The sequence below is a fragment of the Podarcis gaigeae genome, assembly GCF_964106915.1.
Source record: "Podarcis gaigeae genome assembly, chromosome: 6".
Taxonomy (NCBI): domain Eukaryota; kingdom Metazoa; phylum Chordata; class Lepidosauria; order Squamata; family Lacertidae; genus Podarcis; species Podarcis gaigeae.
In genome coordinates this window covers 5,928,099-6,050,325 of record NC_139682.1, presented here as the reverse complement: position 1 = coordinate 6,050,325, position 122,227 = coordinate 5,928,099, and the positions used below count along the sequence as shown (strand labels likewise).

The 122,227-nt window shown below is 45.5% G+C and overlaps 3 protein-coding genes, 1 long non-coding RNA gene and 1 pseudogene across 31 annotated transcripts; 1 reads left to right on the top strand and 4 right to left on the bottom strand.

The window, feature by feature from the left end:
• Positions 1-2,105: 2,105 nt before the first annotated feature.
• On the bottom strand, positions 2,106-52,494 carry DNAJC5 (DnaJ heat shock protein family (Hsp40) member C5). Of its 5 annotated transcripts, XM_083744773.1 has the most exons (6): positions 52,447-52,494; positions 29,728-29,818; positions 13,800-13,917; positions 10,472-10,685; positions 8,517-8,688; positions 2,106-6,983 (listed from the first exon to the last, which is right to left on the bottom strand). In XM_083744773.1, exons 3-6 carry the CDS (start codon positions 13,904-13,906, stop codon positions 6,886-6,888), a joined length of 591 nt encoding a protein of 196 aa, XP_083600899.1. In that variant the 5' UTR covers positions 13,907-13,917; positions 29,728-29,818; positions 52,447-52,494; the 3' UTR covers positions 2,106-6,885. The 5 variants fall into 5 exon arrangements, with proteins under 5 accessions (XP_083600899.1, XP_083600901.1, XP_083600903.1 ...); XM_083744775.1 differs by lacking the exons at positions 29,728-29,818; positions 52,447-52,494 and adding an exon at positions 24,567-24,669; XM_083744777.1 differs by lacking the exons at positions 29,728-29,818; positions 52,447-52,494 and adding an exon at positions 24,563-24,646.
• LOC310847231 lies at positions 24,670-37,400 on the top strand. 4 transcript variants are annotated; one of them, XR_014565697.1, is made up of 4 exons: positions 24,670-24,924; positions 29,638-29,835; positions 35,371-35,834; positions 36,353-37,400. It is a non-coding gene; the product is annotated as an uncharacterized lncRNA (long non-coding RNA). The 4 variants fall into 4 exon arrangements; XR_014565698.1 differs by having other exon boundaries at positions 24,686-24,924; positions 35,371-35,539; positions 35,654-37,400; XR_014565699.1 differs by having other exon boundaries at positions 24,712-24,924; positions 35,371-37,400.
• A 10,453-nt stretch (positions 52,495-62,947) lies between the features above and the next one.
• Positions 62,948-112,018, bottom strand: TPD52L2 (TPD52 like 2). Of its 20 annotated transcripts, none has more exons than XM_083744665.1 (12): positions 111,900-112,018; positions 109,972-110,063; positions 100,103-100,192; positions 87,334-87,500; positions 85,261-85,409; positions 83,916-83,975; positions 80,656-80,715; positions 75,608-75,709; positions 70,120-70,146; positions 68,005-68,046; positions 66,070-66,118; positions 62,948-64,840 (listed from the first exon to the last, which is right to left on the bottom strand). In XM_083744665.1, the coding sequence occupies exons 2-12, from the start codon at positions 110,048-110,050 to the stop codon at positions 64,745-64,747; spliced, it is 921 nt and encodes a 306-aa protein (XP_083600791.1). In that variant the 5' UTR covers positions 110,051-110,063; positions 111,900-112,018; the 3' UTR covers positions 62,948-64,744. The 20 variants fall into 20 exon arrangements, with proteins under 20 accessions (XP_083600791.1, XP_083600802.1, XP_083600805.1 ...); XM_083744676.1 differs by having other exon boundaries at positions 87,334-87,473; XM_083744679.1 differs by lacking the exon at positions 80,656-80,715.
• On the bottom strand, positions 106,627-108,682 carry LOC310847062 (ABHD16B-like). The gene has a single exon (XM_083744509.1). The coding sequence runs from the start codon at positions 108,057-108,059 to the stop codon at positions 106,689-106,691; it is 1,371 nt and encodes a 456-aa protein (XP_083600635.1). The 5' UTR covers positions 108,060-108,682; the 3' UTR covers positions 106,627-106,688.
• Positions 112,019-120,227: 8,209 nt separating the features above from the next.
• On the bottom strand, positions 120,228-121,892 carry LOC310847069 (ABHD16B pseudogene; annotated as a pseudogene). The gene has a single exon. The product of its transcript is annotated as an ABHD16B pseudogene (transcript).
• Between the last annotated feature and the right edge of the window lie 335 nt (positions 121,893-122,227).

Below are 122,227 nucleotides of genomic sequence, written 5' to 3'. Positions count from 1 at the left end.
ACAATTTAAAGGATGACCCTTTAAGTAACATAACAAAATATATATATATATTTTCTATGTATATGTATATATATATAATTGCTTTTCAAATGCATTTATACTTTTTGATTGTTCTTTACAACTAACATTTTTCTTAATTTAAAAAAAAAAAATCTGGATTTCCCCTTTTCTCCAGCAAGTACAAGTGCAATATGAGATTCTTGATACATCTTCATCAGGTCACACAGACTTCAGGAGAGGCCACAACAAATCTTACTAAAAATCAACAGTCAAGTGAATGATGGAATCTACCAAACTTTGCTTTCTGAAGCCATGGTTCATTTCAATGGGGCTTGCAAACCTTCACTGAAAGGAACGGCATGAAAGGAGCAAAGGCTGACTGGGCCACAGTTCATCCTAACTTTTTTTACTCATATGCAAGAAGAGGCTGCCTTGAATTGAGCAATAGCTACACAAAACCAAAAACACATACCATGTTCCCCAATAAAGGAGAAGGGGCAGCAAGAGGAGGAGATGATGATACAAAAATTAATAGAACACCAGCAGTAGCTGAACGACGCAACACACGCACGCGCACACACACAGGACTAATGTGGAAAACGCAATTTCTACAGCTTTTGCAGCTTGGCAAATCTCCAGGTTCATTACATACACACACAGCCCACCCATCGACACACAACACACAGGCGTACCAAAAAGTAAAATAAGATCGCTGAGTCAAAACATTGAAACGGAAATAAGCTGCAGGTCTTGCGCTGTGCAATTAAACAATTTGGGTTGGTTTGCCTCCAGCAAAATACCAAAAATCAAATGTCAAGTGTTATTGTTGGCCTACAGATTAGAATCTAAGAATTAGGCAATGGGACTGCGGGGAGAGGTAAAGAAACAATGGAAAGACAGGAAGGGTCCCTGTCCTCTTCCTCCAACAGGGAAAAGGGGAGGCTGTCTCTGCCATGCCTAGTTTTGGGGTCTTTAGACCGGGGTCCAGCAAGGTTAACCTCGCCTGGGCTGGTTCACTCCCATGGAGATTGCTCTGGGAGCCAGATCGCATCTGCGCAGATTCGATTTCCAGCATTTGCATCTGCGCAGATGCAATTTCCGGCACCGCAGAAGCGAGTCCCCGCTCCGCCAGTTTAGCGCAGCACGCAGGGACTCGCCAAGCGGGTGGCTCAGTTCAGGGGTGGTTCGTGGGCCATTTAAACATCTCCGCAGGCCGCTTGTGGCCCATGGGCTGCAGGTTGCCAACCCTTGCTTTAGACAATCCCATCGACTCATCTCCTTAACAGTCAAAGCTGAATTACCAACAGAAAAGAACCATAGCAATGCAAGCACTCATCCTACGATTTTCCATGCTATGCCCCACTTTGTTAAATACGCTGCCTCTAGAAACAGCTCAGAGCCATGCCCTGCAACTATTTCAGAAGCCCCCTTTCCCCCACTTCAACCTCTGACAACCATCCCAGAAAGAACTCTTTGCCTCTCAGGATATTGCTGCCTTCTCTTTGAATCAAGCCGACATGTTCAGGGGTTTTTTTTTTTTAAGGACATGCATTTGCTGTCCATTCTTGATGTGCTTGTTTGCAGGAGTCCCAATTGCTGCAGGAGGCTCCTAGAATCAGGGCACAGTTCCCACCTCCACCTGTAACGTAGGTAAAAACTGTTGCAAGGGTTGCTGATCGAACAGCAGACCCCCCAGCAACACCACCACATCACTGAGAACATAATGTGAAGCTCTGCCATTGAATAAGCTTGGGCGGGGTTCTCTCATGATAGGTTATGGATGTTATGGAGCATCACATTTTATTGACTACTGTGAGGGCTAAAATAAAAGGGGGGGTGGAGAGAAGCAATGTTTGGAAATTACTAAGCTGAAAGAAAAAGCTCTTGGTAATATCAGAAATGGCAGAAATCTACCCACAAGTGCTACAAGGATGTTTACGTAAGTGTTTTATATATACATGTATATACAGATAAAAACAACAGATTCATACATACACAGCCTGTGAAATTTATTTAGCATTCGTAGGTAGAATGCCCCTTGGCTCTCCAAACAAAGGATGACTGCATTGCTCATTGCACCAAATGACTATTTTTTAAAAAAAATATTATCACTTCAACAGCAGCTGCTGCAGAGGGGATTTGGAGCTCATCTGGAATGTAGAATAAATTAAGACCAGTTTCCCAAGCGACAGTTTTCCTGAACACATCAGGACTTGGCACTTCGGTGTCTGAAAACGTAACATCTGGTTCTTAGTAGCTCTGAGAGCAGTGTGCCTTTTCCACAGCAGTTATATCTAATCAGTGCATCCATGATACATTTTCAGACACAGGAAAGTCTCCCAGGGTCACTCCGGTGTTGGGAAAGGGATGAAGAATCAGCGCTCAAAGCAAGTTTCCGGGGGCAAGCCTGTGGCTTGGCACGATTTAGTAAGAAGCTTGGAAGTCCAACCAGCAAACTACCAACCTTCCTCAGGTCGCATTAGCCCCAAATTGCATCTCCCAGGTAATCAAAACGGCAGCCCGCAAAGCTCTCCATACCACGAGAAGCTGTACAGATCCTCCCTGACTCTGCACAAGTGGTCTGATGATTGGGCAATAATGAGCAGGTTAACGACAGGAGTTCCTAACACAGCCAGCTCCCTGAATGTGATCTGAGAGCAAAACGGGCAGGTTCATGAAGATGCTTGGGAAAGCTAGCATCACTTAAAGTAAAAATGAAAACACTAATTTAATTGGCTGGCAACACATTTAAGCATAGAAAAACAGTGCAAAAGTTCCATATGCATTGGCAGTGAACGTTCTTCATGTAAGCCAGTGCCAATGGACTTTTAAAAAGTTCATTGCCCATTTTTCATCTCTCGCTTCATTCTCACTAGCGTGTTGATTTTAGTGAAGGGGAGAGAAATGCTCTGCGACTCATATATTCAAGTCCCTGGGAGCTGAATTGAGCCAAAGAGCCAGAGCTAGGATGTGGTTTGGCCACCATGCAAAGCGAAGCAGATACTTCTGGGCTTGTGACGGCTTGGTGCATTATATATGCCTATCACAAAGCCACGTGGAACTCACTTTAATTGGCCGTATCCACTGGTTTTGACACAGTTAAATAGGACTGAAGGACAACCTTCTGCAAGTCTTCTAACAACATAATATGGGTTTGAAAAAATGAGAAAGGTGAGCCATGGCAGTCTAAAGGAAAACTGCTGTAAGGGGATGAGGTAGTGGACTTGATAAATAAGACTGAAGACAGATGGATGTGGGTTTTCTTCCAGAAATTTTAAAGGTAGCTTGAAAAAAGGCTCACACTCAGAATCACGTATGCTCACCCCCACTCTCACCTTCTATTAAATGACTTTGGTATGGTCTCAAAAACCCTTAAGTCCTGTTTGTCCAGAGGCAGCAACAAGATGACTTACAGCAAGTACACAAACGCAATCGAAAGTGAAACTCCTCTCAAATCATTTTCAGCTTTGTTTGCCTCCAGTTGAAGATAGAGCTATTAGAAATTAGAATTAGAAACTTTCCTTTATATCAAACAGCAAGCAGACTTTGAAAGAGCCACCATTGCTCCCTGTGTCCAGCAGCACAAGATTAGGAGCAGAGAGCAGAGACTGTGTTTAAGACTATGTGAAGCACCTTCATCCTGGCATTTTAGCTTAGCAATTAATGGATATTTAGAACAAGCTTCAGTGGGATGCAAATCTAAAGGACACAATGGTGTGAGAAAACACAGAAATTACTACAGCTTTACCCCCAAATCACTACTGGAATGATTATGAAACCATTGCCCAACAGCAAAATGATTAATACATTGATCTACTTTAAGTGAACACAAATAGCGATACAGTACTCTGAACTCCAAGATTGAGAAGGAGAAGGGAGGGGGGAAAGTGCCTTGAAACTCTATTGAAACAATTAACTATGCTAGAGATTGAAGCAGCTTGTTTCCAGTGGCAGCAAACTGTTTAGGGGTTATTACATGTTTGTAAAATCCAGCCTGACACCGGATCATGGCCCAAGTTCTTCACTAGATGTTTTGCTCTGGAGCGCCAATGTTGTTAGGTCATGAAATCAGTCCAAGATGGTCAATTTTAGTTATGTTAAAATCAAGACTGAAGCCGGGCAGCAGGAGCACAGCTGAGATCATACTTTACTTTTAGGCAAAGATCTCTGTCACCTTTTATAAATTCTCCATATTAGACCCTCCATGTAATCCTCAACAAGATGGATGAGGCTTTCAAGTCTAGATATGTAAATCTGTGTGTGTGTGTCCCCTAACCCCTGGGTGTGGGACGTTGAATAAAACCCAGTGACAGGCATTAGGAATGCATGATAAGCCTGTTTTCGCCTAGAGAAAGATACAAGTCTGAAATATATTAACTTTGAATCATGCAGGTGGATTCAAGGAATATTAAAGTACTGAGCTGTCCAGGGTATTTAGCCGAAAACTAAGGGTGCAATATCAAAACGAGTGTTAACAATGTGTTAGCTTACCCAAATGTTAAGAACTGCCCTTCTGCCTAGCCTAAGTAAAGTGAACATGCCATATTGGGCACCTTTGGAGAAGACTGGAGAGGGCAGGAGAAGAAAGAAAAGAGCTGGCTTGGCTTTCAAAAGACAGTTTTGGTCCATATGGTTAAGAAGCTTTCAAAGATCTTTCCTTTAGTACAGATTTCAGGTCAGGTGTAGGGAAGATGAAGTTCCGCAAAGAAAGCAAACCCTGTTTGTGGGGAAGCAGAACGCATGTAGAACAAAGTCAGGCCTCATCCCACAGAATCTGCATTACGAGACTGTGGGATGCTGAGGAGGTGGTGGCAGAGCCCGACTGCACTATTTCAGACTGCAGACAAGGCAAGACATTTCTACAATGCTCTCCAACAAACTTGTGCAACAGGCAAAGGGCTCAATCAGACTCACTTTTCCTTATGTGTTAATTTTTCTATTTGCATTGACTTTGCTTTTCTCCACACGCCCTGGGGAATATTCATGTTGGCATCTCCCACTTGCAGTCTGAAATGGTACCACCTCAGAATGGTGCGTGAGAAGAGACAGCCACAGTTAATTCCAAAAAGGAGGAGGAGTGACAAAATGGGGGGGGGGCAGAGAAAAAGGGAACAGAACAGACTGATCTGAGCTCTGAAACTCAAAAGCAGCAGCAGCCCTGAAGTTCAGTGGCCCTGGGTGATGCATTTTTAAGTGGATTGAACATTTTCTAAAATGAGAGTGTACAAACAATAGCAGAAAATTAGAGAATATAAGTTGCTGAGATACCTAAGGAAGCCTCATGATGCCCCCACATCCACACACACACACACACACAATTTCCATTCATAATTTTTTTTTTCCACCGCAGAGAGGGAAACCGTTCCAGAATATCCATCACAAAGTTATCAATGAAGGGATGTAAGGGAAACCCCAAACAAAATAAACATTATCTTTAAAAAGAACACGTGCAAATCATTACATACAAGGAAACAGATGTGATTAGTTATTTGACAACCATTCAGCAATACTAATTAATCAACCCCGCAGTGCTCCAATTTTGTAAAGCTCTGCACACTGGTTAGAGCAGATCAGACTTATTGATCCCATTTTAGCAAGGTAGAACAGAGGCAATCAAATTTGTGCTAGGAAGCCACATGGCTGTAGCTACAGATAGAAGACTTTGTGTCTCAGCTCCAAAACGCTGTGTTTTGTCTGCTGAGCCAGTCAGCATAGATCTGTTTCCTACATCACATAGCAGCAAACTGAAGCTTGCCACCCAGTTAATACTCAAAAGGGAGCCACAGCCAATCTCAGTCCCCTGATAAGTATGCCTGTACCTGCAGCATTTATCCTAAAAATGTTTTTTTAAGTACTCTTAGATGCATACCTAGAATGCATGTGTAAAGTGGCCTTAGTTTTCTTTTTTAAGAGGTGCTTGTAAAAATGTAAAAAGCAATGCATATTCAAACAACAGAAATCTAAACTTTACTCGACTATTTATTTGCTTAGACTTCATTCAAACGCAACAGTGAGAGCATACATAAGTTTCTGTTTTCCATGTTCATGCACAAGTAAAAAAAAATGGCAGTAACTGATCATAAATAGTGCAGGGGAATGATTAAATTCAAACAAAACTAGTGTGCACTTTAATTTGAGATAATTCAAGTAACGTCTGGTTTTATAACAAAACCAACATTTTGGCCCTCTCCTATACAAGAACATCTTAACTATAAAGCCACTGACACTCAGAAGATGAAACAGATGTGCAGGGAACATTTTTTTCCCTTTAAAAAAAAAATCCCTTCCGTGCAACATCAGCCATTTTCAAGGTTAGCTCTTGAGACAGGGGTCTTAGGAGCAAAGGGGCAGTTGGGATATACTGGAAATCTTAGTTGCTATCAAGTGGATGATCAACAGCCGCCTTCAAGTGATGTTTGTAGCTCAACTGTATGGAAGTGTGGTGGCTTTGTGGCCAATTTAAATTCTCTTTGAAAAATGCTCATTGTTTTTTTGGCTGGTATCGCTGCTTAAAATGCAGAATGTATCCATCACACTCGTTGTGATAACTCCTCAATACATTACAACACAAAGACATTTATAACATAAAACTCCACACATGCTAATTTTTTTTCTTTTTAAAAAAAGGAAACGAAATAAGACCAAAAGCTAAACTGCTTTAAATACTGCATGCTACAGTATCATCCATGTATCATCAAGATACGACACTGAAGGTGACAAAAGGCGAAGGGATTACAAAATATTCTCAGCAGGTTGGAGGCTGCCCTCTAACTGTGGCAGGACGTCTCCCTTCCCCGTACTCTATTATCTAATGTCCATGATTCTAGTGCTGGATTGGCCATATTATTTATTCTTATCCATTCTAGTTAACAGTGCTTCCTTAACTTAGTTAAATCCATCAGTATGGTAGCTGGGGTGGGAGTCCGCTGTGAGCTGGGTCGTCTCTGAGACTGGCTGTATCACAATAGGTGTATCTGAGGTGTCTGAAAATCAAAAGGAAATTGTGGTTAGAGAGCTCGCTCCTAAAATTGCTGAAAGGAAGTGACACAATGAAGACCTGGCTTGTCAAAAGCAATTTGCCAGCCCTAAGTGCTTCTAGGCAACCAGCTAAAGGTAATGGCAAAGGGACCCCTGACCATTAGGTCCAGTCGGGACCGACTCGGGGGTTACACGCTCATCTCGCTCTATAGGCCAAGGGAGCCGGCGTTTGTCCACAGACAGCTTCCAGGTCATGTGGCCAGCATGACTAAGCCGCTTCTGGCGAACCAGAGCAGCGCACGGAAACGCCGTTCACCTTCCCGCCAGAGTGGTACCTATTGCACTTTGACGTGCTTTCAAACTGCTAGGTTGGCAGGAGCAGGGACCGAGCAAGGGGAGCTCACCCTGTCGCGGGGATTCGAACCGCCGACCTTCTGATCGGCAAGTCCTAGGCTCTGTGGTTTAACCCACAGCGCCACCCGCGTCCCTAGGCAACCAGGTAAGGGCATCTAAAAAAAAATTCCTTCATTGCAGCTACAAATGACCAGCGTAGGATTGTGGGGGAAACAGGGAAGTTTGCAAGGCCAACTTAAGATTTCTGTGCAGCCGTTAATTTTAAAAAATGTTCCTCCTTCTTAGGATGCTGGTTTGCTTCATTATTTTTCCATCAGTTTCAGTTAAACAGACAGAAGGGTTGTATTTAATTAATTATTTCAACACCATATTCTTAGTTAATGGTGTCCATACAGTGAGCAATATGCAAGGTAGGGGAAATTCCTCCATAAATTGCTAACCGTGTCAACAAATGTTATCTTCGCCTTTCTCTTAAGGCTACACCAAATAGCTTCAAAAGAAGCATACCCACTGGGTGCATTTATACCATCGTTCCATGAATGGGACTGCAAAGATGAAGGGCAGCACTCTCCAGCTTCTGCCATCAAGCCAGGAGTCAAGAGCCACTGGACGTTTGCACTCTCTGCCTCCTATGGCAAGGAGACCCACCAGCCTGGCCAAACCCATGGATCAGAGAAGGAAAAGCTTGCAAGAAGCTTGGCTTTCCCTCTCCCTGCCAGAAAGAACCCCCGGGTGCAATTGCCACAAGCCCTGGAACTGCGGAAGTGAGAAGCAGCACACTCTGGCCCCCAACCACAGGACAGGGGACAAAGGGGGTGCCCGCCTGTGTGTGTGTGTTTGCAATTCATGTACAGGTATTATGAGGTGGCTCAAGGGCCATTCCACTGAAAGGCAAGTTATAAAATCTTCTAAATGATATGATCAACGAATTTGCTCACCTCTTCACCATCTTGTACATGAGCAAACCTTGGTTTCATTCAGGGAGATATTTAGGAATCTCCATGAAGCCAGGTCTTCAGAAAAAAACACACATTTGCAGCACAGATATGGTTTTTATGCACCTCCTGATAAGCTTCAGTTTAAACTACACGAAGCTTCTTCTCCTCCTCCTCTTCCTCTCTCTACTCAGCCCTGTGATTTTGAGACATTCCATGTGTGGCTGACCTGGAGAGCAGAAGACTTACCCCTCTCATCTGACTGTAGCTGTGCCTCCAAGTCTTCGGGGGAGACATAGTATTCCTGCTCTTCACCTTCAGGGGGTTTCGGTTTACACTTTCCACAGCAACAGTTACAGCAACAGCAGAGACAGCAACAGCAGTAGCAGCCCGTGATGAGTCCACAGAACACAAACAGCGCCTGCACAGAGGAAAAAGGAAAGTGTCTCCAACCGGCGCCTCTGCAACAAATGCCAACTTAACTTAGATCTCATGCTTGGGATATCTGCAGTAGAAAAACAGCCTCTTGAACTTAAAAAGCTCGCACCCTCCTGACTCGTAGCAGAAAAGCTAAAATGGGAAGGGAACCTCTCAGGCAAAGGTTTGCCTCTTCACAATCGCATATGATGGTCTCATGAAAAACTGCCCATGTGTCGTACAATTGCAAGTTACTATGTCTTGAGGTGAAGCAAAGGCCAACCCCTCTGCTCTAGCACTCCCCAATCACTCCCCAATCATTGCAGTTGATGGACTGTCCCAGCCTATGGCTTCTCATCAATTACTGTGGGTGGAATTCAACCATGTGCTCTTCCAATCATTCTGTCTGCACAAGTACTGCCAGGTGGAATGACCTCATGTTGTGTTCTGGAGCTTCTCCCAGCTCCCCAGAGCCAACTCTGGGGGCGCAGGGCATGCAGAGGGAAGAGAGGGAAGGGAGCCCATTGCAGAAGTCCTTCCACAGACCTTTGGCTGTCGGGGCTGATTAGTTGAATCCCACCCTATATTCCCCCAAAATGCAAGCCAATACATCCAAGATATGCCCCAACAAGCACTAAGATGTCCAGCTACTGCATAAAATAAAATAAATAAAATATGCCTGATTGGTACAAAATTACAAGAAAGCTAATCATTTCAAAACTCCTAGATTAGGGAGCTGTTTCAGTTTGCCACTCAGTTATCTCCTCCATGACGCACAAAAGCTTCTCTCTCACAACAAAGTAGTCAGGAGAAAGCAGGAAAAGAAAGTATCCCAATGGGTGATTCATCAAAACAGGAAACCAACACATTCAGAAAGCAAGTTAAGTGACTTCAACAACTGACACCACATGACACACTGAGCTTTTGATAAAAGACCACACAACCCTTTTTGTACTGTAAACTTGAGTCAAAACTATCTTCTTTCAAACCACAAGGAACCTACAAAAGCATTCCAGGAATTTCAAGAGATAATGCTTTGGAGACTGCTGCTTGTGGAATATTTCTAAATCAGTTGCCATTTTAAGCCAGAATCCATATTTTTTAATGGCTGCACTTAAAACTTTTAACCATGACTGGACACTACAGGCCAAAATTTATGATAGTGCTATCATTAAAAGGAGCATTCTGGTTTTTTTCTCATACAGGAGGCAATGTCTCCTCCATACAGAATCATAGAATTTTAAACTAATTGTAAGCTAAACAGAAATATGTCTGCTACGACAGCACATGCACATCATCTAAAAACAAGAGCAGCAACATCTCTTGCTTCTGAAACGTTTTTACCCATACACAAATCTGAACAATAGATTATATGAGTTTCGTTCAATTAATTAATGGAGTTCTATAATAGGTTGCAACCCTAGGGCATCAGAAAGAACCTTCTGACAGTAAGAGCTGTTTGACAGTGGAACGAATTCCCTGGGAAACTGGTACTGTATAGACTCTCCTTCACTGGATGTTTTTGAGCAGAGGTTGGATGGTCAACTGTCAAGGTTTCTTTGGTTGTGATACCTACACTGCAGGGGGGTTGGGCAAGATGACCCTCAAGGTCCCCTCCACCTCCACAATTCGGTGGTTCAATGGTTCTCTTGAAAAACTAACATACCTACTGGGGAGGCAGCAGAATTGCTCAAGGCTCCTAGAAAATGTTGAAAATTCATCCTGTATGGGATTATTATCGTGCTACACAAAGAACATGTTCAGAGGAGAATCTCTCTGTTGCTTACCTTTGCCCACCAGCTGGATAGCACAAAGTACGTGTTCACATTCTCCTCTCCAAACTGCTCTGCTACATACAGACCCAAGGAGCCATACTTATCATAAATATTTCGTTTTGTAGCATCAGTTAATATCGCGTGTGCATTGTTGATTTCTTTAAATTTCTCTGCAGCTTCCGGATTATCTGGGTTCTTATCGGGGTGATATTTTAATGCAAGTTTCCTGTGGAAAGAAGAAACCACAGAAGAACATGACAAGCCTTCTGGATCAGGGCAAAGGTCCGTCTAGTCTAGCATCCTGTTCTCACAGTGGTTAACCAAATGCCTATAGGAAACACACAAGCAGCCTCTGGGTACAGCAGAACTCTAACCCTCCTCTGGTTTCCAGCAACTGGCATTCAGAAACATACTGCTTCAGATAGTGGAGGCAGAGCACAGACATCCTGGTTAGCAGCTATTAATAGCCTGATTAATAGCCTCCTTGAATTTGTCTAATCCTCTTTTAAAGCCATCCAAGTTGGTGGCCATCGCTGTCCCTTGTGGGAGCAAGTTCCATAGTTTAACTATGTGCTGTGTGAAGAAGTACTTTGTTTTGTATGTCCTGAATCTTCCAAAATCCCGTTTCACTGGGTATCAATAAATTCTAGTGTTATGAGGCAGGAAGTGGGGGGGAAACCTCTATCCACTTTCTCCATGCTGTAATTTTATAAACTTCTAACATGTTGCCCCTTACTCACTGTTTCTCTAAACTGAAAAGGAGGAGGACTCAAACAAGTTGCATGCTCTGCGTCCATCAAGGCATCTCAGAGTTGGGATACTGAGGTTCAGCAAACCTTCACTTGTCATGGTATACAGATAGTTGACCTGGAAGCCCGATTTGTAAGAGAAGTGGGAGAAGACAGTGCTGTCGGCTCCTTGCCTTTATTCCACAAGGTGCCTTGAAGCCCCACCTCCTTTGGGGGCCTCTTCATGCTTCTGGGTGCACCTTGTTTTCCTTTTTAAAAAAAGTAAGGTATGAACGTGTCTGATGCAAGTCTCATATGGGTGCTCTTGCTGGGGCCAGAATCTGAGAACTGAGTGCAGCAACTCCCAGGCTGCACTTGGTGGCAGACCTGGGTCTACTTTGTGCCACTTGCAAAGCCTGGCTCTGGGTTCGGGAGGGAACTTATGGTGTTTTTACCAGGTATCCCACAGCCATGAACTCAAAAAGGTTGAAAACCTCTGCCCTTGGCCATTTTTGTTGCCTTTCTCTGAACCTTTTCCAATGCTACAAAACTCTTTTTGAGGTGAGGCAACCAGAACTATACACAGTATCCCAAGTGTGGCCGTACCATAGATTTGTGTGATGGCATCAGTTTTATTTTCAATTCCTTTCCTAATGTTCCCTAGAATGGAATTCACCTTTTTCTTAGCTGCCGAACAATATGAAATGCAGGCTTGTTTCTGTTTGGGAAAGCTGTGATATGCAAGGTAAAGTGTGTGTGCGCGCACACACACGTACAATTCTATACATGTTTACCCAAGTCCTACTGAATTCAATGGGACTTAGTCCCAAACATGTATAGGTCTACAACCCAAATCTACCCTGCCCCTCCTAATATTTTCTGCAGCAGTTTCTGACACTGCCAAATTTTTACAGCATACAGCTGCTCGAGTCAAAAAGAGTAAAATTGTTTGTGCCCAGATTTAGTCCGTAATGGCAGAAAGCATCCAACATAGGCAATGTAGGGCTGGTTTATATGAAGAGCAAAAGCCCATTAGAAAATGACAAGTAGCTGCTACTCTGTAGAGACTGTCAATTTCTGCACATAAATATCCTGCAAAGAGCACCTTGTCTCAAAAGTCACATGAGAGAGATACAACTTCAAGCAGATGTTTGCCCAAAGCAGAGAACTGCAGTTGCCGGTTGACTCTTCCACATCAAGAGGAACAAAAGACTAATATTTCTAGACAGATGCACAGCTACCCATTTACAGTGAGGAATAATATAATTTTTTTCAAAAAAAGGGGAAGATTCACTGTGATACAGAACATAGGAAGCTGCATTATACTGATGGTACAACAAAAGCTAACATACATTTCCACCAATTTCTGTTCACAAAAGAATACCTGCAGCCAGAATCTCCACAAATCTCCTATTGTTTGCTTCTGTTCTGAGAAATAGTGGGAATACAATTAAAGTTTATTATTTGGAACCCAGCGTTTCCACCCTGAGTTAGTGCAAACTCAGGAAAAGTACCTTGCTCACTAAATCACTTACCATTGTGAAAAGGTTTACTGCTGACCCCTAGTGTAAAATTTAGTTCATTGCAGTTTATCACTAATATGCCCCCTGAACTCACCTCTGGGCTCATCCTCGCTTCCCTTTCTTTGTCCTGAGATTTCTTGTTCTTCTCGTGATTTCTAGACACGGGTCCGAGAGATTTTCCTTTTGGCCTGCTGTTTTCCCCAGGAAAAAGCCACTGTTTACTGCTGAATTGAAACATATGTCAATCTGCAGAAAACTCAATTGACGTTTGTTCCAATTCAGCAGTAAACTGTGGCTTTCCCTGGGAAAAGCGGAGTAAAGAAGAAAAAAACCTCTCAGACTCATGCCTAGAAGACTACTGCTGGTTCACCAGCACATCTATTTAGCCTATGGACTTTTATCTTCCACTGTTCCCAAAAAATTTAAAGCAAAAGCATGAAAAGTTTTGGTTGTTTTTTTTTTAAATGTGATTTAAAATTTGGTGCAAAAAGCAGACTGATCTCTACAGCTAAGATTTATTCCCAAGACAAGACTCATCACTGAGTCACTGGACCTTCTTTTTCCATTGCTGCCCTGTAAAATAGCTGTGATGAAGACACAACTTTATAAAAGTCCACTTATGTGGACTGACAAGAAAACTATAGATCATGATTCAAGCCCTATTATGTTCCAAACTTTAGGAGAGATTTTATTACTCAGTGGTATGACCTATGATTGAAAGAGCTGACGTTCTGAAAATATAACTGAACCAATCTCTGGTTCTACTTATCTCAAAATCATCACAAGATACAGCTAGAGCAAATAGTGTACTGTGTAAAAGGAGTATATAAATTTGTCTGCTTTCTTCTACTCAACTACTTTAAACAAGGAAGCTAAGTTAGATTCCTATTATCTTGTTTTGTGGGGTTTTTCCAGATAGAAACCATAGTTATCTATGTTTCAGATAACCCAAATGGAGTACGAGTAATCACCTCACTTGCAGTGTTTAGCATCTCAGAGATAGCAGAAACTTATGGAACGATAATCATGAAGCAAGCTGGCTGTATTAGAATGTATGCTATGTTCAGAGCGAGTTCTTGGCCTCCTTACCTGTATGACTTTTTAATATCATCTGAGGTGGCGTTCTTGTCCAGTCCTAGAACATGGTACAATGATTCCCCAGACGTAGACAATGAGCGTTGCCTCTGGTCTCCCATCTTGAGCTAACCTGGAGAGAAAAGAGTATAGGACAAAAATTATAATTGGGCCGAGTGCTGGATTTCACACTAGATGGTGTACCAGGGTTCATAGCCCTGCTCAGCCATGAAACATACTTGGTGCCCTTGGGAAAATCACCATCTCCCAGCTTGACCAAACTTACTAGTGTTGAGGAGTAAAAGTCAGGAAAACCCATATATGCCACTCCAAGCTTCCAGAAGGAAGGGTGTGATACGAAGAGGATAACATTGGTTTATAATCTCAAGCTTCTTCCAACCCCCTTCTGTAGAGGGTAACTTTAGAAAAACATCTAACATCTCTGAAAATATGACTATGCCCAGTTCGCACGTAACACTACGCCAAACTGTGGCTAAGCATTGACAAGAAAACACATTGGAACTTGAGAACAAAAATCACTACCCAGTCGCTGCTGTTGCTCTACACAGAGCTAAGTGATGGTTTGGTTAAGCATTTTGTCGGAACCTGACTTGTGGTTTTTCTCCCCCAAACAAACCATGAGTGGCAAGCCAAGAGCCAACTTTACTTTCACCTCGTGGCTTGTCTGAAGTGAGGCAACCCACGAAACCAGGTTAGGATGCAGCACTAAGCCAAACCATGACTTAATTCCTAGTTGCACAGCAGCAGCAGAAATGGGGGAACAGCAAAGTTGCACCAATTTTTACTCCGAGTACTGAACAGGCTTGCTTTTTCACGCTTAGCCACAGTGTGTGAACCAGTCTACTATTTCTTTGATCCCTGTACTACTTGAGGAGCAAAAAATCCCATATCACAGTTCGTAATTGCTGTTTATGTATAGCTATTAACCTCCCATCAAAACTGTACACAACAAAGGGGTCAGAAAACTCTCGCAGAACGAACTTCCGGGTTGGCGCCCCCGGCAATGGCGGAGCTCCTCCGATCGGGAGGAACTTGCTCCGTGGAAAGTTGGGTCTGAACCACAGGCTTGTGAACCTGGGATTCGGCTGGCACCTTTTGCGCCTCCCCTACTCGTGGGAAAACCCTGTTTTGGGGATCCGGAGCGATATAGGGTGAGCGGCGCGGTGCTTTGAATCGACCGCTTCTTTCATGGAGTGAAGCCGCATTGCTGTTGCCGGAGAGTGCTGACTTTTTCTTGTGGACAATTGGATTTTAAACAACAACCCGTGAGTAAAACGGAAAATTGGACCTTTAAATATCTTAATTTGGCATCGAATGGGGAAGGTTCAAAACAGGAAGTCCGCCTTCCCCTTTTGTAAATAGACTGAAGCAAAGAGCTTACAAGTTAAGGTCTCGGAAAGCCTTATGTAAAGGATTAAACTTCCATCGATTGAAATTATTAGACCCCCCTTGGAAGCAGGAGAAGAGGGGGGAAATTTTGGACTTTCTCCTGCAGGAGAAAGTGATTAAAATTAAATTACCACTGCTCTGAACCTGGGAACGGGCTCCCAGTGATTGACGTTTCGGGAGAGTTCATTGACAGCGAAGAGAACGGATGTTGACAGTCAGTTAAATAAGAGAAATATATTGTTTCCATTGTCCGCTTCTGCGTTTAAAAGGGAGGGAAAGTATCTGAAAATTGAAACTATCTTTACTTTTTGATCTGTGTTGGTAAAGATTGATACAAGTGGAGACTGTTTCCCTCTAGAGGGAGCTTTTGAAACTGTTACAAGAGTGGAGCTGGGAAATCTCCAGCTGCTTGATAAGAACTGTGAGAACTAGAGATTGACCTTGGATATTTAAGAATGTCAACAGGAGAAGCCTTATGGACTGCATAAGATAAGCCACTTGTTGGAACAGCTTCATAAAAAGATGGATGCTATGACTACTAAAATTGACATTTTGGAACCAAATGTGAGCACCAATACAGGAATTATTCAGGATTTGGCACAGGAATCTATTTCAACAGGACAAATTGCTGAAAAGGAGAAGGAGAAAGTTGCTGTTGTCGAACCTAAAGTAATACAAGGGGGAGCCTTAGCCTTACAGAGGCAAATTGAGGACTACAAGTTGGGGCCCTTTATGATTGAGACTAGAAAAAGTCAGATTTTGAAGATCGGAGCCTGGCCTGGACTAGAAAAGGAAAGTTGGAAAGATCCCTCTATGCAGGGATTAACTGACTTTTGGAATATGGACTTGGGTCAGGAGGAGACTGGAGTTCTGGGGGCCTTTGGATTTGGAGGAATTTTGAAACATGCCCGGAAATACTTTATGGATCCTAGTTTTAATTATGGAAATCTGGCTGACCTGTCGAGAAGGAATAAAAGTATCGTTGGATTAGAGTTTCCCCGAGATCTGCTCTCCAGCATCAAAGAATATGAAGAAGACTGGCAGAAGGGGCGTGGAAAAGAGTTAAGAGCCTCGGACATAAGATCTCCAGGTTGATGGACTGTATGGAGTTGACGGAAGTGGCTGGTAGAGTCCGAGACTGGGGAGAGGAGATGGTGGAAGAAGATTGGAAATTTAAAGTCTATATATAGAAATATTGTAAAATTAATGAGTGATAGAAAAATGTTGGAAGGAAATTTTATGGCTTTAGCTGAAATGCTATAAGGAGTTAAGCTTAAATAAGTATACTAATTTTAATGGAAATAAGATTAAAAATATGTTAAGACATTTATATGATAGAAAATAGAGAAAGATGGAAAGGAATTGCTGAAACAATTAATGGAAGTGGAATACAAAGAGGGAGGTGAGAGGAGGTCAATGATACAAGGGAATGAAAGAATATGGAAAAGGTATGATGTATGTTTTTTTAATTGTTTTTGTTTTATTTGGTTTAGTTTATTGTGTTAGTTTAATGTGTTACGGTTGTGTTTTGTATTGTTTATGTATTGTATTTTTTTTTCTCTTTTTTGTTCTTTTGTCTTCTTTCTTCCTTTTCTTTTTTGTAAGCTGTAAAAGTAATAAATATTATTTATTTATTTTTTTAAAAGAAAACTCTCGCAGAACATAAGCAGTATGTTTTTGGTAACCTTAAAAATGCCTGTTAGAATCCAAGCAACACTTCGTAGTCTAGCTTTAGATGCAAATCAATGCTAAATGGGGTCTGGGGAGCTAATAAGGACCCAGTTACCATAATGGGTCCATCTAGTACAGTATGCTGCCCAGAAAAGCTCACAAAAATCTTATGATGACTATATCTAACCATTACTGATATTTCCCTGTAAAGGGTAATCAAGAGATGTTATTCCTGAACATGGAGGGTATGACCATCATGCTTAATAATCAAAGCATGTTTTTTCCTCTCCTTTTTATGGTAATGATCACAATATCATCCTATGGTAGTGAATTCCTTTAGTTAAGTTACATGTTCCATGAAGTATTTGCTTCAATGTCTTAGACCTGCTGCTTCTCCATTCCAGTCGATGCACTCCAGGCATTTGCATTTTGAGAATCCATTTCTGTCCATACTTCTCATGGTCTCAAGCATTTCTCTTCTCTTGAAGGCGTAGAGCCATAGTGTCTCAACCAACCTATATTCATGGGACAAACCCGCCTCCCCCCCATCACTTAAATCGCTCCTTTCAGCACCTTCTTCCTCTCAGCCATGATCAGTGACAAAGAATGGGGTAAAAAATCAGTCCTTTATTTTCCCAGGGGAAACTTTCCATTTTGCAAGTTCATCAGTAACTATGGATGGCGTTGAACCACAAATAGATTATAGGCAAGCTTGGCAGTTTTACTAAAAACAAGTAAATAGGGCATCAGAAGTTGTTCCAATGCAAATTACACCTTGTTGTGCAGAGGAATATTTTCCAGAAAATCCATGTCACTGGCCATATAATAATGATTAATTATTTCAGTGTGGGATAGCCAGTATTATGTACAATGTTCTAAAGATGGACATAATTATACTCGTATATAATGGCAAAGAGCAATTAAGAAAAGGAAATGCTCAATGCATTTGGAAGGTACTTTTTCTTTCAAAACAGCACTGAGGGCCTGACTTAAGTTTGCCAGACTATAGCACCGGTCACCTGGCACCCAGATAAAGAATTCTAGTTCACAGAATATGTTGGAGCCAGATGGCAAATCAGAAACCAGATAGAAGCTGCTACATGGGCAATTACTTTAAAACCTAGAATAAAAATCTTTACTTTAGAGTGAGACAAGTAAGTCTCTGTTGAGACACAGTGAGAAACACGTGAAGCCTTGCTGCCATCTGGTAAGGCAATAATTAGAATATATTTTAAGCACCACTTTCAGAAGCCTGTATTATATGGCAGCCAAAAGAGATGTCAAAATTTTAAGCACGCAGGGTCCAAATGGTTAAGGGGCAACAAAACCCTCAAACATTGTTCATGTTGTCAGGTAAGAGCAGAAGCGTCAGACGGCTCAAGGCTCCAAAACTCACAGCAGACCAAGTCTGTCATGCATGTTCATAGAGTCTGAAAAGCAAACTCAAATTCTGCAGAACCCATCTGACATTTCGAGCTGTCCCATTTGGCTGGGACGCATTCCACGGGTTTAGAAGTGTAATACGGGATTGTCACCTGACTCTGCACAAAAGAGATAATTCTTCTTACAACCTCAAGGTAATAAATGACAATGTCCTCCTGGCATCCACAATGCAACACTCATAAGTTCTTACACCTTCCATGACAATAAACCTGAGGACAGAAGCCAGATATAACCATTTCTACAGATTCTATCGTAGACTCCTTTAGCACTTCACAGATAAATTAACCTCTTTCCTGACCTCTTTGCTATCCAGTTACAAAACTAACTGTTGATACTGAGCTGGATCTTCATGCTGCCGCGCCAGCTGCACTTAAACACAATGTTCGTCAAAGGTTGGCATTGTCTTTCTCAACCTGATGCTCTCCAGATATTTTAGACTACAACTCTCAAAAGGCCCCGCCAGCGTGACTGTGTGCTAGCTGTGCTTGATGATGATGATGATGATGATTTTATTTGTTACCCGCCCATCTCATTGGGTTGCCTTTGTCTGAGGTAAGTTCATTTTAATTTTGTCTGCCCTTTTGGTGTGAATTCTCTCTCCCCATCCCAAATTTAATTTAATTATATTACTGTTTCTGGTATTTTATTGTTGATCATGGGAGGGGGCTTTTTAGGGCCAAGAGGTGAAGCATAAACACACACACTTGCTCCCACGGGAGGCACCAACTTCCTGGAGGAGATGGCTATCAAAAGCTACTAGCATGTCCTTGGGGATCCTGCCCTCTTCCATTCTGCGGACATGACCAAGCGAGCGTAGACATCACTGAGACAGAATATGCTGGGAGAGCACATCTTTGTTTGAAACTCTGTCATGCCATGTGATGCCCCAAACCTCCCTGACGCAGTGCATGTGGAAGGCGTTGCTCCTGGCAGGTGCAAGCTGCCTACATCTCATTACCATAAAATAGCATGCTCAACATGCAAGCCTGGTAGACCTTCATCTTGGTATTGGTCATTAGCATCACATACTCCCATACCCTTCTGAAGGGGCGAGCCACTGCCATAGCTGACTTGCCAATACGCTTGCCTAGCTCAGCGTTGATGAGAGAGGTTGCTGGTTACGGTGGAGCCCAGGTGGAATAAATCGTTTACCGGCTCCCAGTGGAGTATGGAAGGCTGCAAAAGACCATGACCTGCATCTCAAACACTGGACAGCAGGGAGACCATCCACAAAGCATCACTTGAAAATGGAGCATCTGGACAGGTTCATATAAAAGGTGGCAGTCTTTAAGGTATCATGGACTCAGACTGCTTAGGGCCTTAAAGGTTAAAGTAAGAGCTTCAGAGTGAGCCCAGAAGTAAATTGGTAGCCAGCACAGCTGAAAGAGCACCAAAGTGATGTGATCACTATGAATGTTGTCCTCTTATGATTCCATGAACATTAATGCTTAAAACCAACCAAAGAATCCAGTTAATACCTTGATAACAAGTACAATATTATCAACATTCACTGGATGTAATTCAGCCTTTGGAGGCATTATAGTAAAAAGGCAAACTGATTTTACACAGGCACTTAAAAAAAATCCTATGCTTGGGTTCACATTTTCACATCCAAACCCCCTCAAAATCAAGCCCAAGTCCAATACAACAATGCTGCTAACAAAACGAAGAGCTGCCATTCTTCAGCAGCAGACACGTTGGGAAAAGACAGGCTGCCGGCTATTTTTGGATTAGGTCATTTCAGCTAGCCCACACTAGATTAAATAGGCCTTTGGAGGAGGTATTTTTAAAGCACGTGGCTCTCAGCCAGCTTAACTCTCTCTCTCTCTCTTTGGTGGCACGGGCCTATCTTTTCTCAACAAAAGATGCTTATAAAAACAAAGCAAAACTGAGCATTATTTGGTTCTCAAGTCTGGCTCTTCCAAAGAACTAGATGCATTGCATACCAGAGGCAAATCGTGCTCCCATCCTGGTGGTGGGTAAAGAAATTTAGTGGGGTGTGTGAGTGTGTAAAGGAAATAAGACTTGCAACAGCTAGAATAAAAAAGCAGGCATTTTACAAATCCTTCCCCTCCCCCAGCCATGTTAAGATGGGGGAAAGCTATGTGACTCAGTGGGCATAATGATCCCAGCTGTAAGGATGGTTTGCATATATGCCTGGAATCCACTTCTACACTTTCTACAGCAACACAACTGTTCAAATGCAGCAGACCCACTGAAACAGGGGCATCTGGGTTTAATTTATGAACATGACCATCTTAAGTTCATTGATTTCAAGTACTCTATGACTTTCTTAGATACAAACCAGAATATCCAATACATTCACATTTAATGCTAAATTTCATTTGCACTGCAACAACATTGTGCTCTGAGAGTTCTGACTGAGGTGCCTTATATTATTTAAATTAAGCAGTTATGCCTTGAGCTCCAAGGCCCAAATGCAGTGCAGGATGAAAACACAGAGCTGCATCAACATGAAATTCCCTGCATGTTCATCTGAGATTAACCGAAACTCAGAAACCAAATTCTTCCCCTCGCGGGATGGCTTTGACAGTCCTCTTTACACTTTTACACTTTCACTGTTGTGTAAGGTGGATGAAGTATTTTGCTGGGTGCTTGCAAAAACACAGTAGCTGGATAAGGATTTGCTGAATTAAGAAGTTGAACGGGAATACAAAAGGGGGAGATGAGAGGAGGTCTGGGAAATAAGTTAATGGAAATGAGTAATGGAAACTACATTTGTTTTAACTGTTCTTTTTTGTATTTTTGTGTTTTTATTATTTCTTTTTTGTGTATGTTTATTTTTTGTATTAATTGGAAACTTTAATAAATATCATTTAAACAAAAAACAAAAATACAGTAGCTGGAACTGAATTTGGCATCTTAAGGATATCAATATTAAGATTTTTAAAATGAAGTTTCTGGTTCTTATGCCAGTAAAGAGAACATGAGAATATGCGGGCAATACCTGAGAAAATTTTACTACTAAACAATTAATTAGCACTAAGAATTTCCTTTGTATTGAACAGAACATGGCACAATGGGTCAATACATCTGGCTGTTAACTAGAAGGTTGGTGGTCTGAACCCACCCCAGCGACTGCTGTGGACAAGATCCTGCATTCCAACTCTGCAATTCTATTATTCTAAGCACTGAGCACCCACAAGGATTTTTGAGAGTTATAGAAGAGTCCTGTCCCTTCCTTGTTTCTCAACTGGTAGACTTTGTTTCCATTAACAAACAGTCCTAGTTTCTGGATAAAATCTTTGCCCTTGCAGTTGTTTTCTATAGGACAGTGGTGGCCAAACTTGGCCCTCCAGCTGTTTTGGGATGACAATTCCCATCATCCCTGGCCAGTGGTCCTGTTAGCTAGGGATGATGGGAGTTGTAGTCCAAAAACAGCTGGAGGGCCAGGTTTGGCCACCACCGCTACAGGATATTAATATCAGCAGTCATACCGCAATATATTTTCAACTTGTCACAACATGATGCTAATCTGACAAAACCTAACTACCTACTTTAGTCAATCTGATAGAGATACTTTAGAATCTAGACTCCTTCAGTTTGGGACAGAGGTTAAATAGGAAGGTCCAACAACATGGGCTTACACCAGCATTGCTCAGAGGATTTCTCAATGCATGAAAGCTATCTTATCCCATTAGCAAATGTAACCTGGAGAAGCAACATGTATCTCAACACAGCAGCTCTCATGATTCTGCAGATAGTGGACAGATTGGCATATAACACCATGGCCTGTTTGATTATCTAAACACCAGTTTTCTTCTGCAAATCTCTGCCTTCCTACAAACAATAAACTTCCAGAACCCCAAATCTACAAACAAACATGTAGTTTTAGCCTCATTCTGCTTTGAACGTTCTTGCATTCAAAAAAAAAGTTAGGTGCAAGAATGGAAGCAAAGTAATTTAAATGTGAGGTGACAAAAGATTTTCCATATACAGTGGTACCTCTGGTTGCGAACGGGATCCGTTCCGGATCCCCGTTTGCAACATGAGCAGAATGCAACCCGCATCTGCGCGTGCTGCAATTTGCCATTTCTGCGCATGTGCGTGACATCATTTTGAGCGTCTGCGCATGCACAAGCGATGAAAACCGGAAGTGACCCTTTCCAGTACTTCTGGGTCGCCGCAGGACGCAACCTGAAAAGATTTAACCTGAAGCAAACGTAGCAAGAGATATGACTGTAATGGAAAACTTAGAAGTTTGCTTTTCACAGGTAATGGATTATCTAATGTGTATAGATTTTATATTCTGGAGAACAACCATGTCACTATCTTTTCCACAGATTCAGCTCTTTGGGGGAGCCCTATTTCATGGGTCCCACTTATGTTCTGTACCTTTAAAGAGCATGCCTTGCTACACACTCACCAGCCATCTGTTATGCATTCGAGGCAGGGAGGGTTCCCTTGAAGTAGTTTCTCTCCAAAGGCTATGAAGAAAGGTAATCTCCTGGATTAAAACAGCATCACTCTTAACCGTCTACATACCAAGCACTAAGGGTTTATAGTTAGTACTATTGCGGGGGGGGGGGGGGTGAGGGGAACAGACATGCACATATGCTAAACCCCATCATACTCCACATTTCTTCATTACTTTCATTGTTTTCATGTATCTTAACCAATGTTTAAGTGTATCATGTCAGACTTAATTTAGATTAACAAACGTCTCTGCTCATTGAGTCACTACAGTGACTCAGAGTCCCTCCTTTATCAGTGAACATCTGTGCCTTCATTTTAATACCCAGCCTCATGGTGGAATCACACTGCACAATGCTAGCTAATTTGGTCGCTGGGGGAGGAAAGAAAAAAAAGTACAAAGCTGTCAGTCTTGTTTTCATGCGGCTCCCTCAAGAAAATAAGAAGGGGGGCTATTCAAAGTAACAATCCAACACCTTCGAAATCTCTGATATATACTAGTATCTGTGAGATAGAACATCAGCACCAACATATATAACTCTGTAAGGAAACTGGAAGGTACATATGCTTTGTCATTTACAATAGCCCTCCCTTTACAGCTGATTTTAAGAGTATTTCCCATGTCTAACTAAACAAATTGAAGCGGCTTAACAAGAGTGACTGATCCCAAGTTGCTTACTCTGCCTTGGCAATGAAAACACATCTCTGAAGCCAGCAAGCTGACATACTTCATTAGTCTTCTAAAGTGCTAAGGCAAAAGAACGCCAAATGCGCCCAGATCATGAACATTCTAATGATCAGGCCTCTATGTGCAGCTTGTACAGCACATGAGGAGCCTGATAAACTTATTCCTCTGAATTCGCAAAGCCAATTGACCAGGCCCACCTCTAGAACACCTACACGCTGACATGAAATTAAGCAATGGTTTGAAATCTTCAGCCACTGGGATCTTCAATATAGAGCCAATGTAGTATGGTGTTAGAATGTTGGGCTAGGACCTGGGAGACAAGGGTTGAAATCCCCGCTCAGCCACAATGATCACTGAGTGACTTTGGGCCAGTAACTGGGGAGGGGGACAGCCATGTACACCCCCCCTGAGCTCCTTAAAGAAAAATGGGCTATAAATGCAGTAAATAATCATTATTTAATATCTCTTTATGTCAAATGCATCAATTCTTGGGCTATGGTCCAATTTCAAAGCTGTCCAGTAACGTCTCCCTACCCTTTTGCACAAACGTGTGGCCTGAGACTAGTGACCTCCTTAGCTTTATGGACAGGTGCTTATGTGGCACAAAGCCCCCCAAGCTGATGTTATTTCAGTGCATTGTGTACCAGGCTTGCCCACGTAGTATGACCAAATCCTACAAAACCGATAGTGTGGTGCATCAGCCGAATTCCATCTAGGAATATCAGTTTGCAAATCAGTTCCAATTATTTATTTATTTGGTCCACTGGCAGCAGTTTTATCGCCTGTATGTTGTTTTTATATTGCTTTTGTGCTATGCACTTTCTCTTTTCTGTACACCACTTTGGTATTTTCTAGTAGCACGTGGCTTCAAAATCTTGCAAATACAATAAATCTTTTGAGACTTTCTTTTCAACATGGCCTTATAGGACTTGCCATTTTGCATGTTGCCAACTCTCACCCTCCTGCAACATCAAAATATCTACCACCCACCTGCCCAAGTCCCTTGTCTTCCAACAGTAGCCAGCACTAGATCTGCAGACACACACAAGCCCATTCCACAATGCATTTTCGGTTGCTGCATGAGGCTTTGTTCACAAGAGATGCACACTCATTTGATGATAAGTATACAAACCTACGTGGAATCAATGAACTTCAATTCAGTGACCATCCTCAACATTGCCAACTGCTAAGAAGCCTGTTGGGTGAAACACTTCCTTTCTTCTGAAGCTGAATGACCTGTCAACTACTTAATGGGAGCTCTGATATCACAATGAATTGGTTGACATCACAAAATGGAACAAGCAACAGAAGAGCCAAAGAAATTTTGAAGGAGCAATGAACATCGGTGGCTGCAAAGGAGAGGCAGCACAACTGAAGCTCAGAAGTGATGAAGCCCCAGCAAGATTATAGGGCTGAAGGCTATGAAACGGACCATGTGCAAAGGAACCACAGAAACAAAAGGCAAAGACTGGCTGGAGATGACAGTGCCAAAAGGTTAGTACCCCAAGCCCAGAATGAGTGTGTGACAACTAAAATGGAGAAGAACCCACAACTGACGTTTGTCTGTGACGGGGGAGAGTGTGAAAAGGACAGGTGTAGAGTGAGCAGGATAGCTAGCAATGGAAGGGGAAGCATCTAAAGACCAAAGATATGGGAACTGGCCAGGGAAGAGTAGTTGACTAATGATAGGTGTGGGGAGAGAGAAAGGAAGCAAGAAGGAAGATGGTAAATCAACTGTGGGGCTCATATGGCATAGGGAGGAGGTCAGATACAAGGAGGACCAGTGCTTTTTTCTGGGGGGGACACAGGGGTAAGCATATCCCTAAACCTATTGTGAATCTAAGTTTGGCCTCTTTGAGGGGCAGCATTTCAATATGAGTAGGAAAATGAGATTAACCCTAAACATTTTCTTTAGAAAAGAAGCACTGGGAAAGACTATTATGAAGAGAATGAAATGGGTAGTTGGGGAAGGGCTACCTTTGGTGGAAGCCATGGCTCAGTGGCCCAGCACATGGCTGGCATGCATAAAAGACGTAGGCTGAGTCCCCAGCATTTTCAACTAAGCAACAAAACAGATCTCTCTGCCTAAGGCCTTGAGAGCTTGCTATCAGTAATTTATTTATTTTATTTGATGTATTAAATTTCTATACCACCCTTCATCCGAGGATTACAGGGTGGTTTACAATATGGAAGCACATAAAATAGTAGCGAATAAAAACAACAGCCCACCCCCACAGCAGATTGTATTGGATTAGATCAATTGGGAGAAATGAATCGGAGTAAGGCAGAATCATGTGTTCCTACAAAAAGAGGAGCGACCAAAATGCCATAGATGGAAACAAACCATGGGAACAGGTGGTTGGCAGATGGAGATTAATAATGTTGGGAAGACGGCCTGCATGAGAGCTATGGCATGGCAAGCTCTGTCCTATGTCCCTTCGTTGCTTCAAGTGCCTTGACAGTTCAGCAGTAGCCTCAGCATTCCCTTGTACCATTCTCCTCCCGACCACCAAAGCTGGAGAAGAGGATAATCCTCAGCCTCCATCTCCAAGGTTGGAAGGAAGGCTGGGGTTCATTACACTCATCTGAGTATGATGGAACATTTGCCACAGCAAGCACAACTGCTGGCCTATGCATGCAGGAAAGGTTGTGAGACTGAAGGGGATTCCGTTCTCGCCTCCCAAAGTAATAGCTTTGTTAATTTCTGCTGGTATAGCATATTCTTATAAAATGCCAACGCCTTTTAGAATGCTAGCATCCCTTGTGGCTCGTTTTGTAGCTATACACATAAATAGCAGCACACTAATCTCTGGTATACAGAATTATGCTGCACAAAGTGCTCCCTGTAAATGCACAGGTGGCTATGAATAAGAAGCCAGCAAAGAAACGTACATGGCTCAAACCATCCAGGAATTATTCCGAGGGGGAAACGGCTCCCAGCCCCAAATTAACCATGTCAGAAAGTATGCCTGATTCTTTAAAGAAGCATTACAGAGGGATCACCTAGGGCACACTGGTATGGCACACTTCCCAGTTTAGCACAACAGTGCTGCATCAATTCCTTTAAAAAAGAGCGCAGGAAAAACCCATGCCAACTTTATTCATTGAGCTATACAGGCTGAAATAGTCCACAGAGGTCCCAGATGCCCTCCTTCGAGATAACAGGTAAAAGGCCAGTGTAGTTTCAAAGTCAATCATGTGTGGATTGCATGGGACAGATGTGCATTAGACCTCCCTGAAATCATTTCTGCAGACATAGCTATAAGATAGCTAATAAACAAAGCTAATAGATACATTAGCTAAAAGATAGCTAATAGACATAGCTAAAAGATAGCATATACTGATCCACAGCTGGTGGGGGCTTGAGTTAAGAGAGAAAAAGAGCCCATAGTTCAAGCAATGAGGAAACCCAAGCATCTAAAGGACTGTGTTAATCAACGGTAAACTAGGAGGGATCCTGACTTTATTAGACTGTTATTTCAATGTCTATTAGTTAATTGTGCATGTCACTCTCTATTGCTCTATCACTCTTGAGAACTTAGATGCCAATGCAGCATACCACCTTCTACCCTTCAAAACTAGCTTTGCACGCCATTACAGATTTCTCAAACTGCATACATAACAAGTACCATATTTTTTGCTCCATAAGACATCTTTTTCTCCTACAAAGTAAAGGGAAATGTCTGTGTGCCTTTTGAAGCAAACACTGCACGGAGGAGGGACGAATGGGAGCTATGGCTCCCGTCCGTCCCTCCTAAACAGCTCGCTTTAAAGCATCAAAGCGGGACAGGAGCCACTTACATGGGTGTAAAGCAAGCACAGTGGTACCTGTGTAATCCCTCTGCCCCCGCACTCGGCCACCCCCTTGGGATGACGCTCGCGTGGGCAACGTACCACGTCCCCACAGGCGACGTGCCGCCACGCAAGACCCTCCCTCCACCACTGGTCTCGCCGGGACAGTAGTGCCTTCCTTTGCAGAAGTGTGAAATTTGAAGGGCAGCTGTGGTTTGGTCCTTGTGTTGTGTACAAAGGTATGAATTAGGTAGGTTAAACTTTAAATGGGAATTGAATCAGATTTCTCCCCCATTCCTCCCTCATATGAAATCCCCCAGAGCTCTCTGCAATGAACAAAAAAGGAAGAAAGTCCCATTTCTTTTGGCTTTATTAAAATAATTGTGTAGGGCCATACCATACAGTCCTTAGATCTAAGGGACTCAATGTGGGAAGCTCATATATTTCCATTGCCTGCCCCCCTTACTAGGGGATAAAGTCTCTCTTCATTTGTTAATAACAGTGGTGATGGTTCTTAATGCCACTGTTGACTGCTGTTCACTTTACATGGTTGAAATATTACTCTGATATAAAAGGTAAAGGTACCCCTGCCCGTACGGGCCAGTCTTGACAGACTCTGGGGTTGTGCGCCCATCTCACTTAAGAGGCCAGGGGCCAGCGCTGTCCGGAGACACTTCCGGGTCACGTGGCCAGCGTGACATCGCTGCTCTGGCGAGCCAGAGCCGCACACGGAAACGCCGTTTACCTTCCCGCTGGTAAGCGGTCCCTATTTATCTACTTGCACCCGGAGGTGCTTTCGAACTGCTAGGTTGGCAGGCGCTGGGACCGAGCAGCGGAAGCGCACCCCGCCGCAGGGATTCGAACCGCCGACCTTTCGATCGGCAAGTCCTAGGCGCTGAGGCTTTAACCCACAGCGCCACCTGCGTCCCCTATTACTCTGATATACCGGTAGTTTATTAAATAGTATAGTACAACATTTTATTCAGAATATATTTTTTTCTTGTTTTCCTCCTCTAAAAATTAGGTGCGTCATATGGTCAGGTGCGTCTTATGGAGCGAAAAATATGGTAGTTGTGGAAACAAGGGATGAGTCTTGCACATCAGCACCTGTTAAATCCTGTGCATTCAAAGGTTATTGTTCCAGAACTCAGGTCACATTAGATGTCAGAACTCCTTAGTCTTATTTAGTTACAGAAGTTTTTAATGACTGGTGTTTATAATGTATTTGTAATCTTTTGTTGGAAGCCGCCCAGAGTGGCTGGGAAAACCCAGTCAGACAAGCGGGGTATAGATAATAAATTATTATCATCATCGTCGTCGTCATTCAATTTAAAACCTAGTGATGTTAAATTCTCAAGAATAATCTTTTGTAGATTATTCAAGAATATTCTCGATTAATGAGAATATTGTACCATTGAATGGCACTACAAAAACCAGTTACTGACACTAAATAAAAATATAGAAACATCAACTGTTTAAATCAAGACCACCTTACATGCTGCTACACATAATTGTATAGGCATAGGTACTTTAAATGTACAAAGCATTAAAGGTACTTTCTGTGAAAAAAATATCATACTGTATGGCCAACGGTATGAAATTGCTAAGAAAAAGGTCATACCAAAATGGGGAGGGGGGAGGCTATTACATATAGTTGAAATACATACAAATTCAAATGTTCATCGAATTATGTAGCTCACATTCCAGAACTACCAATGGTGAATGACACAATGCCCAGTAATATAACTGGATCAAAAAATAGAAATCATTATTCATTACTTACACTGGCAATATCACAGCTTGACTTATTATTTACTAGATTTTTTAAATGTTGGTTGTAAAACTGATTGTAAAACATTAGAATTTACAGTTTTTGGACAATATTGTCCCGAGAATTTTCTAGCAAAGAATATTCTCGAGAATATTCTCATTCTCCGGAGAATATTCTCACCTCACATTACTATTAAAACCTAACTTTGCAATGCACATTTTGTTATTGTAATACATTCTTTTACTGGACCTTTGAGGAATAAGAGTAAAACTGCAGTTGCCCACCCTGAACTTTTGAAACAGGGATGGCTACAGGAATGAAATTAAAAGGGTTGTTTCTTTTTCAGTCAACTATTTAATCAATAAAATGACTCAATAATATGACAGATTACTAACTATTGCTTTTTCCCAACCTGTAGTGCCAGTGCAGGATCAAACATACAGCCAACCAGCTTAATGTTAATTAAGAATAAAAGTTAAAATCTGGCAATTTTCAAGCGTGGTTCAACTCGTGTACAATAGCTTTATAAGGCTAATCCAAGATGCAGTCCTTGCAACTAGTGCTAACTAGAAAAATTATCTTCCTCCACTTCTACCAACTCCCACAAAGCAATGATGGAATCTCTCTACCTGCTGCATTTGAAGGGAACCAAACTGCTTTCTGCTCCTGTCACATCATCTGCCAGAGAGCTGAGATTTTCAAACTCTTAACAGAGGTTAAGAGGCTTCACTTGCCTTAACAAATCCGTCCTTATGAAACAGCCAAGCTAGATCCTAGATGTGGGATCCTAAAAATTCAGCCTTCAGGTTCCAGAACAGGATTCTCCTAAGGACAAAGCACAGGTAAACAACAATATATCAGATTGCTAATAATACACTGTGTGTTGGCAGAACAGAAATGGGGCAGAGAATATTTAACAATGTCAAATGTTTATAATCACACTAATCTAATTCTTTCTTGCTTAATAATAACTGATTTAAATGATCCAGAAGACAGTTTTATGACTTTACTCATTGACAGAAAAATATAATCTCCAGCAACTGCAGTTTGCATAGCTAATGCATGCAAATTTCTACAAGCAAGTAAGAATGATGGGTGACTTGGACTTCCCATTGATGTGAAGTCTCTTACAGCACTAGAATTCAATATGGTCAGTGATAATATTCGGCAGCTTCTAATTTGTGCAATTGATTAGAACAAGCAGAATCAGATGAGCGAAATGACTGCAACCTTTCAGCAAAATCCCACATGAAAGATTTTAAAGCATGAACTAAAAGGGTTTGGCAAGAACCTTTGGCCTTTGCCACATGAGATACTCTTACAAGTAACCCTAAAGAAAAAGGCATTTCAAGTGATTCAAACAAGTGTATCCCATTGTTCTGGTGGTTGGCAACTGTCTGTCTCGGTAGGCAGCAGAGGGGTGCACCTTTGGGGGTGAAGTCAAACTGCTGAAAAGGTCGCAGCGCCTGCTGTGGCTGTAGAGACCAATATGGGAGAGACATGTTTTGTTGCAGCTGGGGCAGTTGAAGGTGCCCGGTTGTGCTGCTGCAGATCCACCATGGTGTTTCATTGTTCTGGTTACACTTAGATTAAATGGCTGGTTGACAATACACCATGAGGTTTTGTGGTGAAATCTGTAATGTGCAATGAGGTTCCATGCATTAGTTTCACTGTAGAAAACAATGCTGTGGGTTGTTAACAGCCACAGACAGCTCTCTCTCTCTCTCTCTGTTTTCATGGTTGAGAATGCATGATGATGTAATTAATTAGCCATCCAGCTAAAATTAAAAAGGAATAGAACTAGATTATTTTTTTTAATGGCAGCAAATGGGTGTAAACAACAATAAATGTTGGTAGCGAGATAAGAAGGAAACTCAAGACTGTCATTTCGGTTACAGCTTACATGTATTTATGTGAAATCATGACTGTGCCCATTGACGTCTTGGAATTGGTAATCTAATGAACACCTTAGTGAGATAAAAGGCTATTAATTCCTATTCAGATCACAGGTGATTAAACTGAAATTCATTATCAGTTGTATTTCAGGAGTTTCACACTGGAGTCTCCCTTTGAAGTATCTGTGCTCAAGAATAGCCACCTTAAGGTCGGTAACAGTGTTCCTGGGAGGTTGTAATGGTCTCCTACTGGTTTCTATTGCCCTTTTTATGTCAGTTTTTTGTCTGTTTACCATCATTGATGCTTACTGCACATGTCAGCAAGGAAGGAGCACATAGCCTCCCTGCTAGGATGGAACAGTCTCAGATCCCAGCCTACTGACAGAGGTTTGGATTAACATAAAGCTCTCTGTTTACTGAATAATCTTTCTGTTGTTTCAAATACTCAGACTATATTTTCATAAACTGTATTTTATACAGTGAAGAGATTGGTCCCTCCCCTCCACACACATCCAAATGAGAGGAGAAAAATCACAATTCAGCATTAATGCTTTGAAATCTACTTTTCTTCAGTTCCTCCATTTGCACAGAATTTCTGACTGCACTAAAACTGCAGGTTCTACAATCACATTTTTTTCTTTAAACTCATATTACTTGCCTTGAAATTAATAAAGTATCTTCATATGCTAGAGGGGCAGTAGGTATACAGAAAAAAATATTGTCATCCTAGGTTGCTAACAGTAACACTTGGCCTTTAAAAAACTGATTGATTTGTTGTCAGCTATGCCTGATGCTATTAACAGATGGAGGGGAAACTAAATTCTACTCACAAGTAGATGCACTAAAGTTAGTGGTTCCAAGTTAGTCACATCCACTTATTTTAATGGATCTACTCAAAGTATGTCTAACAATGGATACAACCCAATGACAATATTAAATATTGTTGCTATAATAAATTTTGAAACATGAAAGTATTTTATCATATTTTTTACCCAGCATCTCCTCCCATAGGAGCCCAGAGTGGTACAAAATTAGATAAAAACAATCTAATTAAAATACTGTTAAGAAGCATTTTTATGTGGGTATCAGTAAAAGAGTTTATATATGCAGTACAAAAAACAATGAATAATAGGTCATCAGCCCAAATCATCCTTGCCGAAGGTCCAGGCAAAATTACATCACCATAGGAGACAAACACAATTCTACAGGGGGAGAGGTCCAAAGTCAGGGTTCCTCCGGCGGTGACTTAATAGGCCATGCCTAATGGTGGGGCTATGAATAAGGCCTCCATCACAGATCTTAAGGCACAAGTCAACAAGTATTGGAAAAGATGTTTCTATAGGTACTAAGGCCCTCAGTTGTCCAGGGCTTTTAATACTAAGACTAACACCTTGAACAGGAACCAATAGCTCAGAGGCAACCACAGTACCATGCTTTCAGGATTGGCATTATGTGATCCTACTTTGTTGCCCCGTTTATTGGCCCTAATGAAGCCAGTCACTGCCCCCAGACACCAGCTTAGGACCTGAATAGTCTCTCCTGTAAAGGTAAAGGTAAAGGGACCCCTGACCATTAGGTCCGGTCGTGACCAACTCTGGGGTTGCGGCGCTCATCTCATTTTATTGGCCAAGGGAGCCGGCGTACAGCTTCCAGGTCATGTGGCCAGAATGACTAAGCCGCTTCTAGCAAACCAGAGCAGCGCACAGAAACGCTGTTTTACCTTCCCGCCGGAGCGGTACCTATTTATCTACTTGCACTTTGACGTGCTTTCGAACTGCTAGGTTGGCAGGAGCAGGGACCTAGCAATGAGAGCTCACCCTGTCGCAGGGATTCGAACCACAGACCTTCTGATCGGCAAGTCCTAGGCTCTGTGGTTTAACCCACAGCACAGCAGCATACCAGTATTCCAGTTAGTAATGCAGTCCTTCCTGTTTCAACGACCCAAACTTCTTGTATAGCGGAAATATTGGACATTTCTACAGCCAAGTTCAGCATGCCAGGTTTTAAATTATGGACATGTTCATCAGCATCAGAAGCAAACTGCTAGCATCATCAGGCTGGCCGACCTCTTTCAGAATAGATCCCAAGTGAGAAATGTTTGCCTCAAAACTATTTTTCAGCAGACCTTGGAGCTTTGTATCAAGCCTAAACCACCCTGCCTTCACCCAGAGGAAATAACACTGTTGAATCATATCAAGTACTGTCGAATCATAACTTGGAGAGAGACAAAACACAAATGATTTGTTTGGTTGATTCAAATCATCCTTACTGCTTTCTGGGTGCTCTGTTGTTGAGCTCTTTTGAGAAATCCACATGGGAAGAGGCAATAGCCAGGTCTTCACATCATAGTAAGTGTGAGAGTGTGTCTTATCATGACCATATAAACACGCTGGCTCCCCACAAAGAGCCTGCAGTCGCTTTGCTCCCCCCAGAATTTTTAGTTCAGCACAGGATGGTAACTCAACCAAGATTTAGCTTACAGTGTTGTGCAAACCCAGGATTGCGGTTAAAGTCTCTCCTCCTCAACCTTGGCTACAAATCATGGTTTAGGAGGAAATACTTTAACGGCAAGCCTGGGTTCAGATGACACAGTATGACTAGCCTTGGATTATTTGCCAGTCCAATCTATACAGTCCAGAGATGAGCAAAATGGCTGTTGCCTTCTTCACAGAAAATAGTGTATATATACACTAAGCCATAGTACAGCTTAGCGTGATATATGAACATGACCAATCTGTGTGTTTAGTGGGTCTCTTGGCCTAGAAACACACTATGAGAAGCTGAGGATCCAGAGTTGTTTAAACTCATTTTTCCTAGGTAAAAGGTTATGTTTCCATCACCTAATTGGAGCAATCTAGTACATACACATGGCCACAATTTTTCAGCTTAATTATGGCCCCCAACTAGCTCACACTAAGACATATTTTTAACCATCATCATTAACCTTGTTTCACAGGTTACACAGACTCTTGTGACAAGTTTAACTACCGCTGCCCAAATGTTGTTGCTCTAATAAGCTTAGTGGATTAAAATTTAGCCATTTAAGTCTAATTGACCAACTTCTTATAAAGGCCTGTGACCTTGTACTCCATGTACATATGACACACTGATATTGAGTACAAGTAGACATAAGAGGGACATCACACCGTCATGCTTTGGGGGCAGAATGATTTAAACCACACCATGGGGTGGTTTGGGACTCCTCCAAGTGCACTTTGTCCCTGAAACAGCTTTTGCCTCTCCTGTTATAAGTGAACTCACCCCCACCCTGAAAACACTGGTAAAAAGCATTGAGGGAGCGAACAATGCAGGGTGGAGAGTTTAGTTACCTCTCATGCGGTGCATGAAAGGCTCCCTCCTTATGCACACTCTGAAGGGATTCAGTAGTAACCCAAGCATCCTTCACACCCCCACCCCCACTGGGAGGGGCTTTCACCAAAGGTAGAATAGCAGTTACCATAGCAAGTAGCATTCTAACTCTTATATGACACTACAAAAAATAAGATGTTAAAGAAATTAAAGATTCAGGTAGGTAGCCGTGTTGGTCTGATGCAGTAGAAATATATATAAAAAATAAATAAATTGTCCAGTAGCACCTTAGAGACCAACTAAGTTTGTTCTTGGTATGAGCTTTCGTGTGCATGCACACTTCTTCAGCTTATTTAAAGAAATTAAATTCTTTAGAAAGTCCCAAAGCCTTCCATTTCACAGACTAAATTACTGAATTGGTTAAATGAAAGAACCAATGAAGTCTTTCTTTTGGGGAAAGTTATTAAAAGAAAAACACAAGTCATCTAGAAGAGAGCGCTTCAAGCTGGGCTGCCTACTGACTTATTTCTAAAATAAGTTTTTTTTAAAAACTACATTAGGATTCTAATACAAAAAGCAAGCAGAAACGGAACTAAAGAAAACGAACATCAGTTGCCTCCCAGCAATGACAGGCATTAATATCATGCAGGTGGCTTTGAGTGGATGCTGGCTAGTTTTTAATATATCAAAACCGTGCAAGAGTTAACGCAGCATATTATCACCTCAAACAGTGTAGCTAACTATCCCCAAAAAGCTGGGACCTAATTAAATATGTAACCAGCCCAGGTTATGAAAAAACAGTGCCAAGGTAATATAGATGGTTCGTATCCTTCCGAAGGATCCTGTAAGGAAAAAAAGAAATAAAGTACTTCTATGTACTGAGAAAGAAAGAGTCAGCAGAAACCCACTTGGAATAGCCTAAAGATGGAAGGTAAGAAACAACTATAGCTACAAAGACAAGAAGAACGGTTGTTATTTGACCTAAATATGAATTATATATAAAATCTAAAGCTGAAACCTCCACTACAATATGAACATGTCAAAATACACTAGCAATATACTGTTTATCAGCTAAACAGCAGATACACGCCTGCTGCTCGAGAGCCGTTTGACTGACGTGATCCTGAAACCCGCCTGCTCGCATAAAAAGCCTAATGCTTTATTCTGCCCTAGAATCACCAGATTATGAATGTGAAACGAGAGCGCTAAGAGCAGAGCTCAGAGACTGTGACATCAGCAGCACCAGCAGAGTCAGAGTGACTTCATGAGACTGCGCACCACGGGCAGCAGCGAGAGGCCTGGCAGGGTGTCAAGTGCGCAAGAGGATGCGCCTCCAATGTGGGTAAGCTACACTAATACCGGAGCAGTCTTTCCAAATGTAGTAGCAAAGGAAACATCCAGCCAGGGCCTATGCAAAGCAATGTATACTGTAGTTGATGGCTTTTCCTTTTCAAAGGTGTGATTAATAGGAGAACTGGCTGTGTACAGTGTCTTGAAGCAAAATCTCCTGACAATGAGCTGCAAGCAAGGAAGCAGACGTCTGCTTCAACGATGGAACTTCACCCTCCTCTGTGCTCCCCATTCCCATGCACCCTCGAAAATCTGTTCAAATGGGTTTTGGGACCCTACCGGTGAAGGTAAGAATAAGATCCAGCAACTGAAATGGCAGTCAACGTTTTCATTTTTGGAAAACTCAGAAGTTTCCCCACCCCCCTTTTTCCTCTAACTCACTAGGACACCTTCAAAATCCCGGAATCTCAGGCACACATAGGGCCAATGATTTATATGCATACATTATAGATGCATCAGACAAGAGTGAAAGAAAAACACACTCCCTCCTTAAGTTTGGTTTGCTGATTTTTTGAGAAAGGAGGCTGTTTACAAAGGGCAAGGATGCTAGGTGGAAGTGTGAATCATACTATTTAATGTGCAATGTTTCCTTATAGCCACCTGCAAAAGACCAAGGGAGAGATTTCAGAACAGCAACCATGTTAGCACATGTTGCTAACAAGTGATTCTGGCATGCATTTTAATATGCAGCTTTATTAAATATTTTAAACTGTTGGTTTTACTTATATATTTTCAGTTTAACTTGCTTTTAGCTTCAGACTTTTATAAGTAACTTTAACATACATTTTATATTTTATGTACCAAGCTCCCATGGATGTAACTCAGGATTCTAGTAAAAAAAAGCAGAGTAGGTCATGCCAGCCTTAAGCCTGTCTGCCTCTGTTCTACAACCAGGAACCTCTCTACTCTACCATAACGGGATGACTACTTTAAACAGATAAAACCACTAAATAAGATCTGCAAGAACAAAAATATGACGTGACTGATCCCTTGGTGGTCCAGCTCTAGGCAAAGGACAGATAAGGACACAGAGGTTCCTGTGGGAGGTTCAAGACAGAAAACAACACATGCTTAATTCATTGAATTCTTCATCACAGGATGTTGGAAAGACCATCAGCATATCCTGACTTTTAAAAAGGATGACACAGAAGTATGGAGCTATATCAAATACTACTGGTCATGTAACCTATAAAAAGGACCCCATGTTTGTAAGAGGGTCAGTCCCAAAATACTCTGGGGTAAATGAAAGTGTTGCTGCTCAAAGGTGAATCTCAACCAACCAACTTTATTTGGAATGGTGGGAGATTAGTTGCTTAGTGAATAGAGTGCAGGCCTGCAAGGATGAATGGGTATTCCAATAAGACTATGAATGAAATTAGGCTGTCAAACTTGGTGGCAGCTCCGGAAATAAAGAGTGAGGAGTCACTTAATGCTAAATGGGGACTGAAGGTGGTTGAGAGTAAAGGATTCAAAGACTATGTTTAGAAGACTTCAAACTCTTCGCAGAGTGCAAGAGGGTTTTTTCCTTCTGGTTCCTGGTATTGCCTATGAGAGCAATACAATTGAGAATTTCTTACATGTCACTGAGAAGAACAAGACCACTGAGTTGAAGGTTTACCCCAGTGCTTATCTCATGGGAGGGTAGGTGTTGGGCACCATCTATTTTAGATATTATATTGCTATCAGCTTGTGTGCTAAATAGCTTTCTCCTCAATTAATAGGGCACGGTCTGCACCAAGTGACCTGCCATGGGGCAAACGTCAGCTTGGGGAGGATATATTTTAATTGGTAAAATGACTGGAAGGGGAGGGTTAAACTCACACTCCTCCCGCATCTTCACTGTTTCAATCCGATTTGGAACTTCCCAAAGTGCTATTAACTTTTTCAAATAACCCAAGCAAACAAACAAACAAACAAACAAACAAACAAACAGTGAGAGATCCTGTTCATGAATCTCTAGTCCTGCCATAAGTCAGAAGGTACTGGTATATTTTGACATGTCAAGACAGGATACAAGGAGATAAAGCTTGGATCATCATTCCAACTGCAAAACAAAGGAAGGTGAATTGAAGCGGCACTGGGTAGAAGCGAAGAAGGGTGTTTAGGCAGGAATGTGTCTAGGCAAAGTACACACAGAGAAAGAGGAACTCAGTTCCCATCCTGCCAGCTGTTTTAGTTTCTTCTGCACAAGGGAAACCGAATCACACACTACAGTGCAATGCTCATGCATTTTTGTAAGGGTGTGGCATTCAAAAGATTCTAACCTTAGCTGTGCTTTTTTGCCACTTCAAGTTTCTTCAAGTTTTATAATGCCAGTAAGAAAAGTGTACATTGTGGTCAAATACTACCAGGCAATGCAAGCTCATAAATGAGATAAAGTGTCCTGCACTGCATGTACTGCCAACTGAGATATTCTTTCCTTTCATTTTCTCCCATTGCTTTGGCTTAGAAACACAGAGTACAGTGGAACCTCTACTTACAGATGTAATCAGTTCCGTAAGTCGATCCGGCAATCGCTTCTGCGCATGCGCAAATGGCAGAAGCCGTTTCTGCATGTGCGTGAATCACGGCAAACCCGGTATTTACTTCCGGGTTTGCCAAGGTCACAACTTGGATTGGGCCCAAGTAGAGGCTAAGTAGAGGTTCTACTGTATTCAGGTTTAGAACCCAGGCTTTTAAAAAAAAAGGGGGGGCTGCAGGGCTGAGGAAATATTTCAGGTTTCTGGACAACCTGGAGATTATTCCAGCCTGGCCCCACACAAACACAAACACCATTAAATACATGTCTGTACTCAGAAAAAGTTAGCAGAGAATTCAGAAATGCCCATGTTAGGGATCAAATATATTTCAAATTTCTGTCAAGTAAGATTAACAGTAATAGCCAACTAAGTCTTATTTTTAGTTTCTCTCTATATGTAAAATAAATAAATGTCACCTTAGGAATTTTGAAAGTGGTAGCAACAATATTCCCTTGGGTACTTAACATAATATATTGCTGATTTATGAGCATGCTGGGTACAGCATTTTCTAGGGAACACCGAAGCTCAGTACAAATGTTACACTTAACCATGGTACCAATACCCTGGATGTTGCCTTAACCCTGGATGACTCCAAACTTACAATGTATTTTGGAGAGGACCTACAGGGACTCCTATCACACCTAACCAGTATCCATGCCGGCAGGACCTGCTGGAAGCTGAGCATCCAAGAATCTATGGAACGCCACAAGTTCCTGTTAGTTTGCATTTCTTAGTACAGGAGGTATTGATCTGATGTGTAGAAATCTTTCCTATTCTAATTAATTCAAGAAGGTTCTGGGAGCTTTGTGTGTGAAAGAAACAAGCAGAAGGTTCATGATGTTTGGGTTACTCCTTTGGAGAAACTGAGTACAGCTGGCTTAAGCTGGTTCTGTTATCTCTTTCCGGCGAGGTCAGAAGGAGCATGGGTTTCGCTTTCTCTTTCTATCTCTTTTCCTTCTGATGTGGTGTTCTGTAGACATAATAAGTTGTTGTAAGTTTAAGTTAAGTCTGCTGCAACTGGATTTCTTATGGACAGTGCCAATCCTGAATGTATTGGATTTGTGACCATTATGCTCATTTGCCTTCAATAGCAGTAAAGCTCTGCTGGGTGAAATTAATTGCCTCTGGTCTATTTTTTTGGGAATCCTGCAACATATTTAAGTTTTTACTCTGCTAACTATACATCGGAGTTCTGCTCTGAATCAATAATGAGTAGAACTCCGTGACAGTTCCCCTGCATTAAGCGATAGTTTATTACAAGCCAAGACCATAAATCAGTTTCAATCCTTCCTTCTTTTAATAAACCACCATTAAAGCTGACCATAGTTTGTCCTTTCCAGCTATAACAATAAACAGAGGTTAGAGGAAAAACAGGAAGCAGGTGCTTCCAGTCCCCAAAGACAGGAGCAAGCCCAAGGCTCCCTCACATAGCACGAAACTGCAGTTTATCATTATATCCAAGTTGGGTCATGGAAGCCATTGGTTAGTTTACTGAGCTAAGTCTGAGAGCATACAAAAGTCAACCATGAAACTTGTCACCTGCAAGCACAGAGGCTGGGTAAGTGGGGCAACAGTTTTTCATACTTTCCTCAATGAAGCAGATGCTTAACTACTTCATGAAGATTCACTTCAAAGGAGGTACTTGGAAGCAGTCCTTAACCTAGGTTTTATATAGAGGTATAATAAACATCTAATCCGGCCTTGATACCTGAAATATAGATTTTTAGGGCCTACCCTATTCTTGTGGCTATAATTCATTTTAGACGGTTTTAAATATTGAATTTTAAATTGCTGTACCCTGCTCTGAGGCCTGATGTGGTAAGTAAGAAATTGAATAAACAGTAGTCAAGGAAAATAAACCACAGTTCAGCACTATGCCTGCAAGAATAACTGTTGCCAGGCTTTTAATAAACACAAACTACCAGGTTTCAGACAAGCATCAATTACATGAGTGACAGGAGTACTGCAACTCTAAAACAGTTTATTTTGTTTATTTTTCCACTTACGCTATAGTTAATGCACGGTATCAAAGTGTGAAGTCACTGTGTCTATAGTGAACTTTCACGTCTGACCAGTTACAAGTACCTAGCAAGAAATCTCATAGTGCTTGGACAAGGGGTTGATGAAACACCACCAAAATAAGATTAAAATGTGAATTAAGAAAAAGGAGTGGTGACTATGAAAAAAAGCTAAAATGAAACCTTCCAATTCAAAATTTGAGGGGATTCAGAATACAAAAGCTGTCTAGTCCAAAATTTAAAAGCTTGAAGATAAATTGACGTCTCAAAATCTTAATTAAATTATGAAATATCACTTTCATTTCAGCTGGCGGTCTAAAGCTTTGAGACTGGCAGTTTTTAGGATGCCTTAAGCACCTACTATACTATTAGGCACAATCTTATCAGCATCCTTGCAAGTGCTATTACAGTACTGCCTGTGAACTCAATTCCACCGATATTCTGCGGCAGCAGTTCTCAGACTATATCCATGCTAGGACATCTCCCTCCTTGGTGCTCATTTCCCCAAAAGTGCTTCATTCAGCAGGTTGTCAGGTCTACGGACAGCTGGTGATTCATGGACCATTTTTAGCACACTTGCTTTTTAGCAGCCCCTGTTAGTAACCAGACTGGCAACTATGCAAGATATTTTATCTGGGAAAGTTTTAGAATTAAAGACTATGTTACATAAGCGAGGCAGTGTTAGTCCTGCATTTGGCATCCTTAAAACATGTTACTACCCCCCCACACACACACCAAAACAGCATGTACAACAGGAAACAGGAAGGCAACATTTCACCAGCAGGATTTTAGTTTGTAAATTAACCTTAATACCACATGGGAGAGACAGGACCTTCTTTCATATTTGAAAAAATAAAGGCTAGTCTCAGTTCTGCACACTTGTACTGTGTCCAGTTCTGTGCACCACAATTTAAGGAGGATACTGATAAGCTGGAACGTGTATAGGAGGATGACTAAGATAATAATAATAATAATAATAATAATAATAATAATAATAATAATAATAAACAAACAACTCTGGGCGGCTTCCATAAAAACCAAAAATACAGTAAAATATCACACGTTAAAAACTTCCCTGAACAGGGCTGCCTTAAGATGTCTTCTGAATGTCAGGTAGTTGTTTATCGCTTTGACATCTGCTGGAAGGGCGTTCCACAGGGCGGGCGCCACTACCGAGAAGGCCCTCTGCCTGGTTCCCTGTAGCTTTGCTTCTCGCAATGAGGGAACCGCCAGAAGGCCCTCGGCACTGGACCTCAGCGTCCGGGCAGAATGATGGGGGTGGAGATGCTCCTTCAGGTATACTGGACCGAGGCCGTTTAGGGCTTTAAAGGTCAGCAGCAACACTTTGAATTGTGCTCGGAAACGTACTGGGAGCCAGTGTAGGTCTTTCAAGACCGGTGTTATATGGTCTCGGCGGCCGCTCCCAGTCACCAGTCTAGCTGCCGCATTCTGGATTAGTTGTAGTTTCCAAGTCACCTTCAAAGGTAGCCCCACGTAGAGTGCATTGCAGTAGTCCAAGCGGGAGATAACCAGAGCATGCACCACTCTGGCGAGACAGTCCGCAGACAGATAGGGTCTCAGCCTACGTACCAGATGGAGCTGGTAAACAGCTGCCCTGGACACAGATTTGACCTGTGCCTCCATGGACAGCTGTGAGTCCAAAATGACTCCCAGGCTGCACACCTGGTCCTTCAGGGGCACAATTACCCCATTCAGGACCAGGGAATCCTCCACACCTGCCCGCCTCCTGTCCCCCAAAAACAGTACTTCTGTCTTGTCAGGATTAAACCTCAATCTGTTAGCCGCCATCCATCCTCCAACCGCCTCCAGACACTCACACAGGACCTTCACCGCCCTCACTGGTTCTGATTTAAAAGAGAGGTAGAGCTAATATAATATAAGATAATATATCTAAAGCGCTGTCACAAGAAGATGGAACAAGCTTTGTTTTCTTCTGCTCCAGAGGGTAGGACCCAAATCAATGGCTTCAAGTTAAAAGAAAGGAGATTTCCACTAAACATGAGGAAGAACTTTCTGGTGGCTAAGAGCTGTTTGACAATGGAATGGACTCCCTCAGAAAGTGGCAGACTCTGCTTCCTGGAAGATTTTTAAGCAGAGGTTGGATGGCTATTTGTCATGGATGAGATTCCTGCATTGCAGGGTGCTGGACTTTATTTATTATTATTATTTTAATTCATTTTTCTTTTTCATTCATTTCATACATCTCAAATTCTTAACATTTACTATACATTCCTCCCTCCCCTCCAAGACTTCCCCCAACATGCGCTTCTGGTTTGTTTCTATTTTCACCCACTTTGCTATCTCTCAACAGAAAAAGTTATTAATAACATCGAACCTAAAAACATAAAAATAAAAGTAAATACACCATCCTATTTCACTATCTTCTAAACATTTTCTGATGCTGCTAATGTGGATGTTTATTTAAATCCTGCCATCAAGCCTATTGACTTTCTTTGTTTCTGCAGATATATTATGAATGGTTCCCAATCTTTTTCAAAGTCTCTGTTGTCTTTTTTTCTGAGTCTATCTGTTATTTTTGCCAGTTCTGCAGGGTGCTGGACTTGATGATCCTTGGGATCCCTTCCAACTAACTCTACAATTCTGTGAAGTACACAAAACAAGCAGATTTCTTGTTGCTTTCATTCAATTGGCAGATGGCGAAGAAAACTGGGACATGTCTCATTTCTACAAGATCTTTAAATCTGATACAGTTACGCACAACTGTCGGAAATCATAAATAAGCCTTTTGGGGGGGCGGGGAAAGATGAAAAGACAAATAATGAGAATCTTCAAAGATGGACTACATACTTCTTTTTGTTACTCTACTCCTTGCTTTTGGTGTTTTATTTATTTATTAAATTGATATCCCACTTTTCCTCCGAAAGGAGCCCAGAGCAGCAAACAAGTGATTTTAAAAAATCTTAAAAGCAAATCTAATACAGATGTAGACTAACATATCAGTATGTTTGCCACCACATTTTCAAATTTATGTCTGCAACTATGGCTTGTTTCTGCCCTGCTTCCTCAACACATTGTATTCAAGCTAGCATCCTCAACACTGTACAGTGGTACCTCGGGTTACAGATGCTTCGGGTTACAGACTCCGCTAACCCAGAAAGAGTACCTCGGGTTAAGAACTTTGCTTCAGGATGAGAACTGAAATTGCACGGTGGCAACGTGGCAGCAGCGGGAGGCCCCATTAGCTAAAGTGGTGCTTCAGGTTAAGAACAGTTTCAGGTTAAGAACAGACCTCCAGAACAAATTAAGTTCTTAACCCGAGGTACCCACTGTACTGAGAGCATGTAGTAAACAAGTAAAAAAACCAACCTCCCTTAATAACCTGTTTCCCCAAGGCTAACAAATCTGGGGTAACACACTGATAAGCAAGAGAAAAGAGCAAGAATTGACACTAACTCTGAACCTGCTCTGTGAATTTTTTTACTTCAGTGTAATACGGAAGAATGGGAGAAGGGCAATGACAGGCCTAGACAGCATCTTGAGAAGTAGAGACATCACCTTGCCAACAAAGGTTCGTATAGTTAAAGCTATGGTTTTTCCAGTAGTGATGTATGGAAGTGAGAGCTGGACCATAAAGAAGGCTGATCGCCAAAGAATGGATGCTTTTGAATTATGGTGCTGGAGGAGACTCTTGAAAGTCCCATGGACTGCAAGAAGATCAAACCTCTCCATACTGAAGGAAATCAACCCTGAGTGCTCACTGGAAGGACAGGTCCTGAAGCTGAGGCTCCAGTACTTTGGCCACCTCATGAGAAGAGAAGACTCCCTGGAGAAGACCCTGATGTTGGGAAAGATGGAGGGCACAAGGAGAAGGGGACGGCAGAGGACGAGATGGTTGGATAGTGTTTTCGAGGTTACCAGCATGAGTTTGACCAAACTGCGGGAGGCAGTGGAGGACAGAGGTGCCTGGCGTTCTTTGGTCCATGGGGTCACGAAGAGTCGGACACGACTAAACAACAACAACAATACGGTCTTATGCACACCTCTCTATGGAAACCTTTTCAAAAGGCTGTCCGTGTCTGGAAAAGGACAGAGCTACATATTACAAATGTTTGCTTGTAACTCATTATAACGGCTGTTTCCTACCACCAACACCCAAAAAAGGATCTCCATGAGGAAGTCATGCCTAGCAGAGAAATACCAAGGGGAGGGGGGGGGGAAGAGATATTAATCTTTTCTCCACCCACTTTTCTGCTCTGAATCTCCCACCAATCTGGCCACCCTTCAAGCTAGGCTCCAAACATCTGCTTACTGCCCCCAAAACACATTTGATATCCTGCAAGGGAAATGTGACTGGGAGTGGGTGACCTGGAGAAGAAACACAGCAGGTAGGGAATGGGTTATACACCTCCTCTCTGCCCTTCTATTTCATCACACACACCCAAAGCTGATTTTTCAAAGATAAAGGGGCCATCAGGAGTAGAATCCAGTAACTCTTGAGTCTGGGTACCCTAAAACTCCACTTCAGAGAGGAGGAGGAGGAGGAGTTTGGATTTGATATCCCGCTTTATCACTATCCGAAGGAGTCTCAAAGCAGCTAACATTCTCCTTTCCCTTCCTCCCTCACAACAAACACTCTGTGAGGCGAGTGGGGCTGAGAGACTTCAAAGAAGTGTGACTAGCCCAAGGTCACCCAGCAGCTGCATGTGGAGGAGCAGGGAATCGAACCCAGTTCACCAGATTACGAGTCTATCGCTCTTAGGAAACCAAGCTCAAGATTTCATTATCCCATGCTGGACAGCTCCAAGAGGACTATACCTACCATGCACTGAGAATTCCCTACATTTTCTGGACACAGGATTCCGCAGGCTTAAGTGAAACAGTCTTTCTACATTAAGTACAGGTGAAACCCATAAGGTATGAAAAAGAAAACAATGTTGGAGATTGCTGGTGGGTCAAGTTTCACAGTTTAAGCAAATAAATGTATTACATAGTTGAGAAACAAAAAAATTCCTTCCAGTAGCACCTTAGAGGCCAACTAAGTTTGTTATTGGTATGAGTTTTGAAGAAGTGTGCATGCACATGAAAGTTCATACCAATAACAAACTTAGTTGGCCTCTAAGGTACTACTGGAAGGAATTTTTTCATTTTGTTTTGACTACGGCAGACCAACACGGCTACCTACCTATGGTTGAGAAATGTAATTCTCATCCTAATTACTAAGCGTGTAAAACTGACATTCCATGCACCACCACTGCAAAGAGAACATATTGCCAAGCAATTATATGTCTCCTACATCACTTTCTCCTTCAAAAGATTCCCCAGCAGGTCAACAAACTGCTTGCAAATTCTACATTTTGTAAGGAATTTCATAGCTTGGTCCTAATGCACTAGTGGGTCACAAGCCCAAGGTCAGAAGCCATTATGTGAGCATGGCAGAGACAGTAAATGGAGCTCCAGAGGCACAAATGCTTAGAATCTGAATGCAACAGTAAATGCCACCATGATTCAATTAAACATACCAAGAATGTGTTTGTGCTTTCCAACTCCTGGACTTCTTTACGGACTACTCAAAATTGAAAGTGAGCAAAAATAATGAGCATAAAATGGATTAACTGGCATACATAATTTAAAAAGCACTGCTGGTTTGACAGTTTAAGTAACAAAAACTTAAAACTCTGATTCTTTACTTCATCTTTTTGTCATTAGCTAAAAGCAACCAACAACCAACCATTTCCATGGATACATTTGCAGATGCCTCAAGACATGACTTAGAAAATTACTTTATTCAGCAAGTCAGCATTTCACGATCAGCTATGTCAGAGGCAAATGTGTTAATAGCTATTTGCATTTTTTGGAGTAAATAATCTTATAAGACTGCAGTCAGAGATTTGATGTCACCAGCTTACCATCCTCAATTTCAAGAAGCTGCTCCAAACATCAAAACAAAAATATCCAAATGTAATTTTTAAAAACAATAATAATAAATGTTCTGATGTACTCAACAGCCTGTTTAGACTGGAAGTAGTTGCAACAACACACAAAGGAAACACACAGAACAGAAGGGTAAGTGCTGCGTGTGACACCTTTTCCATAACATGTAGGTATGGCAACACATAACAGGTGGTGGGAGAAACTCAACATGGGGTTCTCATTTTCAGCAGCACACCAGTGAACAATGTCATATTTAGTCCCACCCCAATTTATGACTATTATACAGCAAGTCTTTGCATAAGACACAACCAGCATCTGTTCCTGAATGGCCTTGGCATGCATTTTGTTTCTGGAGCATACTAGGAAATTTTTTGGGGTGTTTTTGCTCTTATGGGTTATCTAAGAGATAAGAGAAGGCAATTAACCCACCGAAGCACAATTAAATGCTGCTGTAAACTAATGAATCAAATCTCTTAAGGCAGTTTTCAAAGATATTGCACTGATAAGAATGAAAATATTCTCAGGTCCCATTTAATAAAATCAAAATTAGTCAAAAATGGAATGCTATGGGGCAAAAGTTAATGGTCACTATAACTCCTGATAATTGAAGTGTCATCACATGTGTTCAAGCCAGGAAGCAACAGACCTACTTTTTACTCATTTTGACTACTGTTTTGGATGGATTTTTTGCACAGACAGTGATAATCCGAAAATAAGTTTGAGAAAACACGCATTATAAAAGCATTTGCATAGTTTAATTTGAATATGTATGCAGAGTTTGTGTTGTTGTATCTTTAACTTTGATTTAAATACATGTTGGTATAAATAAATATAAAGTCAGAAATTATTGTTAACTATTTTTCTGCTTTGCAGTTTGTTTAGCTTGCATAGTGTGATCTGCCATGAACACAATTTCCTTCTGGAAAGGCGACATATAAACTGAAGCCTAATCTAAGCTGTAAATTAGTAGACAAATAGCAGGGGATTTTTAAGCCTAGAGAAAAGGTATAGGATGCATATTGACAATTTTTTAAAAAAAGTTAAAACAATGTTAAAAAGAAAGACAGCACAAGCAACAAGAGGAAGCTGGGTTTAGCTTAACTTTATTAACAACTTCCTAACCATACGAACAAGTGAACAAACTGCGTAAAATCAGAACTGGGCAAACACCCGTTGCCCAACCTACATTTGTTAAAATAATGGGGATACCGGGAACGGGGGGGGGGGGGTCAGTGGGTGAAATGTGCCTTTTTTCCCCCAGCCACTAGTTCTCACCTGCAAATGTTCCCCAAACTGTCCCACACACAGTTATCTGAAGAAGTGTGGTATCTGAAGAAGTGGTATCTGAAGAAGTGTGCATGCACACGAAAGCTCATACCAAGAACTGACTTAGTTGGTCTTTAAGGTGCTACTGGAAGGAATTTTTTTTGTTTTGACTATGGCAGACCAACACGGCTACCTATCTGTCCCACACACACTCAGTTTGGCTTAGTTCCAGTACGAGTTTAGCTGGGCAAATCACTCATTCTCATCCTAGAGAGAGTATAACATGGACCAGAAGAATAAGAACTGGCAGATACTCCCACATCATCATCCCTGAGGATGGTAATCCTCATGTTTCCCATATAACATTCGCCTCCCCAATAAGCTGGGAAATGCTGACCATGTTCAACCTTTACTGTCACAGTATGCCTCTGAATACCAGTTTGGGGAACCCCAAGTGGGTAGAGTACTCAAGTCATGCTTTTGCGCTGTCCACAGGCATCTGCTTGAGCCACTTTGAGTACAGGATGCAGGATGAGATGGGTCACCGGGCTGATCCAGCAGGGCTTTGATTACAGTGATACCTCGGGTTACATACGCTTCAGGTTACATATGCTTCAGGTTAAAGACTCCGCTAACCCAGAAATAGTATCTTGGGTTAAGAACTTTGCTTCAGGATGAGAACAGAAATTGTGCTCCGGCAGTGTGGCGGCAGCGGGAGGCCCCATTAGCTAAAGTGATGCCTCAGGTTAAGAAGTTTCAAGTTAAGAACAGACCTCCGGAACGAATTAAGTACGTAAGCAGAGGTATCCCTGTATATCCTTATGGTGGGATTTCCTCCCTTACAGCTTTTCAGAAAGGGGAACAGAAGATGCCAGTCATCTAAAGTTTCTTAAGGCCAAGTCACACAGTTATGGCTAGCAATCCGGTATGTGTGCTGGAGTAGCAGATGCATGCAGTCCTCACTGTACATATAGGATGGGTGTCATGCACATATATGTCTTTACATACATTGACCTGAATGTTACATTCAAGTTGGTAAGAGCAACATTCTGAAGACAGATGTTTAGTTACTCTAATCATAAAGGGGTGGATTCACCAGCTACAACATTCCCCCAGTAAGTCTGCTGCTTCCTGTCAAGTCTCATGCTTAGCTATGTCCCTACTGGAAGAAAGAAGAGAATGTGCATGCGTATTCCCAGACATCCCCAACCCTGGGTGGAAGGGCAGAATAAAAACCTAACAAATAATAATATTAACTCCCACAGACAAAGCAATCCCCTACACCCACACTCCATCAGGGGGCCTGCTACACAGTTTAAGGGCCTGTGATTTTATGATTGGCTGCCAACATCTGAATAATATAGAGTACGTACTGTCACATGCATAGACAGACGTCCCTGAGGTATACAGACTGGAGAGAAAGCTAAAAATGGTACCCTGGTTACTCGACCCAATCTGCGTTTTTATTGGAAGACACTTCCATGCTTCTAACTCTCTAGTTCTGGCAGTGACTTCTGTTTTGCACCAGCTTCTTATCTTCCTCTGTAACTATGCTCTTCCCTACCCTCAAAGACAAGGAACTGAAAGCCTGTAACATCTCAGTGTTAGAAAGGCTTACTACCCTTCTCTTTCAGGCACCAGTTATCAGTCTTCTGTTCAGTATTGACAAAGGCATGTGTGAGCCATCAGCTTCCATTAACCATGGCATATATAACTGAAGACAGGAAACTAGAAATAATTTCTGCGGCCACGGCAGCAGGAAATTGACACGTTATATTTCCTGGATTCTTATTTACCCACAGATTACATTTCTATAGCACAGGGAAAGATGTCATATGTATGCATGAGAGCTCTCTCTATTTCCAAAATACAATAGAATTGTCTCAGTTTGCCAGACAACACATGGGTAGATAAGAGAGGTTGGTGATAAAGCGGCCAGATCACTGGGAACCAGCAGCTGTGCAACTGAGAAGCTTCCGCTCACAAGAATAGCATGACTTAATGCACAAATGGTCACCACTCAATCCACAATCCAACATTTCATTGGAGAAACAGAGAACCAAATAAAGTTGAGAAGCTGCCTACAATAGTTTTGTACATATTTTCCTGCCCAACTGATTTCCAAACTGGCCCAGTTTTGAAAGGATGGGAAGAATGTGGTAAAGCAATTTAGTTGCAAATGAAAATGCCACACTATAGAGAAGTGCAGAATAAGTCCCCCACCACCTCCCAGAAGCCCACAAAGGTTTTCCCATTAAGGGCAAATTAATTTACCTATGGCTTCAGTTTACTGAATTAAAGCATATCCTGTTGATGCAAATTTAAGAGCAACACCTTCACTTCCCACCCTGCTTCTTCCTCAATTTTAATCTCCCTTTTCAGTAGGCACAGAATAAATTAAAATGTGCTACAACCATTTGTTAATTGAATTGGCTTTATGAGAGTCTGTAAAAGAAATGAATCATGCATCACTAGCAATATTCAGTTGAACTCAAATATTCTGCTTGTCAGCACTGGCCTCTAATTGGAGGCCTGTGGCCCACAAATGAGCACAGTCTAACCCAGGGGTAGCTGATGTGGTGCCTTTAAGATACTACAACTCTCATCATCCTGAACTACTGGCCAAACTGGTTTGGGCTGATGAGAAATATAGCCCAACACTTTCTGGAGAGCTCCACATTGGCTACTTCCCTAACCTTTACATTTGTGAGGTTTTCTGTTTTGTTTCTCTTTTAAAGAAAAGGGAACAGAAAAAGACATGCATTCAGAAATCATTTAAAAGTAGCTCCTAGGTCCAACATTGGGCTTAAAGGCGGATGCCAAGTTTTATATGATTGAAAATGCATAAATACAACCATTAGCTCCTTTCTGATTCTCATCCCAAACCAGAGCTTAATTTCTTTAATGCTATATAGTTGCCAAGCTCATCAGTAATGACCAATCTAGTTCTATCTTACATTGCTTTGCTTCAGTGACCAACTGCTGTGTCATAAATGAAAGGCAACCTCACCTTTTCAGAGTCCAAGGAGAAAATTAAAGCAATAAAACAGCTTGAACAGATAAGGCAGATTTCATCTCACACTAGTTCAAAATGATGTACTGACTTTGCCTTTTACCCTTGAATACACATTATACTACAGAGCTCGCAGCCTGAGACACAGCACAAAATGCAGAGACCTACAGCAAAAGCTAGCAGTACACATTAACTGCAAACTGATACTTTGGTGGATAAAATGCAAGCAAGATGTGAAAGCTTCTAAAGTCCCTTCTGTGTCACAGCGCCAGCAGCTGGCATGGATGGCTTTCACCTCTTCCTCAGGGGGAAAACTGGCTCCAGCAACATAACATGCTCCAGTAATATGTCAAATGAATTGTTCCACCATGTCTACGACTGCAAGGTATTGATAAAGCACAGAAGAGACAACTAAGTGTTGCTCTGACTCACGGCCCTTGCTCATTTCATCCAGCAACATTTAAAGGCACTATCTGGGGGGGTAGGCTAAAATATTTGGTGGCCACCAGTCAAAACCAGACAAGGGAGAACGCAAATTCAACTCTCAAACTCATTTCATGGATGCAGTTAATGCATCACGTCATAAAAACTCCAATGTGCAATGATTCTGTGGAATCATCTATTAGGGAGACAGGACCTCTTGAGTCTCTCCCACCCATGTCACTTGCCATTATCAATCACAGTGAATACACAGCAATCCTAAATATAAGACCATTATTTATATAATCTGTGAGCTTTTTAATCTTTAATTATCTTGGAACTGCATGAGAAGGGAGCTTGAGCACGTACCTATGATAATAGCTTTCCCTTGGCACAGAGTATATGTACGTCAGTGAAGGGATGAGGAGTTCCCCCAGCCTACCTTGGATGAAAGAGGTTCCCAAGAATAAACCACCAGCTCTCCCCTGCAGGAACTACCGCTTTATCAACCCCATTCTCCAAATTATGTGGAGGAGCACATACATGCAGACACACACATCTGCAATAGAGCCCCACCTCACTTTCTTTTGCCCCCCTCGTAGTTTCTTCCCAATGGCTTGAGGCCTTTTTCTTGGCAATCTGTCTAGCAGCATTAACAGGGCTGTCCTCATCACCAGGCAGACTCTGGCAAAGGGGGGGGGCCACATAGAGAGGATGTTATGTCATGCAGGAAGAACAGAAGCTTCCGACCCCAACACTTTCTCTTTCACAAACACCCAACGGCCCTATGCATGATCTGCCCACAGCCACCTAATTCCAGTCTCGCTTTCCTCTGTCATCCCCACTCCGACCAGCAGCCCTCTCTCTGCCCTTCAACTGCACCGGCCTCCTCAGCGCAAACGCGACCCCCCAATTCCCCTCCCCATCTCCCCTTCCTCCTCTTTTGCCAGCCCTTCCCAAACCCACCTCATCCCTTCTTCTCCCCTCCCCACTTCCCTGGATGAACGACCCCATTCCCCACCCCACCTCCTTGCACTCCTCTGACCCACCACAATCTGACTACATCCCACCCCCCAAAAAACACACACCCATCTTCTTCTCCCTCTCCCCCCCCCCACCTCTGGGGTGGGCCTCAATTTTCCCCCTCTCTTTCACTTACCCCCTCCCCATTTCACACCCTCAATGATTCCCCTCAATTCCTCCTCACCCTCAATTCCTCCTCGTCCCCCCACCCTCAAATGACCCCTCCCAATTCCTCCTCATTGCCCCCCACCCTCAAACACACCCCTCCATGACTCCTCACCTTCCATTCCTCCTTACCCCCCACCCACCCACAAACCTTCTTCATTCCCCCCACCCTCAGTCGCCCCTTGCCCCCCACCCTCAACGACCCCCCAATTCCGCCCCATTCCCCCCACCCTCAAACACACCCTTCCATGACTCACCTTCCATTCCTTCTTACCCCCCGTCACCCCTTGCCCCCCACCCTCAACGACCCCTCCCAATTCCTCCTCATCCCCCCACCCTCCTCGCCCACCCCCCACCCTCCATTTCCCCACACGCCCCCCCCTCCCCACAGCTCCCCCCCCCCCAATGCGCCACAGAGAGAGACCCCGAGCCCCTCCCGCAATGGCTTCTCCCTCCTCCTCCTCCTCCTCCTCCGACCGTGAGGCGCTGACAGAAAATCCGCCGCTTCCCTCCTCCTCCTCCCCCGCCTGGGCCGCCGCCGCCTCCGCTGCGCCCTCCTCACCTGCCGGATCCTCCGCCTCCTCCGTCGGCGTCTCCCGGCGGGCTGGGCTCGGGGGGTCGGATCCTGCGCAGCTTCCTTCCTCGGGGAGAGAAGGGGGCCGGCAGCAGCAGCAGCAGCACCGAGCAGAGAGAGAGAGAGAGAGACGGCGGCCGGCGAGAGGGAGCAGAACGACGACGACGACGCCGACCCGAACCAGCAGCGTGCGCGCTCGCGGAGGAGGGTCGGGCACGCGCCGGGCTGTTCCGGAGGCTCCGCGCGCGGGGCTCGCTCCCGTGCGCCTGGCTCCGTGCGTGCGCGCGTGCGTGCGCGCGCTCCCCTTCCCTCGCGCAGGAGAAGACAGCCTGGCGCAGGCGAGGCTCGGGGAAAGGGAGCGCGCGGGCGCGCGCCTGCCTGCCTGTCAGTCAATCCGTCCGCGTCCCTTTCTCCGGCAGCAGGGGCCTGTCTGGTTCTCCGGGAGGAAAAAAAAAAGAGGAGGGGAAGGGAGGGCATGCAGCAAAAATTGCAAAGAGGGAGTGGGGAGGAAGGAGTTGGGAATCGTAAAACTTGTGGAGCTGGGAAAGGGGGCTGGATGATCCCCACCCCCGAGGGTCGCCTGGTCCAACCCCCCCCCCCCCCGCAATGCAGGAATCTCCAGGAGGAGGAGGAGTCGTGCGCTTTGCAAATAAATAAATGAAGGGGGGACGCCGTGCATGATGATGATGATGATAATAATAATAATACAACCGTCGGTTTTAATTTTTCTTGGAAATCCTAAACCACCCGCAATCCCAAGGAAAGGTGGGGCGTCAGTCCCGGAGACCCTCTGACTTGGGTGTCATATTTGGGATGGTTTTTGTTTTTTACTTCTGAGTAGACGTCAGGTGTAAGCTTGAGTAAAGTTGCCGGCACAAATCAGAGGGGTGGGCGTGTTCGCGTTCAGGTGCGGGATGCGATGCGGGGTGCCCGAGCGCGCGCAAATTGCAATAATAATAATTTAATAATTGCAATAATGATAATTTGATTATTGCAATAATAATAATTTAATAATTGCAATAATAATAATTTGATTATTGCAATAATAATAATGATTTGATTATTGCAATAATAATAATAATTTGATTGTTGCAATAATAATAATTTGATTATTGCAAGGAGGCGCTTCGCTGGAGGAGGCCGGTGGAGGCAACGTCTCGGCGCGCCCCGTGCAATGTGCGGGGTGCGTAGTAGCCCCACAAATCTTTGCCCCGAAGCATCTCCTTGCAGCGCGCATCCTCGATCGGGGACCCCGGCACCCGGCTTCTGCTGAGCCTTGCTAGGCGTGTTTACTCGGGAGCAAGGTCCACCGAGCCCGGCCGGGCTTGCTCGGGAGCAGCGAGGCGCGGGATCGCAGCCTGGCGCTGCAGAGGCGCGCGGGGCGGGCTTCCCCCTTGCCCTCGTTCATGGCGGCGGCGGCGGCAATCCTCTTAAGCGTGCGCGCGGCCGCGGAGCGAGCTTGAAGGGTGCAGCCGGCGGCGGCGGCGGCCTCCCTTGGAAAAAGCAGGGCGTGTGCATCGAGCGGATGGTGCACGCTTCCAAATGCAAAAAAAGAAGAAGCAAAAGCCTGCAAAGTATTGCATTCAGGGAATGAAAAGCAGCCAGTGCAGAAGCAAATGCTAAAATCAAAGCGAGCTCCTCGCCCTTTGTAAATGTGCCTGGATTTAAGAATCTTTTTTATTTAAAAAATGTCATTCCCTGACCGGGAATCGAACCCGGGCCGCGGCGGTGAGAGCGCCGAATCCTAACCACTAGACCACCAGGGAAGGCTGAAAGAAAGGTTGGCTGACATGCTTATCTTCGTGAAATGACGTCAGTTTTTCTCTCCCCCCCCCCCTCGAGTGCATTAAGTCCTAATTGCAGTTAGAATGAGGTCTCATCTCTACACCAACTTCCAGACAAAGCAACTGCAAGAAATGGCACAGAGATGGGGAGTGGAGAGAGAGAGGTATTTAGCTACATAATAATAAATTATTAAATTAAAATTTGGAATAACGAGATGTGATTGTTCAGCACTGCCTGGAAATGAAAAGTAAATATGGACAGTGCACTCTGCTTCAAGTAAAAATGTTGCAACCGCATGACCTCTGGAATGCATGGATTCATCAGCCGTGGCCCCTAGAACTTCATGGCCACTGGGACGCAATCAGTGAGCACCACCAAATAATTAAACAGATACATTATTGTCAAAAGCAGTAAAGTGACAAACCTGCTGCAATAAACAAGAACAGCTAGCACATTTGTCAAAGCTAAGCAGAGTCCGATGTGCTTTCAAATTGGATGGGAGACCACTGTTAAGAGTCTAGCTTTGCAGGGGGGTGGCTGATATCATCAGTAATTCTATGTAATTTATTTAACTTCCATATCGGTAATTCTATGATTCTAGTCAATTGACCTTCCAGCATGGATCTGGAGAGGTGCCATGCCTAGACTAGGCTAATCAAAATCGTAGCGGTGTTTAGCAATTGCCTTTCTCATTCTTTTTTATTAGGATTAGTGGTCCAACCATTACAAATATATTTGTAATCTTGACAACAGCCTAGTAAGGTAGGCTGCATGGTGCACTGTATGGCACAACGCACTGTATTGCATGAAAATCAGTGGCACTTCTAAGCATACTAAGAAATCCCCTTTTGAGCTCAATAGGACTTCTGAGTGCTTACGACTGTGCTGTGAGTTTCCTGTTCTCACAGTGGCCAACCAGGTGCCTGTGGGAAACCCACAAGGAAGACTCTAGTGCAAGAGCCTTCTTTCCTCCTGTGGCTGCCACAACTGGTATTCAGAAGCATTATAATAATTATTATAGTTTATAATTTATACCCTGCCCATCTGGCTGGGCTTCCCCAGCCACTCTGGGTGGCTTTCAACAAAGTATTAAAATACAGTACTCAGTTAAACAGTAAAAGCTTCCCTAAAGAGGGTTGCCTTCAGATGTCTTCTAAAGTCTGGTAGTTGTTCTTCTCTTTGACATCTCGTGGAAGGGCGTTCCACAGGGCGGGCGCCACTACCAAGAAGGCCCTCTGCCTGGTTCCCTGTAACTTGGCTTCTCACAGTGAGGGAACTGCCACAAGGCCCTTGGTGCTAGACCTCAGTGTCAGGGCAGAACGATTAAATCCTTTATTCCTATATTTCTATATTAGATGCACTTGAAGCCAATTTAAAAAGAAGTACTGTGTATACAGTGATGCTGCACAATTGTTTTCCATTCTTGCTATTCTGAAAGCATCTGAGCAAGAAATTCAGCAAGGTGTTGAACTGTTGATGGAAGCATACCCAGAAGATATAGACCTGAAATTTATTTAACTTTGCACTTTCACCTGTACGTGAGACAAAGCCATAGGCTTACAGCAGAGCACTCTCTGTACCATACAGACCTTTATCAAATTATATACAAGGAAACAGCAGTCACGAAATTAAAAGACGCCTGCTCCTTGGGAGAAAGGCGAGATGGCAAACCTAGACAGCATCTTAAAAAGTAGAGACATTACCTTGCCAACAAAGGTCCGTATAGTTAAAGCCATGGTTTTCCCGGTAGTGATGTATGGAAGTGAGAGCTGGACCATTTAGAAGGCTGATCGCCGAAGAATGGATGCTTTTGAATTATGGTGCTGGAGGAGACTCTTGAGAGTCCCATGGACTGCAAGAAGATCAAATGCATCCATTCTGAAGGAAATTAGCACTGAGTGCTCACTGGAAGGACAGATCCTGAAGCTGAGGCTCCAAAACTTTGGCCACCTCATGAGAAGAGAAGACACCCTGGAAAAGACCCTGATGTTGGGAAAGATGGAGGGCACAAGGAGAAGGGGACAACAGAGGACGAGATGGTTGGACAGTGTTCTCGAAGCTACAAACATGAGTTTGACCAAACTGCGGGAGGCAGTGGAAGACAGGAGTGCCTGGCGTGCTCTGGTCCGTGGGGTCATGAAGAGTCGGACACGACTAAACGACTAAACAACAACATACAAGGAAAAAATTCAGGTGGCCTTTCCCAATGTGGAAGCAATCTTGCAGCTATTTCTTAGCTTTATGGTCACTAACTGCTCGGGATAGAGGAGTTTTTCAAGACTCAAAAGAATTAAAAATGATTTAAGGGCCACAATGTCTCAAGAGAGGTTGTGCACACTGAGCATTCTGCACATTGAAAGTGACAAACTTAGACAAACCAATTTTGATGAAGTTTTCTGATGTCCTTTAGAGGAGAAATTGTGAATTGTGAATTGCAGAATTTTAAATACCCATCGTCATCCTTGGCTTCACTAAATTTTGTTTATAACATTTCCATTTTCTTCTAGTCGTGAGGTGGGGGATTGGGGCGGGGCCTCACAGGTGGAGTAGCCTAGGGTCTCTCTTCATCTAAATCCGACCCTGGATGTCCCTGAATTATAATGTTATGGGGGCTAGGAGCTTTTCTCTTTCTGATCTCTCCTGGACTTCTTCTTTTTTAAGTACTGCTTTCTCTTATGAACATAAGGCCAATCAGTTTTGTTATGACAGCAAATTAGTTTGGCCTCTTTTTAGAAGCTCCCAATTTTTTTTCAATTAGCAGTTCAGGTTCTGATGTCATTAGCCTTCAAAAATATCGTAAGAGCATTGCAAGAAGAACTCGAGATTTAAGGGGCACCACTGACATTCCTTTGCCCTAGGACCAACTTTTCATGCAGGCAGCTGCAGCCATGCGCCGCGGCTGTCGGAGGCATGGTCCGTGCACCTCTTTCAAACTCTAAAATCAGAATTAGTTGCAGATTTGTTTGGGGCTAATTATGTTCCTCCCAAGATGTCCAGGAATTGGGATCTTATCTAGTAAAGAAGAGGCGACAGGATGTTCTGGAATGCAAGATCTCCGCTGCACAAAAAGCCACAAGGATGACACCTCTCTGGGCTGTGTGTCTCCTTCCCTCCCACCCATTGCTTAATGAGAGCATCTCTTGCTGAGCTACTTTATCATATGAAACAGTCCTGCTGGAAGAGATCAAAGCCTTGTCTCGTCTGGCACGCCATCTCCAAATGCAGTCGTGCAGAGGGACCCAGGCAATTACAAACAGGGCATGAGGAGGCTGCCTGCCTTTTATGTGTCCACAGATCTATGCTGTCTCTGCACATCGGATGTAGTCAGCATGTCAGCCTCGAGCTGCTCTTGAGTGACAGCTGTGAGCATCCTTGAGCCATTGGCTATGCCGGCTGAGGCCCAACGCAATCAGCGTCCAGCAACATCTGAAGGGCACCACATTATTTATTATTTTATGTATTAAAATTATATCTCACCCTTTCTCCCAATGGAGCCCAAGGCATCAACTCCAAATAAGCCACAAGGTAGAACATCTGTAAGAAGTATTTGTGGCCATATACTTTCCTTGTCTAAAACAACCAGACTTTTAGAACCAGACTTATACCAGACTTTTAGAAGAGATCTGAAGGCAGCCCTCTTTAGGGAAGCTTTTAATGTTTAACAGACCACTGTATTTTAATACTCTGTTGGAAGCCGCCCAGAGTGGCTGGGGAAACCCAGCCGGATGGGCGGGGTATAAATAATAAATTCTATTCTATTCTAAAACATACTTGAGACAGATACCTTAACCATTCAAACTGCTTTCGTTACCCTCGGCCCTTAAGACAATTATGCCTCAGATTTGTTCTCATTTGTAAAAATGAGTTTTGAATGGAAGGAAGTCAGATTAGCCTCAACCAAAGCCAGGGCCTTTTCAACACTGGCCCCGACCTGGTGGAAGAGAAGAAGAAGAAGAAAAGTTTGGATTTGATATCCCGCTTTATCACTACCCGAAGGAGTCTCCAAGCGGCTAACATTCTCCTTTCCCTTCCTCCCCCACAACAAACACTCTGTGAGGTGAGTGGGGCTGAGAGATTTCAGAGAAGTGTGACTAGCCCAAGGTCACCCAGCAGCTGCATGTGGAGGAGCGGAGACGCAAACCCGGTTCACCAGATTACGAGTCTACTGCTCTTAACCACTACACCACGCTGGAACGCTCTGTCTCATGAGACCAGGGCCCTGCAGGATCTGATTTCTTTCCGCAGGGCCTGTAAGACAGAGTTGTTCCGCCTGGCCTTTGGCTTGGAATTAACTTGATCCCCTTCCCCTCTTTCCTTCTTCCTTTTTCCTTCTGTGATGGAACTCCTATTTGGGGACTTCCCTGGCTTTTTTCTGACCCAGGTAGGACCAGTCTGGATAGCTAGCCTTGGTGAAGACTTGATGTTTTCATCCCCAAAAAAGTTTTTGAGTTTCTCCTGAAATGAGGATGCATTTTAATGTTGTATTTTAATCTTGTTTTTTAAGTTGTATTTCAATCAATTGTTTTATATCTGGTGTTAGCTGCTCTGAGCCCGGTCTTGGCTGGGGAGGGCAGGGTATAAATAAAATGTTTGTTTGTTTGTTTGTTTGTTTGTTTAACTGTGGCTTGCCATTGTTTTATTGATTATAGTTTAGAAATTATTTATTGTAACTGCTGAATGGATTTCTGTTTAACTTTTTAATGTTGATATTATTATTATTTTATACTATCCTAATGATTGTTGAATGTTACTTTTTTGATGTAGGTTGCTTATTTTAAAGTTTTGTTTTATCATCACATTTTTGTATTGAATTAAATTTTTATAAGATGTGCATTTTTTTGTTTCTTCAGCTTGTAAACTGCCTTCAGTATTGCAAGATACAAAGACGGTATACAAATTAAAAATGATGGTGATGATGACACAACTAGACCAATTCTCCATCAGTTTGTCCAACCACGTTTAAAGTCATCTAACAGTACAGCCCCAACCATGTGAGTCCTGTTTAATTCAGTAAACCTTGCATGTTTTCTTTTATGCACCCTGGATCAGTGTGGCAAGTTAGCTTTCCTGTGGGACCCAGAATTCTAATATACGGAGTGAACTCAAGGTCAGTGCCTAAATTTACAGGCAAAATCCTTCCCAAGCTTAAGACAGCAGCTACTTCAAGTGTCTGCTTGTGACAGTATCTCAGCCAAGGAAGCCAGTCAGACTGCTTCACACGTTTCATGTTGTTTTTAATTGTCTTGCATTCTGCATTGCATTGTCCCTTGAGCACCGGAGGACGCAAACCTTTTTGCTGTTTTCTCTTTGTTGTCCAGGTGACTCATCTCAGCAAGTCCTGGTTCACTGTGCAGAAAGAGAATTCCAAACTGATCTCTTGTCTGTATCATAATGCTAATACACACATTTCCAAAGGAAATTTTCTCATCTGAGGGAAATCCATACTGCAGGATCAACAAGGCACTTAACCACTCTCCAGCTGCTGTGAACAGGTGCTTTTACTGGACAAGTTCTAACAATCTGTACCCAACATAAAGGTAAAGGTAAAGGTACCCCTGCCCGTACGGGCCAGTCTTGACAGACTCTGGGGTTGTGCGCCCATCTCACTTAAGAGGCCAGGGGCCAGCGCTGTCCGGAGACACTTCCGGGTCACGTGGCCAGCGTGACATCGCTGCTCTGGCGAGCCAGAGCCGCACACGGAAACGCCGTTTACCTTCCCGCTGGTAAGCGGTCCCTATTTATCTACTTGCACCCGGAGGTGCTTTCGAACTGCTAGGTTGGCAGGCGCTGGGACCGAGCAGCGGGAGCGCACCCCGCCGCAGGGATTTGAACCGCCGACCTTTCAATTGGCAAGTCCTAGGCGCTGAGGCTTTAACCCACAGCGCCACCTGCGTCCCTGTACCCAACATGCCAGGGATTAAACCTCAAAAGCCTCTGCTGTTAAAAAGGCTAATTGCAAAATTAGCTTTCGCTGTCTGCTTTCCTTTCTGCAAATGCAAATGTTTCGAAACAGTTAAGAATGTAAAAGCCCTGGTGGATCAGGCTGAAGGACCACCTCGTGTACCATCCTATTCTCACAGTGGCCAGCAAGATACCCGTGAGAAACTCCTCAAGCAGAACCCTAGCACAACAGTGATTCTTGTGCCCTTTAAATACTCTGGCATCCAATTCATTGTTTTTGTAGCTGACTGGTTTCGTGCCAAGTAGGCAGTCCACAGTTTTATTTTATTTTATTTTTATTTAAAAAAATTTATTAAGAGTTTTTTTAATACAATAAACAGAGAAAAGCAACATTAGCAAAGAAAAACAAACAAAAAACAGAAAAACAAACATAAAATTTAGCATCTTATAATAACCAGCTTTTCTTCCTTTTTGGACTTCCTCACGTCTCTCGCTCCTACTTTCCAAATTTATAAAACTTTGATCAGCAATTTATGGCAGTCCATAGTTTTAGCACTTCAGGAGAGATCATGGGTTAACATCCCCTCCTCCTTGAACCTCACTACAAGATACATTGGACCTGCTTCCCGTATTTTAAACTAAGCACAGAATGTTATGGTATGGGAGAAAAGTTGCTAGTTTTAGCTATGGTTTGCCTGAGCAAACTTCAAACTGTTGTTTATGATGCTTGCTTGTTAAAACTAACCATAGTTTGTCTATGTTCTGCTGACCACCGGGACGGATTACAGCAACAAGTTAAATTTAAGGCTGCCTCTGAAGATGGTTCAGGAGCTTCAGCCGGTGCAGAATTCAGCAGCAACCAGGTTGCTCACCAGGGCAAGATGGTTTGAGCACATTTCTTCTTCTTCTTTTGAGCATATTACACCTATGTTGGCCCAACTGCACTGGCTAGCAATTAAATTTCAGGGCACAATTCAAAGTGCTAGCATTGACCTAAAGGGTAAAGGGACCCCTGACCATTAGGTCCAGTTGTGGCCGACTCTGGGGTTGCGGCGCTCATCTCGCTTTACTGGCCGAGGGAGCCGGCGTACAGCTTCCGGGTCATGTGGCCAGCATGACTAAGCCGCTTCTGGCAAACCAGAGCAGCGCCCGGAAACACCGTTTACCTTCCCACCAGAGCGGTATCTATTTATCTACTTGCACTTTTGTGCTTTCGAACTGCTAGGTTGGCAGGAGCAGGGACCGAGCAACGGGAGCTCACTCCGTCGAGGGGATTTGAACCGCCAACCTTCTGATCGGCAAGTCCTGGGCTCTGTGGTTTAACCCACAGGGTCACCAGCCTTAAACAGCTCAGGACAATACCTCAAGGACCACCTCTCCCCATATGAACCGACCCAGACCCTGTGGTCATCATCCGAGGCCCTTCTTCACGTGCCACCTCCACGAGAGGTTCAGTGGGTGGCAACAAGAGAACGGTCCTTTTCTGCAGTTGCTAATTTGTATGCCTGGCACCTTTGTTACGTATCTTTAGACACCAGACAAAAACATTCCTCTTCTCCCAGACACTTGGCTAATTAAAAAATCTATGGCCTTTTAAACTGTACGAGTGGGGGCAGGTTTTGTTCTTGTATTATGGTATGCATTTTTGTGTTTTTATATTGTAAACCAGCCTGTGATCTTTGGGTGAAGCGTGGTATAGAAATTCAATGCATAAAGAGTTATCCTCAGTTGGCAGATTGTATTACACAAATATCTTCATCTTTGAAGTGGGGGGGCAGCAGGATAAATAGGAGAGGCAGTATACACAGGTGAGTCAGAAAGCTATAAAATGCAGAAGGGACAGATGGTTTGCAACAGGCCTTCTGTGCAAACATCAGGTGTAAATATGGTTGCCGTTTCTCATTGCTACAGGATTGTTCTGATCGTCCAACATGAAATGGTCAAATGCATGTAAGTGGCCTCTAGCTAATACTGTTTAAAGACTAAGAAATTTGACTGTTTTTCCCTTAGAAAAGATGCTTGTGTCCTCATCTCCCCGCTGGTTCCCAACAGCGTTGTACAGGGACTGGGAACCTGTGGCCCACGGGGGTCATTTTACTGGCCCCCAAGCCACCCCTGAACCAAGCCACCCACTTTGCGAGTCCCCACGCACTGTGCTAAACCAGCACAGTGCGGCACGGGGACTCATTTCCGTGGTGCCAGAAATTGCGCCTGTGCATGCGCAATGCCGGAAATCACATCTGCGCAGATGCAGTCGCCAGAAATCGCGTCTGTGCAGACACCGAAAATTGCGGTCACGTGCACTCATGCACACCTGCGATCTGGCCAGCGGAGGGGGCTCCGCGGCAGTAAAGCGGCCCAGGCAAGGTAAGCCTTGCTGACCCCTGACATTGTATATGGCCACAGAGACTTGTGAAACCACTTCCTCTCCCCGCCCCCCCCCCCCGCTCACTTTCCAAAGCCTTTCCCAAACCATCTGAATCACCCCTTCATTGTCGGACGACTCTCCTCTAGCCCACCTCCACTCATCCACCAACCCCTGACCGCCTTCATATTTCATCCGCTGCAGAGAAAGCCTCCCTCACCCTGGGCTGCCATCAGTTCAGTTCAGCACCGCTGGCACAAATAAGTTGCAGTGAACAAGGGCAATCACATCGGGAGCAACCTACCGTGTCATCCATTTAGAAATGTCTGAACTCCATTTCTGTAATGCAAGGAAGGTCGCCCTAAAGCCAAGGTCAAAACCACAGGGCGCTTGGGCAGGTTCGCACCTGGTACACAAGCCCAAAGATGAAGACAGCCGTTTTGCTTTTCAAAAAAGAATATTTTATTGACAAAGTTCCCCCCCGTAGTCACCTGTACAGGAGAAACAGTTCAGTCTGTGTTCTAACAGCTCCCCGGTCCCAGTGGCACCACTTTCCCCACCCAACACGGGTGCCTACTTTACCCTTGAACGAACTCCAGCAAATACCCCCACACCCTGCAGATTCTCTCATCCGTTGTGCCAGGTCGACACGGCGTGGCCACCATCCACAGGCAACACAGGACACAGGGAGAGTTCTACAATCAGCACGTTAAGTGTTGAAACTTGCTTCTCGGGGGGCGGCTGGGCAGGAGGGGTCAGATAAGAGCTTGAAGCCTTCTGGGGGCGCCAAGGCCTTGAAGCAAAACAGCTTTATTGATATGTACTTAGGGCACTGCTGAAGTCCCACTGAGCCTCTAAGGCACAGAAAGGTTTGGATAATTTAAGAGGCACCTCTGCCTTAGAACTAAGGGGTCAGGACAGTGGAAGGTTTGCAGCCTTTTTCGGAAGGAGGAGCAGACACACCACATACTAGTGCTCCTAGCATTGAGTGAAAACAGAGCCAGGAACCGGTGGCAAGTGCTGCAAACAAAAGGAGATCAGAGGTGGAGCTCTTTGTCATCACATCAAGTGTACAAAGTATTTTAAGGAGGTTCCTGGTAGGAGAACCAAACCGAGAGAGAGAGAAGGAGCCCTCCAGGATAGCTCTCTTGTGCTGCGATCAACATGTCCTTCCTTAATCTGATTAAATGGGTGGACTAAGAAAACAGAGGCATAAACCCAGAGGCAGAGAAGCAAGTTCCACACACTCAGAAGAGAGAGAGCGAGCAAAAGCAGGCATGTGCACCGTCACGCACCGATGAAATGAACACAAGACCAGCACATCCGCATGCGATTACTATGGTGGGATGCAGAACTCCAGTGCTTCACCCCTTCCCTCCCCCCCTCAAAAAAGAATTCTTTGCGCTTTTGAGATATAAAAAAGGTTATAAACCAGTAAAGCAGGTGGTGATGTAAGGCTTGTGTTTCAGCTTCCGCATTCAAAGGTAGATTGCCCCTAAATGTCGATGCTAAAAGCTGGTATGTTCTGAAGTCCACTGCATTCCAAAAAAATAAAGGTTCTGAGATTCATTAAAGCTAGAGAATCAGTATAGCAAAGCTAGGCAATCGCTAAATAGAGGCTCTAAATATCTTCTATCAACCCCCCTCCCCTGCTTCCTGGAAGAAACCCCCCCAAACCTGGTTATATATCTTAAGTGGAAACTGCAGGCTTACACAGCTTTCCCGGCGCTTCCAATCGCAGAGAAAGCCACAATAGCAGAAAGCTGGCTAGCTATATGCAGAGAAGATGGAGCAGGAATCGAGAGAAGCTCCCTGTGCAGCTAGCGGCATCTGAGAACTATTCTTTCTACATGACATACAGAATTTTTTTGCCTGCACATTAGAGGGGGTGGGGGTGGGAGCAAAGAGTGCAGGACTCTGGTGCCAAAAAAAGGGGGGGGGTGTTTTGGGCCAGGGTTGCAGAATCCTCATTGCTGGCGCTCTTCCAAAAAAGGCAGCACAGCAATGTGTTCCATCTAGAAACCTTTTTAGTGTAAAATATATAAGTGTACAAAACACTGTGTGTTCACTTTATTGGACCTGAAGAATCCAGCAGCAAAAGAACGTCTACATATATGATGTATGGATCTCTCTCGTCAGAGTGGGACCTGCGGCCCAGGAACCTTTTCCTTTCGTCTTGCATGTTGGGAAGAACAAGGGGCGAGGCTCTGGCAGTCATGCACCACGGATGTAGACTTAGAAAGGCGCGTTGTCTTGGGAGGGCTTGTCGCCAGATGCTGATGGGGAGTGGAGCTCATCGGTGCCGTTGTCTTTGCCACCCACAACTTTGGACTGGACAAAAAGGAAGGAAGGGGAATAGGTGAGAGCAGGAAGCATTGGGCAGGACTCGCATGAAGAACCCCATCTGCAGAGGTTCTGTGCAACAATTTCCAGTTGCGCAAGGGAGCTTCCCCTCCCTTCTGCTTCCCCCGAAATTGGATTGGGGTGAGGTGTGCCCCCAGAACACAGCACGGGGAGAGGAGAGGGAGGACCATTGCAGCTGGCAAGCGGAACTGCTTGCATGATCAGAACATTTGTAATAGCGCATTGAATTCCACCCAGCATCTGAAGGAATGACCGTTGGGTGTGGAGCACACTTCCACCCACAGACAAGCAAGCCATCATGCCCTCTATCTAACCTTTGCTCTCTTAGTGGTCTGCCATGCCCTGCCTGTGACCTTTGTCCCCTTTGTTATACAGTGGTACCTCGGATTAAGTACTTAATTCGTTCTGGAGGTCTGTTCTTAGCCTGAAACTGTTCTTAACCTGAAGCACCACTTTAGCTAATGGGAGCTGCTGCTGCGTCGCCAAAGCACGATTTCTGTTCTCATCCTGAAACAAAGTTCTTAACCCGAGGTACTATTCTGGCTTAGCAGAGTCTGTAACCTGAAGCGTATGCAACCTGAAGCGTCTGTAACCCGAGGTACCACTGTACATTGTTCAAGGGGGAAATGACGCGGTGGAAACAGGTGCCAAAATAACTTTGTACCACCTCTCAATCTCAGGATTGGAAGATGTGTAAAGGTCACAGTCCAAAATGTATCTGACTGGTTTTGCATATTGTGCTAATAAAAAAAGCCTCAGCAGAGCTAGCTGGCAGCTTGCTTATGCACAGCTCACCTGCATTACTAACTCCTGCCTCATGTCCTTCACTTCAAGCGTCGTTTGAACCCTTGCCCTCCCCACATTCTACTTTCCTGTGCACAAACCTTTGTACAGAAGCCAGTTCCCAGTTCCCTCACACTAGAGTGTGACCAAGCAATATAAAAACAGGATGGGACTCAGCGGACAGGAGGACAGGTTCTTAATGGCAGAGGCGGCTGCCCTCACCTACACCCCCTTTCTCATCCTAGGAGGCTTTTCATTCATTCATGTGCCTCTCTCCCTGGTTTTGCAATATGCAACCTCTCCCGTTGCACACACCCAGCCAGTTATGACAGTGGGCATCTTGCTTGTCTAGCAGAAACGTGTCGATCCTAAACACATCATGGCATCGTACTGTGTCACGGGAGGGAAATTACCTTTATGGTTCCAACGCGGTCTTCAAAAGACTTGAAGGTTGCAGAATTTCTTAAAGGAAAAAGAGGAAGAAGCAAGTGAGAAAATAAAACTGCACAGGCATATTAGAAACTTGAATTCTGTTTTGAGGCAGGCAGCTAGCTTTGCTGGTGGAGAAACATCTACCGACCCCCCCAAAGCACTCATGGCTCCTAAAAAGTTTGGCTCAACCACAACCGCTGCAAATTCCTGGTTCTGCTACCAACATTCACCACCAACCTGTTTCAGAGAAATCAACGTGCACCCAACTGCAGAGGAAGTCAATATAAAAAATTACTTGGCAGCTTTGAATTTGGGGTTCCAACCAGAGAACATCCTAAAGTAGCACACACACACGCGCACACACACACCATCCCCTCCTCCCCAAAATGAAAAAGAGAAAAATCAAATATCAAGAGACCCGGGAACACACACAAAAAATTCAGTGGAATTAGTTCAAAAGTATCTCAACTGCCTCCAGTCGTCTTCAGATAGTTCGGTTTGGAGGACAGCTTACCAAGATAAGCTGCCAAACTTTCATAACTAAAAAGTCAAGTTCCTAAAGTAGGCTGAGATGGTGTAACTGATAGAATATATTTGTTTATTACATTTATATACCACCTCTCTCTTCCAAGGATCTCAAGGTGGTGTACATGGTTCTTCACATTTCATTCCATCCTCACGACAACCCTGTGAGGTAGGTCAGGCTAAGAGACAATGACTGGTCCAAGGTCACGCAGTGAGCTTCATGGCTGAGTGGAGATTCAAACCCTGCTCTCCCAGTCTAACAATCTGACCATTATGCCACATGGCTATGGGCCCGAGATACCTTGCTTCAAATCCCCTGGCCGCAAAGCCCACGGGCAAGTCATGATCTCTCAGCCTATCCTACTTTCAAAGCAGGCCGAGGCACCAGCTATTGAAATAGACTTAGTCATGGTTGAGCGTCCTTGAGCCATAAGAAAGCTTTGCAATGGCCATTTCAAAAAACTAGAACTGTATAATACAATGTGAACCAGGCATCAAACATAGGAGCTTAAAAGTAGCCTTGATGTTAGCACTCATTCAGCTCTGGCGACTTCTGTTTCAGTGTATCTGAAGAAGTGTGCATGCACACAAAAGCTCATACCAATAACAAACTTAGTTGGTCTCTAAGGTAGTACTGGAAGGAATTTTTTTATTTTGTTTCGAGTGGACAGTGATTGATTCTGAAAAAGTAGTTTGCCAGGGCCACCAGTTGAAAGTGATCCATAGCACAGAACCACATTTGTGGGTTGATTTTTTAAAAGCATTGTCTACATAAAGCTGATTTGGGGAACTGCCTTAGTTAATATCTATAGACTGAAGATTCATTCCTATTAATATCCACTGACTGGCCAGCCCACTGTTCTTTTGCAGCAGGCAAGACAGAATGAAATATTTTAAAAGCAAAGCAATCTAACTGGGTCCTGAGGGTGGCAAGTGGCTGTTTGGGGATGGGGGGGGGGGAGAGGAGAGGAGCTTTTCGGTGGTGATGCCAGGACTTCGCGACACCCTCCCCAGAGCACCTTGCCTGGCACTTTCTTCAATGTATTTTAAGCACCAGTCAGATACCTTCGTTTTCTTGCTGTCATTTTTTGTCTCTGTGCCACAGGATTTGCAGCCGCTCACATTTTTATGGATTTGCACTTTTACCCTGTATTTTATATTTTGCAATGTTTGCAACTGCATGCTTGTTAGCCGCCGTGAAAACCTTGTTGACGGGCAGGACATAAATATCCAAATTATTAACAATTCACAATACACGATTCACAATACACAATTCCCTCTGAGGGGTCACACTGCTGTGCCTCCACATCACCCCATACATTTAGAAGAGACAGAGTCACCCTTAGGCAAATATGGGACTTGCAAAAGAGACGGGGCTTTTGCTACTTTACCTCATAGCTGGCATACTTATCGAGTGACGAATGGAGTAGCTGCTACTCGGAAGCATTAAGGGGAAAGGAGGAACATATTAGAAGCAGTTAAAACCCTGGAAGCCGCCACACCCGGTTGCCCCCATCCACACAGCGCCATGACAAAACAGCAAAGCATTTTGGGAGACTTCCTTTGTGGAGAACTGAGTTTCGGGGGCGCAAATTGCATAGCTCCTCTGTTCTTTCCTCGACAGGCACCACAGCTGAAAATGCAACCTTTTACAAGCAGGCCCTCCAAGGTTTTGAAACCCCCCACCCATGAAAGGTGCCCCCTCCAAAGTGTGCCAGAGGTTTATAACCAAAAGCAAAGGAACCTACTGTTCTGCCCAAACAGCCAGGCTGCCTGTCGACTAGTAAATAGATACAAAACGCACTGCTGATCTTGATTCAAATCAGCCTGGGAAGAGGAGCATCTAAAACTGGGGTCCCCCAATATGGTACCTTTGGGCACTAAAGCATCCTGGGAGGGGTCTGGAGGGGGGGTTCTTTGCTTCCTGGAGGATGGTCTGCTTTTTGGGCTATGTAGGGGTTTAAAGGTAAAGGGACCCCTGACCGTTAGGATGCCTCTGGGGTTGCGGCGCTCATCTCGCTTTATTGGCCAAGGGAGCCGGCGTACAGCTTCCGGGTCATGTGGCCAGCATGACTAAGCCGCTTCTGGCGAACCAGAGCAGCGCACGGAAACGCCGTTTACCTTCCTGCTGGAGCGGTACCTATTTATCTACTTGCACTTTGATGTGCTTTCGAACTGCTAGGTCGGCAGGAGCAGGGACCGAGCAACGGGAGCTCACCCCGTCACGGAGATTTGAACCGCCGACCTTCTGATCAGCAAGCCCTGGGCTCTGTGGTTTAACCCACAGCGCCACCCGCGTCCCATGTAGGGGTTTAGCCTGGGTCTTTTGGGGAGTGAAAGGCTCTGAGCATTGCCAGTTTTCCTCCTGCGAAATGGGTATTTTGTGGCACCCGCAGTGGTTTCCGATTCCCAAATGCGCTCCTGGGCTTAAATGGGTTGGGGACCCCAGACTCAAAAGCATCCACTGGTGTTGCTGCACCTTAGAGCAAGCGTGACGGACACACAGCCCTCCAGTCTACAACTCCAATTTAGACCTATTCAAAGCAACCAGTGGCTAGGGATGGGTGGTGGGGTCTGAAGGCACCAGGTTCCCCTCTTCTGTTGAAGGGCAACATGAACAGGACATGTCACCACCCAGAGGAGCTTAAAGTCCAGCATCCCACATTAAAGGAGCAGGCTGGATGTTGAACTGCAGCAATACTGCCTCTGGTCAAAAAGCCAAAGCCGTCCACACAAGCACCAATTCATTTTAATTCAAGGGAAAGCCTTTTAATACTGTGCTCTGCCCAAGAGACGCATCTGGCCCGCAACCAAGCCCTGGAGTGGCCTCTGTTTAAAAAAAAGAGGGGGGGCAGGGCAGCACACAATGCTGTCAACACAGCAAAGGCATTCAGATGGCTTTTGCAGCACTAGGTTTCCGAACCCCGCAACTTGCCTTCAGTCTAAAGCCAACAGTGGAAAAGGAGAGCAGCTAAAAGCATGTGATGAACCCGCACAGTTGTGACACTTAGGTGTAAAAAAGCTGCCTTTGTCTGGGGAGGAGCCAAGGTCCGGTTTGCCCAGCACCGTCTATTGTAGGCCAACTGGTTGTTGTTGTTGTTGTTCTCATGTGTCTTCCCAGCCATTTTATCTGGCCCCCCATCTGAGCCAAGTTGCGGAACGAAGCCAAAGGAAAGCTGTTCAGGCTCTTCTGTTGTGTCAAACCAGTTCTTGTGTTTAGCATGACCACCCCAAAAAGGCATTTGGGAGCATGTATGCGTGAGAGATTAAGCAGCCAATAACCTCTCCTTTTTAAAGAGGGAAAACCAGAGGCTTTTGGCTTTGAGCTCATTGGAAAGATACTGGCAGCATCTATAAATGGCTCTGGAGGGCTGGAGTGTTATGGGGCCATTTGTGGTTCCCGATCCCTTTCCTTTCAACTGAAAGTGAGGCTCATGTGTATGCCTCGGAAAACAACCTTGTTTAACCAGATTCCTTGCAGATATCCCTTTTGAACAGAGTCTTACCTAAAGGAATGTGAGAAGGGATGGGCCCTGGAGGAATCCAATGGCAGCAGGAAAGGAAAGCAGTGAAAGAGGCGATTAGTTGCAAATTCCCACACCAAACAGTACAACACAACACTTAAGAGATCCCAAAGGAACCCATCTAAAGACTAACAGAAAGAGAACAAGCAGTGATTTCAGGAAAGGTTAGGAACATAGGAAGCTGTCTTATACAGTCAGACCATTGGTACACCAAGTCCAGCACTGTCTTCACACACTGGCAGCAGCTCTCCAAGATTTCGGGTGGGGTACATTCCCAGCCCTACATGGAGATGCTCAGGATTGAACCTCGTAGCTAAAGCATGCAAAGCAGATTACTTGCCACTCCAAGCTCCAGCCCTGCTATATTCCTAGCACTGGGCACTGACCATGCGAGCATTAAGCCACGCTAAATTAACTTGCCGTTTATTACATCATTAAGCATGTGGCAAACCCTCATAGGTAAACAGATACGCTTGCTAACTTTTTATCCAGAGGCACTGCTAACTGGTTAAACCTGACTCCTTTAATCCACCTGTATTTACTAGGTGGCCAGTGGGTCAATTTTACCAGACCCACAGATCACACAGCAGGGAGTTGCTCCCAGAAAAGAGAGAAGAAGCATCTCAGACGCAAGTGTGCCTGGGAGGAAAACAACCATGATGAACTACTGTGTAAATCCTGCCTGGAGAGTGAAAACCTCCACCTCCCTAAGAGGCTAGAGAGAGGGGGGTTTCATTTTAACACGCTATGGAGAGTTCTGTATCTAGCCCTTCAGGGTAGAAATCTACAACCAGATAATGATTTTCAACTTTGTAGAGAGGGGCTTTGCATTTCAAGGGCTGCATGTCCTCCAGCCACGAATGCATAACACACTATCTGGGTTCAACTGACTTTTACTTAGTACACCACCAAAAATTAATCTCCAGCTTTGCCAATGCAGTGATACCTCGGGTTACCAACAGTCCTGCGTATGAACGCTTCAGGTTACAAACTCCACAAACTCGGAAGAGGGGTCCTGGGTTGCAAACTTTGCCCTGGGATACGAACGCAATCCGCTTCCGGGGCTGCGGGAGCCCTTTGTAGGGAATGCGCACCTCTGGTTAAGAACGCTTCTGGTTAAGAACAGACTTCCGGAACAAATTAAGTTCGTAACCCAAGGTACCACTGTATGTAAAGGTAAAGGGACCCCTGACCATTAGGTCCAGTCGTGGCCGACTCTAGGGTTGCGGCGCTCATCTCGCTTTATTGGCCGAGGGAGCTGGCGTACAGCTTCTGGGTCATGTGGCCAGCGTGACTAAGCCACTTCTGGCAAACCAGAGCAGCACACAGAAACACCGTTTACCTTCCCACCAGAGCGGTACCTATTTATCTACTTGCACTTTGACATGCTTTCAAACTGCTAGGTTGGCAGGAGCAGGGACCGAGAAACGGGAGCTCACCCCGTCATGGGGATTCGAACCGCCGACCTTCTGTTCGGCAAGTCCTAGGCTCCATGGTTTAACCCACAGCGCCACCCGCGTCCCTACCACTGTATGTAAGGGCTGCTATATTTCTCTTTACACTTCCTTTCAAACCAGGAATGTGTGTGTATTTTTGCTTAAGGCACAAAACAGATATTGGTAACAGCCGGGCTCTCTCTTTCATGACCGGGAACCAGCATTTGCTTCTACATCCCAGAATACTACAGGCAACCTGATACCCAAGTCCATCTGCATCTTCAGATTAGTGTCTAAATGCAGACCTCAAGGCGTCAAAATGCAGAGTTATTACTATTACTATTTCTTCATGTTTCCCCTCATTCTCCCAACCCCTAAGATTTTGTGCACAATTTTGAGAAATTTCAGTTGGCTTTAATAAGACACACTGCCCAAGTATGGATTTTGGAAGGGGCTGACACCATTGAACCAAGAGGTTCAAGGACACCCTAACGAAACAGAAGAGTTTAGATCAGGGGTAGGCAACCTAGGGCCAGGGGCCGGATGCGGCCCAATCGCCTTCTCAATCTGGCCAGTGGATGGTCCGGGAATCAGCGTGTTTTGACATGAGTAGAATGTGTCCTTTTATTTAAAATGCATCTCTGGGTTATTTGTGGGGCATAGGAATTTGTTCACTTCCCCCCAAATTATATAGTCCGGCCTACCACCTGGTCTGAGGGACGGTGGACCGGCCCACGGCTGATTGCTGATCCCTGGTTTAGATCCTTAACCGCTTCTCTTAAGTCATGTGAGTGGGATTTGGCAGCATGCTCAAAGCATCTTTTTCTGCCCCCAATTTCTCACAAGCTGTAGAGCAGCAAGGAGAAAATGCAAGCCAAGGTTCGGTAGCCAGAAATTGAGTGCAGCAGTGTCAGAGTTAAGAGGACTGAGAGTCCAAAGGACTCTGCTCCAAATGGATATTGGGAGAACTGCTGTTATGAAATCTCGCATCCCAAAATGTCCAGTACGATTTGGCCCAATTTGCATTGTACATAAAAGTTTGATGATAGTGGCCCCTTGTTTTCAAGAGGGATCGTGAAAACCATGCCATTCGCCAATGTTGCAAGGCCGTTAATTCCATTCATTAAAAAAAAAAAAGATTAGCAGAGGCGTCTCTACTGGGGCTTTTCACAACAGTTAGCTAGCTAAGATGGGTTGGATCCAGAGGAAGTTATGTCACAGTTTGGTTCCATTTATTTCAGTGGAACTGGAGTGTGACTAAACTTATCAAGTTGGACCCTGAGGAAGTTAAATCAGATTAGATACTATAGAAAATATACAGGCAAAACTCCAGCAGGTGTCTGCGAGTTCAAGGAGATTATTGTTGCTTAGACATGACCAAGACCTTGTCCCTTCGTCAATTACCTTTCCCCTTACTTGGAGCAGCCAAGGTGGAAAGTTTCATCCATGAACACACTTCAAAGCACACCAGCAAAACAAAGGAATGCAGTTTTCTTCTTAAGAAAATAGTATAAAAAGAGCAGAATCTCTAAGGCACATGGCAGAGATGAATGAGGCTGAACAGAGAGGAAAAAACCCCTTCTGCCCAAAGGAAAGAGGTTCACTGCAAAACACCAGTTTCACTCCTTTTAGTCTCTGATCACATAAGTCAAGCTTCGTGGCACAAGTCTGCCTTTCATTTGAGGGAATTGGTTCGGTAAGGACTAGGAAAAGAGCCTCTATGGTCATCAGGATGAGACCTTGCAGAAGGAGGCAGCTTCTCTCTCCCACTTGTTTGACTGCTGCTATCTGGGGCAGAGAAAATCACACGCAGTAGTACTTTATTGACATTTAACTAGACATTACCAGGGTGTGGGAAAGAGGAGACCACAAATTATCTGTCCTAACTAAGTTTCAACCACACCTTTGTTATGATGTGGATTGAAAGTTTTTTCTCTTTGAAGATAAACCACCAAAGTCTCCATTTATCACATTACGCTAAGTGGCTCAGAGCACTGCTCTGCTTTCTTCATTAGTCTAGCTACGAGTTCTATTCCTACTTTCTTTCAGATCCTGTGTGATTTGGCCACAATGACTCCGTACCATGATGACAAATACGTTACTTTTTTAAGAACCACTGCTTTGTGGTTCAAAGGTTTGATAACCTGTATGAACACTGAAATGCTTCTTTAAAACACACAGAGAGAGACCTAATCAATGTCTTTGCTATTCACACTGTAGATGCCACATTGAAATTTGTGAATTTCAGGAAGTCGACCATGCAAAACTAAAATAGCAAACTAGGTTCTTAATAACCTTTGGGGGGGGGGGAGGCATGGGTCTTGTTTGCAAGCTGTATCAGTTCCAGGAAAATGTTATCAAGACCAACGCATTTATGAAATAATTCTCTGGGACATTTAAGCAAGCATGTTGCTTTTGGTAAGAAAACGGTGCTATCTGCTAACTCGAAGAACAACACACACACAAATACACACATAACCACAATGTACTAGAGGTGGCAATAGTCCTGAAAGTGCTATTATGTGATCAGAGTTCATATCAAGCGCTTACCACCCAGATATTCCCAGCCAGAGAGGGAAAGGAGAATGTCTGAGAAGAATCAATGTTGCAGTGAATACAAGGGCTCAATTCTACGTTAAGTACTATTAACACATTAAGCAGTTATGTATACAATATAGTGTAGCACAACACAGCTTGCATTTATAAAAATTCTCAAGAGTAAGGATTGAAGGGGAACCATTTGCTGTCCTGCATCTCACAAATAAGTGTGAACCTACCCTGTGAACCTTGGATAACTTCCTTCCATATTCTCTTGACCAAACTAAAGTGGCAACTTCACTTGTTGTAAGTTGATGCTAGTGGTGCATTAAATGGGAATACAGCATTTAAATAAGACTTCATGTGTCTTCATGGGGAAATGTAGCGTTAGGTTTCTAGTCGGCTTTTAGCCCTGTATTTAGACTACCACCAGTTCAGTTTAAGATGAAGGCTGAATGAGTTTCCAAACCAGAAACTGCATCATTCAACAAACCTGATTGCAGGCTACCAAAGTTTGGAGCACATAGACAATTTGCAACGGAGCTGAACTCTAGTGAAAATCTAAACATTTAGGGGATGTTTTGATTGTTTACTTATAGGCCGCTTTTTCATAACGAGATTGCCCAAACTGGCTTACAGCAAACATCGAAATATAGAGCCTTTGAAATAGAAATATACAAAATATAGAACATGTCAGTAAATAAATAAAAAAGCCTAAACCAATTTGGCAAACAGAGAATAAATTCAATATTACACACACACACACATGAAAATTCTAGGCTTAAGTACATAAATACAACACTAAACAAGAGTTAACCAGCAATGAAGTTTTTGGTACTGGTCTTGCTGCACTCCCAAGAGGGGAGGGCTAAGTCCACAACCCAAGTTCTCACTGAACCCATGAACAAACAGGATTAGACCATCTAATAATTTAAATAATCAAGCTTATAAAACATTAGGTGTGTAACAAGCAGAGAAATCTACGCCAAACAAGTGTTATTAAGTTCTGGACACAAGTTCTAAACTTAGTTGCTTATACTGTAGTAGTATTACACAAGCACATGTGTAGGCAAAGGACATTATAGAAATAAAAAAAAATCCTCTGTAGTTTTTCATCTCAGAAAAACAGTGAAGCAAAAAAAGAAAAAGAATTTGTTTAAAAGATCAGTTTATAGCGTCTTGGCGGTGGGGGACCTGCTTCTAAAATCAGCATAATACTAACTGCAAATTCCTCAGAACTAAGGGGAACATTGCTTTTATGAGATATCAATAGGGCATTATTATTTTATTATTTTAAGGAGAGGCCACCAAGGAAAGGCCATTCTTGGCTTCAGAGAAAATGTAAGTGAAATAGGCAGTCAAACATTCGGCACCTCTCGCCCCTGTAACTGGAACCAGTTAATAATACCAGGGCTGTTAGATACTGATTGCTACTCTTGCACTGGGAACATGCTCAATTTCCTCTCCCTTTGAAGCAAATATAGCGCAAAAATTACCTCATGTCTCCAAGCTTCCGGCTGATCACAGAACCCACGTTGGAAAGGGCAGCCGAAGTCTTCTGCCCTGCCTGCGAGAGAGTTTCCTGCGTCTTCTTGTAGCTAGGCAAGAAAAAACAAGGCTTGTTAGCAGCTGAAGACAGCAATTACGGAGGAAGAACGAGGCGGCGCTAGGGGAAAAGGCAGCTGGTGTCTGGCAAACAGGGCTCTTGTGGATAAGGGAGACAGCGGCACTTCTGGCCAGGGTCTCATTGTGCGCAAACATCACTTGAGGGTCATCCATCTTCATTCCTAAGCACCATGCAGCTGTGGTTAAAACAGGGCATACGCAGCTGTAAGTGACACTGGCACACATCTTCAGAGGCATTTACTGAAACTAAAAGACTTCAATGAATAAGTGAGAATGGCTGGGAAGCTGTTCAGCTGGTTCCCAGTGCAATGATGGATTTAAAGCCCTTTTGCACAGAAGCAGCGAAGTTGTTTCTTTAACATATGCCTTTACTAACAGTGCTGATTTTTAAAAAATAAAATCTCACTGCACAGGGCTAGAAGCGTTTTCTCACTGCAAGTCGGTCAAATTGCATTTGGGCCATTCGTTCTCCTTACAACCCCCCGGCTTTTCCCTTGCGCCCATATTAAAAAAAGAGGATTTCTCATCTACCCAGAAATTACAAAGCAGCCCCCATCGCCCCCGCAAAAAAAGCTTTCAGCTGGCGACAACATTAGAAATTTAGAAGGAACAGTTAACAGTGACAAGTTAATTCAGAAAAGAATCAGCCTTGCTTCTGCTATGTAAGGAAAATGTTTCCCATCAGTTACCATTAACATTGCTATTTTAAAACAGGGACAATAGCAACACACTCCAAAGAATTGAAGTACCCATTTCTGGGACAGTTTTCTGCCATCAATCCAAAGACTCAGATGGCACAGTCTTTATGTTTTAGTTCTAAACACAGTATTTCAGTCCCTACTGAGCAAGCCACTAACATCCCCAGAAAAAAATCAGTGCACAGAGGGAACAGATTACAGCCAAGCACCTTTTAAACTCTTCCCCTGATAGTTAAAGCTGGAATTCTGCATGCAATAGCAACCTAAACTCAGTGGGACTTGTCCCTCATCAGCCACGTACAAGATAAGGCTATTCGCATTGCCATTAATTAGGATAGCGTTTTTTGTATACAAACAGCCATTGCTGGTGGTGATTATATTCCATATCCTAACGAAGTAAGCTGTTGCACAGTGAATCCTCAAACTCACTGCCCCGGGCTCTCGTGTGCTAGCTAAGATCACTTCTAGTATCAGAGGCAAGCTGGAGAGAAAGCTCAGACTGTGCTCCATGGAGAGGCAAGGCTTGTTCTCACCCGTGAACCCAGGCCTCCGGTTCCTTCCTCTGAAAAATTATTTATTATCTAATTATTAAATCTGCACTGCAGCCTTCTTCCCAAAGGTGCCCAGTTCTCATTGAGGCTGGCAATTCTTGTGTGTAACCTGGGCTACTTTAGATTTACAGGTGGGTCCTCACTTTGAAGCTTAATAGCTAAAAGTAGTGTTCCAATAGGAACACACCCGTTGAAAACAAACCTGCCAAGAAGGCTAGACCCACCCCGATTTTCTATGTAGAGGGTCTGAGATGTGAGCCACAGCTGCATCCTCAAGAGCCAAGGCCATTTTACTTGCTTCTTTGTTTAAAGTATTGGCAGCTTCATTAAACATGGCTGCAGCTATCCCAGGTATTGGTCCTCAGTTGTTTAAAAGGGCACGTGAATGTCATTTGTCTTCTTCAGCATTCTCCTGCCCTGCATTAGGTGTTAAGATACTGCAAGGGTCGGCTGGGGACGACTTAGCAAGACCAGCTGTCATGTAGCTGTACCTATTATTCACCCTGACACCAAAAGCACCCCGATTACAGACCAGCAAGTTCCTAACCAATTGTCCCCCAAAACGGGGGGGTATAATCATCTGAAGGGGTAGGCTAGCAGCATCCGGTCTCTGTATTACTCAAACATTAGGGTTTTTTTAACGCTAACCCTAAGCCCCAGCATGGTTTCAAACACACACTCTCTCTCTCTCTGGCTCAGACATGCAACACAGAAGCTCCTTAAGCACTGTACAAAATCTGCTTCTAGCCTATGCGTCCCAGAAGCCACATTTTGCTTCCTGTGCTGACAAGAAAGCTTGTGTATTTGCTCGTACCGCTCTGGAATAATACTGCTTATTCAGCTGAGGCCTCCCAAAAACCCATCCTGCCTTTCTGCAGCCCCAGCTGTCTTAGCAGAAGCTGAAGTTTCCTAAAAATATAGGGAAGAGATATTTGCTTTGCAATACCCTAATACACAGTCTTCCACAAGCCAATGCCTTCCAAATATTTTGAACCAAAGATCTCTTCAGCCTCAGATCTGTGCTAGCTGGGGCTGATGGAAGCTACAGTATGAAATATCTGGAGGGCACTGGGTTGGGGAAGGCTGATGCAGACCTCCACCCCTCTAGTCATTTGTCACCAAATTCAGTGAAGCATTGGTACTTAACTAAAGCCTGAAAAGGAAGGCTAGCACAGCACGACTAAAAAAAGGAAAAGGTTAAGGACCCCTGATAGTTAAGTCTAGTCACAAATGACTCTGGGGTTGCGGCACTCATCTCGCTTTACAGGCCGAGGGAGCTGGTGTTTGTCCGCAGACAGTTTTTCCAGGTCATGTGGCTAGCATGACTAAGCCGCTTCTGGCGAACCAGAGCAGCGCACGGAAACACTGTTTACCTTCCCATTGCTGTGGTACCTATTTATCTACTTGCACTTTTGGCGTGCTTTCAAACTGCTAGGTTGGCGGCGGCAGCAGGGACTGAGCAACAGGAGCTCACCCCATTGCGGGGATTTGAATAGCCGACCTTCTGATCAGCAAGCCCAAGAGGCTCAGTAGTTTAGACCACAGCGCCGCCCTCGTCCTTATAGCATGACTAGAGGTGTTTAAAAATTCAGCTCCGGAAACTTTCCACCAAAGTTGACTTCCTGCTGAAGTTTTCAGGAAGCTGAAGTTTGCAAAACTTCCTGCTTTGCTAGGGGGTTTCCACTCAGATTAAACTCAGGACAAACTCTGATTAAACCCCACCAAAGAAAATGGCTTTCTGTTAACTCAAAGTAGCTGCTGGGGTTTGTCAATGCATAGCAAGGTAACTATACACTTTCGTGGGAGAAAGCAGGTAGCACTTAATCTCAGTTTAATGAAGGTCAAGTTCCTCTCTCAGAATTTCCCCCTAGTCAGCCAAAATATTAACAGGGAAAAAGGGCAGGTAGCACTGAGAGGCAATGAGTTAAACAATAAAATACTCCAAAAGTAGACAAGTGTTGTGGGGAATGGGGAGGAAGGGTCAAACTCCACAAACAAGTTACTAAGGCCAAGTACTATACAGTCGTACCTCCGAAGTCGAACAGAATCCGTTCCAGAAGTCCATTCGACTTCCAAAATGTTCGGAAACCAAGGCATGGCTTCTGATGGGCTGCAGGAAGCTCCTGCAGCCAGTCGGACGCCGTGTCGGGCGCTCGGGTTCCAAATAACGTTTGCAAACTGGAACACTCACTTCTGGGTTTGCGGTGTTTGGGAGCCAAAACATTCGAGTCCCAAGGTGTTTGACTTCTGAGGTACGACTGAAAATCCAAAGGATCTTCTCACAGAATAGGCCTTTCCCAGTTCCTTATTTCTGATGCAGTCCTATTCTCCCTGTAAAGACACTCCAGAGGACTGGGATATCCTTCAGAGTGGCATTCAATGAATGAAGTGCTGCAGCAGGACTGGAAACCAGTGACCCACCCACCTCTCACATGTGTGCAAGCAGAAATGCATTCCATTCCAGCCTCAGCTTCTCTGAATTCAAGTCAACAGGGACTCTTCCTCCCTCATCAGTTCCACTGAATTGAACGGGAAACAATCAGAGTTACAGGGTTCTTCTATTACTTCCACTTATTTCAGTGGGGATAAGATGCTCTCAATGGGGAGAGGCACACATGCTTGCAGTAAGGAATTATGGAAGCTGGCTCTTATTTCCTTAAAAAGTGGCTCCTGGGGACATCAGAAGAAATATGCTGATTATGGTAAGATCATATAAGGACTATAACCAGAAGTTTCCTAGACATAAGGTGAACCAAAGGAAATTGTTGCACTAACCTCCTGTTGAAACTAGGATTGGGAATCTACGGTTCTCCAGAACCCTCATCTAAGGGTTACAAAATGCACCTTTCTTAAGCTCGCTTTAATTTATATGCAGTAATGCTTCACACAGGAGCATTAGTGTGCTTGGTTGGGTTCACTGCAAGGCCCTGTGAGCGGACTGAATACAAAACCTTTAAAAAAATAATAAAACTCCATTCCCTTACCATCTAAATTCTGCACCAAGAAAAAATGCATTCTACGACTTGTAAAACTATGCCATTTGCAACCATTTCTATCTTTGCATTATACTGTGGGTTCTTTTTCCTTGTTTGCATGATTTATTATACTTTGCTAGTCATGGGTGGGGTACAGTCACTGAAGTTCTCTGGCTGCTGAAATTTCAGAAATGCTGCCCACATACTTTCAAACTTTTTTTTTACACCCCTAAGGGCTAGAATTCATGCATTTAGAAAAAGTAATTAAAAGAAGAGAACTTCAGGATTCTGGTCCCACTATTACATTCTGCATTACATTTTGCACTCCCGCAGAACCGCAGTCCACAAGCAATAATCATTGGCAAGCTTAAACTGCAAGTTAACCTGAACGAGGCCTCTCCAAAGGAAGCGCAGAAGCAGGTGAAGGTGTTTACTGCCAAAGAGCAATGGGCAAACGTCAGGATGGCAAGGATATCACAGATAAATTCATGGGATCATAGAGAAAGCTGCCACGCAGTAAGCTGCAGAGTCTAAGTCATCCTTTTCCCATTATCCCTAATTAGTCAGCAAAACAATCGGCGTTTAGAGAATGGAGACCAAGCAGGAAGGCAGTTAGTGCAGGGAAGGAACTGTTAGTTTCAGGATGCTATTGGAATAAGGGAACGTGCTTTAGGCTGAAGGTTAAGACACTCACGCTTCTGATTGGGTTAATTTCTCATTCCAGTCCTCCAGGGTGCTGCTGGCCGAAACATATCTATAAATACAACGGAAGTTAGAGAAGGGGCCAAAACCTTTCTTCCACAGCACTCCAAACCACAAGGGCTGTCACAAAGTCATCACAATTCCTTCAAGCTTTTGTATTTATTCCTCCCTAGTTTGTGTTATTTCGAGGTCAGATTCCTTCCTGTTCTCGGGGCGAACCATCGAAGACATGCAGTCTTAAATAAATAAAATGTTCAGGTGTTGCAAAAATGGTCTCTCCAGCTCCTTCCTTTTCATGCTTGCGGAAGGCGGGGGGAAAGCACCGCCCTAGACTTAGCAGTCCTACTTTGCTGCCGTTAGATTAAAACAGAGCCGATCCCTGCAGGATCAGGCCCACAGCTCAGCTAATCCAGAATCCTGTCCTCATAGCTGGCAGCCAGATGCCCTAATGAGAAACCAGCAAGGCAGGATTCAAGCACAAGAGTTTACGCTGGGTGTTCAGGGAGGTGCATCAAAACAGCAACCGTTCTTCCTTCCTTTGGCAAAGGCAGACACGCCAGCGACCCCAAAGCTACTTTAACCAGCCTCTCCCTCTCCCACTATGGTTTGGTTGAGGCAGCTGCGTCTCAAAGAAATTGCCACACATACCTTTACACGACTTAACATTTGCCAGGTGCTTTGTTTTAAAGTGCAATTAAGTTTAAAAGGCTGCAAGGCTGCTGCAGTGCAGAGAGTGGTGGAAGGCAGGTTTTAAACTGCCGTTTCAAACATTTATTTCTATGCCTCCCCTGCGGAAAAATCAATCTGAAAGGCTAGATTTTGGGGGGGGGGGGAGAGAATGTGTCTCACTGTTGCCTATGGCTTGGGCTACCATTTGCAGTTAGATGCACTGCAGCATGTGGGGAAATAAAGAGTGAAGACATAATTGAGCGTCTTAAAACAAGGTCACACTAAGCCCAGGATTCTATAAATACAAGTGCTATAGCAGCCTATTAACACCCAGTCTTCAGAAACTGCTTTGAGGTTTTTTGTTGGGGGGAGGGGGTGTTTTACAATCAAGAAGAAGAAGAAGAAGAGTTTGGATTTGATATCCCGCCTTTCACTCCCTTTAAGGAGTCTCAAAGCGGCTAACATTCTCCTTTCCCTTCCTCCCCCACAACAAACACTCTGTGAGGTGAGTGGGGCTGAGAGACTTCAGGGAAGTGTGACTGGCCCAAGGTCACCCAGCAGTTGCATGTGGAGGAGCGGAGACTTGAACCCGGTTCCCCAGATTACGAGACTACCGCTCTTAACCACTACACCACACTGGCTCTCAAGCAGTGCATAAATGAAATCAAGCAGTGTATAAATGAAATAAAATTAAGATTTAACTTTTTGAATTTTTTTTCTGCACTGGGGAGGAAAGTGTCTGCTTAATAGTTAGTTGGCTGGCTATAATTACCTAGTCCAGTCCCAAATATAAAGAAAAATACAAGCCGAGACAAATAATTTGGGTCAAAAAGAGTTCTAGTGGGCCAGGCTGCCAGCTTTAAACTGAATTGTCAGGCTTGTAAAGTAAGCCTGAAAGAATCACTACTACCCTGACTTTCGCTCAAAGGGGCTGTCCAAGGATCAACAGAGTGCCCTGTCCAAACTCCACCAGCTTATTTGGACTTCTGCACCAGGCACGGGGCAAAGGGATTCTCATACGCTAATTCAGGCAAGGGTGGTCATGTGCCAGCATGCAGACCTACATATACAGGCATGCACGCAGTCGACCATATGGACACAGCTCCCTCCCACACCTCAGCAACACCACATCAGGCAGCCTCGGCCCAAATCTCAAGCCAGCCAGGAGGCTACAACACAGCCATGTTCAAAGTTCCTCCATCCTGGCCTAGAACTAAACCCTGAATACATTTCTAGGTGTGCTTCCTCAGCAGTGAGCAGCACTGAACTCGGTGGGACCTTTGAGCAGAGATGCACAGAGCAACACTGCAGGTCTATCAGCTTGAAGGTCTCCCACAGCCGCATCCATCCTCCTTTGCTGCCTCTTGCACCTGGAAGGGCAAGATGCTGCTCCTGCAGTCCCCTCTCTCACCCCCCAATGAAGGAACGATGCCTTCTGTGGCCACCTCACATAGTGAAACCCAAGGCACCATTTCTCCTTTGCAAAGCAGCCTCCAGAAGAAGAGGTCCCCAGTGAAGAAGCAGTGAGCCAGGGTGAAGAACCCTTCTCTGCTGCCTGCAAGTGTTGGCAGGGGGAAAGCAATGGGCAAGAGTTGAGCATCCTTTCCCACTGCCGGCCTCCCCCTTTCAACACCACTTTGTAGCCATCGAACATACGGGTATTCAACTAAGTTTAATTCAGAATATAGTCACTGAAATTAATAGACCTTAAAGGTAAAGGGACCCCTGACTATTAGGTCCAGTCATGGCCAACTCTGAGGTTGCGGCACTCATCTCGCTTTATTGGCCGAGAGAGCCGGCGTACAGCTTCCGGGTCATGCGGCCAGCATGACTAAGCCGCTTCTGGCGAACCAGAGCAGCGCATGGAAACACCGTTTACCTTCCCGCCAGAGCGGTACCTATTTATCTACTTGCACTTGGCATGCTTTCGAACTGCTAGGTTGGCAGGAGCAGGGACCGAGCAACAGGAGCTCACCCCGTCGCGGGGATTTGAACCGCTGACCTTCCAATCGGCAAGCTCAAGAGGCTCTGTGGTTTATCCCACAGTGCCACCTTACTTAGTCATTAATTTTAATGAGCCTACTCTGCATAAAACTTATACCACCCAATGGTTCCAGCCGAAAGCTAAAACCAAAAGTTAAGAAACTGCATTTGCTAACACCCAGCCTTCACATTTCACACTCTCCTTTGTCCATGGTCTGCATGTGAGCATCAGAATCTGAAATGGGAAAACCTCCCTTTTGCCATGTACAGGAGTGATGCTAAATTAACGTAGCCAATTCCCAGCTGGACTTCTGCTATGTTTCAATGTGGCTGGTAACTGATTGGAATTTTCCTTTCTCTATGCAAGGAAACGTCACGGAAGCCAGCAAGATGAGCTTAATCTTGAACAGGGACAAGAAATGTTTATGGGCAAAAGAATGGAGTTTTGACGTTAATAAGCGAAAGGCCCAGAAGTTGCTCCTCCAACATCCCAAGCACACAGCCAGCTTCCTCTGGGACCAAAGTGAAGGGGTAGAATGAGTCAGAGGAAAAGAGCAAGGAAGAGGGAGTTGGTGCTTGTAAGGCGGGGGAGGAACTCACAGGTCCGATCGGGTCAGTTTCTCATTCCACTCTCCAAGTTTCTCAGAGGTTTTCATATAACTAGAAACAAAAACCTGGGGGTCAATCAAACTTTTGAAAGCTGGGGTCAAAATGGTTTCAAGAGAGGAGAAGAAAACCCAACATCCAAGAGGCAGGTGATGAAATATTGACCCAGCCTGAGAGGTGGGTCTTGGCAGCACTCCTGTCAGAGAAAAATGAAGCCGTGTGCGAGATTCACAGCATCCTGGGATGGGGAGCTAGAGTATATTTGTAGCTTTGATATATGCATACAGTTCCTCAGATGCCTTTGGGAAAAGATTGTGATTTGGAATTATAAAATTAAAGTTTTACGGCATGAATGGATTGGGGTGTGCACTGCAAAGCTGCTACAGCTGTTCCTCAGGCAAGTAGAAGTCTTGGCAAGGAGGGTTTTAAAACCAGTGGGTTCTACGCAAGTCAACATGGCAATTAGAAGGCCAGACTGTGATCCAAAGCACCAAGCCTAGATAGCTCACTTGGTTAGAGTGTGGCGCTGATAACGCCAAGGTTGCAGGTTCGATCCCCGTATGGGGCAGCTGCATATTCCTGCATTGCAGGGGGTTGGACTGGATGACCCTCAGGGTCCCTTCCGAGTCTTCAATTCTATGATTCCACCACCATCACAAACAAGCTGGGTGCTCAGTGGCCTAACGGGCACCCTCTATATGACGTAACTGGCAATGGGAGCTCCATGCAGGCATCCTTCAAGTCTCCTTCCCTGTAAAGCAAGTGTGAAGTGGTTCTGACTGTTGGAGCCAGATCCTTATCTCCCCTACCCTTCATGGGTCAGATCTGAGAGATGCGCATGGGGTCAGGTGAGGGGACGCTCTGACGTTCAAACAACTGTTGCGACTTCAGAGCGCTGGGCAGGCCATGCAAGGAGCCCTGTGTGGTGCTTTAGAGCGCTGCCAATCAGCTGAGCAGGGCCTCTTGGTCAGGAGCAAGGAGATTACAAAGAGCACCATGGCTCTTTGCCAACCCCTCCAAGCAGCCAATCCCAGCTGGCTTGCCCCACTGATCGGCGGTGGTAGCAAGCCTCCCTTGCCAATACAGAACTGGGAGCACTTTAAGGCTGTGCACTGGCAGCCCTGTCGCGTGTGTTATCGGTTGTGGCTGTGGTTTGGGGATAAGTCTCCTGGACCAGAGGTCCCCCACTGCTATGGTAAAGGAAGATTTACTGCTTCAGGATCTCAAAGGATAAAAGCTCATAGCTAGGACTTCTCTTTTCTGTTGGAGCAAGCCCCAATAGAACACCACGTCTAATTCTGCAAGTTACGGTGGAAAAATCACCCTAGGCAACACCTACGCAGTGGAGACCTGCACATCATGCCAGCTCTTTGAGAGGTTTTGCTTCAGGCCATCCAAGGGGGTCAGGCCCAGCTTTCTCTTCAGCTCCCCGCAGTGTCTCTCTTTGGCAGCCAATACCTGGCGCAGGGTGCCTATCTCCTCTTCCACCTGCAAAAAAAAGAGGAGAGGTATCTGAGTTAGAGACCCGAGTGTCGCAGGGACAGGTACGTAACGCTTCAGCATGGAAGGTGAGCCGTGACGTCCTGGCCTCCAAGAGACGAGGCAAGCAAGACATGAAGCACAAAGCATTTTAAATGTATTAATCAACATAACTGCTTATTGCGCTAAACAGCTTTAGCTTTGTTCTGCAACTAGTGGGCTGCGGCCACAACTGGGTTGTAGCCTGTTGTAACGTGTGAGGCAGCAGTGGTGCTACCAACATACAAATACTTCGCAAAATTAAGAAGTAGGTCGGGCTAAAGGTAGCTCCCCAGAAGACTGAAGATTATTTATCTAGAGCACTGTTCCTCTGACTTGGGTCTCGGCTGTTTTGGAATTACAATTCCCATCATCCCTGACGACTGGTCCTGCTAGCTAGGGAAGATGGGACTTGTAGTCCAAAAACAGCTGTATACCCAAGTTTGGGAAACACTGTTCTGGAGCAGAAATGGCCAGAAAGTAGGCCACAGTGGGCCGCCTAACAGCTGATGGTTTCTGGGATTCTTGCCAGAACACCATACTAGCTGGACCTTGATCTGATTCTGCAAACACTCTTTGTGTACACAAGGCAAGAACTCGGGGCCACTTCCTACAGATTGGTTGTTCCTTAACTGCCTAAGTATTATGGGCATGTGATTTTACTTTTGTGAGTTTAGACCATGCAGTTTCTGATTTTAAAAAGTAGACTGCATAGAAGTGCTATCAGCCCTTGTACAAAGAATATAATTGATTAGGGAGTTTCCCCAGCACATCAGCTTTAAGGGAGACCTGACACAGCAACATTCCTGATGGATGTGTTTGTATGAACACAGCTCTCTGTTTCTGCAGTCAAGTTTCACATGCAGGCCAATTTGTGGTATGAAGCCCAATCAGGAGAAAGAGAAAATATCAAAGTGTTGCAATGTGTGAACAGTGGACCCTGACATATCAGTGATTTGCTTCCGGTCCTCAAGGAAATCCACTGTCATTTATCTACAGAGGACTGTGTGTGTTGCAAAAGGTTCCTGGGCACGTTTCGGGACATACCATCTCAGCTTAGGTCTGGCCAGAGCCCTGCATGCTAGACTTTAACACTATCCCACAGAAGCTAAGTGCACGCCTAGAATGTGCCAAAGAAAAGGGTTTTTAAATGGAAAGTATTCAGCCACCTTTCTTTATTAAGCAACCACAGGATTCCTAAGGAGCAGGGTCTGAAAACCAGTTTTAGAAAACCATGCCCCAGTTTTAGAAAACCATGAGCAAGACCAGTATTACAGAGAAGACCCACTGCCAAAGAACAGTGCAGTGTTGGAACTGGAATGGGGAGAGTTTTACATCCCCAGAGAGATAGCCATGAAGCTCACTGGGTAATCTTGGGCTAGTGTGTCACCCTAACAACTCACAGAGTTGTTCTGAGGATAAACGTTGTGGAGACCACATCTGCCACCCTCAGCTTCTCAGAGGAAGGGCAAGACAAAAATGTACTAAAGGGATATTTGAATTCCTAGGTAATGTGGCTGTTTGCATAGTAGCGCCTTCAAATGCCACAATATTGTCTAAGGCTCTAAAGTAGTGTTTCCTCAAACTTGGGTCTCCAGCTGCTGTTGGACTACAACTTCCATTATCCCTGACCACTGGTGCTAGCTAAGGATGATGGGAGTTGTAGTCCAACAACAGCTGGAGACCCAGTTTTGAGGGAAAACTGCTCTGAAGGAACACGTCTACAAAAGAGGGAACTGCAAGGTTACACCAGGCACTTTAGAAATTCTGTTCTGTGAGCTTTCTAAGTCTGAGCTCTTTAGAGCTACAGAGAAAGAATTATCTGGGCTCCCTTGTACCACAGCAACAGAGCACAGCGTGGAGAAAAGCAGAGTGTGAAGGCAGCCTCCTTTACCTTGACCAGCTCGGCCCTTAGCTCCTCTTCCTCTGCTTCTGTGAGCCCATTGTAGGCCGAGGCCCTTGCAGGAGGAGCAGCGGTGGCGGCAGCACTCGTGTTATCCACAGGCACATCTGTCATAGTATCCGACAACAGACCTTTGTTGGGAGAGTTAAGGTTGATATCTGTCATGGACAAGAAGCAAACCAGGGGGGAAAGGATAAGCAGCTAAAAGGCAGAGCATGTTAGTCTTGCAGGCGCCCCTCTATACGGCGAAGGAGAAGAGGGAAAAGAGGAACAGGCTGCTCTAAATCAGGTCCTGCTCAAGAGACCCGCAGAAGCATATTTGCATTATCAAGAGCTGCAGAGAAGCAGCTTCACACAAGCTGCATCCACAACAACTGTGCGCTGTCTGTTGTCCCTGGAGACATGGCCTCTTCCCTTCCCCTCCAGCTGACACGTTCGGAAATGGCAATCTAGCAATCTTGTCATTCTCCTTGCAGGGAGAACAGGTAACTCAAGGCTGCCTTGCACAGTAACCCAGCAACAAACCCAGGTTTGCCAGAGCATACAGAGGGAATTGCCTTTTTATTATCAAGGCCATCCACCTTAGTATTGTCTACACTGACTGGCAGCAGCTCTCCAGTTTCAGAAAGGGGTCTCTGCCAGCCCTACCTGGAGATGCCAGGATTTGAACCTGGGACCTTCTGCACTCAGGGCAGATCCATAAACTCCAGTCCTTTCCCTTCCATACCTTTGACAGGGAGCCAACGCTAGTACTGGCATTCTGAAGACCGCATCTATACTACACACATCCTCATAATATTCTCATTCCCCCTGCAAAACGAAGGGGTGGGCCTATTAAGACCACAATGGGTTGCCTTGCTTCTTGTAATCTATATTGGAAGTGCGCCAAGGGATTTGGTGGCCCAGCTGCCTCAGGAGTGATATTATGCTGATAGTCACCGGCAGAGGAGCTCCTCCGAGCCCAAAAGGGTGGGGTAAACAGAAAGGTCTCTAGTTGCTTGCTGAACATGAGCTTGGGGCAGGGTAGAGGAAGTGTGATACAGACGAGGCAGAAAAGCCGAAATCCACACTCTGTTCCAAAGTTCATGGAGGAGAAGCTTGCTAAGTTGCTATCTCTACACCAAGCTTACCTCATCGTTTTGCTGCAAGGCTACAAATCACCTTGCTGCTTGCTTAGAGGGATGGAAGTGCAAGACATGAATAAATGAAGCTAATGCAATATGACCTTGCTGTCGAAGCCCTAACCGTTTCCCACGAAGATGACCATTGGGCAAGATGGAAGGGAGGCTTTCCTAGGTAAATCAGCCACAAACAAATGTGGAAGGCAAGCTTCAGAAGTTTTTCCAATTCTGCTGAATTACGTTACTCTTCGGCAATTGCGATGACAGCCTCTAGGGCAGGGGTGGGGCACCTGAGCTGGGGCCCTCCAATTCCGCTCCAGACATTAGGGGTAGATGAGACGTTTGGGCCTCAGGCTCCCATGCCAGCTCTAGAAATTGCAAGATGCCCACTTTTCAGCATAAAAAGAAGTACTCTTGCTGTCTTTACCCCTCAAAAGCCCTGCAGATAAGACAGCAGATGCACTTTCAAAGACACAAAGGAGCAGGCAAAAGGTTAGGTTTAGCAAACAAAGCATCACTACACACACGACTGTGTGTTACTGCTCACAGCAGACAGGAGTCGAGAGCCTACATAAGCACGTTAGAAATTAATGCAGCTGCTTGAAAAACAGAGAATCGCACAGACCGTATGTTTTCATTCTTTGCTGGTAAGCATCAAAGCCAAACCTCTCAAGAAAAATGAAAGCACGGAATCTACTGAAGCTCAAAGCTATAGCTCTTTGATCTCAAGCTAACCCACTTAAAAGGATGGTGGGTAGCTCAGATTCTCGAGCTCTGCATTCAGCCTCCTGGAATTCCACCGCAGGTCCTCCCCACCTAGCTCCCCGATCAAATCCTTGGGGCTCCCTGTGTAAGGGGTAACGCAAAATCAAAGACCAAGCTTAACATTTTGAGTTTCCTGACTCCCATGATCACTCAGCAATCTATATGCCCTGCCCACCTAAATTCAACCATCATGCCCATCCAACCAAGGTTCAAATCATAGCTGTCAACTTTTCCCTTTTCTTGGGAGGAATCCTATTCGGAATAATGGACTTTCCCTTTAAAAAAAGGGAAACGTTGGCAGCTATGGTTCAAATCCCCACTTCCCCATGACCCCCCCTGAGTGTGCTTGGGCCAGCCGTTGCCTCTGAACTTGACCTACCTCACAGGCTTGTTGTGGGGATTAAAAGAAGAGAGGAGACCTATGTAAGCTCTCTGATCCACCAACTTCTTGCCTCAGCTGGGCCTACACAGAAACAACTCTTGCATGTAAACACCTTCCTTTCTTAACAATCCCCTTCCCACTCACTCTCCATGTGGCGCACCCTAACCCAACCCACCTCAAAAGCAAACATTCCTGCTGCACTGGATTTAGATCCAGGCCTAGTTCTCAACTTCAAGGTGGTCTTATTTTTATTTAATAAATAATAATAATAATAATAATAATAATAAAGCTGTGGACTATATTTAGGGTAGCTGCTACTTAAGACAACTTCCCTGCCAGCTTAAAAGTAATAGATAATTAATTACAAGAATCACCCTAATCAGCCTAGGAAAACCCCCAGCACCAGCTATGACCTTACAAACTCTCCAGCCAGCTGAAACCCCAGCATCTGCTCTCAAAGGCCAATCCCCAAAAACAAACAGATGCTCAATCCCCATTTAAAAGCTCGCAAGGGAGAAGGCTACTGGCACCAGGAAGGGCATACCATAATCATGGGGCCGCCACTGAAAAGGCTCCCACATAACATGCCTGCACACCGAAACTCATGTTGTTCCACAATACAAACAAAAAGGTGGTGGGGGGGGGGAGAATCATTTTTTCCCATTTCATAAAATTTATGCACTCCATGATCGTAAAACAAAACAAAACCTTCAAGTGGTTTTCAAAACCCCTGCACACAGAAATCTAATGTCAGAGATCTAGGTCAGAGTAAGCTGGCTTAGAAGCCTTCTTCACAATATACCACCTTTCCACATGCAGGAATCTGTCCACTTACACAGCCAGGGCTTTCTTCAGACAGGGCTCTGCCTACATACATTACCTAGAAGCCACACCATGACATGCTAGCTTTCTACATGCAGGAATCTCTTCACTTAGCCTAGAAACCTTCTCCCTAATACACTGGCTTTCTACATACAGGGCTTTGCCTATTTACACATGGGCTAAAATCCTACCCCTGTAAGTTACCTTTCTACATGCAGGAATCTCTTCGCTTATACAGTCTAGAAACCTTCCCCTCAACATACTAGCTTTCTCCGTGCAGGGCTCTGTCCACTTCCATGGCCCAGAAGCCTCATCCCTAACAGGCTAGCTTTCTACATGCAGGGATGCGCTCGCTTGCCAGGCCCCGCCCCACCTGCCTCCCCCCTTCAGCCCGAAGCGGTGCCGCCCTGGAGGAAGCCGAGAGCGGGCCGGAGGCAGGATGCGTCCCGCCCCGGGGCCTGGCCGCCCCCCCCCCCGCGCAGCCTTCCCAGGGGGACGAGGCGGCGGTGGCGGAGGCGGCCCTCTCCCCGGCCCGGCCTGCCTTGGCCTACCCTGGCTGGCGCTCTCCATCTCGCCCGGAGGCCGCTGCGCAGCTACGCGAGGGAAGGCGGCGGCGGCGGCAACAAACTCCTCGCTTGACGGCGCGGCGACGTCACACGCCTCCCGCTCTTCCGTCTCCGCACACACACATATACGCTCACTTCTGGCCTCCCCCGGAAGTCGCAGCTATCAACGTCATCAGGAGGCGCTTGCGGCCTTAAAGAGGAAATTGCAAAGGGCCAGAGCTGCCGCCCTCACTTCCGGATCCCTTTTGACGCTTCTGCATTGAGGAGAAATCCTCAATATAAATCGGGGTTGGACTCTCCATTTGCTTTCTCCACGTTGGCCGAGGTGTGCCGTTATCCTTCGGTTCTCCCTCCCTTTCCCTTTCCCCCCCTGCTTTGAGGAGAAAAGGGTGGCTGTTTCAAAACAGGGCAGTCTGCCTCTAGCCTATCTCAGAAGCATTTTTAAAGGCTGGCGTAGAAATCTGAAGCGGAAATTGCATTTCTGTTTCAGATTTTGCACTGAACCTTAAATGTCTTCGCCGTTCAGTCCACGCGCTGTTACGACCTGCGATCGGAAGCCGGAACTAGCCTGCGGGTTCGCTCCAGCCCGCAGCCCTTTGGTGTTACTCTTTGGCTGAGGCCAAAGGGGTTCAATCGCAAAGTTGCGCTTATGATTTCCGGGCAGTCTTTTCGACGGCGCTGCCCTGGACGTGGTTTGAGGGGTGACAGAAGTCTGCAGTGCGCAACTGCAGTTACTAAGTCATTTATATATATAATTGGCTATTAACTGGCGCCACCGCGCTTGGCAGTTGGGGGGTTCACAGATAACGTTCAGCAGGTGTGCAGTTTGTCTGTAGCCAACAAATGAACTGGACACACCAGTGATGGCCAAAAGTGGCCCTCCAGCTGTTTTGGGACTACAATTCCCATCATCCCTGACCATTAGCTAGGGATGATGGGAATTGTAGTCCAAAAACAGCTGGTGGGCCAAGTTTGGCCTTCACTGGTATACACCCTTTCACGCAAACACTTGAGCAGGTTGCATAAACAGTGTAAGCAAGCCTAATAGCTCACATTTCCCTTTTCCTCTCCACCCCCCCCCCAAAAATTGTTTGGCCAGTACTATGACGGCTGATCGCCGAAGAATTGATGCTTTTGAATTATGGTGCTGGAGGAGACTCTTGAGAGTCCCATGGACTGCAAGAAGATCAAACCTCTCCATTCTGAAGGAAATCAGCCCCAAGTGCTCACTGGAAGGACAGATCGTGAAGCTGAGGCTCCAGTACTTTGGCCACCTCATGAGAAGAGAAGACTCCCTGGAAAAGACCCTGATGTTTGGAAAGATGGCGGGCACAAGGAGAAGGGGGCGACAGAGGACGAGATGGTTGGATAGTGTTCTTGAAGCTACCAGCATGAGTTTGACCAAACTGTGGGAGGCAGTGGAGGACAGAGGTGCCTGGCGTACTCTGGTCCATGGGGTCACGAAGAGTCGGACACGACTAAACGACTAAACAACAACAACAACATGACGGCTGAACGCCTCATAAGGGCCAGTCTTCTGGTATGGAAGCTTTACTTGGAAATAAAAGCAGCAGTGACAATACAATTAAAACTCAAGAGTATCCAGCACACCACAACTGCTACAGCCAGGAAAGCCATTCAGTGATCCACCAAGACCCTTGGCAATTTTCAAGTCATGGGCGGGGGACGGTTTTGTAACTATTGCTCTAGATGTGTATAAATATGCCATAATTCAACGCAACACATTTCAATTTGAATTGTTCATGGGCACCTTTGGCCCCAACCAATTTCAATCAGCCAGCTCCCCAGATCAACAGCTAAGCAATACTTTCATTGGGTCCAACCACAATGACGCAAAAGGTGTGTGTTATGTACTGAGTTGAATAGGATCCAAACTGCAGCAGTCTGATTGGTCCTAGAACAATAGGCTCCAAAAGGCAGCAGTCTGATTGGTCCTAGAACAATAGGATTCAGAATGCAGCAGTCTGATTGGTCCTAGAACAATGCAGCAGTATGATTGGTTAGCAGGAACCACCCAATCATGCTCCAGATAGAAGTGAATCCACAACCTGATTGGCTTACAGTAGAATTCCGGAATTAGCCAGTCATGTGCAGCCCATTGTGTAAATAATGTATATAAGCAGATACTGTGAGGGAACTTTCATTCATTCCTCCTCACCACTATGAGCTGAATAAAGAGCATGAAATCACTTTGCGACTCTGAGTATATTTCACTGGCGACGAAGGTGGGATCCCGCTGAGCTGACTGCCACACACAGCACCGCAGCACCGCCACCTGCCGCACCGCTGCCTCGCACCATGTATCCAGGCTTCAGCTCCGGGACACAAGGAACTCAGAATGGCAACCAACAGCAGCTTCTCGCCATTCAACCCAGCATCTGGAGACTGGGAAGCATACGCCTCCCGTTTCACCTTCCTCCTAGAAGCCAAAGGGATCACCGATGAAGAAGACGTCAAGAAGAGGGCAATATTCTTCAGCGTCTGCAGAGAGGAGACGTTGGAAATCGCCCGGGCTCTCCTTGCACCTGAAGACGTCGCTACTGTTCCATACAAAACAATAATGGAACAGCTGAAGGGGCACTTTTCGCCACAGCCCTCAGTGGTGGCTCATCGAAATGCCTTCTACGCAAAGTGGCAAGCCCCTGGGGAAATCATAACTGGGTTTGTGACCTCTCTCCGCCAAGCTGCCCGGTTCTGCAACTTCTCAGAGCTGGAGAACATGCTTCGTGACCGCCTCGTCGATGGCCTGAAGGATGAGAAGCTGCAACGACGCCTCTACGCTAAGAAGAACCTCACGTTCCAGGTTGCTCTGGAGGAGGCCCTGGCAACGGAAGCTGCCGAGAGGTCGACGCAAGAGGCACGGCCGAGCCAGCCGTCCCAACCGAGGGTCCACCATGAAGACCTCACCGACGACTCAGGATCCAACAGGGAGGAGGTGCACCGAGTACAGCAGCGCACTCAAGCAGCCCACGTACCACAGCTGCCTCGACGAGAAGGAGGGAACTGCACAAGCTGTGGAGAAAGTCACGAGAGGAGGACCTGCCGTTTCCGCAACGCAGAGTGCAGGCAGTGCAGAAAATTGGGACACATCGCCCGGGTGTGTCGGGCTCGGCCCACCCGACGCCAGGCATCAGATGACCAATCCAAGAGCTCCAGGTCCCAGGGCCCAACGCACCAAGGCAACTCGACGGAGCTCACGGACTTCCAGGTATACCAGTTGCCCCACCCCAACGTAGATAAAATTTATGTAGAGGTACAGATAGAGGGGGCCCCATGCCGCATGGAGCTTGACACGGGTTCAACTCTATCCATAATCTCGGCAAGGACCTTAAGGAAACTGTGTCCTACTGGGGGTCCCAAACTCAGGCTGGCCCCATTCACCCTCCGGGACTTCCAGAAACGTAAGGTCCCCACAATGGGGTGGGGACCTTCAGGGTGCAATACCGAGGGCGGACGTGGCAACTGGACTTGCTTGTGGTCAAGGGCCCCTACATTAGCTTACTGGGATTGGCATGGTTTGGACCACTGGGGCTAGCCGTCACCGGGGTGAACCACATGAGCTTACAAGTGGACGTGGACGCCATATGCAAGGAGTTTCCGGGGGTTTTCGATGGGAAATTGGGAGAGTATACGGCCCCCTCCATTGCTCTAAAGCTTGACCCCGCAGTACGACCGGTCAGGCTCAAGGCCCGCCGGGTCCCGTTCGCCCTGAAACCCCGTATAGACGAGGAATTGGACCGACTTGTGGAGCAAGTAGTGCTGGAGCCGGTGCCTAATGCCCCCTGGGAAACCCCAATCGTCACACCCGTCAAGCCTAATGGTTCGGTCCGCATCTGCGCAGACTACAAATGTACCATAAACAAGGCCCTCACGGCCCATGCATACCCAGTGCCAGTGGTCAGCCATGTCCTTGCCACCCTGGCTGGGTTGAAAATTTTTGGCAAACTGGACTTGGCCCAAGCATATCAACAGCTGCCAGTAGATGAGGCCACAGCAGAGGCACAGACGATTGTGACGCACAGAGGAGCGTTCAGGGTAAAGCGGCTGCAATTCGGTGTCAGCGTGGCACCAGGCATATTCCAGAATCTAATGGACTCTCTCCTTAAAGGGATTCCTGGTGTCACCCCCTTCTTCGATGATGTGTTGATTGCCGGGCCCACACCAGAGGAGTTTGAGGACCGCCTCCGCACCGTTCTGCAAAGTTTCCAGATGGCGGGTCTCAAGGTGAAGCGGGAAAAATGTCTACTAGGAGTGCCTCAAGTGGACTTTCTGGGACGCAGAAGGGGTCCACCCGACTGGGGACAAGGTACGGGCCATTTGTGATGCCCCAGCGCCCAAGAACAAGACTGAACTTCAGGCCTTCTTGGGACTATTGAACTTTTATCATTCCTTCCGTCCCCACAAGGTGGCGGTAGCGGAGCCCCTACACAGAGTCCTGGACAAGCGGGCCCCTTGGGTGTGGGGCCAGCGCCAGGAGGCTGCATTCCAGGCAGTCAAGGACTTGCTTGTCTCAAACTCGGTCCTGGCACACTTCGACGAGAGGCTACCTGTGGTGCTAGCATGCGACGCCTCGCCCTATGGCATCGGCAATGTCCTGGGACACCAACTCCCGGATGGAAGAGAGGTACCGGTAGCATACTTTTCCCAGACACTCAACGAAACCGAGCGGAACTACTCGCAAATCGACAAGGAGGGTCTGGCAATCGTGAAGGGAGTAAAAAAATTCCATGATTTCTTGTACGGGCGGCCCTTCACTGTGGTGACTGACCACAAGCCGTTGCTTGGCTTGTTTGCCCCCGAAAAGCAGACCCCCCAAGTGCTGTCTCCTCGCGTCCTCAGGTGATCAATTTTCCTTGCCAGCTACCAGTATGCACTGATTCACCGCCCTGGAAAGGCGATGGGCCATGCAGACGCCCTCAGCAGGCTACCACTACCAGAAACAGGCCCCGACCCAGCACCTGCACAAGAGGTTATGAGCCTGGAGCTGCTTCCCGACCGCCCCATTCAGGCACAAGAAGTTGCACACCATTCCTAGAAAGATAGGGTCATCTCCCGGGTCCTGGACTGGGTGTGGAGGGGATGGCCCAGCAGCAGCCCCGGGCCAGAATTCGCCGGCTACACAACCGGCAAACATGAACTGTCAGCCCACAAGGGGTGCCTGTTATGGGGAAGCAGGGTCGTTGTTCCCCAGCCCCTCCGCAAAAGGGTCCTCACAGCCCTACACGAGACACACCCAGGGGTAGTAAGAATGAAGGCCCTTGCCAGGAGTTATGTGTGGTGGCCGGGGATTGACGGAGAGATAGAGGCCTGGGTCAAACACTGCCAGGCCTGCCAAGAATCCCGCCCAGATCCCCCAAGGGCCCCAGTCCAGTCATGGGAGTCCGCCCGAGCACCATGGTCACGCCTGCATGTGGACTTCGCTGGCCCCTTTCAGGGGAAAACATTTTTCATAGTGGTGGACTCCTACACCAAATGGCTGGAAGTCGCACTGGTACCGTCCACTTCTACGTCCGTAGCCATCCGGGTACTACGCAGGCTGTTTGCAACCCACGGGCTCCCTGACACTCTCGTCTCAGACAACGGGACTGCATTTACGTCAGGAGAATTCCAAACCTTCACAGCGCAGAACGCCATCCGCCACATCCGTTCGGCGCCATTCCACCCGGCCACCAATGGCCAAGCAGAACGCATGGTGCGGACCACCAAGGACACCCTTCGTCGCATGACGCAAGGGGATTGGGAGTACCGCCTTGCCACATTCCTTCTAGCACAGCACAGCACCCCCAGCTCAACGACTGGCCGGAGCCCCGCTGAACTACTAATGGGTCAGCGCCTTGCAATCAGATTGGACTGCCTTCACCCCGATAGAGCTCAGGATGAGGTACTGGTGGGGGAAGGCAGGAACCCCCGGACCTTCGAGGCCCAGGACGCAGTGTACGCAAAGAATTTTGGGGCAGGCCCTGCATGGGTACCCGCCACAGTCACCAGGGTCACTGGCCCCGTGTCGTATGAGGTGCTAACAGATGGGGGGCAGTGCTGGCGCCGCCACTGCGACCAGATACGGCGACGATTCCCAGGAGAAAACCAGGAGGAGGAGGACAGGTCAGAGGAGTCCCAAGGGAACAGTGGGGCAGTGAGGCCCATAGAGCAGCAGGGGCAAGCGGGAGAGGCAGAATCAGTAAACACAGAGAGGACCCGTGAGGCCGAAAGGACACCGGAACCAGGACCACGACTGAGCGAGCCGGTTGCGCCAGACCAAACAGCCCCATCACAGCCAGCATCCTTGGAACACGAGCCAGAACCTGAACCCCGGACCAGGGAACACCCCAGGCCGCAACGCACACGTAGGCCGCCGGCGTACCTTGAGGACTATGAATGCGACCTCCCGGGCAGGACTGGAACTTAGAGGGGAGGGGTGTTATGTACTGAGTTGAATAGGCTCCAAAAGGCAGCAGTCTGATTGGTCCTAGAACAATAGGATTCAGAATGCAGCAGTCTGATTGGTCCTAGAACAATGCAGCAGTATGATTGGTTAGCAGGAACCACCCAATCATGCTCCAGATAGAAGTGAATCCACAACCTGATTGGCTTACAGTAGAATTCCGGAATTAGCCAATCATGTGCAGCCCATTGTGTAAATAATGTATATAAAGCAGATACTTTGAGGGGACATCCATTCATTCCTCCTCACCACTATGAGCTGAATAAAGAGCATGAAATCACTTTGCGACTCTGAGTATATTTCAGTGTGGCAAGTTTTCGAGTTCTTCAACGGATAGGATGCTACACAACACAGGGGCTGAGGGGGACCAGGCAGAGTGATGTTTGCTCAGGACTAAGCCTTGCTGAGAAATGGAGGCAGTGAGAGATTTTACTTTCTTGGGCTCCATGATCACTGCAGATGGTGACAGGAGTCACAAAATTAAAAGACCCCTGCTTCTTGGGAGAAAAGCAATGATAAACCTAGACAGCATCTTAAAAAGCAGAGACATCACCTTGCCGACAAAGGTCCGTATAGGTAAAGCTATGGTTTTCCCAGTAGTGATGTATGGAAGTGAGAGCTGGACCATAAAGAAGGATGATTGTCGAAGAATTGGTGCGTTTGAATTATGGTGCTGGAGGAGACTCTTGAGAGCCCCATGGACTGCAAGAAGAACAAACCGATCCATTCTGAAGGAACTCAGCCCTGAGTGCTCACTGGAAGGACAGATCCTGAAGCTGAGGCTCCAAGACTTTGGCCACCTCTTGAGAAGAGAAGACTCCCTGGAAAAGACCCTGATGTTGGGAAAGATGGAGGGCACAATGAGAAAGGGACGACAGAGGATGAGACGGTTGGACAGTGTTCTCAAAGCTACCAGCATGACCAAACTGCGGGAGGCAGTGGAAGACAGGAGTGCCTGGCGTGCTCTGGTCCATGGGGTCACGAAGAGTCGGACATGACTAAACGACTAAACAACAACAAGCCTTGCTGAGTTTAATGGGACTCATAACTCCATTAAGCCTGGGACTGATGGAAGTTTTGGTTGACAATCATCTGCAGGGTACTAGCTTGGTAAAGCCTGCTCTGGTGGGTTTGATTAGTAGGGGAGTCTTCCCTTCTCCTGGCCTTCCTTCAGTCTGTTATGTCTCCCTTTGGACTGTAGGTGGAGGTATCAGCCCAGATATCCCTTCTGCCCCAGGCTCTAAATTAATATCTCTAAATCCACGCACCTTGGTTTAGCATCCTGGCAGAAAGATGTTCCGCAAGCGAGGGGTAAGTGGTGAGTCACTGGGAAAATAAGCTCTCATGTTACAGCTTAGCTGAGGCAATCTAGCTTAACCACTTTTAAAGGGATTTCTGGGGAAATCATTCCGACTTAACCATTTCTGCTTTCAGGGACATCTGCATACCGCATTACGCAGTGAAGAGGCCTTTATTCTCAGGAACTGGGCCTTTATTGTGGTGGCAACTACCCTTTGGGAACCCCCTTACAGATTAGACAGACACCTCTATTGTCTTTTCTACATGAATTGAATACTTTCTTCTTCAGCTATCCCACTTGTCTGCATCTGTAGTGAAACTAATGTTTTTGTTATACCTGTTTTCATATGTAGAATTGTTTCAAAATGTCCACATTGTTGCTATATATAGAATTCCTTTATAAATGGAACTGTTTTTTTTACAGTTTTTGATGGTTACGATGCTTTATCTGTTTTATCAGTATATATTTTATTGTTGTAACCCACCCTGGATCGTGTATAAAGGGTGAATAAGAAATCTAACAGATCAAAAAATTACACAAACGTCACAAAGCATTGCCCTTCTGGGGTATGTCTTGGGCGGGGGTATTAAATGGCAGCTGTTGGCAACATGGAGGCTGTAAGTGCCCTTGCTGACATGATTTTCATGCTCCTACAAAATTCACCCACCAGCATCCCATTCCAAAGGCAAAATAAGGGAACTGGTTTGATACGCCACCTTTCGTTCAGTTTTGCCCTGTCCCCTTAAAAAACAAAAATACCCAGGCTGAACTTTCAGCCTTCCCGAAGTTTGGCCTGGTCCCAAGTTAGATCCTTGACATTTTCAGCATCCGCGCCATACGTTTAAAACACTTTAATACCACTTTCAGGGTCCCAAATAATTCTGGGCATTATAGTTTGTAGTTTGTTAAAAGTGCTGTGAGGAGATCCCTATTCCCAGAGTTCCCTGGGAAAAGGGATTGGCTGCCTTCAGATGTCTTCTAAAAGTCAGATAGTTGTTGTTCTCTTTGACGGTGGGAGGGCGTTCCACAGGGCGGGCGCCACCACCGAGAAGGCCCTCTGCCTGGTTCCCTGTAACTTGGCTTCTCGCAGTGAGGGAACCGCCAGAAGGTCCTCGGCGCTGGACCTCAGCATCCGGGATGGACAATGGAGGTGGAGACGCTCCTTCAGGTATAGTGAGCCAAGGCCATTTAGGGGTTTAAAGGTCAGCACCAACACTCTGAATTGTGCTCAGAAACATACATTGGTCAAAAGAGCCCGGCATTGCAGGGGGTTGGACTAGATGACCCACGAGGTCCCTCCCCAGTGTGCAGTTCTAGGATTCTATGGCTGTGCATACTTACTGATCATGCTGGTACTTTTGGAAAGAGAGAGAGACCGTCTGATAGTCCCTCCAAGGGACATAGGCCTGAGGGTCCATGTGCACCCTGCACCTGGGGGGAGAAACAGATAAGAGATTCTGGGCTGACAACCTTGATGTGATGGCCTGGACATCCGATTCAGAGGCTGAACCGGAGGAATCCCAGCCTGCACAGGAGTCCCCACCTCCAGGGCCGGCTGAACTGGGGCAGGGCCTTGATTCTGAAGCGCCTGCACCTGTGCCAGATCCTCAGGAGCAGGCACCAGGTGAATCCACTCTGGCTCCAGAGGTGGTTGAGGACTCAGTGCCTACAGGTGAGTCTCCCCCTGGGCCCAGTAACCCTTCAGCCTCTCCTAGACTGCAGAGGCTCAGGGCAGAGAGGCGGAGGGAACTGGTTTCTCCCAGGAGGAGTGCTCGCCTTAAGGCCAGGAGAGGCGGGTCTCCTGGGGGCCGGGACCGCCCCTGGCCTCAGAGAAGATAAAGGCCAGTCAGCCCGGTCCCAGGTTGCGGGAGCAACGTTGTTGATGAGCTGTTTCGGCCAGCATCCAGTCCTGTTCCCCCAGAGTTCCTGTCCTTGCCCGGCTTCCCGCTGTGGACCCCGCTTCGCCCGAGGAGGACTGTCTGCCGACCCTCAACTCAGGTCCTGGACCTCGCCCCACGGTAACCTCCCCCCTGGACCAGCACACTTGACTTGTGGCATCCCAGCAGTAAGCAACAGAAATGGGTTCTTCTTCTTCTTCTGACACCAGAACTGGCTGCCTGGCCCCATCTGCACTATGCATTTAAAGCAGTATGATACCACTTTGAAGTCGTGGGTTCCCTTGCCCCAAAGAATCCTGGGAACTCTAGTTTGTTAAGTGCACAGAGTAGGGCTGCCATATCTTGAAGAGCAAAAAAGAGGACGGCCTGAGCCGTTGCCAGCCCGAGCCGGGGAAAGAGGTGCATGCCTTTCCCCCCAGCTCTGGCTGGCAGCAGCTGCGGTGTGCAGAGCAGTCCAAGCCAGAGCCACTGACAGCCCAAGCAGTGGCAGGATCCCAGCTCATATCTGATCTTCGCTGCGGCGGCTTCACTCTGCTGCGGTGCTTCTGGGGCACAGCACCCTCTTGAGCATGCTCGTGCGCCCCCCCAAAAAACCCCACCCACCCCCCAAAATAAAAAACCCAGGCATTTCCTTTAAAATGTAAACAAATGTAAAAATAAGGGAATTTTTAAAAAATAACAGAATACAGATTACTCAAATGTAAGAGAAATATGGAAACCACAAAAAGAGATAGAGGGAAGTCAATTAACATAGGAAGGACTCAAACCAGTTTAGTGTAATAGAATGAAAGTGACGGTAAAGGGGGGAAAGAAAAGATGAAATATGAAGGTAATGTCTTTCTAGGAACTTTGGATATAGAATGTTCAAATAGTGGTTTGTACTCCTTAAATAAATTTGTGTATTTGACAATTTCCCCCCCTTTCCTTTTTTAATCGTTTTCTTTTCATATTTTTGTTTATGTATCATTTTCTTTTCGGTATATGTGGGTGTAAGGGTTAATTTATTTTCTTGCTTTGTAAATTTTAAAAAGGCAATAAAGATTTTTTTAAAAAATGTAAATATCCTCCCAGATAGATATGTTAGCCTCCCAAAAGAGGACATGTCCTAGTTTTCCTGGACGTATGGCAACCCCAGCCGAGAGTTGTTAGGGGCCTCCTATTTGCTTCACAGAGCTACAGTCTTTAGAGTTCCCTACCCAGAGGGATTGATTTTTAAACCACTCTGAGAACCACAGCTCTGAGAGTGTTTAAAATGGTATGATACCGCTATAAATGTATAGTTCGGACAGGGACTCTTTCTGGTCTGTTTCCATTGCAGGTACATGAAGACACAACAGTTTGTCTTTGTGACGGTGGCAAATCTGTGTTCTCCCGGACCCCTTCCCCCAAATCTGCTGATAAGGCTCTCTCACAGCTCTATGCTTTATCTGTACTCTGACATCTCTCGTTGTTAAGCCGCCATTTGGGGGGAAATCACATTGTTAAGTTGTGGGTGAACATATCAGACGACACAGCGATTCTTCAGACAGCTCTTGTTTATTCACAGGCCAGAACAGAACTGAACTGAAGGGTTCAGCCAGCCTGCTTATATAGAGCTCCAGTACAACGCAACAGTAACCATTAACTATCCAATCACTGAACGTCATTTTCGATCCCTTATTTGCATATGTGGACCTGAACTATCTACAGTATCCCCTGCTGGCCCAGGGTGAGAACTTCAGTACATAACAATTATGGAACAATTCACTCTGGTCCTTACAATGATGAAGGACAGTTTTAAAAAGTTTTATAGTAGCAACGGGCGCTTGAGGGATTCAGTATTTGTGGGGCCTCATAATAACTGATCTGATCCGCACAACCCAATCTAATAAGCAGTGAAAAATTCACAACGCAATCTTCTACTCAGAATTGAATTCAATGGGGCTTACTCCCAGGTAAAGGGGATTAGGATTGCAGCTTCAATTATGCATGGCCTTTTGTTCTTCCCAAATGTCCTGGCATTGTTCTCTGGTCAAAACAACTGCATGGAAATCCATATTTTGAGAGGAAACGTTTTCAAAAAATAGTTGCATTTTCATATTAATAACATTTTCTTTTTTAAAATTTCTGGTGAATGTTGAAACAGGGCGGGGTGGATTTATGGGAAACAAGTGCAAACAGAAATGTCAAGACTAGACTGGTTGGCTCATCCCTTATAGCAGCCTCTGACAACCTGGTCCCCTCCAGTTGTTTTGGACTACAAATCCCATCAGCACCATCAGCAGAACAACATGCAGGTACAACAGGTTCAGAGCTTTATAGTGACCCCCTACAACGGACCAACATTGCAGGTAGCAGTGTTGGCTGTTAGAAAGCACCCAAATGTAAATGATATGGTTAAACCCATTTTTCGGTCGAACTCAAAACGTTGCAAAGTAGCAGGCATCCTTTTTTGACGTTGCAGTCGTTCCTAAGAAATGCATTGCTCTGCTGTCCTCAGTGTTAGAGAGATCTGACTGGACTGGACTAGACATTGAGCATTTAGGATCACTGGTCCCATGCTGTGGACCAATCAGGGCCGGATTTAGGTTTGATGAGGCCCTCAGCTACTGAAGGTAATGGGGCCCTTTATATGTCCATCTGTCCTTTGTCAACAAAAAATTGCCGCTGTTTTTTGTGTTGGATATATGCTGTGTGGTAATTTATGGACCTAATAGTTATCTAAAGCCATTGGCACATAACAAAATATGTATTTTATCAAAGTAATTGTTGAACTGAAATGCAATTAAGAAGTATATTAATAGTGAGGGATGCAGGTGGCGCTGTGGGTTAAACCACAGAGCCTAGGGCTTGCCGATCAGAAGGTCGGCAGTTCAAATCCCCGCGACGGGGTGAGCTCCCGTTGCTCGGTCCTTGCTCCTGCCCACCTAGCAGTTCGAAAGCACATCAAAGTACAAGTAGATAAATAGGTACCGTTCCGGCGGGAAGGTAAACGGCGTTTCCGTGCGTTGCTCTGGTTCGCAAGAAGTGGCTTTGTTATGCTGGCCACATGACCCAGAAGCTGTACGCCGGCTCCCTCAGCCAATAAAGCGAGATGAGCGCCACAACCCCAGAGTCGGCCACAACTGGACCTAATGGTCAGGGGTCCCTTTACTTTTATATTAATAGTAAAATTTTGGAGGGGCCCTCAAGAGAGTTGGGCCCCAAGCTATAGCTTGTTTAGCTTATACAGTGGCACCTCGAGTTACAGACGCTTCAGGTTACAGACTCCACTAACCCAGAAATAGTTCCTCGGGTTAAGAACTTTGCTTCAGGATGAGAACAGAAATAGTGCAGCGGCAGCGGGAGTCCCCATTAGCTAAAGTGGTGTCTCAGGTTAAGAACAGTTTCAGGTTAAGAACGGACCTCCGGAACAAATTAAGTTCTTAACCTGAGGTACCACTGTATGTAAATCGAGCACTGGGACCACTCATTCAGCAGAGATTTGAAGGCACTCTTTTTCAGATGTCTATGGCAGATCCTTTGAATGCAGATAGGCCTTTGCAGCTGCTTTTTTCAATTAGTGATTTTAATTATAACCTTACAATTATAATTATATACTGATTAATGGTGTTTTCTGTTTTATTGTACATATTGTCTTCTTCTTTGGCAATCACTTGTAGCCGAGCAATATTGTCTTCCATGAAACACGGTGAATACGTACAATAAAATATCGTTGCACTCTACCATGTTATGCTGTACGGATTGGTGGTATGTAAATCCTTCTATAAATAAACAAATGTCTGCAAATCACAAAAATAAGAGTGGGCCCCCAAAGGATCTCCATTTGCAAAACTATACTCCGCCCCCTGCATATGAGCCACCACAGGGTGATATTCAGCTAAACTCTGCTCAGAGTAAGACCCACTGAAATTAATGAACAAGTTTTTTTTTAAAGGTAAAGGTAAAGGGGACCCCTGACCATTAGGTCCAGTTGTGGCCGACTCTGGGGTTGTGGCACTCATCTCACTTTACTGGCTGAGGGAGCCGGCGTACAGCTTCTGGGTCATGTGGCCAGCATGACTAAGGCGCTTCTGGCGAACCAGAGCAGCACACGGAAATGCCATTAACCTTCCTGCCGGAGTGGTACCTATTTATCTACTTGCACTTTTGGCGTGCTTTTGAACTTCCAGGTTGGCAGGAGCAGGGATCGAGCAACGGGAGCTCACCCCGTCGCGGGGATTTGAACCGCCGACCTTCTGATCAGGAAGTCCTAGGCTCTGTGGTTTAACCCACAGGTCCATTTATTTCAGTAGGTCTACACAGAATAAACTTCTTCAAATACCACCCCTAGATTTCAAGCACCCTTCCGCATCAAAATGCACAAGCTTCTAAAAGCACCAGTGTTTGCATGTCACAATAATAAAGGGGGTGGTTAGAGGGTCAAGCCAGTGCTATGGAGACCGGGGTTCAAATCTCTATTCGAGCCACAAAGATCACTGGTGACTTTGGGGCAATCTCTCTCTCTCTTTCCTTAGGATGTGTTTATATTCCCATCTACCAAGCACCGCTTGCTTTTCCAGTGCGGGGAACAATCCATGTTCACATACCGTCATCCAACCCCATTGCTGTCAACACCCCCTGGTGTGTACACAAGCAGGAATGAATCCGACACGAATGAAGCAGGGGTGATGTGAACATTTGCTCCCAATATATAGTCCAAAAATAAGGCAAATAGCTCCCTGCTGCTTGTTCTTTACTGCAGCTCCTCCACACACCAGGGCCGGCTCTATCATTGGGTGGAGTGAAGGGGCTGCCTTGGGTGGCAAAAATTGGGGGACAGGGAGTTGTGTGAAGATGGAGCTGTATGTTCCCTGTGTGGGTTACCGTCTGCTCCCTAACCTAGCTTGCTTCCCTTAGCTGTGGCAGAGAGAACGCTTAGTTTTTCTCCAGGTTTTGGCCTCCCTTGGAAGCAAACCAGGCCCTTGACCATCCCACCACAGCAGGGTAATAAAGCAAACAACCGTGGATGAAGCCAAACATAGCTTACGACCTCCACCCTAAGCCCACCCTCAAAAGCACTACAGTGGTACCTCGGGTTACAGAGGCTTCAGGTTACAGAGGCTTCAGTTTACAGACTCCGCTAACCCTGAAATAGTACCTCGGGTTAAGAACTTTGCTTCAGGATGAGAACAGAAATCGTGCAGCGGCGGCAGCGGGAGGCCCCATTTGCTAAAGTGGTGCTTCAGGCTAAGAACAGTTTCAGGTTAAGAACGGACCTCCAGAACGAATTAAGTTCTTAACCTGAGGTACTACTGTATTAGCAAGGAAGAGCTGTCTGTTGGCAACTCTCTGCATTTCATAACGGTGTGCATTTGATTCCCACATTGCATGGGGTTGACTAGAAGACTCTAGGACCCTTGTACCTACGGGACCTCCCACAGGGGACCTTATGGTCTTCAAACGAAAACACCTTGGAGGTCTGGTCGGGCTGGCCTCGACCAGAGCCAGGGCTTTTTTGGCTGTGGCTCCGATCTGGTGGAATGCTCTGCCACAAGAGACTAGGGCCCTGCAGGACTTGACATCCTTTCACAGGGCCTGCAAGACAGAGCTGTTCCACCAGGCCTTTGGCCAAGGCACAGCCTGACCCCCTCCTTTGGTAATTCTTCACAGAACTCTAGCCCAATGGTTGCCATTAATTTGATTTGAACTGATTTTATAATAAATTGATTTTAGAATGCTGTATTATTTTACTGTTGTTAGACACTCTGAGCCCGGCTTTGGCTGGGGAGGGCGGGATATAAATAAATAAATTATTATTATTATTATTATTATTATTATTATTATTATTATTATTATTATTATCTTTTCCATCTCTATGGTTCTATGTCTGTCTCTTTTCTCCCTCCCTCTCCTCCCGCCACAACTCAAAAGGAACTGACAGAGCATAGCGTTGTTGTCGGGGAAGGATAAATCTGGGGGCACCCAATTAACTTTCCCAAGCCTGTCTCTTTCTCATTCTTTCTTTATGCGTCTTTCTCTCTCCTCCTGATCCCTCTCCCCATCTCCTGCTACAACTTCCAGGGCATCTGAAAGTCATCCGGCTTGAGGAGAGACCAGTGTGTGGCGTCCACGTTCCTCATGTGCTTCTTGGCCAGGAACAGGGCCATCAGCTGCTTCCCTCGGCGGGCGAGGTGCTTCCCCACCCTCCAAGGGAAAGAGGGGCTCCCGTCCTCAAGGCTGTCTTTGTACTTCTGCAGCTCCTTCACGCACCACTCATCATTTATCCTGTAGCGCTTGTAAACAGACTCTTCTTGTTTGGGGTTGGCAGCCCTGAGCCAGACCTGGACAGCTTCCAACCCGTCCTGGGACATGATTTCGGGGTAGCGATACTCCAGGAGCTGCACGAGCAGCTCGTTGGCTCGGTTGCACCTGAGGTTGGTGATCTGGTCCTCCAGGCCAAACGGGCAGGTGGTGATGACCTCGTCTTTGGTCCTGCGGATCAGCAAGACGGGTCCCTGGTAGCGGCACAGCTGCTCCCCCACGTTGAGGTTGAAGTGCTCCTTCACCGTCCGAACCACCAGCTTCTTCCAGCTCTTGGGCATGATGTTGAGGGCCAAGGGGAGCAGGTCGTCGAAAGTGGCATCCAGCACCAAGGCTCCCAGAGACGGGTACGTCATGGCAGCCCACGTGGCCGAGTAGCCCCCTAAGGACCACCCATACACAACAATGTCTTGTATGTTGAAGCCCAGGCGGCAGGTGGCATACCGGATCACGACGTCCACCGCGTTGGCGTCGTTCTCCGGGTAGGGCTGGCCAGTGCTCCCGGCAAAACCGGGGTGGTTCCACCCCAGCACGGAATACCCAGTCCTCAAGGGGGTGAAGAGGCAGCCCCACTGGTAGAAGCTGACGTTTCCCTCGCAGCAAACCACCAGCCGGTTCCCCCGCTGCTCCCCTTGTCCTTTCACCTTGTTCCTCCGGTCCACAAACATGGTGTCAATCTTGTTCCCGTCGCGAGCTACCAGCTTGGCCCGCTTCCCGTTGTAATCCCTCAAGAGGCGAGCTTGGCCCTTGGCCAGGACGGGCAACAGTGCTTGGTTCAGGAGGAAGACAGAGCCGGGGTAGATCAGCCAGCGGCCCAAAGAGTGTGCCATGATATAGCTGGCCAGCTGGCCGGGCATTTGCTTGAAGTGGCGGAGGACGTTCCAGCGCGAGACCCGGTCTCTGCTAGGGCCTTTTATCAAGGCCGATGCCAGTGGACATGCTCTTGCCGCTGCTTTGACCAGGATCGGGCAGCCACCGTGGCTGGGGGAGCTGCCGTTGACGCCGGCCTCATCCCACCGGAAGTCAACAGGCCAGTTGCTGAACTCAAAGTCGTAGCTGGCCGTAAAATAGGTTTTGAATATGTGGGCCAGAGCCTTTGGAAAACAGAAGACGCACATGGAGAGAGATAATGGTTATCTTCTAGGAGAGGCATAAATTACATAAAAAGAGGTGTGGGCAAGGAAGGTTGCCCCACGGCAGATATTTCTGACGTCTCCAGAGCTTTCCCGTTGACGGATAGATTACTTCATAGGTACATGATGCGGGCTTTGGAACTGATTGGAGCTCACCCCTTTGGCCATGGTGAAGTGGTCATTGGCGCCTGCCCATAAGGGGCCTCAGTATCCCTAGTCCACAGGGAAGTGTCACAATCAGTGAGGTCGTGCCTCCTTTGTGAACATTGCAGCAGAGGCCAGCACTCAGAAGTAGCCAAACCAACCAGTCCTGGTGCCCCCAGATGAACGCTGAAAAGAGGACTGGCTGTGGTCCTTCCACACTTCTACTGCCCACACCTCCCTCGCTTTTAGCAGATGGCTTGGTCAGTGAATCACATCAACTCATTTGCCCCATTCTCCCCCAATCTTCAGGTAGTCAGTCCACCCTCCCCAAACCCTCCATGGATATTTCGGCAACCGGAAGTTCATTCCTGCCTTCTTTCAGAGCAAGGAGGGGGAATCAGGCTGTACGGGTGTGGGTGTGCTTTATTTTAAAACCCCCCCCAACACTCGTATGATCAAGCTTTAAAACACTGCAGGGATGCTCTGCAAGAGGAGGTGGGGGTGGGGTTTGTGACATCATAAAACAGCGGCCAATCAGGGCTGTGAACAGCCAGGGTTCTGGTGCAAATTATAAGAACTTGGCTATTGTTGCCTTAGGCTGGAGAAGCCAAGGAAGAAACATAGAATCATAGAATCCTAGAGTTGGAAGAGACCACAAGGGCCATCGAGTCCAACCCCCTGCCAAGCAGGAAACACCATCAGAGCACTCATGACATATGGTTGTCAAGCCTCTGCTTAAAGACCTCCAAAGAAGGAGACTCCACCAGCAATTAGGTTGTTTGCTTGTTTAATGCACATTCTTATGCACTCTCATTCACTTCTGTAAGGTTACTGTATGCCCACATGGAAACACAATCCCAGCCCCTCATGCCAAAATATCACTTATTTATTTATTTATTTATTTATTTATTTATTTTATAATAATGTATACACTATTTGCTTGTAAAGCCTCAAAAGTGGTTTACAGTGGTCCCTCTGGTTACAAACTTAATTCATTCTGGAGGTCCGTTCTTAACCTGAAATCGTTCTTAACCTGAGCTACCACTTTAGCTAATGGGGCCTCCTGCTGCCGCCGCAGCACAATTTCTGTTCTCATCCTGAAGCAAAGTTCTTAACCCGAGGTACTATTTCTGGGTTAGCGGAGTCTGTAACCTGAAGTGTTTGTAACCCAGGGTGTTTATAACCTGAGGTACCGCAGTACAAACAAGACAAAACAACAAAACATCAATAAGAAAAGTTAGCCACTGTGATTTTAAATGTTCAAAGAGTTAAAATAACAATAGACTAAAAACAGATGAATACTCGCATCAACTAAGCTTTTGTCGAAATAAGACTGTTTTAAAGATGCTTTGGGATTTAATGATGGTTGTAGAGCATGAGACTCTTAATCTCAGCTTCGAGGGTTCGAGCCCCATGTTGGGCAAAATATTACTGCACTACAAAGGGGGTTGGGCTAGATCATAGCTGTCAACGTTTCCCTTTTTTTAAGGGAAATTCCCTTATTCCGAATAGGATTCCTCACAAGAAAAGGGAAAAGTTGACATCTATGGGCTAGAAGATCCTTGTGTCCCCTCACAGTTCTATGATTCCAGTCTGGCAAAAACACCTGAGGTTATTGACATCTGTGGCATGACCTGGGGACATTTCCAGCCACATAGAGAGACCTGGAGGGGCTGGATTTGGCCCGTTTACCTGAGGTTCCCCACTGTAGTTTTCACTGAAGAGAGAGAGAGAGAGCGACTGAATGACCAACCTTGCTTTCTGAAAACCTGCATGTTTGTATTCATCAGGTGGGCCTCAGGTGAAATCACAGTTGTCTGCCTTGAGTCCATGAGACAGGGTGAGCTATGAATAATAAATAATTATAATTATAATTTTTTATTTATACCCTGCCCTTCCCAGTTCAGAAAACCGGGCTCAGGGCAGCTAAGAACAAATTTAAAACACTTAATTGATGCAACAAAACACAGCATAAAATAGAGTATAAAACATGAATAACAATAAAATCAGAATTCGAGACCAGGAGAAAGAGACAGTGGAAGAAGATTGGAAGAAATTTAAAGACTATCTTAATAAACACTATAAAATTAATGAAGGCTAGAATGACATGGGCTTAAAAACTAGGTGGTTTTCAGGGGTGTTGATTAAGGAAAAAGAACAGAATTATGAAAAACTATGGGAAATAAGGGAATGGATTTGCTGATTAGATAAATGAAATTAGAATACAGAAGGGGGAGGTACGAGGAGGTCGGGGAAATTAGGTTTAAGAAAATAAGGTTTGAAATTATACTTGTTTTTTGTTTTTTGTTTGTGTATGTTTTCATTGTTGTCTGTGTTTATATGTTTTTATTGGAAACTTTAATAAATATCATTTAAAAAAAACAAAACAATAAAATCAGAATTCAAAAATCAATTTAGGGGGGAAATCCATCCAATAAACTTTAGATGATCACCAGGGCTAGCTGGCTAAATTAGTCCTATTTGGGCCAGCGAGGAGACCAGGGGAGAATTAGCTGTGGGATCCCGGAGCGGGCAATCTTCATAAAAAGGGGAGGGGGAGGGAAGGGAGGGGAATAAAATAAGTTCAAATTGAAAGTCAGGTGGAATAGCTCTGTCTTACAGGCCCTGCGGAAGGAGGTTGAATCCTGCAGGGCCCTGTATGCAATTATAATGATATTAACACATACTGGCAATTTTATATGGGGTTACTCCCTCTACATGAACTTGGGGCTGTAGCCAAGTAAATTCTACTCAGAGTAGACCCTTTGCAACTGCTTGTCAGGGTGGAGGAAAGAAATGTGTATGTGTGGAAGTGAGCCTATCACAGAAAGGCAGATTTTACATTTGTTGCCCCGCCCACCACTTGGAAGTGGCCCTCAGGAAGCTGTTCATAAGTGGCCCTCACCTCCCTTCAAGGCTAAGTGTGGCCCTCAGGTGCAAATCTTCACCTCTCCCTCCTACCCAGACGAAAGCTGGTCACACATTTATATCTTGTTTCTCTTCAACACCCTTCTTCTTCCTTCTCCTACCTCCCCTTTGCCAAATGTTAAACTGCAAGCTCCTTGGGGCAGAGACTTCTCTCTCCTTGCCTGTAGCTCTATAAATTGCCATAAACATCACTTATATAAAAAGGTAACAAAGCCTGAACTCTATTTTTTCCCCGTCTCAAGAAACTCTTAGCAAAATAGACATATGTGCCTAGCTCAATTATCTTTCCCCCTATTATTTTCGACAGAGACGTGTCTGATGTTTCAAGGCCAAAATCTTTTTCTTCTGCTGGCCTCAGATTCTGCTGCCAGTTGCCACTCAGTTGCCCCCGAACACCTGTCCCAGTTGTGACTAAGAGATAAATAATTGGAAAGAGGGGGAGCACAGCACTCAATAAGCCCTAAAGAGAGAGGGAAAGTTGTATCAAATAAAACGTTTTCGAAAACGTGTCATTAAACGAATGACACTGTTAGGAAAGGATTGTGTTAAGTGGCCCTCATGAAGCAAACACCTAGCAGCCAGCTTCAAGCACAAACTTTCTCTGTGGAACCCACTACTAATAACAGTTTAAGGAAAAAATAGAGGATTTCCCACAGACTTCTGGCTGGCCTCTGTGAGAACAGGGTGTCAGACTAGATAGGCTATTTGCTCTGATCCAGCAAGGCTCATCGTAATGTTAGAAGGATAAGATACCTTATGTGTATCCCAAAGGTAGAAATGCAGAGGAAGGAGGGAGGGAGAAGATTAGATTTCCCATTATCAGCCTGACCCTTGTGACATCACAGTTCAGTCCCAGTGATGTCATTGCCGTGGAACACTTAAGTGTGATGACATTATGCATTGCCTTTCTGCGGGTCCTGTAAGCAAAGAAGCACATGAGGAGCTGCAACCCTCAGGCATTTTAATGGTCCATCAAGGTTAGGGATGGGGAGTCTGTGGCCCTCCAGATATTGCTGGACTACAACTCCCATCATCTCTACTTGCCGCACTGGCTGGAGCTGATGGATATGGGAGTCCAGCGATATCTGGAGGGCCACAGGATATCTGGAGGGCTCGATTGAGGTTCACATTGTTGGCATTTCCTCAGAGTTCTTGCAGAGGTCTTTTCCAGCTCTGCTACCTGAGCTGATCATTCTGCAAGACTCTGGGATCGGTTCTGGGCCATTCTGTAAACAATGTGCATGTCATCCCATTGGGTTAAGTCTCCTCCCCTAGGGGTGCATGAGGAAGTCGATTTCGGTGGGTTTCGGTGTGAACTGGCCTCATCTGCACCTCCTGGACTAATGCATGGATCAAGACATATTATCCAGCTATTTGGGAGCCTCTCCCTGTTAAGTATAATAGTTTAATAGACAATGAAATGAGAATATCTAAATGTGTATTGATGAAAAGGTTTAACGTGGGGACTATATTAAAGCCAAGGAGAGCACTCTGAGCTCTCCCTGAGTTGATAATTATCTAACTGTTTGCTGTTCTCTGGTAGTGAACATGTGAGTGTTGTAACCTTAGATCATGCGATGATGGTATTGAGTTGCAAATCTTTTGTCTCGAGGCTCTGGGAAGTAAGGACATGTAAAAGACCCTCTCTGACTAAGAGAGAGAAAACAACTCCAAACTAAAAATGGAATCATGTCATATTTTGTAGGTTGCTGAGCCTGTGCTAGACAGCACAAGACATTGCATAACATTTTGGATGTATCATTTGATGTTTCTGTTTTATTCTGAAGAGTTCTGCTAGTAAAAATTTGAATATTTATGGGTCTGGACAATGATTTCTTCCAAAAGGAGTCAGTTCTTATCCACCCAGTCACTTCAAACTGCATAACACTAATATCTGCAACAGTCACCTCAAAAACCCCTCACCTAAAGCCAGGTGTGATCCTTCCTGGGTCTGGGTCTGCTCCTGCCTCTTGATGCATCTCTGTGGACTTGGAGACAAAGTCCAGCTTTCCTGCTCCCCTGACGGCTCACTCTGTGCGATAGAGCTTCTCCACCACATCATCTGACAGAGAAATGGCCTTTCTGGCCTTTGAAGACCCAGACTCCTCACTCTGAACCAAGCCAGAGGAGAACTGGACCGTGAAACTTCCAGAGGGAGAATCTCAGTGGAGGGTCCAGCTTGAGCAGGACAGTTGAGACCCAGGGTCTCTTCCTTCCCCTTGTTGTCCTCATTGGAGACCTTGGCCAGAGCCATGGCATGGCCTCCTTGGAAATCTGACTTCAGGCCAATTTTGCTTTCCAGAATCCAGTGGATGGGAACCCCTCAGAGATGGCAGGGAGAATATCCTGGCTCTGGAAATCTCTCCACAGAAAGGCTCATCTGGTGCTGAGCCAGATGTCTTTCTAAGACCAGGTGAAATTCTCTTTATTTGCCTGGGGACTTTTATGTCGGTCAATAATCCTGCTGGGTCTTTCCTGTGGTGACTCCCCAATTGTGGAATGCTTTCTCCAGAGAGGCTGGCTTGGCGCCAACATTGCATGTTTTTAGACACCAGGAAAAAACATTCCTCTTTAACCAGGCCTATGGCTATTAAATAATCTCCCCCCCCCCCCGATTTTTATTAAATCTTCCAAATTATTACATAACTCTGTCTTTTTTACACGTTTTCTTCTTGACTTCCTGTCCCTTCTTCCCTGATTGTTATGCCCCCTTAATAGCTGCATTAAAACACATCTACATTTGCGTTTTTGTTTTTGTTTAATGGGTTTTATTTCTCTGTTGTTTCTCCCCCCTCTTTTTTATATTGTGGTGTGTTGTTTTGTTTTTATTTAATGTGATATGTTTATTTTTTCTTTCCGTACTTGTTGAAACTTTAATAAATATTATTAAAAAACAACAACACATCTACATTTATTTTCTAAACCCCCCAAATCCATTTTCTACATTCTTCCATTGTTCATACCTGCTATTAAATATGGCCTGTGATCATGTGGGAGGACGGACTGTTATTATGAGGATGATTTAGAATCATAGAGTTGGAAGAGACCACAAGGGCCATCGAGTCCAACCCCCTGTTACTATTAGGCTGTCTGTCAGTATGCTTCTTACTACGTTTTTATTGTGTTTTTGTCGTTGATGTTTCGCAATGTGTTTCTAGTGTTGTACACCACCCTGAAATCTTTTGATAAAAGGTGGTATATAAATTGAATTAATTAATAAGTTAATTATTAATAATACGTATTTGTAAAACATACTTTGCTGTTTTAAGTCATGCTGTTTGCCACATTGAGAAGCTTGGTCAATTAGAAGCAGGCTAATTCTAAAAATGAATAAGAAATACATCTCCATGGTGGGTGTGGGAACAAATGTTACAGTCATACCTCAAGTTGCAAACGTTGCGGGTGGCACATTTTTGGGTTACGGCCCGCGCCGAACCCGGAAGTACCGGAACGGGTTACTTCCGGGTTTTGGTGCTCACGCATGCGCAGAAGCGCTGAATCACACTTTGTGCATGCACAGAAGCGCCAAATTCCACTTTGCGCATGCGCAGAAGCTCCGGATTGCATCACACACGTGCACAGACGCGGAGCTGTGGGTTGCGAACGTGCCTCCCGCACAGATCGCGTTCACAACCCGAGGTATGACTGTATTTTTATTCATCTATTTTTACATTTATACGCCACCTTTCCTCCAAGAATCTCAAGCGGGCACACACAGTTCTCCTCCACCCCATTTTATCTTCACAGCAACCCTGTGAGGTAGGCTAAGCTGAGAGCGCGCAACTGGCCCAAGGTCAGCAAGTGAGTTTCATGGCTGAGTGAGGATTTGAATCCAGGTCTCCCAGGTTTCAGTCCAACACTCTAACCACTACGCCACACTGCTGGCACATACCCAGAGAAATGCTCGCGCTATGCTGGTGGAACAGCCAAGATACCCAGTGTCAAAGCAACAGACACGCCCACAGAGAGCCTGGAAGCCAATGCCCACCAATCAGGGCGTGTGCTGCGAGCCACGCCCACACAGAGAATCAGCCAATGAATTTGTGACAATGAGGAGACGCCCCCCATTGCATCAGAAAGCATGCAACATGTGAGAGGTCACCAGATAATAATAATAATAATAATAATTTTATTTATATCCCGCCCTCCCCAGCTGAAGCTGGGCTCAGAGCGGCTAACAACAGTAAAAAGAACACAGTTTACATAAAATCATAATCAATTAATTGGAATACATTCTAAAATCAATTCATTCTAAAATCAGTTCAGAGTCAATTAATGGCAACCATCGGGCTGGAGTTCTATGAGGATTACAGAAGGAGGGGGTCAGACTGTCCCTATAGGCTGGGAGTCCGAATCCCCCTGGAATAAGAGTTCAAGACCCGCCTGGGAGGGAAAGAGCCTTTTGCTGAGAAGCCAAGGGGTGGCGCGAGAACACTCAACCAGGGCAACCCCAGGCATGCGCAGAGAGCAGCTGCTTCCACTGGCTCAATGCCTAGGAAACAGGGCTGGGATGCAGGAAATCAAGTCCTACCAGGGCGGATGGAGGGGAACATATCCCCACTTCCCTTTTGCATGCAGATCCCCACCCCACCATATCAGAGGGAGACAAAGGAACCAGCCATGCGGGAGGGACAATTGCCTCTCTCCCTGCTCCAGCCCCAGTGGTGGCTGGTGGCCATTGGGATTGGTAAGGAAAAGCAATGACAAACCTAGACAGCATCTTAAAAAGTCTGGTCCTTACAATGATGAAGGACAGTTTTAAAAAGTTTTATAGTAGCGACGGGTGCTTGAGGAATTCAGTATTTGTGGAGCCCCATAATAACTGGTCTGATCTGCACAATCCAATCTAATAAGCAGTGAAAAATTCACAATGCAATCTTCTACGCAGAATTGAATTTAGTGGGGCTTACTCCCAGATAAAGGGATTAGGATTGCAGCTTCAATTATGCATGGCCTTTTGTTCTTCCCAAATGTCCTGGCATTGTTCTCTGGTCAAAAAAACTGCATGGAAATCCATCTTTTGAGAGGAAACGTTTTCAAAAAATATTTGCATTTTCATATTAATAATATTTTCTTTTTTAAAATTTCTGGTGAATGTTGAAACAGGGCGGGGTGGATTTATGGGAAACAAGTGCAAACAGAAATGTCAAGACTAGACTGGTTGGCCCATCCCTTATAGCAGCCTCTGACAACCTGGAGCCCTCCAGTTGTTTTGGACTACAAATCCCATCAGCGCCATCAGCAGAACAACATGCAGACTGATACGGAAGGGGGGGGCATGTCTTCTTCACCTTCTTCTTCACTACAGTATATCCATTTATTTCCAATTGTCAATGTCAAAAGGGACTAAAATCTATAAAATTCATAGAAAATCAACGTGCCAATTTGCTCAATTTCTCTAGGACTCCATGACACCTCCCCTGTCCTCCATAATCCCTCAAGCAAGGTGTCAAGACCCTAATCCTGTCAAATCACTCTGCCAAGCCTTTCCTCCAGGCAATGCCAGTACATGGATCATTGTCTTCTCATCAGGATGTGCTTATCTGCGCATATCTCCAGCTCTGCATATTCCCCCCTCCCTCCTCCATATGTTAATCCTGTGTAACCCAACCTCTTCTTAATGTATTCATGATGTAATCTGTGTAACCCAACCTCTTCTTAATGTATTCATGATGTAACTGGGATGTGTTTTGCACTGTATTCTGGGGCATGGAGGGAAGTTTCAAAAGTTTTTGTCACCCCTTTCTCGCTGTTCAATCTCGCCTTGAACCTATTGCGCAATAAACCTTGGATCTTCTGCAGCTTGCGCCTGTCTCCGGCTGAGCTCATTTTCCTCCGCAGGGACCCACGGACTTAGTCCGACGAGCTGGGTGGCAGAGCAGCCTCACACCCAGATTTTACCAGGTGCAACAGGTTCAGAGCTTTATAGTGACCCCCTACAACGGACCAACATTGCAGGTAGCAGTGTTGGCTGTTAGAAAGCACCCAAATGTAAATGATATGGTTAAACCCATTTTTCGGTCGAACTCAAAACGTTGCAAAGTAGCAGGCATCCTTTTTTGACGTTGCAGTCGTTCCTAAGAAATGCATTGCTCTGCTGTCCTCAATGTTAGAGAGATCTGACTGGACTGGACTAGACATTGAGCATTTAGGATCACTGGTCCCATGCTGTGGACCAATCAGGGCCGGATTTAGGTTTGATGAGGCCCTCAGCTACTGAAGGTAATGGGGCCCTTTATATGTCCAGCTGTCCTTTGTCAACAAAAAATTGCCATTGTTTTTTGTGTTGGATATATGCTGTGTGGTAATTTATGGACCTAATAGTTATCTAAAGCCATTGGCACATAACAAAATATGTATTTTATCAAAGTAATTGTTGAACTCAAATACAATTAAGAAGAAGTGGGAGAAAGGCGATGGCAAACCTAGACAACATCTTAAAAATCAGAGAGATCACCTTGCCAACAAAGGTTCGTATAGTGAAAGCTATGGTTTTCCCAGTAGTGATGTATGGAAGTGAGAGCTGGACCATAAAGAAAACTGATCGCCGAAGAATTGATGCTTTTGAATTATGGTGCTGGAGGAGACTCTTGAGAGTCCCATGGACTGCAAGAAGATCAAACGCATCCATTCTTAAGGAAATCAGCCCTGAGTGCTCACTGGAAGGACAGATCCTGAAGCTGAGGCTCCAATACTTTGGCCACCTCATGAGAAGAGAAGACTCCCTGGAAAAGACCCTGATGTTGGGAAAGATGGAGGGCACAAGGAGAAGGAGATGACAGAGGACAAGATGGTTGGACAGTGTTCTTGAAGCTACCAGCATGAGTTTGACCAAACTGTGGGAGGCAGTGGAAGACAGGAGTGCCTGGCGTGCTCTGGTCCAGGGGGTCATGAAGAGTCGGACACGACTAAATGACTAAACAACAGGCAGGGAGGCTAACAGTTGGTGGCACTCATTCTATCTTTTCCCCCATCCATCCTCCTTCCTGCAGCGTCTTGCAAAGGCAGCCCTGAGATTAAGGAGGAACAGGAAGCTGAGAGCCTACCTTACTTGAGTTCACCCCAATCGAGACATCTCCACTGGCCCAGCCCCCAATCATCGATCCCAGGAATGTGCAGCTCATATTTTCCATGCCAGAAGGAGCACCTGGTTCAAATCCAGGCACAATGGGGCACTGGGGGAAGGAGGAGGGGCTCCCAGACACTCTCGGCCAATTAGGAGCAGCGCTGCATTGACCAATAGCCTATCCCCTCACGCAGGGAGCCCATGTGATCAATCCACCCCCTCTGTTTTTCCAGATAGGTTGGCTCTACTGGTAGCAGAGGCTCAGGCCATATGTCACACTCTCTACTTACCCTTCCTTCTACTGCTATACCTGCCTATGGAGCCACAGCTTAGCGTCAAAGCACCTAAGTGATGCAGGAGGTCGCTTGTTGAACCTTCATCATCTCCAGGCAGAGCTAGGGGAAAGTCCAGTCTGAAATTCTGGAGAACCACTGCTGGTCTGTGTGGGCAAGGGGTTGAGGAAATCTGTGGGGGCCATCCCGATTTTGCCAGACTCCCATCATCTGTAGCCAGCATAGCCAGAATTGATGGCAGGAGGTGCCCCACTATTAGTCTAAAGGTAAAGGTAAAGGGACCCCTGACCATTAGGTCCAGTCGTGACCGACTCTGGGGTTGCGGCGCTCATCTCGCTTTATTGGCCAAGGGAGCCGGTGTACAGCTTTCGAGTCCCGTGGCCAGCATGACTAAGCCGCTTCTGGCAAACCAGAGCAGCACACGGAAACGCCATTTACCTTCCCGCCAGAGCGGTACCTCTTTATCTACTTGCACTGCGTGCTTTCGAACTGCTAGGTTGGCAGGAGCAGGGACCGAGCAACGGGAGCTCACCCCGTCGTGGGGATTTGAACCGCCAACCTTCCAATCGGCAAGCCCTAGGCTCAGTGGTTTAGACCACAGCGCCACCCGCGGCCAGTACCAATATAGGGTTGACCAACAGCCTGATTTGCTGCAAGTTACTTTCCCATTTTATTTTATTTATTGCATTTACAACCCACCTTTTTCTCCAAGGAGTTCAGGAGCACATGGTTCTCCCCCTCCCCGCAACAACCCTGCAAGGTAGGTTAGGCTGAGAGGCAGTGACTGGCCCATGGTCTCTCAGTGAGCTTCATAGCTGAGTGGGGATTTGAACCCAGGTCTCCAAGGTCTTAGTCCAACACTCTATGCCACATTGATTCTCCATACTTATTCCTACGTACTCCCAAATATTATATCTAGAGTAGGAATTATTTGCCCTAGGCCCTAGGGGACCATAATGCATAATGGGTCTCTTTGGAATCAAAAAAATAATCAGCAGCGATAGCTATGCTTTCAGGGCATCTCTTTCCAGCTGGGAGTCACAAGAACCAAACTTCAAAAGCTATAGAATATTAGATTACTTAGATTCCTGCAATGCAGGAATCACAGCTAAGGAATCCTTGATAGATGGCCATAAAAGGTAAAGGTACAGGGGCCCTTGTCCGTTAGGTCCAGTCACAGACGACTCTGGGGTTGCGGCGCTCATCTCGCTTTACTGGCTGAGGGAGCCGGCGTACAGCTTCCGGGTCATGTGGCCAGCATGACTAAGCCGCTTCTGGCGAACCAGAGCAGCGCACGGAAATGCCGTTTACCTTCCCGCTAGAGCGGTACCTATTTATCTACTTGCACTTTGACATGCTTCCAAACTGCTAGGTTGGCAGGAGCAGGGACCGAGCAATGGGAGCTCACCCCGTCACGGGGATTCGAACCGCCGACCTTCTGATCGGCAAGCCCTAGGCTCTGTGGTTTAACCCACAGCGCCACCTGTGTCCCTAGATGGCCGTACAACCCCTGTTTAAAAACCTCAGGTGAAGGAGAGTTGGCCACCTTCCGAGTCAGTCCATTCAACAAGGAGCTCTTACTGTCAGAAAGTTCTTCCTAGTATTTAGCTGGACTCTCCTTTCTTGTCATTTGAATCCAGTGGTTTGGGTCCTGCCCTCTGGAACAGGAGAAGGTAGAATCTGAACCAAAAGACCTCACCACCGCCTGCACAAACAAACCGCAATGATGAATGCTAGTTTTTATTTCTCTCTCTTTCTCTACAGTCAAGCCGCCACCTCCCCAGCCGAGCTAGAGCTTCCAGGGCATCTGAAATTCGTTTGGTGGCAAAGTTCTTCCATGGGTGGTCTCCACGTTCTTCAGGTGCTTCTTGGCCAAAAACAAGGCCATCTGCTTCTTCTTCGCGGGGGGGAGGTTCTTCCCGACGTTCCACGGGAAGCTGCAGTTGGAGCCAAGGCTGGCTTTGTAGCCGCGGAGCGTTTGGAGGCACCAGTCCTCATCCACTTTGTAGAAGAAGCTGTAGATGAGCTCATCCATCTGAGGGCAGTCGGCAGCCAGCCAGCTGCGCACCACTTCCTCCTCCTCGGATATAAGGTCGGGGTAACGGCACCTCAAGAGCTGCAGGAGCAGCTCGTTGGCTCGGTTGGTCTTGATGACAGGCAGCTTGCTCTCCGAGTGGAAGTGGGTGCTGGTGATTTCGTCCAACGTCCTCCTGACGAGTAGCACTGGGCCAGGGTATTGGCACAGCATCTCCGCCACGTTGAGGTTGAAGTGCTCCGTCACGGTCTTGACCACCAGCTTCTTCCAGCTCTTTGCCATCACCTTCATGGCCAAAGGGAGCAAGCTGTCAAAGGAGGCATCCAGTACCAATCCGCCTAGCTCCGGATAAGTCTTCGCAGCCCAGGTGGCTGTGTAGCTCCCTAAGGAGTAGCCGTAGATGGTAATGTCCGGCAGGGCAAAACCCAGCCGGCGTATGGCATATTGGATGACCACATCCATAGCGTTGACGTCATTCGCCGGATAGGGTTTGCCCGTGCTTCTGCCGAAACCGGGGTGGTTCCACCCAAGGACAGAGTACCCGGCCTTCAGTGGGGTGAAAAAGCATCCGACCTCATAGAAACTGCCATTCCCTTCGCAGCAGATCACCAACTGCACCCCCCGTTTCTCTGGACTTTTCCTCTTCCTCCTGTCCACAAACATAGTGTCGATTTCGTTCCCATCGCGGGCAATCAGTTTGGCCCGTTTCCCATGGAAATCCTCAATGAGGCGAGTTCGGGCGTTCACCAGTATATTGGGTGGGACTTTGTTCAAGAGGCAAACGGAACCCGGGTAGAGCAGCCAGCGGCCGATGGAGTGAGCAATGGCATACCTGGCAAACTTGCTGGAGCAATGCTTGAAGGAGTGGAAGACGCTGGATCTGGAGCTTTCTGCCACGGCGCCCTCCTGGGGGACTGTAAGCATCCCTTGGGGGTTCTGGTTGTTGATGGTGATGCTGCTGCTGCTGTTTCCGTTGGCGATGGTGCTGGTCCCGGCCTCATCCCAGCGATATTCCACTGGGCACTTCTTGAACACACAGCTGTCTTTGATCATCAAGTAGGTTTTCATTTTGTAACACATGTTGGAGCTCTTTAAGGGGGGAACGTTCACGGGATCAAACGATGGCGCCTTTTGGCAAGCTGGGTCAAGTTAAAGGAAGGGGAACACGAAGAAGAGAAGGACAAAGAGATATTTCTAGAGGCAGGCTGGAAGTTAGCAACTTTTGATGAGGATCCAACCCAGAAGTAGACGTGGAGCAGCACTAGAATGTCTTGAGATGGCTGCTGCCCACCTGCCCTTGGCTGATGTTGGGAGGGTCATATCCTGCAAAAGGGCAACCGGGCACTTCCTCCAAGAGCCCCTACAGGCCAGTCACTCAAAGCAAAGGTAATAATAAGCCATGTCAGCCCCCTTTGTGAGCAATTACCCCTCTGAGGACTTGGCTGGGAGGCCCATCAGCTGCCAGGGGGGTCTGGAGGTGGACATGGCAAATTCTTCTCTGGGGCAGTGGAGCAAGAGCACAGAGTCTGTCCACTTAGTCTGTCCACAGAGTCTGTCCCATCAATCCCTGCCTCGTCCGTCAGTCCCATGGAACAAAAGGCTTTCTTGCGGGCCAAAGCGCCCCTATTTCTCAGGAACCGGGAAGTGGGCCTCATCGAAGGTTGGATACCTTCTTCCATCAGTAACA

Coding starts and splice junctions, on each gene's coding strand:
- LOC310847062 (XM_083744509.1), bottom strand. CDS start 108,059: ATGTGCGTCTTCTGTTTTCCAAAGGCTCTGGCCCACATATTCAAAACC.
- TPD52L2 (XM_083744665.1), bottom strand. CDS start 110,050: ATGGACTCAAGGCAGACAACTGTGATTTCACCTGAGGCCCACCTGATG. Junction 80,716..83,915: donor AAACTGACCCGATCGGACCT/GTGAGTTCCTCC, acceptor TTGTATTTATAG/ATATGTTTCGGCCAGCAGCA. Junction 75,710..80,655: donor AAATTAACCCAATCAGAAGC/GTGAGTGTCTTA, acceptor TTTCTTGCCTAG/CTACAAGAAGACGCAGGAAA.
- DNAJC5 (XM_083744773.1), bottom strand. CDS start 13,906: ATGGGAGACCAGAGGCAACGCTCATTGTCTACGTCTGGGGAATCATTG. Junction 8,689..10,471: donor TATCCAGCTGGTGGGCAAAG/GTAAGCAACAGA, acceptor TCCTCTGTGCAG/GCGCTGTTTGTGTTCTGTGG. Junction 6,984..8,516: donor GCTACAGTCAGATGAGAGGG/GTAAGTCTTCTG, acceptor TTTGATTTTCAG/ACACCTCAGATACACCTATT.